The 105,014-nt window shown below is 40.4% G+C and overlaps 3 protein-coding genes and 1 long non-coding RNA gene across 11 annotated transcripts; 2 read left to right on the forward strand and 2 right to left on the reverse strand.

Annotated features, from left to right (window-relative positions):
* Window positions 1–991: 991 nt before the first annotated feature.
* Window positions 992–10,227, reverse strand: LOC133568343 (uncharacterized). Its single transcript, XR_009809578.1, has 3 exons — window positions 9,067–10,227; window positions 3,582–3,655; window positions 992–1,889 (listed from the first exon to the last, which is right to left on the reverse strand). It is a non-coding gene; the product is annotated as an uncharacterized LOC133568343 (long non-coding RNA).
* Window positions 8,926–59,168, forward strand: LOC133568342 (transcriptional repressor p66-alpha-like). 6 transcript variants are annotated; one of them, XM_061920218.1, is made up of 11 exons: window positions 8,926–9,330; window positions 35,793–36,241; window positions 40,721–40,877; window positions 41,119–41,247; window positions 42,517–42,594; window positions 42,671–42,790; window positions 42,983–43,180; window positions 45,634–45,892; window positions 55,478–55,860; window positions 55,928–56,174; window positions 58,215–59,168. In XM_061920218.1, the coding sequence occupies exons 2-11, from the start codon at window positions 35,796–35,798 to the stop codon at window positions 58,352–58,354; spliced, it is 2,157 nt and encodes a 718-aa protein (XP_061776202.1). In that variant the 5' UTR covers window positions 8,926–9,330; window positions 35,793–35,795; the 3' UTR covers window positions 58,355–59,168. The 6 variants fall into 6 exon arrangements, with proteins under 6 accessions (XP_061776202.1, XP_061776201.1, XP_061776198.1 ...); XM_061920217.1 differs by lacking the exon at window positions 8,926–9,330 and adding an exon at window positions 9,357–9,718 and having other exon boundaries at window positions 55,928–56,042; XM_061920214.1 differs by lacking the exon at window positions 8,926–9,330 and adding an exon at window positions 9,357–9,718 and having other exon boundaries at window positions 41,122–41,247.
* A 1,014-nt stretch (window positions 59,169–60,182) lies between these two features.
* On the forward strand, window positions 60,183–75,822 carry ndufa13 (NADH:ubiquinone oxidoreductase subunit A13). Its single transcript, XM_061920223.1, has 5 exons — window positions 60,183–60,340; window positions 70,907–70,985; window positions 71,060–71,131; window positions 71,249–71,318; window positions 75,598–75,822. The coding sequence occupies exons 1-5, from the start codon at window positions 60,247–60,249 to the stop codon at window positions 75,715–75,717; spliced, it is 435 nt and encodes a 144-aa protein (XP_061776207.1). The 5' UTR covers window positions 60,183–60,246; the 3' UTR covers window positions 75,718–75,822.
* An 8,605-nt stretch (window positions 75,823–84,427) lies between these two features.
* LOC133568345 (cold-inducible RNA-binding protein A-like) lies at window positions 84,428–91,551 on the reverse strand. Of its 3 annotated transcripts, XR_009809579.1 has the most exons (8): window positions 91,410–91,475; window positions 90,688–90,787; window positions 89,734–89,840; window positions 89,537–89,660; window positions 89,283–89,424; window positions 89,072–89,127; window positions 86,951–87,039; window positions 84,428–84,582 (listed from the first exon to the last, which is right to left on the reverse strand). XR_009809579.1 is itself a non-coding variant. In XM_061920219.1 (7 exons), exons 2-7 carry the CDS (start codon window positions 90,785–90,787, stop codon window positions 88,684–88,686), a joined length of 543 nt encoding a protein of 180 aa, XP_061776203.1. In that variant the 5' UTR covers window positions 91,410–91,551; the 3' UTR covers window positions 87,810–88,683. The 3 variants fall into 3 exon arrangements, 2 of the variants coding, with proteins under 2 accessions (XP_061776203.1, XP_061776204.1); XM_061920219.1 differs by lacking the exons at window positions 84,428–84,582; window positions 86,951–87,039 and adding an exon at window positions 87,810–88,697 and having other exon boundaries at window positions 91,410–91,551; XM_061920220.1 differs by lacking the exons at window positions 84,428–84,582; window positions 86,951–87,039 and adding an exon at window positions 87,810–88,697 and having other exon boundaries at window positions 89,573–89,660; window positions 91,410–91,474.
* Between the last annotated feature and the right edge of the window lie 13,463 nt (window positions 91,552–105,014).

Raw genomic sequence — 105,014 nt, forward strand, 5'->3', positions numbered from 1 at the left:
CAGTATATAAAATATACTGATATATTATATTATCACATTATACTATTATATTATTATATAATATGTACAATATACAACAAATCCCAATTATTATTTTCATTACACACAGTTTGACCAGTAACAATGTGTCTGAATAATTAATTAAGTGATTCTTTGGGGACACCTAGATGGAGAACAACTGCCATAAAATGTAATTTTTAAAATTTATTTCATAATTGAACTACTGGACTGAAATTAATGAAGTTTTCAAAAAATACTGACATCTATTGATATGGACTTGTGTATAAACAGCTGTTCATGTGAGGATTCGAGACGTGTGTCATACGTACTGGCACATAAACAAAGTTAACACTCAAATTCAGAGTTGCAAGGCCCAAATTAAAAAAATAATACTCTCGACACTGCTTCCAGTATGTATGTTTGTGTAGATTTGTTGTTGTCCAATCAGATTCCCACTTTTGTGTTGCCGTGTCATTGTAATCTGCCCTGGGCCTTCAGAATTAAATCATGTAAACTGTATTGACAATAGTACTTTTTCTTTAACCGATCAGATTTCAGATTCACCTCACAGCACCTTTTACAATAATGTCAGTATTTTGTCAGTTTTGTGATTGGTCGATCACAGCAAAACAAATCCATCCATTTTCTACCGCTTATTCCCTTTGGGGTGGCGTGGGGCGCTCGTGCCTATCTCAGCTACAATCGGGCGGAAGACGGGGTACACCCTGGACAAGTCGCCACCTGATTGCAGGGCCAACACAGATAGACAGACAACATTCACACTCACATTCACACACTAGGGCTTTGTGTTGCCAATCAACCTATCCCCAGGTGCATGTCTTTGAAGGTGGGAGGAAGCCGGAGTACCTGAAGTGAACCCACGCAGTCACGGGGGGACAGGCAAACTCTACACAGAAAGATACAGAGCCCGGGATTGAACCCAGGACTACTCAGGACCTTGGTATATTGTGAGGCAGACGCGGAATCAGAATCAGAATTAGAATAGTTTTTATTGCCATTGTTTGAGAACGGGTGCACAAACTAGGAATTTTTCTTGGTGCAATTGTGCAACATAGAAGACATATAAGACAGAATATGTGTTAAAATGAGCTGTAACTGAGCTATCAGATCTTGTTATAGTTAATGTGTCTGATGGCCGAGGGGAAAAAACTGTTCAGGTGGCGGGAGGTGTGAGTCTGGATTGACCGTAGTCTCCTGCCTGAGGGGAGAGCTGAGAATAGTTTGTGTCCAGGGTGAAAAGAGTCAGCTGTGATCCGACCCACAAGCCTCCTGGTCCTGGAGGAGAACAGGTCTTGGAGGGATGGGAGCTTGCAGCCAATCACCTTCTCAGCAGCCCGTACGATGCGCTGCAGTCGATGTTATGCTGGACTGTGGCGCCGGGGAACCATACAGTGATGGAGGAAGTGAGGATGGACTCGATGATGGCAGAATAAAACTGCACCAGCATCTTGGTCGGCACCTTCAGTTTCCTTAGCTGCCGCAAAAAGCACATCCTCTGCTGGGCCTTCTTGATGAGGGAGCTGATGGTCGGCTCCCACTTGAGGTCTTGGGCGATGGTGGTGCCCAAGAAACGGAAGGAGTCCACAATGGAGACGGGAGTGGGAGAGTCAATCAGAGTGAGGGGGGATGGTGGGGCTGTGACTTTCCTGAAGTCCATGATCATCTCCACTGTTTTCTGGGCGTTCAGCTCCAGGTTGTTGAGGCTGCACCAGGACGCCAGCCGGTCCACCTCTCTCCTGTAGTCGGACTCTTCGCCATCTGAGATGAGCCCAATGAGGGTAGTGTCATCCGCAAACTTCTGCAGCGTTACCGACTGGTGACTGGAGGTGCAGCAATTTGTAGCACTCACTTCTCTTCCAGCGTGCTGCCTGCAAAACAAATCAAATTTCATCAAACATTTTTTGGCAACAGATCTGCGATGAGGTGGCGACTTGTCCAGGGTGTACCCCTCCTTCCGCCCGATTGTGAGATAGGCACCAGCGACCCCCGCGAGCCCAAAGGGAATAAGCGGTAGAAAATGGATGGATGGATGGATTTCTTGGCAACAGCCAAAAATGACAGAAGAAGACCTAATAGATTGTAGCAGTCTGCACACAACAACACCCACTGCAGCTGAAGGAGAAGGAGAAGGAATTGACTTATTGGACATTTCTCCATTTTTAAGTCAGATTTTTCCAGAAAATAACTAGACATTGTAAGCTTACTAGTTTTTTGTTGGCTACTTTTAGACCGGAGGTGTCAAAGTCGTTTTCACTGAGGACCACATCGCAGTTATGTTTGGCCAAAGAAGGCCGCTTCTAACAGTAAATTAAACAGTGATTAAAACATTTTTTGAAGCATTATTATATTTTTTTTAAACTAAAATTATATAAAAATACGGTAAATTGCAATAATTTCGCCTCAAAATGTAGTGTATATTACTGTAAATGGAAAAACAGTACTGCTTTTTTATGGTGAAAAAAGGCCACTCAGTTGCCAGAATTTTACTGTAAAATTTACATTTGCTTTTTTTTTACCGTAATTTAAAAAACTCACCGCAATTTTACAGTAAAATTATGGCTTCTGAGCTGGCAGTTTTTTCTTATTTTTCTTTCCCGCAAATCAACAACTGTAGATTTTTCAGTGTATTACTGTAAATGCCAAAACGACACCACAGTTTATTACAGTGAAAAAAGTACTGTTTTTGTTATTTATTTTGGAGAAAAATGCTGTAAAAACCACAGTAAATTTCACAATTTTACCATGAAATCTATTGCTACTTTTACATTGCACAATTTGATGGATAATTTGCTTTGAAATAATTATTATTAGTATTTATTTATATTTAAAAATTGGTTGGATTGTCTGATAATAGGCGCCAGCGCCCCCCGTGACCCCAAAAGGGAATAAGCGGTAGGAAATGGATGGATGGATGTCTGATAATATATTTTTGCATAATTAGACAATATTTAAGTGAACATAATTTGCGATTACATGGAGTACATTTTTTTTTTCTCCTAAAGTAGAAAGACAGAATGTATGTAGTAAGTAAAGTTACAGTACTTTATTGATACATATTATTTCCAGGCTTACGGGGGCCAAACAAAATTAAATGGCGGGCCACGTTTATTATTATTTATTTAGAAAAGTATCGAAAATTATCAAAGTACTCTTCTGCAGCCCTAAATCATGACTGAATAGGTAAGACACAATTATCTTGCTGCTCACTTGTGTTGCAAGCTATTTAGACAATAATGGCTTTGTGTTGACTCCTTTTCAGTGCCCAGTATACTACTATACAAGTTGTACACTGACTACTCTGAATAATATCCAAGTTTCATTTCTGCAGTATGATTCCCTGGGAAGATACAGTAACATCACAAATACACAGATTATTTGCAGTTCTGTGACATCGAGATGATGCCACTGCATGTATGAAATGGAGCACAACGGCCTCTGGAGATGGAGCGACGTGATGAGCGGGAGGCAGACAATCAGACCTGATGACACAGCATCATCTAAAGAGAAGCTTAGGAAGACCCAATGAAGCTGACAAAGCACTCAAACACACCAACCCCCACCTGTTAGAGAGTGGCGGCCCCCAGCTTCACACTTGGGTGACTCCTTGTGCGGTATGTTGGGATGCTCTTCGCATCTTTCATGGAATCAAAAGACATCGTTATGGACATATTTTCATTGTATACATTTGTATAGTAAAGGATCGAAATTAAACTCACTGTTCACTTGTCTCAAACATGCATTATCTACAAAACCCAAAACCACTGAAGTTGGCACATAGTGTAAATGGTAAATAAAAACATATTACAATTATTTGCTAATCCTTTTCAATTTATATTCAATTGAATAGACTGCAAAGATGAGATATTTAATGTTCGAAATGAGAAACTTATTTTTTTTGCCAATAATCATTAACTTAGAATTTAATGGCAGCAACACATTGCAAAAAAGTTGGCACAGGGTCATTTTTACCACTGCGTTACATGGCCTTTCCTTTTAACAACACTCATTAAAAGTTTGAGAACTCAGGAGACCAATTTTTTCATCTTTTCAGGTGAAATTCTTTCCCATTTTTGCTTGCTGTACAGCTTAAGTGAAGTGAATTATATCTATATAGCGCTTTTCTCTAGTGACTCAAAGCGCTTTACATAGTGAAACCCAAAATCTAAATTACATTTAAACCAGTGTGGGTGGCACTGGGAGCAGGTGGGTAAAGCGTCTTGCCCAAGGACACAACGGCAGTGACGAGGATGGCGGAAGCAGGAATCGAACCTGCAACCCTGAAGTTGCTGGCACGGCCACTCTACCAACCGAACTACACCGCCCCATTTAAGCTTAAGTTGTTCAACAGTCTATGTGGTATTTTAGGCTTCATATTGCACCACACATTTTCAATGGGAGACAGTTCTGGACTACAGGCAGGCCAGTCTGGTACCCGCACTCTTTTACTACAAAGCCACGCTGTTGTAACACGTGGCTTGGCATTGTTTTGCTGAAATAAGCAGATGCTCCCATGATAATCTTGCTTGGATGGCAACATATGTTGCTCCAAAACCTATGTGGACCATTCAGCATTAATGGTGCCTTCACAGATGTGTAAGTTACCCATGCCTTGGGCACTAATACACCCCCATACAATCACAGATGCTGGCTTTTGAACTTTGCACCTATAACACTCCGGATGGTTATTTTCCTCTTTGTTCCGGAGGACACCACGTCCACAGTTTCCAAATATAATTTGAAATGTGGACTCGTCAGACCACAGAACACTTTTCCACTTTGCATCAGTCCATCTTAGATGATCTCGGGCCCAGCAAAGCCAGCTGTGTTTCTGGGTGTTGTTGATAAATGGGTTTTTCTTTGCATATTAGAGTTTTAACTTGCATTTACAGATGTAGCAAACAACTGTAGTTACTGACAGTGGTTTTATGAAGTGTTCCTGAGCCCATGTGGTGATATCCTATGCACACTGATGTCGGTTTTTGATGCAGTACCGCCTGAGGGTTCAAAGGTCTATAATATCGTCTTTTACGTGCAGTGATTTCTCCAGATTCTCTGAACTTTTTGATGATTTTACGGACCGTAGTTGGTAAAATCCCTAAATTCCTTGCAATAGCTCGTTGAGAGATGTTGTTCTCAAACTGTTCGACAATTTGCTTACATAGTGGTGACTCTCACCCCATCCAGGGAGGCTGCTTTTTTACCCAATCATGGCACCCACCTGTTCCCAATTAGCCTGCACACCTGTGGGATGTTCCAAATAAGTGTTTGATGAGCATCTCTCAATTTTATCAGTATTTATTGCCACCTTTCCCAACTTTATTTGTCACTTGTTGCTGGCATCATATTCAAACATTTTTTGCAAAAAAAAAATGTTTATCAGTTCGAACATCAAATATGTTGTCTGAATATGGGTTGAAAATGATTTGCAAATCATTGTATTCCGTTTATATTTACATCTAACATAATTTCCCAACTAATTTGGCAACAGGGTTTGTAGATGAGCTCGGGCCCAGCCGGCTGTGTTTCTGGGTGTTGTTGATGAATGGCTTTCGCTTTGCATAGTTGAGGTTTAACTTGCACTTACAGATGTAGCGACAAATTGTAGTTACTGATAGTGGTTTTCTTAAGTGTTCCTGAGCCCATGTGATGATATCCTTTACACACTGATGTCTCTTTTTGATGCAGTACCGCCTGAAGGATCAAAGATCTGTAATATCATCGCTTACGTGCAGTGATTTTTCCAGATTCTCTGAACCTTTTGATAATATTATGGATCGTAGATGATGAAATCCCTAAATTCCTTGCAATAGCTGGTTGTGAAATAATGTTCTTAAACTGTTCGACAATTTGCTAACGGATTTCTTCACAAACGTGGTGAAACTCGCCCCATCCTTGTTTGTGAATGACTGAGCATTTCATGGAAGCTGCTTTTATGCCCAATCGTGGCACCCACCTGTTCCCGATTAGCCTGTTCACCTGTGGGATGTTCCAAATAAGTGTTTGATGAGCATTCAAACTTGTGCAAGCTTTTCTGAAACATGTTGCAGGCATCGAATTGGAAAAGAGCTAATATTTGCAAACAATAACAAAGTTTTCCAGTTCGAACATTCCGCATCTTGTCTTTGCAGTCTATTCAATTGAATATAGTTAAAAAGGATTTGCAAATCATTGTATTCTGTTTTTATTCATGATTTACACAACGTGCCAACTTCACTGGTTTTGGGTTTTGTAAAAGGTGCCCTTAATTTGAGAACACTTATTCACTTGCACAATTTTGGATCATTTGCTGAATACAGTATTTATTGGAAAAGGGGAGATAAAACTGCCAAAAGTGCCCTAGTGGCTGATTAAAAAAACAGCATTTTTTGACACATTGCATGCTTAAAACAACAACCGAAGCTTTTCATGCTGGTTCCACCGCTAAAACCAAATTATTTGAAAAAGTGAATAAAACAGCCATTTGCTAAAATGGCTTCTTGCAGAAAAATGCAACATTCAGCTACAAATTGTAGTTATTCCAAGTATCTCCTTCAAGGGTCTTAATTTAAAAGGAAATGTAAAACAAAAATCATGTTGATTCTTAATGTTCCATGTGTTCTTGACATAGATACTTCTGTACCTAACACAAATAAGTTAAGAAGAAGAACAATCCCTGAAGGGGGAATTCAAGTTTACCCAGTTGTAGTATTTTTATTTGCCCCTACATACACAAAACCAGAAACACGTGTACAAGCAGGAGTGAGGTGGCTGCCCAACTAATAACCTTGGTCTCAAGCCAGAGACTAACTGGCAGATCTCCAGCTACCAATTTTCAAAATTGTGTGTTTTGGGGTCTTAAACTATAGCTAACTCACACTCTGTATGTTGTTTGGCGTACTGATACTGTATTTGTGAATGGGAAACAAACACATTGTGCACACAACCTAACTCTATATAAGTATTATAGTTGGCAAATGTAAATAAATGCAGATTAAATGCAATTTATTTCACATTATGGTCTAAACCAGACCTGGGCCCGTTAAGCTTTTCAATCTGGCCAGCTGGACATTTCCAAATATTTTAAGATCTTTAAGATCGAAACTGTCGCTGCCATTATATGATGTGTGGTGATGTTTTCAAATTACCCGAAGTCTTGAACTATACAAAGTATTTCAATGGATGGAATATAGGAACATTCATAACACCCTTCATTATTTTCGTATTTCAAATATTTTAAGTATATTGTGATGCATTAATTTCACAGACACATCTCAATATCCATTACTATTTATCATGGCAGACTTCATGAGAACGAATAATGACTATTTTGGGACAAATGATGATGCAGAACCTTCTATTTTTGAGCTTGAATATACGGAGGATAAGCTACAAGTTTTTGAAGCTATGTGGTATGCAGATCCAGCAAGTAGCAATATTGGTAAGTGCTAAACAAGAAATATAAACTATGAACGTAACAAAACAACCACTTACTGGACAATGTTAGATGTTAGATCCACTGTGGACTGGACGTTTACAATATTATGCTAGATCCACTCGATGCCCATTGCACCGGTCGCCCTGGGGAGAGGGGGGGAGGGGCACTTCTGCGGTCCTCTCCAAGGTTTCTCATTGTCATCCCACTGGGTTGAGATTTTCCTTGACCTGATGTGGGATCAGGACCGAGGATGTCGTTGTGGCTTGTGCAGCCCTTTGAGACACTTGTGATTTAGTGCTATATAAATAAACATTGATTGAACTCCCGTTACCTCCATTAGGCCATTTTTCTATACCGCAGGAACTTTTACAGGAACTTTCCCATTTACCTGGTTAGATAAAGTTCACCCTGTATTTCCACCAAAATCTACCCGGGCAGATTTTTAGTTCCTGACAGCTAGCTAGGACTTTTGGGAGGTTCTTGGAACGTAGATGACTTGTTTATTTACCATTTCTTGTGTATTTCTATTACAACAAACTTGGAAACGGAGAGAAACACGAACGAAAGGAACTTTCAAGTTGCAGGAATTTTTGTAAAATATCTTCGCGCTGAAAAACCCTGATCAGTGGAACTATCTTGCAGTATTTTTACTCACTCGTAATCTTTAAACTATATGTAGTTTAATGCTGTTTATTATTGTTTACAAACTCTATATTGATTCACAAAGATAAGAGAAGTGGACGGACTCTTTTAAACATATTTAGAAAAGAGTATGAAGCCGTACTCCAAGTAACGACCTCAGCTGATTACTACTCTGAGACTTTGTTGGAGGATTTTCAAATAAAGGAGGAAGTAGATGAGTTGAACAGGGTAAATAACATCAAATATTAACTTTTTACTTTGTTACATGTTGTAAAAGTAGTCAGTGACACTCCGTTTGTGTAGTTATCAGCCTCAACTCGAGTGAACCGATTGTTAATGCTAAGAGGCTAACGCTAAGGCCGATATGTTGGAGTTGTCAGCGTGAGATATTATTTCCCTCAGGCCATAAGAGTCTTGAACACATCATAATAATCCCCTCAATTCCCCCCAAAAATTGATTAACTCACTGGAATATAAAGACAATATGACATACATCCATGAATATGGATGCATATGGAAAAGTGCAATATATTTTTAGAACAGGTCAGCGGGCTACTCATCTGGTCCCTACGGGCCACCTGGTGCCCGCGGGCACCGCGTTGGTGACCCCTGACGTAAACAAATGCTTTTTTTTGTTTTGCAAACTAAGTAGTCTGTTCAAGTTATGTGGAAGTACTTTAGACTTGTAAGTTGAAGCGTAGGCTTTCCACCCTGAAGCAATTAACACAATTTCCATATTTGACAGGTTGATGATCCAGTCCAGCTTCTTGGCTCTCTTTAGTAATATATCCAGTTTTGTAATTTCTCCTGAACTTTTCTTTACCTTGTTTGTGTTGCATATCTATATGCCCGTGGCAGATGAGTGTACCTTGAACGCATCAATTAAATAGTATAGGATAAGTTAGAGTGTGTTATAGTGGCGAGCAACAGTCAAGTTCTAGGTGACCCCGGAGGAGCCCTAAAGACCCCTGACTGTTTGCTCTTCCTACCTTGGCCCTTGGTGGTCAACGGCTTACAGTCCATGATGTGATCCGGTCGCCCTGGTATGCCGAGGTGCGCATGCCCACTATGAGGACGCAGCGGCTCCATGTGTGTTGAGGCGCATTATTTGGCAACAGACGCGGCAGCGGGGAGGGCTGAAAAAGGAGGATATCCCCTGGATTTTCAAAAAAAGCAACGATTTATCCAGTTTAACCGCACAGTAAACATTCCTTGGTCGACCATCGGCGACGAGTGGACTACAAAGCGACCGAGTAAGTTGACTGAAGGTTGGGAGGGGGGGTTGGAGCCGAAGTTTTCGGCGAGTGGACCGAGGGGGGAGCCTTTTATTCCGTCTCGTCGAGAGGAGCCAGGTCTTCCTCCACCTATCTGTGACGATAAAGACGTTGATGGGCTGTTGAAAAGTAATACTTCTCCGCAGAGCCGAAGGTTGAGCCCCGGGGAGGGCAGGGAGTCACTCTCGCACACGAAATATGTCTTTTTATGCGTTCTCAAGCTTGTCCCGCTGCCCGGCACAAGTGGCGAAATGAGGCGAGGATTATAACGTTTCATCGTCGGCGGCAAGCTCTGGCGGTGGGCCGGTCGCTTGTATTAACGAGTTCCGACCCGGCCATTTCCCCCTCGGGAGGGGAGGCCATACAGGTAAACATTATGCACACTTAAGTTTGACTTTATTTAAAAAAAAATGTTCTTTTCAAAGTTTGTGTACCCTCGGCTGAGCTTGACGGCTGTCCCGCATCGCGGAGCAGCCCGGGTCAGCGATTTTGGCTCGGCGGTTCGAATGGCGTGGGTCTGGTTTAAAGAGGCACACGGAGGACTTTTATCACCTCGCCTGGAAGTGCGTGTCGGCCTTCTGGTGGCTTCATTTGAGCCTTGAACCTGCGAGCTAAAGTGGCTGCTTGTTGTTGTTTTGGGCGGCGTAGCTAACGTTAGCTAACACCTCCTCCCCGGTGGTGTCAACAATAAAAGCCGGCTACTTGCACATGTACTGTGGGGCTGGCTTTAGTTTTTAAAGGGCCAACTTGGATTTTTGTGCTTTCCCGGGCTGTGTTAGGCAGGCCACGGGAAGCTGTTGTCTGTTTCGAGCCCCATGGCAGTCGTCAGTGTTGCTTGTGCTATCTTGTAGCTAATATTCCTACTTCTCGCTGTGACAACCCTCGTCTTCCTCCTCTTAAAGCTGAACACACACACACACACACACACAGACGCGCACTCACTGGCGTGCACGCACAACACACATTCACTCGCAATACGTTTATATGCACGCCAAAAATCCCAACTATTGGAGTAAATGAATGAATTGAATGATGTGAACACCTTCAAACCAGTCTTGTTCAACCTTTTCTGAGCCAAGGCACATTTTATTCATTTAAAAATGAAACTCAGCAGCCGACTTTGACAATTAAAAAGTCGTTCTAGTAATTGTTGGATATGAATTTAAAGGCCTACTGAAATGAGATTTTGTTATTTAAAGGGGGATAGCAGGTCCATTCTATGTGTCTTACTTAGGGTTGGGTATCGTTTGAATTCGAACGATTCTGGTTCCGATTCTTTGTTTCGATTCCGATTCCTGACGATTCTCGATTCCGATTCTTCTTGTACCGAAATCTGTTACCCATCGGAATTGGTAACTCCAGGGGGCGATGTTCCCATGGCGTTTGTTTGATGGTTAAACGGCAAGGCCAAAGAGGAGGAGAAGAAAAACGCTTGCGTAAATGGCGTAAACTATCTTTAATGCTGAAACGTCACTTATCTATATTGGAAAATGTATGTGTGTGAGAGAGAATCAACAGCTGATACAATGAACTCATACTATAATGAAAGTAAGTATTTGATTTCAAGAATATGTGTAATTTGTTAATGCTGAAATTCTGACAACTGATGTTTCAGCATTAAGGATAGTTTACGCCATTTACGCAAGCGTTCTTCCTCTCCTCCCCTTTGGCCTTGCCGTTTAACCATCAAACAAACGCCATGGGAACATCGCCCCCTGGAGTTAGAAATTCCGATGGGTAACAGATTTCGGTACAACACCGGGATCAATGTGTTTGACAGGTAGTCCCTGGAAGGTGGTATGTATTTTGGGTTGAGAGTTTTCACCATATCCCTGCAAACATAAACAAACATGTTGCTGTTACTGTTTAGCCCAGTATCTATTAGCTTAGCTCTAACGTTATTGCTTGACTAACCTAAATGTTGGAGATTCCACCTCTGAAAAGGGATGCAGTCTTTTGACTATGTGTGCAGTGACCTTTCTGTGGCACTCTTTCGTCTGTGCCATCTTCCCCATTGCCACTACGGTGAACGGAGTACGCTGAGCACATCGCGGAGCCTAGCTAACAGGTTGTAAATTGTCTATGAAAAAATACGCGGGCTATTTTGTTAGCTGCCTCAACGTTGGCGCAAAACACATTATTTATTGCATATATATTGTTTTACTTACCGGATTTGGACTGCAGTGCAGTCACCGAGGTGCCAGACTGGGCGTCAGAGGAGGACGGTCGGCGCAGCGCGTCGAAGACGGGACACGCATTTATTTGTACTCCATGAACTCAGAGGTGCTTCATCATGTTCAACGTGCACCCTCCTAAGCACGAAACAGTCCTGTCGCACGTGTTACATTTCGCCGATATTTCATTTTTTTTAGTAAAATAAAGCCACACTTTCGACCCCCGACGCCCGCTATCCATGCTTGACTGACTCGCTCGGCCACATAGGCTCGGCTATGCTAACACTTCCGGCGGTGGGCGCTTCTTAATTGGTGTTCAGCGGCTTCTTCTTCCGGTCGGCGGACTGGGGATTGAAACTAGGAATCAAAATTTAAACTTTTGAACGATTTTGGGAGAAACGGAAAGTTAGTCCCGGTTCCAATCGATACTTGATACTCTATACCCAACCCTAGTCATACTTGATCCTTTCGCGATATTGCCAGATTTTTGCTGAAATGATTTAGTAGAGAACATCCAGGATAAAGTTCGCAACTTTTGCTTGCTAACAGAAAAGCCCTGCCTCTACCGGAAGTCGCAGACGATGATGTCACATGTTGATGGCTCCTCACATCTTCACATTGTTTTTAATGGGAGCTTCCAACAAAAACAGCTATTCGGACCAAGAAAATGACAATTTCCCCATTAATTTGAGCGAGGATGAAAGATTTGTGTTTGAGGATTTGATAGCGACGGACTAGGAAAAAAAAAAACGCGATTGCATTGGGACGGATTCAGGTGTTTTTAGACACATTTACTAGGATAATTCTGGGAAATTCCTTATCTTTCTATTGTGTTGCTAGTGTTTTAGTGAGTTTAACCGTACCTGATAGTCGGAGGTGTGTGTCCATGGGTGTGTTGACGCGCAGTGTCTCAGGGAAGTCGACGGCAGCTTTATGAGCGGCACAAGCTCTGCTGATCTCCGGGAAGAAGCGACTTATTACCAAAATTTTCTCACCAAAACCTGCTGGTTGACATTCGGTCGGGATCCATGTTCGCTGTGATCCATAGTAAAGTTTCACCTCCGTGAATTTTAAACAAGGAATCACCGTGTGTTTTTGTGGCTAAAGGCTAAAGCTTCCCAACTCCATCTTTCTACTTTAACTTTTCCATTATTAATTGAACAAATTGCAAAAGATTCAGCAACACAGATGTCCAAAATACTGTGTAATTATGCGGTTAAAGCAGATGACTTTTAGCTGTGTGTGTGCGCAGCGCTCATATTTCCTAACAGCCCGTGACGTCAAGCGTACACGTCATCATTACACGACGTTTTCAAGAAGAAACTCCCGGGAAATAAAAAACTTTAATTTAGTAAACTAAAAAGGCATGTGTTGCAATGTTAATATTTCATCATTGATATATAAACTATCAGACTGTGTGGTGCGTAGTAGTGGGTTTCAGTAGGCCTTTAAACCATAACTAACCACGCATCAGTATAACTCTTGACCTGTCACATCACGCCGTGACTTATTTTGAGGTTTTTGGTGTTATCCTGTGTGTAGTGTTTTAGTTCTTGTCTTGCAATTAGCTACATGCTGCCACCTACTGATTTGGAAACCTATTACATGGTTACTCTGCAGAGCTATAGACTGCACAGACACTCAACAACCTATTACATGGTTACTCTGCAGAACTATAGACTGCACAGACACTCAACAATGGCACATTTGCAGATTATAACTACTGGTTTACAAAAAATATTCTTAACCCGAGTATGTGAAATTACATCATCTCCCACGGCACACTAGACTCTTTCACGGCACATAAGTGTGCCACGGCACAGTGGTTGAAAAAATACTGCCTTAAACGATTCATTATAAGTCACCCAGCTTACATTCTAGCACATGTTAACACACGTCACACTAGTGTAAAAATAAGTTAACCAGTTGGATTAGTCCTTTTATTATTACTTGCATGGTCATGATGGACAAAAGTATTGAGACATTGCTTGAGTCTTAAAGTGGTCATTTTACCATGTTTCCCCTACATTTAAAACTCTTCCTTGTGGTCTACATCAGTGTTTCTTAATCATAGGGCCAGGGCCGCCAAAAATATTTGTCATTTGACATGGTTGTAAACTCTAATTAGGTTAGATGTAATCATGAATACGATTAAAATCAAGAGGTCGAGTACTAATCAAATGTTAATATTTGGGTGGGACTTAGGCCCCTGTGTAGTGGAAAGGTTAATAACCCCTGGTGTACATAACATGTAATGGTGTTTTTTTGGTTAACATTTTGCATGGATTATTAAAGTTAAAGTTAAAAGTTAAAGCACCAATGATTGTCACACACACACTAGGGCTGGCGAAATTATTCTCTGCAGTTGACCCATCTCCTTTGATCACCCCCTGGGAGGTGAGGGGAGCAGTGAGCAGCAGTGGTGGCCGCGCCCGGGTATCATTGTTGGTGATCCAACCCCCAATTCCAACCCTTGATGCTGAGTGCCAAGAAGGGAGGTAATGGTGATTTACAGTCTGTCTTCAAGCTGCTTCCTGACCGTCTCTTCAGGATTTTGTAGTTTTGTGGGCGGTCTTTTGACTCCACTTTCACTGCTTCTTCAACCCGTCAGCCATGTTTTAGTTTTTAAAGCTTCCAAATCGAATTTACTGACAGATATAAGTTAGAACCATACACTACTTTGTTTTAGAAATGGCAACAGCGGAGGATGACCCACAACAAGAAAATATGGAGTGAAAAAAACTTATTGACCACATCATCAGGTCTTTGTGTAAATTTCTACCGTATATGTAGAGATCCGCAGACGTCACAGGACAGGGCAAATTCCAAACGGTTCTTTTGGAAGAAGTATGAAGGAAGGAGAGATTATTTTATAAATATATCCGCAATGTCCACCAAACATTTTATACTGTGTGTAATTGCACGAAGGTTGAACTTTGTTGATCTTATAGATTTGCTGGAGTGCTTGTTAGGCATATTATGTTTAACCATGCCTGCAAGCTTATCGATGCTAACATGCTATTTTGGCTACCTGTATTGTTTGATTTAAAAAATTTGGGACTTATAGGGATCCCAAATATACAAAAGCAGTTCCCATCAGGTAAGAAAAGGTGGTTTTGCACCATTGGACACCTGGAGAGACGGTCAGAGAGTGGCTTGAAGGTGGTTTGTAAAATAAAATCTATGCAACAATTTGACCAACATACCAGCATTGCATGTCATGTAGACAAACAAGTAAGTATTTTAAATGTAGGAAAAAATCACAACATGACTTTTTTAAGGCAGGTTATGCTCCAGCATCGAAGCCCCTGCATATGCTACGTGCTAACGCGCTAGGGGTGTAATTATATGAACATTTCATATCATGGTTATTATGAGCACATTTTTACCATTGTAATCATTATCACAGTGTTGTTGAATGTTAATAGAAAGTACTTTAACACACACTGAAATGTTTTAACCACGTTTTAATTTAAAAAAATTTAATCTGTCATTTTAGCATTTGATGTAGCTAGTTATTGTGTTTCAACTTGTGGTAATGGTCGAGAATTATATCGCGGTTTATCATTATACAATTGCTACATTCCTACTACGCGAATATCATGACATGCACCTCCAAGAACAACAAACCTCTGCTGTGAGAGCTGTGATTTGTCCGCGTTTGGAACATTATTTCCTGTGTGTATACGACTCGCTCAGAGGGCACACAGCCTTCAGATATGAAGTGAAGTGAAGTGAATTATGTTTGTATAGCGCTTCTTCTCTAGTGACTCAAAACGCTTTACATAGTGAAAACCCAATATCTAAGTTACATTTAAACCAGTGTGGGTGGCACTAGGAGCAGGTGGGTAAAGTGTCTTGCCCTGGGACACAACGGCAGTGACTAGGATGGCGGAAGCGGGGATCGGACCTGCAACCCTCGAGTTGCTGGCGCGGCCCCTTTACCAACCGAGCTATACCGCCCCTTCAGATCAACATTTGCAATAAAATAGACACTTTGTTTAATTCCACCTTCAATAACACACACTCTCTCTTTTTAAATGCCGTGATTCACTTGCAACGAAGAAGGCTAATAAGCAAATGATCGACGAGTGTTGTACTTGCTCACTCAGAACGTTCGGATTGCTCAAATAATTTGGTTCAAAATACGGAAACAGTTTAATTTCATCGGAAACAGCTTAATTTCATCGTGTTTAGCACTTTAAAAATCAGATTAACACACCTAGACAATGCGACTGGAAACCAGATCTCTCCGGCATGCACTGAGTTATCTTTAAATCTCCGTGGGGGTCCAAGATGCCGCTTTTTACAACATTATTAAGAGGTAAAGACCCAGCCGGGCGGTGGTAGGGACTGTTTATGTTCAAAAGCATACAAAGTAAAAATATAGAAGCTGAACAGATAGATCAAAATATTTTTAATGTACAGTATCGTATCAGAACGTTCTCAAATAAGTCACTTTAAATATGTGACAAGACGCCAGCGCATTCAGGCCAATTTATTACATGGAAATAATAAGTAATGTGCATGTTTCGTTTGTCAGCAGACTACTATAATAATAATATACAGCGGTCGACATGCACCTCGGGATAGGCTTATTGGTAACACTAAGGCCCTGTCTATATAACTCCATCCATCCATTTTCTACCGCTTGTCGCTTTCGGTGTCACGGGGGGTGCTGGAGCTTATTTAGTGTTGCCAATTAACTTATCCCCAGGTGCATGTCTTTGGAGGTAGGAGAAAGCCGGAGTATCCGGGGGGAACCCACGCAGTCCCGGATAACTCCTTAAACGAAATTGGCCCGAGTGTGTGTATGTGAATGAGAATGGTTGTCTGTCTATCTGTGTAGGCCCTGTGATAAGGTAGCCACTTGTCCAGGGTGTACATCTCTGCCTCAATTTCATTCATTCAAATCATCCACAAGCATGATCGTTATTCGTACTTTGTTTTGTGGTGTAAGAATGAAACATCCATATACAACCATCAGGGTTTCCCCTAGACCAGACCTGAGCAAATTAAGTTAGTTAAGATTTTCAATCTGGCCCACCGGACATTCCCTAAAAAATTTTATCGATCTTTAAGATGGAAACTGTAGCTGCCATTATGATGTGCAATGTGATATTTTCAAATTACCGTAAGTCTCGAATTCCATCCATCCATCCATCTTCTTCCGCTTATCCGAGGTCGGTTCGCGGGGTCAACAGCTTAAGCAGGGAAACCCAGATTTCTCTCTCCCCAGCCACTTTGTCCACCTCTTCCCGGGGGATCCCAAGGCGTTCCCAGGCCATCCGGGAGAGATAGTCTTCCCAACGTGTCCTGGTCTTCGGCGTAGCCTCCTACCAGTCGGACGTGCTCGAAACACCTCCCTAGGGAGGCGTTCGGGTGGCATCCTGACCTGATGACCGAACCACCTCATCTGGCTTCTCTCGATGTGGAGTAGCAGCGGCTTCACTTTGAGCTCCCTCCGGATGGCAGAGCTTCTCTCCCTATCTCTAAGAGAGAGTCCTGCCACCCGGCGGAGGAAACTAATTTCAGCCGGTTGTACCCGTGATCTTGTCCTTTCGGTCATAACCCAAAGCTCATGACCATAGGCGAGGAAGAAGTCTTGAACTATACAAAGTATTTGAATGTTTGTAATCTGCGCTTTTAGCATGATATGTTAGTTAATATGGTAACCTACGTCACAGCAGCTCAGATGAGGCACCAAGCAGTGTGGGTGGGGAGCGTTTCCGACGAGTGTTTCCAGAGCAGCCGGCCTGAAATGTGGGTGTCAGGGACAGACACGGAACGACATTTTTACAACAAAGTTCTAAACCTTAGTGATACATCAGATATAACAGATCTAAGGTGGGGATTTTTTTCCCTTCGCTTTCATAGTTCGCTGTGTTTGTTGCATTTTTGTTGCGTTTCGAGTGATTGTAAAATATTTAGATCGAGAGGGGGTGTGGCGTTCATATGTTAATATTCAGTGTTTTATCCTTCATAGTTAATATTGTAAATCCCGCATTCTTTATTTTTATGTAGATTCAGGGTGTCTCATTCTGTAAAAAAAAAAAAAAATCCACTCCGTTTTTTAAGGCGATCCGTCATAACATTTTTAGCATTCAATCGGACATTATTGTGAGTTTTTGTATTAATGTTCCTAAAAGTCAGATATACTTGGCCCCCATAAACATTTTTTTCTCTAAATTTGCCCTGACCTGCCTTAGACGCCCAGGATACCTGTGGTGGTGGGAGCGTGGTTATGGGCGTGGTCACCATGACATAATCAAATAATTTGTTATGATTTATTATATATCTTTAAAAAGGCTAAAAATTATACATACATTAAAAAACAAATCTGGTATTATTAATTAATATTAACATATGTAAATATATTTTTTGTATGGTTTTGCCACATTTTCAGTTGTTGCTTCTTATTGTATAGTGTATTTTGTGGAGATTTTTTTAAGAGTCTAGAGCAGGGGTAGGGAACCTACGGCTCTCAAGCCAGATGTGGCTCTTTTGATGACTGCATCTGGCTCTCAGATAAATCTTAGCTGACATTGCTTAACACGATAAGTAATGAATAATTCCACTGGTAATCAGTGTTAAAAATAACGTTCAAAATTAAAAACTTTCTAATGCGTTTTTATCCATCAATCCAAGAAGTCGCATTAATGGTAAGAAGTTTTTTTTATTTATTATTAGTTAGCTTCAGAATAACAATGTTATTAAAAAGAATAAGAAAATTATCCATCCATCCATTTTCTACCGCTTATTCCCTTGTGGGGTCGCGGGGGGCGCTGGCGCCTATCTCAGCTACAATCGGGCGGAAGGCGGGGTACACCCTGGACAAGTCGCCACCTCATCGCAGGGCCAACACAGATAGACAGACAACATTCACACTCACATTCACAGATTAGGGCCAATTTAGTGTTGCCAATCAACCTATACTCTAAAAATGTTAGTGTTACTTAAAAATGCACACATTTAGTTGTATTCATTGTTAAAAAATATTGGTAACACTTAAGTATGGGGAACACATTCTAAGTAACAAAGACTTAATTAAGACTTATTTGGACCCTAGGGGAACATATAATAATAATAATAATAATGGATTACATTTATATCGCGCTTTCCTATTGTTAGATACTCAAAGCGCTCACAAAGCAGTGAGAACCCATCATTCATTCACACCTGGTGGTGGTAAACTACATTTGTAGCCACAGCTGCCCTGGGGTAGACTGACGGAAGCGTGGCTGCCAGTTTGCACCTACAGCCCCTCCGACCACCACCAAACATTCACTCATCATTCATTCGCCGGTGTGAGCGGCACCGGGGGCAATGGTGAAGTGTCCTGCCCAAGGACACAACGGCAGCGATTTTGGATGTTAATAGGTGGGAAGCGAACCTGCAACCCTCAGGTTTCTGGCACGGCCGCTCTACCCACTACGCCATGCCGCCCCCAAATATATAAGGGTTAGGGTTACTAATAGGCAATAATTCTGAGGTTATTGAGGGAAGACTCTTAATTAATGACTTACTGCTTGTATAATAAGGCCATGCAGAATAAGGCCTTAATAAATACTTAATAATGACCAATTAAGAGCCAATATGTTACTAATTTGCATGTTAATAAGCAACTAATTAATGGTGACTATGTTCTCCATACTAAAGTGTTACCAAATATTATGTGGCTCTCACGAAAATACATTTTAAAATATTTGGCTTGCATGGCTCTCTCAGCCAAAAAGGTTCCCGACCCCTGGTCTAGAGACTTTAAATAATTTTTTGGAAAATTAAAAATAACTAGCAACAAATCTACCATTTTTTCTGTCCCTCGATGTCTCTGACGAAAGAGGAGAGTAACAGCAAGCATGATGTCACGCTTTCTCTTCTTAAAAGCTGCCACTGTCCTCATTACTATTTGCACATTTTGTAGATGGCTGTCTGCGGGTATATATTAAAATTATTTTCACGTTGCAGCCATGCTGACAACGCTCCAGACACAATGGCGTGTGTTTTGTTTACATCCGGTTTTGGTTGAGGCGTTTTCAGTGATCTAAAAAAACCTGTTGAACTTTTAAGATTGGCGATCAAATTTAAAATTATTATCCGACTTTATGCATTTTCTTCTGGGGGCTACATCATAAATTATTACTTTCATTTGTTTTCAAGTAAAAAAACAAAAAAAATTCTATACGTGGCGGTAATAAAAATCCTGTGGCATTGAGCCACACTCAATTCCATTAAGGGGAAACCTTGACCAAATCAGCAATTTTAAAAACAACTCACTTAACAGTTTGTACTAACATTTGATAGTCAGAGCAGTTCACCAAAATAGTATTCTTTTTGTATGTCTCTGGTGATCATAACAACCACAAGTGTCAATTAAACACAGTAAAACATTACTAACAACACCAAATAGTAGTGGAAAGTTGTAGTTATAATAAGCTACTAGCGCTAGCTGTTCTTCTATTTATTTTACCACATACAGTAGCTAGACATGCTGAAATGACCACAATCACCACTACTGTACAAGAGGCACACTCAGAAACCTGGGACTTTAGTGTGTGAAAATAGACAAAATCAAAGTAACTTAGTGCATGGAATCATAGCGTCTGACTCTCTGGGAAACAGTGCTCATAGCGTTTCGGCAGAGAATTGAACGTGACACACTTAACTGCAACAAAGAGGTGTTGTAAAAAAAAATTGGGAGCGCGTTGAAGTCGGAGAAGTTTATATTTCTAGGCCTGAGTCATTTCGGCGTTCAGTACAACATAATAAGTGTGTATACAACTCGCTCATAGAACGTACATCCCACCCTCGTGAGTGTCGTCTCAACATCTTGCAAAAAACCCTTAATTCCAGCTGCAATAACAAGCTCTGTCACTCTTTAGTCACCACTGTTCACTCGCGGCAAATGAAGCTAACAAGCGATTGATTTACCAGAGAACACCACCTCTGGTGTTTCGCCAGACAATTGCACAAACTCAAGCCTGATGCAGAACTATGACATATTCACAAGGGCATAGTTAGTCAGTCAGTCTATAATAGTGGTTCATATACAGTAAAATATCTTCTCTGCCTCTCGACACTAAATAAAGTAGTTAAAAATATGATAAATAATCTAATTAATCAACTTTATTTAGTGAAGTAAGAATGAAATGCCCATATTAAACAACAAATCAGTCCATCCATCCATCCATTTTCTACCGCTTGTCCCGTTCGGGGGGGTGATTGACATATAATTGATAAATGCATTTAATATAACATTACTTCACAGAAAAATGTGAAAACACGGAGAGAACAAAATTAGGGCAGGAATTTGATTCATGTGCGCATGTAAGCATTGTTTCAAGCCAGTTTAAACAAATGTTGCGGATGTCTGATTGAAGGATTAACTATCTTAAACACCAGTGTGTTGCATATAACAGAAGCCGGTGTGTGCTCATGTTGTTGACTAAAAGCTCAGGCAGCTTTTTCTTGAGGCAGCAGATATTCTTGGTGTTTAACTTAAGCTGTGGCAATGTTTGTCCTTCTGATGAAATAATAAGGTTGTATTACATAATATCTCAGGTATGAGGCATCACCTGCCTTCGTAGCAATACACTGTAACACTTTAATAGTGTTCGCTGAAGTTCAAGTTGCCAAACATGATATCTGGATTATTTTGTATTATTCTTGTACTCACGCACAACTGAGACCAAATAATTTTAATATCATATTAGATTTTGCAGGTGCACATAATATAATGTCGAAAGAGGGCCCAGTTCCTGCGCCAAATCAGCAGGTTAGCCACAAACAAACACTTGACTTCTTTGAGGAAGAACTTCAAATTTCACAGGAAGACAAAAACGCAGAAGCCTACACCTACACCTATACCAGTTTGATTTTGAAAGGAAAGCATTAAAAGGGACGGCGTTGCGCTGTTGGGAGAGTGGCCGTGCGCAACCCGAGGGTCCCTGGTTCAATCCCCACCTAGTACCAACCTCGTCATGTCCGTTGTGTCCTGAGCAAGACACTTTTCCCTTGCTCCTGATGGGTGCGGGTTAGCGCCTTGCATGGCAGCTCCCTCCATCAATGTGTGTGTGAATGGGTGAATGTGGAAGTAGTGTCAAAGCGCTTTGAGTACCTTGAAGGTAGAAAAGCGCTATACAAGTACAACCCATTTACCATTTACCAAAAGAGTTGTTTGATATTGATTATGATAAGAGTATATATTTTTCTCTGTCGATTCTTCAGCATATCATTGTTGTCTACTCTACCATGGGTTTTAATTATGGCAATGTCATTTAACTATTAGATGACATCTGCATTTCATTTGGGGGTGGTGAGGTGGAGTGTACTTTAGAGATGTTACTGCCATCTAGAAGTAACATTTCATGCAAACAGCAGCACAAACAATCATGGAAGCAATGTCTGTAAAATAATGGAGGTCAGATGGCTTTTGTGTTGAGACAAATAACAGAAGAGTGGAGAAGGTTTTCTAATGCTACGTGTGATGATGGATTCTTTCTAGCGTTGTTGCGCTCCACTTACTATAATATGCTATATCGCTGATTACAGCCAACGCAGATTGAGGTTGTCGTTGTGCTAGAAGCTGTTGTGCATACTGTAAGTATAGGCATTATAGGGCAATTTGATTAAAAACGGTAAAGACTTTGGAGTTAACCACAAATGAAATGTAAAAATAACAAAAAAAAAATGGACAAACAACTTAAAAGGTACTGTTTGCAACTTTCTCACTAACATTTTTCAGAGCAAAAAATAGAACAACACCAACATGTACCAAGCAGCACGGTGAAACAGGGGTTAGTGCGGGTGCCTCATAATACAAATGTCCTGGGTTCGATCCTGGGCTTGGGATCTTTCTGTGTGGAGTTTGCATGTTCTCCCCGTGACTGCGTGGGTTCCCTCCGGTTCCCGCGGCTTTTTCCCACCTCCAAACACATGCACCTGGAGATAGGTTGATTGGCAACACTAAATTGGCCCTTATGTGTGAGTGTGAATGTTATTTGTCTATGGATGGATGGATGGACCAACACGTACAAAAGAGAAGCAACAAACAATTTGCAGTCATGTTGTTATGATAGAATATGCATTTAAAGACAGCCAACGCTAGCTATCCAAATCGCTATTATGAGCTAACAACAACTAAAGCTAATGCTAGTGCATGTTCCGTACAAGGACGGATATGCTGTGTAAAATACATTGGAAAGCTGGTGCCCTTTTGGCATTTGTGTACCGTATTTTCCGGAATATAGGGCGCACGGAATTATAAGGTGCACTGCCAATGAGCGGGTCTAGTCAGGTCTATTTTCTTACAAAAGTCGCACCGGATTATAAGGCGCAATAAAGAGGTCATATTATTATTTTTTTCTATATTTAAAACATTTCCTTGTGGTCTACATAACATGTAATGGTGGTTATTTGGTCAAAATGTTGCATGGATTATGTTTTACAGATCATCTTTTGGCCGCTCTTTGACAGTCGCTTCAGGATGCGCTGCTTTGTGGGCAGTCTTATTTACGTGGCTCACCTTTGGCAGCGTCTTGTCTCCGTCATCTTTGTTGTACCGGTGTAGCGTGCAAGGATGGGAGTGGGAGAAGTGTCAAAAGATTGTGTTAACTGTTTTAATGACATTTAGACTTTACTCAAATCAATAACGGAGCAGCAGCTCCTCATTCGTGGCTCACTAGTGCAACAACAACGAAATGTGTCCTGTAAAAAAAACATCCGACCGGAACTCTCTAATAACCAAAGTTCCTTGGGTGAATAATATAAACTCACTACACTGGTATACGAGTTTACTGACTGATATAAGTAAGAACTTTACACTACTTTGTATTAGAAATGGCAACATCGAAGGATGAATGTCCCATAACAAGAAGATAGAGGAAAAAGAAGAAGCTTATCGACTACGGCGTCGGTACAGACTACGAAGGTGGACGCGAGCGAATTTTCAGGACTTATACAGATCAGTAGGTACCAGAAGGTAAGAAAAGTTGCTTCTGCACAATATAGCGAAACAAAATGCCAGATATGTATTACCATATACAACACCATAATAATAAGCACCGTACAATCCATCAGTGCGGCTTCAAAACTTACCAAAGTCACACTAAAACATTTTGATAGATTTTTGAGCGCCGTGTGTCATGTTCTATATTTTCAATGGAACATATAAAATGTTGGTGTTGTTTACTCGAGTCATATTGCAGTCTACACGTCTCTCTTATGTGTGGCTGCCATCCACTGGTCACAATTATCATTTCACCATCATCCAAATATACAAACCCAGTTTGCATATGAGTTGGGAATTTGTGTTTGATGTAAATATAAACTGAATACAATGATTTGCAAATCATTTTCGACCCATATTCAGGTTAATATGCTACAAAGACAACATATTTGATGTTTAAACTGATAAACATTTTTTTGTTTGCGAATAATCATTAACTTTACAATTTGATGCCAGCAACACGTGACAAAGAAGTTGGGAAAGGTGGCAACAAATACTGATAAAGTTGAGGAATGATCATCAAACACTTATATGGAACATCCCACAGGTGTGCAGGCTAATTGTGAACAGGTGGGTGTCATGATTGGGTATAAAAGTAGCTTCCATGAAATACTCGATAATTCACAAACAAGGATGGGGCGAGGGTCACCACTTTGTAAGCAAATTGTTGAACAGTTTTAAAACAACATTTCTCAACGAGCTATTGCAAGGAATTTAGGGATTTTACTATCTACGGTCCAAAAAATCATCAAAATATTCTGAGAATTTGGAGAAATCACTGCACGTAAGCGATGATATTATGGACCTTTGATCCCTCAGGCGGTACTGCATCAAAAACCGACATCAGTGTGTAAAGGATATCACCACATTGGCCCAGGAACACTTCATAAAACCACTGTCATTAACTACAGTTGGTCACTATATCTGTAAGTGCAAGTTAAAACTCTACTATGCAAAGCAAAACCCATTTATCAACAACACCCAGAAATTCCACCGGCTTTGCTGGGCCCGAGATCATCTAAGATGGAGTGATGTAAAGTGGAAAAGTGTTCTGTGGTCTGACGAGTCCACATTTCAAATTATATTTGGAAACTGTGGACGTGATGTCCTCCGGAACAAAGAGGAAAATAACCATCCGGATTGTTATAGGTGCAAAGTTTAAAAGCCAGCATCTGTAATGGTGTGGGGTTGTATTAGTGCCCAAGGCATGGGTAACTTACACATCTGTGAAGGCACCCTTAATGCTGAATGGTCCACACAGGTTTTGGAGCAACATATGTTGTCATCAAGCAACGTTATCATGGACGCCCCTGCTTATTTCAGCAAGACAATGCCAAGCCACATGTTACAACAGCGTGGTTTCTTAGTAAAAGAGTGCGGATACTTTCCTGGCCTCCCATCGAAAATGTGTGGCGCATTATCAATCAATCAATCAATGTTTACTTATACAGCCCTAAATCACTAGTGTCTCAAAGGGCTGCACAAACCACTACGACATCCTCGGTAATTATGAAGCGTAAAATACAACAGCGGAAACCCCGGACTGTTGAACGACTAAAGCTGTACATAAAACAAGAATGGGAAAGAATTCCACTTTCAAAGCTTTAACAATTAGTTTCCTCAGTTCCCAAATGTTTATTGAGTGTTGTCAAAAGAAAAGGTGATGTAATACAGTGGTGAACATACCCTTTCCCAACTACTTTGGCAGCTGTTGCAGCCATGAAAGTTAATTATTATTTGCAAAAAAAAATAAAGTTTATGAGTTTGAACATCAAATATCTTATCCTTGTAGTGCATTCAACTGAATATGGGTTGAAAAGGATTTGCAAATCATTGTATTCCATTCATATTTACATCTAACACACTTTCCCAACTCATATGGAAACAGGGTTTGTAATAGCTTTGAGGTCGGTAGGCACAACCAAAATTATTCCGTACATTAGGCACACCAAGTTATAAGGCGCACTGTTGTGTTTTGATAATATTAAAGGATTTTAAGTTTGCCTTATATTTTGAAATATACGGTAAATGTTGCAAACAGCCCCTTTAATATTTTGCATGTATATTACTCTTCTTTTGTTGCGTGCACACAAAATTGATCATTTTGAGGCTTTCCAAACTGAGGTGTTGTGCAATTATGCTGGCGGTTCAAATTCTGAAGTTTTTTGCATGTTTTCCCCCCAAACATCTTGGCTAAATTCCACTATAGTGGCATTCCACTTCGGAGGTTCCACTCTATACAGGTAGAAGATCATCTCTTTTTAAGGTGTGTCTTGTTGCGGCTGTCCCAAAGCGAAACTACTGAAAAATGTCACTATATTTTGACAGGAGCTCAGAAAGAGGAGATGGAAACACCCTGTTCCACACATACTGTAAATGGAGGCGGATTGAGAGAAAGTTTGAGCAATTGAGTGAAAGATTAGTGGGCGGGCAAAAAGGCAGAGCCTCCTCAAAGCGGGAGCAGAAATCATGACAGTTTTCATGGACGCAGCATGGATAGTGGCATAGCTCACATTTTATGTCCTGTGGAAGGTTTGACTGGACGGGTTGAGGCAGAATGGAGTGCACTTCTTAGCTGCAACCAGCAGAGGCGCTTTAGATTCTTTCTGAACTAGTTTTCTGTTTGTAGGGGAAAGATAATCAGCTATGGACCTTAGGTTAAATCTTTGATTGTTAAAACTGTATTAAGAAAGTTAATATACCATATTTCATGCAGGAAATATGGTATATTTCCTGCATGAAAATATACAGGAAATATACCATATTTCCTGTATATTTAACGATATCTACAATTTCTGTAAATTAATTTGAATAAAATTAAATAAAATGCAGTCATTTAAAAAAAAAAAAACATAATAATTATTAGATATGAGATTCACATGCGCCAGGTCTGCACGGTTGTGGCCAAAATAAATATCGTAATTATTTCTATCAATATTGAAAGCACGATTATTAATCACTGTTATTCATTATGTTTGGTAAACTTAGTGTTTCCTTACTTCTTGTCACAATGGGGTCCCGAAGGTTGGTATTGGGGACATGCATGAATGTAACATAATTTAGTTATTTGGAATAAAATAGTCTATTAAAGGGCCTTAAAAAGGTAATCTCTATATTAAAATACATGTTTTAGAGTTTTGTGCATTATTAGTTAACACATTTTATCTTGTTCTCATTTAGGCTCTATTTTTCCTTTTTTTTTCGAGGGCATTAAAAACCGCCACGTTCTGCGAGTGGCCCGCTTGTCATCAATTGGACACCCCCGCTTGACCTCACCATTCATTTAATAATTTATAGAGTGAAACATGTCCAACATATGACAAAATACAAACATATTGTTTTATTTAGTGTAACAAGTGTACTCAGGGGGAGTCCGTCAATGTCCAATTACATCTCTGTGTTAACCTGGATTCATAAACATACGCGGAGGCAGGAGGTGCATGACTTTCAATGGGGAGGACGTCTCACTGTAAAAGTGTCTCCAGACTCTATTTAGCATGATGGTTAGCCGTTAGTCCTGCACGTGGGACTCCGGGGAGACAAGCAAAGCAGTGTGTTCTACAGGCGTCCACACCTGTTGCCAAAGGCCGCCTTAATGCCCAGGCTTACCTGGACTGAAGCCCGGGGCCCCTGATTGATTTTGATGGCGGAATGCAATGATTGGTGTTTACAGCTGTCAATCACAACACATCAAATTTGACAGTGTTAATCAATATCTACATGTATTTTCAACACTTTTTTGTGTTCTATTAGGCCCACACCAGATTGTGTTGAAAGAAAACTTTTGAAAGTCTAATGGGTCAACACTAGTGTAAATGATGGTAAAAACAACCAGAATAGTTCAATGTAACACCCATTAGGTGTTTGTTTGTTTGTTTGTTTGTTTGTTTGTTTGTTTGTTTGTTTGTTTGTTTTATAACAACAACGCTTCACAAGAACAACGCTTTCAGTGTATTTTATAACACCTAATAGAGTTGAAATAACACATTTTTTAACACTTTAAATGAGTAACACTACACTAAGTGTTAAAAGTAATGTAAAAAATCTTTCAGCACTAAATTGCAGTAGTGTTAATTAAGTCATTACAGAAAATGCAGTACAATGTCAACTTTATTCGCACACTTTACAGTTACATTCACCATCAAAGCCAGGTATGGCAACTCGGTACAACATGTATTTTTTCATTCAAGTTGAATCAGAAGCACTCAAAACTTCCCCTTCTCCCCCGTTGGCATGAGGACAACTTGTAGCGGCTCAAAGCAGTTTGCGTGGGGGCAAGGTGCACTGAAATTCACCCAGCTGCACTTTGTGTTTCTTTAATGTGGTGATGCGAATTTGCAGAGGGCTGTTAAAAGATACAGTAACAATGTCTCAATGGATGGAGGACATTTTGTATTTTTATATACACGAGACAATTGAAGTGATTTGAACTTTAAATATGCTAACATCGTTTCTGTATGGCTGCTGTAGTAGAGCATACATGAGAGTGGTGGTGCGTGGGTGCAGTGATCTGTGTGGCAACAAACAGCGGAGAGTTATATTTTATCTTTCATTGTTATTAATGCACACATATCGGGACAATATCAATGTGGAAGGTGTGCGTTTATTAGAAAAATAGAATGAATTTTAAGGCAAGCAGAGGAATACGCTTTGAGTGTGTTTAATCCGATTACTCAGTGAGTCGAACAAAGTCATCGATAGATTACTCGATCACTAGAATAATAGATAGCTGCAGCCCTAGTTGTAACTGCACTTGAGAATAAAAACAACTTAAACCAACTTACATATCTATTCTCAAAGAATGGATCTCTAAGTGCAGGAATACGTGTGATACCAGGGGCATCTATGGTCAGCACAGAAATGAGTGGAATTTTCGTGTAGGGAATGTGCAACCATGTAAAATATAAGCAGGACCAATAACTACAACAAATTACTTAACCTGTGCTTTTCAATCATGTTGGCCACCAAAGGGTTTTTAAGTTATTTTTGTGCTGTGTCATTTATAGTCTTTGATTTTTTGGTAATACTCTGTGATCATCTGTCCCAGTGGTTTGGATATTAGAGCATCTTTCAACATGTCATTTAAACATTCATTTGTCAATTTCAGCAACATGTCAAGTCAGCTTCTAGTAACAGTAAAAGTACTTACAAATTTGGTAGATTCACCTTTACTGTAAGTTCAATTACTTCCGTTTTCTCTAAATATTACTTTTGTATCAGATTCAGAAGATACGAAACATGACCAATAGGTTACTGGTTAGAAGGTCTGACTCAGGTGACCCAAGTGAAACAACATTGCACTATAAAAAAAAAACAGAAAGTAAATAGCCATGTTTGAATATTTACAATATCAAACTGTCACTGCAAATTTCATTAGATTACCGTAGCAAGACACTTTTAGCAAGTTGTAATTAGAATAGGCAGTGTTTGGATTGTAGACCCAAATAATGGACTTGGAAGAACTAGCTGTTAGTAACTTGTTTCCTCTTAATGTAATTGAATGTGGTGCTCGGGCAGGACATTTTTATTACCGCCACACGTGAAGACAAATTAAAGTAATATCATATTTTGTAGCTCCAAAAGAAATCACACAAATTCTGATGCTATTTTTAACTTGTATTACCAATGTTTAGACACAAAAAAAGACTCTAATCACTGAAATCCACGCTACCGAAACCGGATGGAAACCAAACGCACACCATTGTCTGGAACGTTGTCAGCATGTTTGCGATGTTGACGTCATTTTAATATATCGCAGATATACCCGGGGACAGCGATCTACAAAATGTGCAAATATATATATATATATATATATATATATATTTTTTTTTTTTTTTTTTTTTTTTTTTTTTTTTTTGTGCAAATATTAAAAGGGCAGTTGCGGCTTTTAAAGAGTGAAAGTCCAACTGGAGCAAGAGCGCAAAAAAAATGTGACTTATTGCTTGCTGCAGCTCGCCTTTTTCGTCAGGGACATCGAGGGACAGAGGTAGAGTCTTTAAACATGACTACATTTTATGATAACACTAGAAGAAGATGCTAGTCATTAAATGTCTCTAGACACTTCGAAAAAATCTCAACAAAGTACATTGTACAATAAGCAGTTATAATTGAAAATTTGACTAAATTAAAAAATATATACCGTATTTCCTTGAATTGCCGCAGGGCATATCGTATGCGCCTGCCTTGAATTACTGCCTGGTCAAACTCGCTTTGCAAAATAATTAGCGCATGCTTAGTATTACCGCCTGGTCAAACTCGTGACATCACGAGTGACACTTCCCCTGTCATCATTTTCAAAATGAAGGAGGCTGATTTCAATACCGGTAGTTTGAAATCGCATAAAGGGAAGATGATTAATAGCTATTCAGTAGGATTTAAGGTCCAAGCTTACATCACACTCAATTTTTTACTGCATGCCTTTGGTAAGTGCCGGAGTGAGAAGAGGTTTTAAAATAATTAGTGCATGCTTACTTTTACCGCATGCCTTTGGTAAGTGCAGGAGTGAAAAGAGGTTTTAAATTAATTAGCGCTCCGACAGCAATTCAAGGAAATACGGTATGTGTTAATACCAATTATAACAGATTTGTTTTTAAATGTATGTGTATTTTTTTAGCCTTTTTAAAGAATTATAGTATAATGTATCATCATTTCAGCCCTGCGATGAGCTGGAAACTTGTCCAGGGTGTACCCCACCTTCCTCCTGAATGCATACTCGAATAGGCTCCAGCACCCACGACCCCGAAAGGGACACGCGGTAGAAGATAGATGGATGGATGGTTATCATCATTGCAAATTACTCAATGACGTCATGGTGACCACGCCCCCACCGCCACAGGTATTTTGGCAGTCGAGGGGAAACCCGGAATTCTGTGCAAAAAAAAAAATGTAGACGTCTTTACTCTGCATACATGAAAATAATGACTGTTTACTGCCAAACCAGTTTTGATCTGTTCTCTACCAGCATGCCCAGCGCTGCAACTGCTAGACGTGCTCATGTACTGCTAATCAAAGCAGTCAGGCAAAAGTAGTTACCGGTAGTTTACGTTAGGTAGCTCTTACTACAAGAGCCAGCTAACGTAATAGTGGCTATAAAAAGACACATCATTTTCTTGCAAACAAACGATGCTCATTCTAACATTGGTATGACTATATTTGATTCAGAACCAGAAAAACACTTAATTCTAGGCCATTGAACTTAACATAACCTATAGCTTTAGCCGATCTATCTATCCATCACTCTTTATTTCTCTCTGTTTTTTCCGACTGCTCCGAACGGGAATCGAACCCACATCGTCTTTGTGAGAGACCATTGTCAGCCCCTTACTTGAAGTGTACTAACTTCTATTACACTCATACTGACTGCTTGTCGCGAAGGAGATGGTAAATGGTAAAAGGGTTATACTTGTATAGCGCTTTTCTACCTTCAAGGTACTCAAAGCGCTTTGACACTATTTCCACATTCACCCATTCACACACACATTCACACACTGATGGCGGGAGCTGCTATGCAAGGCCCTAACCGTGACCTATCAGGAGCAAGTGTGAAATGTCTTGCTCAAGGACAAGAAACATGGCAAAGTTGGTAAAAGGTGGGGATCAAACCAGGAACCCTCAGGTGGCTGGCACAGCCACTCGGCCAACCGTACCACGCAGTATTCATGAACAAAATTACTTTTTAAATTGTCATTTTTTGCCCTGTTGAATGAAATTATGATTTATTTTGTTTTCAAAGTGTTTTTTTGGGTGGGGTGGGTGTTGAGGTTGAAGTGGGGAAGGTTGTTATGGTTTGGGAGAGTGGGGGGGCAAAACTATCTCAGCCTCAGGGCATCCCTGAGGCCCTGCTGTCGCACTTCAATAACAACAGTGTGGTCTTTATCCATGCAGAGTACACTCTGTGGAAGTGAAAAGAGGCGATCGGCCGCAGCAGCCCTGGAACATGTTTGTTAATGTCAGCCGGCGAGGTGGTGAGTCTGGTCATGGAGCCCTGTGCCCATACACTCTGGCCTCTGGCGTGGGCGGTTGTTGCCACAAGAGTCTCAAGACGAACCACTGTTGCTTTTCTGCTGCCGCGACTGTAAAATTGCTCGATTTCATATGCTGCAAAGCCTGCTTTTTGAAATGTTCATTTTCAAATACCGTATATCCTTGAATTGCTGCCGGGCAAATAGTATGCGCCTGCCTTGAATTACTGCCAGGTCAAACCCGCTTCGCAAAATAATTAGCGCATGCTTAGTATTACCGCCGGGTCAAACTCGTGACGTCATGAGTGACACTTCCCCTGTGATCATTTTCAAAATGGAGGAGGCTGATTTGAATACCGGTAATTTGAAATCGCATATAGGGAAGAAGATTAAGAACTATTCAGTAGGAGTTAAGGTTCAAGCTATTGAATACCGGTATGCTGAAAAGAACAGCTGTGGAGAGGTGGAAACGACGGTCCGACAGACAGGCAGGGCACGCTGGAGCCCGGTCCAAAATGGCAGCAAGGAGGCGGCGGCGAGCGAGCGGAGAGGAGGAGCGGAAGAGCGACCTGGACTGAGGTTTTATTGAAAAAGAAACAAAGTCCAACTGCTCAAGCCGTGTCCTTCCTTGGTGATCCTGGGAACCCGCAAGACGACGGCTTGAAACCATAACAATTCCTGGCTTCGTGTGTCAAATATTAGTCATTAAATGACTCCCGCCTCCTGGTGGTAAAGGGCGCTAATGATCCTTCTTGCGACTACTCGGCTGGAGATAAAGGGACAATGAGTGACGTGAATTGTGCTGGGACGGATATGACGCGGCGGGTGCACAACGGACCTTTTAGGATGTAGCACCTATGCTGGCTATGTAAACAACCGGGCTGAAATAAAGCATGTTCCAGTCCTAAATACCCAGTGTATTATTTATACAATAACAGTTCCTGGTGGCAGCGGTGGGATAAAGAGATCACCCACGGAGTAGAACGGAAGGGGGAGTTGTCCAAGGTTAATGCTGTCATCGCCCCCGCACTTGAGGAGCCGAGCTAACTGATAGCAGCGGTCTGATAGCAGTTTTCTAAACTGGACTTTCAATCAAAGCAGGAGGTAATAAAGGAAGATCTCCATCGTGACAGAGAGACTTTTAAAACTGAAAAAAGATAAGGAAGACTTCTATAAACAAGTTATTGATGCTTTTGATCAGAAGGAGCTGGCATGGTAAGGTAAAGGTAAGACAATAATGACGTTTTTTTTATTAAATGTGCTTTTCATGATGGTATCCTTACATAACACTCAAATTTTTACTGCATGCCTTTGGTAAGTGCCGGAGTGAGAAGAGGTTTTAAAATAATTAGTGCATGCTTATTTTTACCGCATGCCTTTGGTAAGCACAGGAGTGAGAGGAGGTTTTGAATTAATTAGCGCCCCGGCGGCAATTCAAGGAAATACGATATCATTTAATCGTGGCAGCCTAAATACTATATTTTAATGTAAGATGGTATTAAATAGGGCAGCACGATGGAAGAGGGGTTAGTGCATCTGCCTCACAATACAAAGGTCCTGAGCAGTCCTGGGTTCAGTCCCGGGCTCGGGATCTTTCTGTGTGGAGTTTGCATGTTCTCCCCGTGACTGCGTGGGTTCCCTCCGTGTGCTCCGGCTTCCTCCCACCTCCAAAAACATGCTTCTGGGGATAGGTGGATTGGCAACACTAAATTGGCACAAGTGGGAATGTTGTCTGTCTATCTGTGTTGGCCCTGCGATGAGATGGTGACTTGTCCAGGGTGTACACCGCTTTCCGCCCGAATGCAGCTGAGATAGGCTCCGGCGACCCCGAAAGGGACAAGCGGTAGAAAATGGATGGATGGATGGTATTAAATAAAACAACGGTAGAAAAAGGAATGGATGGAATTATTGAATTTGGAATATTCTAAAATAACATTAAAATGTTTTATAAATACAACAATTAACTGATCTGTAATTTTCAACACAGTTATCACATATTTTTTATATAAAAATTATTTTATGATCAGTTTGATGGCCTGTGTTGAAGAGAAATTGCACAAAAGCTAGTGTGTGTGTTTGTGTGTGTGTGTGTGTGTGTGTGTCTGTGTTTGTGTCTGTGTGCTTGTAAGAGCTGATGGGAAGTATATCAAAAATGAATGAACAAGGTGGCACGCCAGTGGGAGTACACACGTCACCACGAGCACACTGAGACATTCTTTGACTCACTGTGTAAAAATTCTAGAAACATTGATTGTTTGTGTGGAAATATGTCTCAATTGTTGTCTTTGCATTATTTCCTCTGTTGTTTGTGATACCATGTCCGTGGGTGGGTGGTGGTGTGGGCCGCCATATGAGTTAGTGCGCGCGTGTGTGTGGGCTCAAAGGAAATGTGTGTAAAAACTGCCACGGAGATGAAATGTGAAACCTGTCAGCCATTTAGACCCCGTGTTAGAGAGATCAGGTCGGCCTGAGGTCGTGGGGTTCGTGGCTGCGTCCCTTCCGTATGGAACGCCTTCCGCCAGCATCAGCTCCTACCGTACAGTACGTGCTCCATGCCATCACAGCGCACTGTACACACACACACACGCATGAATACTGTATAATGGCCGCTACAGAGGCGACCGTGTGTCTCATCCGGCACCTGGAGGGTTAAAACTAGCTTCAGCTTCTCCCTCAGACACACACACACACACACACACACATACACACATACACACATGCACACACGCACGGACGCACTAGCCAACTGGTTTAAACCAGTTCTAAGGAAAAGTGCTTTGTGTGTCCCACTGAATCCTGGGAAGGGTCATGTCATGTGTGTCTTAGTGATGTAAGAGTATGTATTTTTGAAAAAAAAACTTAGTCAGCTGTTATTGTTGGATTGGTCCATAGGCTTGCTGTATTGTGACTCTTGTGAGTCCTGTAAGGGCCTCAGTGCGCTTTATCATTCGTGCACACCGCCATAATTCTAATTTATTTTTTTTTTAAAAAGAAGACGCTTGATGTCATGTATCGCTGGGCAGATTAAAGGCTTCAGCACCGTGGGTAGGTTGTGTTCTGTATGCATAAATATGATGAAGGACATGTCTGCGGTGAGTCTGCTTTGCCCAATAGAATCATACATGTGTACATCGCTGACTGCTGCTGACGACCTTTTCTGTGAACTTTGACCACAGGTTGTCTCATGCCGCATGCCATGTTGGTCGGCTTTTTAGTTCTACTCTTAAATTTAAATTGTTCTAGTCAAAACAAGACACATTGAGTAAAATGAAGAAAAAGGTCAACACAACTTTATCAAAAGATGATATTGTTTTATGTATGATTTAAAAATGATATTCCAGCAGTTCTGTTTCTCTGTGAATATACACGTTCAACGAAGATCTGGCATACATCCATATATGGACTGAAGATGTACATTATCGAGCCATGAGCATGTGACCTAATGTCTCCTTCAGCCTCGTTTGTGATTTGACCCCTGAGAGATTCAGAGCGGGCGTTGCAGTGATAATGTGTGAGCGTCCGCCGGTGCACACTGGGACCGCTCGTGTGTGCGTGTGTTTGTGCGTATATGAGAGACAGAACAAGCAGCTGTTTGCATCCACCACCCTTTCAGCACAGCCACATTTGCTACAGTTGTTGTACAAAGAGATCAGACGGTAAGGGGTCTCATTTGGTTAGCATATTTAATGACAAAGAGACGAGTAATAGCAAATTTTGAGTGATGAATTCCACATCTCGGTCAGATGATCACGCTAAGCCAGTTTGTTTTGTCTGGAGGCCATTTTAGTTGCCCTTGTGTCCGCTACTGATGAGTCAAGGTCAGTTTCGGTCCGCCAGACAACGTTGTAAGATCAAACTAAACATTTTGAATCTCAGCCAAATATGATTGCCCAGCATGAATTATGTACACATTTCTGAAGATACCTTGGTTTACTTATCTGGTTTGTGCCACCTGCATATCTATAATCCAGAGAATGTGGCCAAGAAATCCAGTTCAGTTCTTACTATTTACCATATACAGCCTACTTTACCATGAATTGATTAACGTAGACCCCGATTTAAACAAGTTGAAAAACTTATTCGGGTGTTACCATTTAGTCAATTATACGGAATATGTACTGAACTGTGCAATCTACTAATAAAAGTATCAATCAATAAATCTGTACTTAGAAAAACTTTTCTAGTTGTCGTTTGCAGGTCTGCAGAAGTGTGCTGCATCATATTGAATAAGAATGTCTGTAATAATCTATTTACTGTGTATATAAACCGTTTGTAATAGTTGTTTTCATTTATCCACAGGGAATGTCTGAGGAGGAGGTCCGCCAGACACGCAGCCAGAAGAGGGCGCTGGAAAAAGATGCTGCACCCCAGGCTCCAGAATCTTCCAGTGCTAACGAGAGCAAAAAGCAAAGGCTGGACCCGTCTGAACCAACTGCATCTGACCCCGGACTGGAACAGGATGGACAGAGTCCGATCGAGACTGGATCAAATGAGGGGCCAGGCCAGATCCTGGCACTAGCAATAAAGGACGAAGTCCCCCATGAAGCGAACTCGGACAATCGGACTGGATACAATGACAAAGCTAGCAGGGCACTTAAGGTGGAGTCAGACATGCACACCAAGAACCACTTCCAGGTGATGGAACCAAAGGCCTCTGGTGGCCTTTTGGCTGCGGGCGAGGTGAAGGCCACCATCAAAGTCGAAGTTCAGACTGGAGAGCAGCCTGTGGACATGAGCACCTCCAAAAGGTAAGAAACTACTTGATCCTTTTTTCTAGTCCTGTTCAAGGTGTCTGCACAGGATAAAAACTATTTGAGCTGCCTTAGCCCAAAACCCTGGTTGTCAGTCAACCAGAGGGCATTTTTTGTGAGGAAATTACTGTGTTGACTCGAAAAATAAGATCCTAGAAAAAGTTTTTTTTTAATTTATTTATTTGGTCTTTTGGGTGTCAAGATTTATATTTGCAAACCAACAGGTGGCCCTAAAAAGTATTTTCTTCTTGTCACTCACAACACTCAAAGCAGCGCAGGTTAATACACAATAGAGGAGGCATTGTGATGCTAATTCTAAGATAATAATAATGATAATAATCGATGAACGGTCAAGTGGTTAAGAATTATAATCCACCAATTGTTAAAAACTGGATTAATTTGGGGTTTTTTTGTAGTTTGGATGCTGCAGTGTCATTTTCTGCATTTTCAACTTTTTAGCAGCTGCCCTTAATCTCCTTATGAATAAAATAAGTGTTGAGATGTAAATAAAGGATACCATGGTTTTAGTGAGTTCCATGCATTGTGATTTTGAAGTTCTATAGGCCAAGCTACAGTTGTCCCCAAAAGAGTGACTTTTAACCTATCGTCCGCCACCATTTTCCCCCCAGCTCACCCACCTGGACCCTAAAAAGTCCACTTATACACACAAAATGAAGCCGTGTGCCACAAACCGGTTCCAGCCGGCCACGTTGCCATGGTTTCCACGGTGGAAGAAGCAGGGCGGCTAAGGGGGGGTTGTTGTTAGAGCAAAAGTGAGTCACGTGAGGCTGACTTTGAGGTCACGTGACTTTTTTGGAAGTAGTGATTAATCCACAGGAAGTGATGATGGCGCTAAGCCCCGAAGAGAGGCACACGTAGTGTAAAGAGGGCAGCTCAGGCAGATAGGCCGCATGTCATCATGCATTGAATGATGCTGCATACAAACATATTATCTGTGATTGTGTGTGTCATCACAAGTTCCTCCAACACATTCTCATCAGTTTTTGTGCAGGTTGTATAAAAAAGTGAGCATTTTACATCTGACATTTGAATGGATACACTTCAAGTGAAGTCCCCTGATTGAACAGGTTGTGCACGGCTGTGAATGACCGTCTCATTAGTACACTCAAGACTGTAACATCTAAGAGAAATGTCCCTGTTGGGCCCTACCTTAGTCTGGATTGTGAAGAGGTGTCTGGACTTGCATTTGGAATGGATCAGTCCATGGTCTTTTAATTTTGATTTGTGTTGCAATAACCATCCCTCTTAAAATTACTCACAAAGTTTGATATTGGGGTGGGGTGGCTCGGTTGGTAGAGTGCCTGTGCCTGCAACTTGAGTGTTCGATTCCCGCTTCCGCCATCCTAATCACAGCCGTTGTGTCCTTGGGCAGGACACTTTACCCAACTGCTCCCAGTGCCACCCACACTGGTTTAAATGGGTCTTAAAGATGTAAATTATGGGTTTCCATATGTAAAGCACGTTGAATCACTATAGAAAAAGCACACTATAAAAATAATTCACTTTACTTCCCTCAATTCAAGGGCAGGGCACAAGAAAGACACAAATACTGATAAGGTATTATTGCATTTGTAGTTGCTGGTCTGCAATGATGTACAACTGCATTGTGTCACAGCGGGAGGCTTTTTTAATATTTTGTCCTTTTTATATTTAGCTAATAAAGGTAACCGATATGTATCTATCATGCAATATGTGATGCAATGCATTTCTACATCACTGCACAACAAGGCTACCCTAATAAAGGGTTTATTACTTTTTTAGACACAGCTTAATTATCATGTTATATCTACTAACTACAATTTACTACAACTTACAAATACAGTGTTTGCTTACTTACTCCCCTTACTGCGCTCTTCGTGCATTGCAGATTTTAAAGTGACACTTGACGAAATAGGAGTTTCATGTTAAAATTACGCTGGATTCAGAGTGTCTGAAGTAGCATAGGAAGTAGGGCTGCAATGAATAATCAATTAAATTGATTAGAAAAAGCTTTTATTTAGATTTTGTTGTTTCAATAAATCCTTTAAAAAAACAAATAAACAAAAAAACGGATTAAATCCAAAGCGCAGGGAGTGTTTGTACATTTAAATACGCAGACATAGTTTCTGCGTGGCCCCAGCAGTAGAGTGTACACGAAAGAGTTGGTGTGTGGGTGCTGTGATCTGTGTGGTGGCAAACATCAGGTAGTTTTTATTCATTTATTTTTATTAATTTGCACGTTAGTGCAATTTCACTGTTGATGACGTACATATATTGGGGAAAAAAGCCTGAAAGTAATGGCATGCCAAAAAATCATTGTTCATTTTCCCTAAAATACGCATCAAGGCTATACAGTGTGTTTTATTTGATTAATCAAACAAACTAATGTTACCCGATTACTTAAATAATCGATAGCTTCAGCAGTGCAGCCCCAATAGGAAGAGTTTATAAGTGTGTGTGAAAGCAGAGTTGGGGGGCTTACACACATGTTAAGAGCCTTTAGTACTCATATGGAGGCGGGGTTCTTTTATAAATTTTACACAAACAAGCTGGGATCAATCTACAGCAGGGGTGCCCACACTTTTTCTGCTGGGGAGCTACTTTTCAATTGATCAAGTCGAGGGGTCTACCTCATTCATATATATAATTTATATTTATTTATTAATGAAACAGACATTTTTGTTAAATTAAAGGTGTTTAATGATAATACAAGCATGTTTAACACATGGATTCCTTTATTTCATCAAGACGAGAATATAAGTTGGTGTTTTACCAAGGGGTGTAACGGTACGTGTATTTGTATTGAACCGTTTCGCTATGGGGGGTTTCGGTTCGGTACGGGGGTGTACCGAACGAGTTTCTAAGCTAAAGTCTTAACAAGCTGCTGTGCTTCTTCTGCCTCTGTCTCAGCACCCAGCATTGTCCCACCCAAACAACCATCTGATTGGTTATATATATATAGCGGTAACAGCCAATCAGCAGTATGTATTCAGAGCGGTAACAGCCAATCAGCAGTGTTTATTCAGAGCGTATGTAGTGAATGCTTCAGCATCCAGCAGATAGGTGTTAAGCAGGTGAGCATAAGGCAGTGTACTCTCCCCAAATGATGATAAACACCTCCCAGTCAACTACTACTAACATTATTATGAGCCTGTTGACCTTCTAGAAACTTAAACTGCAGCTCAGCTCGCTCGCAGTTCTGGCTTGAGGTGAAGGCTAATTAGCTTATAGCGTACCGTTAGCTCATTTTGCGGTGTGTGAGTGTGTGCGTGTGTGTGTGTTTTACGGACAGAAAAGCTTTGAATGGCAGGGTCCCTGCTATAACATGTTGATAAAAATATAACATTTACATAATAAAAATCCACTAAAGGCTTCCCAAATGCTGTGATAAATTAAGCATGATGAGTTGACTTGAAACTGTTTAATGTTGCACTTTTTATATGTAGAAGAAAAGTTTTGTCATTTTATTTAATCTGAGCAACAACTTGAGGCAGTTTAATGTTGAATAAAGTGGGCAGAATTATTATAGTCTTCCCAATGTTCAAAGGATAAAGCCAGTTTACAAATTTGGTAAATAAATTACCCAAAAATGTATATTTTGTTGTTTTCTTACTGTAACGAAAATGAACCGAACCATGACCTCTAAACCGAGGTACGTACCAAACCGAAATTTTTGTGTACCGTTACACCCCTAGTATTAACTGATTCTGATGACTTGCTTTGATTGGAATCAGACAGTAGTGCTGATAACGTCCAAATTTTCAAATGGAGGAGAAAAAAAGTCCTCCTTCTGTCCGATACCACATGATAGTGGTTGTTTTTTGCCATCTTATTTGTCCAGCTTCCGTAGTCGTTTTATAGACTTTACGGAAAATACATTGGCGGTACACTCCGTAGCTTGCTAGCTTTTGAACGCCAGCTTTCTGACACTCTTATTTTGTTAGCACAAGCAGGATGAAGCAGCGCTTTTATTGTGAAGACAGGAACTGTGCATTCGGTCTTTAGAGTTTTGACGGCAGGTTCTGTACGGCACGAGAGTCTGTTGAAATAAAAAGTGTTTCTCGCTTTCCTTTCGGTCATTTTTTAATAATGAACTTGCAGCAGCCATCGTCATCTTACAAGACCCTAGGGTGCCGTGAATGTCAATCAAGTGATGAAAGGGACGTCTTGGTGAAGATTGATGATCGCAAATTTTTAGGACTATTTTTTTTAATGCATGGCTGGCGATCAGCTGACACACCCTCCACGATCGACGTAATGGGCACCCCTGATCTACAGTACAAACCATTTATGAAACCTTTCAGTAGTGTGATTTTAATGGTGTCCTTTTTGTTGTGGCCTTTGACATTATTTACTAAAAAAAGGTGATATTTATTTGAATTTTTATGACTATTTTACCAACACACAGTACCATTTTGGTCCTGTATGACCTGTTTTTTTCACGTGATCAATATTAACTGTTCCTCCCTCTTGCAGTATTAAAAAGGAAAATCGGCCTGCATCTCCTGAGGGGGACGACGATGATGATGATGATGATGATGATGATGTCATCATCCTGTCAGATAATGACTCCCTGAGTCCTCCTATGAATGGTCTGAGCCACTTGAAGGAGCTGAACACAGACCTCCTCATGGTGAGAAGTTGTGCTTTTTTCTTCACTAGAGTTCCACACACAGACACAGGAAGTGGGTGTAGGCCTGAGTGCCTGACCAATCGTGTTGCAGTACCGTAGGATTGACCAAATTCAGCATGGACTCGGAAGATGAGTCCATTCTTAATTTAATTCACTGTGAAAGACGCATGAACAATTGGACATGGCTGTTTGTAGCGGCAAAGCGTGTGTGAAGTAATTGATTGTGATGTGTTGGGTCCAGAAGAGCAGCCCGGCCGAGCGGGAGCTCATCATCAAGCAGCTGAAAGAAGAGCTGAGGATGGAGGAGGCAAAGTTGGTGCTGCTGAAGAAACTCCGACAGAGCCAGTTACAGAGAGACACTCTTCAGAAGGTGAGCGGCACTCTGAAGACACTTCCAATCTCACTTACACGTACACACACACACACCCACACACTAGGGTTGTCTCGATACCAATATTTTGGTACTGGTACCAAAATGTATTTCGACACTTTTCGATAATTTTCTAAATAAAGGGGACCGAAAAATCATGGCATTACTGGCTTTGTTTTAACAAAAAATCTTAGGTTACATTAAAGACATGTTTCTTATTGCAATCAAGGAACAATTTTGTCCTTAAATAAAACTGTGAACATACTAGACAAACAAGGACTCCTAATTTGTCTGCTGACGTTTCAGCGTCATTTATCATTCTATTATTTTGTCAAAATTATTAAGGACAAGCTGTAAAAAAATATTATTAATCTACTTGTTCATTTACTGTTAATTTCTGGTTATTTTTCATTTCAACATGTTCTATCTACACTTCTGTTCAAATGTAATAATCACATATTCTTCTGTTGTTTGGATACTTTACAATAGTTTTGGATGATGCAACAAATTTAGGTATCAATCTGATACCAAGTAGTTACAGGATCATACATTGGTCATAATTTAAGTTGTCATGTGTCCAGGGATGTATTTCCTGAGTTTATGAATATAATATGAATTATTTAAAAAAATATAATAATAATTTTGTGGCGATAAAAAAAAAAGATGTAATGATAGTACTATCGACTACATTGTGACGCCGGTGAGCTATTGTATCCTCCTACGGTGTGTACTGAAGCATGTTTAGCTATTCCTCGTCCTGCAGGGATGATACTTGTAAGAAACTTACTTTATCTGTCACCATGGAGACGAGGATTAGTGATTCAGAAGAAGCTTAAAACACTGCCGATTGCGGCTGGACATTAGCCGCTAACTTACTATGCATGTTTTAAAGAATCTCTTCCTGTGGATGTTTCAGTGATATAACTTTGTGTTTATCGTTAATTTTTAGGCCAAAATGCGTCCATTTTCCCTTTTCTGTCTTTACAGTGTGTCTGTTTGTAAGTACTCCCTGATTGTGCGCTGCCGAACATGCTCCTCTGCTCCGAAAACCAGCAATATCACTACGTGATGGCGACGCGCTGTCATGCATGTAAAAGAAAAAAGAAATATGGCGAACCAGTACTTTTAAAACAGAGTATAGTACCGTTTTTGATTCATTAGTACTGCTGTACTATACTAGTACCGGTGTACTGTACAACCCTACACACACACAAGGATTCACACACACTGCTATGATGCTGTGTGTATAATGACTTGACTATTCCTCAGTCTTCGGGGGTGTCCACATCCTCCGCTCCTCCTCCTCTAATACGCGGGAGTATCACAAGCGGTAGAGGCTCCCAGCAGGTTAGCAAACACGCATGCGAGCTACTTTCACGCTGAAGTCCACATCGTTTCTGATTGGTCTTCTCTGTGCACATAGCTTGCGACTGGCAGGGGTCCAGGTACGGTCATCCCCCCGCCTTTGGTGCGTGGAGGGCAGCAGGTGTCGTCCAAACACAGCTCCCAAATCATCATGCCGCCTCTGGTCAGAGGCGCACAGGTGGGTGATGGGAAAATGTCTTCTTCTTTCTCAGGGCAGACTTCCCTATTATACGTCTCTTTTACCCTCCAAGGCGTTTTAAACATAGGTCTTATTATCTCTTTGCGTCTCTCTCTGTCTCTGTTTTTTGGGCCCTTTTGTGCTGCGGGCTTCCATCCTGTGTGCTCCACCACCTCTCATTGTCCTGGTTAGCCCATCTCTGTGTCTCCACAGCAGATCCAGGCTCTCCGCCAGCAGCAGCAGCAGCAGCAGCTGGCATCCACTGGAGGCGGAGGCTCTGGGCCGCCTCCCTTACTTTTGGGGACCAGGACCTCGGCCCAAGCCGGCCAAGGCCAGAGAAGCATGGTGCAGACGGGCCTTATCAGGATAGGAACTAGTGTAAACTCACTGGTCAGTATCGCTTTCCTTGTGTCACCATTTATTACATCCCATTTGAAACTGTTTTTTTCCCTGTCAAAAGTTATTACAATTGTCCAATTTAATTGTAAAAGAGTATCATATGAAAAGCTTAAAGGTATCATATTATGCAAAACCCACTTTTCTTGCCTGTTTGCATTATTTTTTGTGTACTTGGATTCCCAATAAGTACTAGTGATGTGCAGATCGATACTGAAATATTGATACTGCCGATACCAGATCTTTATGTTCTAATATTGATTTTCCAATCAAAATGTCGATACTTTTGATACCTTGGTTACGGGGTGTCCAAACGTTTTCCACCAAGGGCCCCATACTGAAAAGTCAAAGTATGCGGTCATATTGATATTTTCTCATTTTAAAGAATGCTAAAAACAGATATTGTGTCAACTATGTGACTAAGTATATTAAGAATAATTATTAGTTAGAACATCACAGCTTTTTCTAATTTCATTCCATTTTTTCGCTCTTTTTTTCTTAATTTAAAAAAAAAAAATTTCCCATGTTGTAATTGAATACAAATAATAACAATACAGTTGTTTAACTGCAGAACCTAGCTCTGTCAAAAATTCTGCCCATACAAAAATAATAATACTGTTAAATATACATTTAACAGTGTTTATTATGGTTGTTGTCATTTTCAAGTTAATTCATAAGTTAGTATTTTATTTTTTAATTAAGTAACCTATCTTTGTTCGTATTTTAAGTGTATCCATCCATCCATCCATCCATTTTCTACCGCTTATTCCCTTTTTGGGTCGCGGGGGGTGCTGGCGCCTATCTCAGCTACAAATCAACCTATCCCCAGGTGAATGTCTTTGGATTTTATTTTAATTTTCAGAACTTCCAATTTTTTAGATTAGGGTTGTCTAAACTTTTTCCACCAAGAGTCGCATACTGAAAAAAAGTTGAGGTCATTTTGATATTTTTTTTACTTAAAAAAAAAAAAAAGTAATAGAAAAATAAATGTGGTATAGGTGACCAAGTATATTATTATTAATTATTATTAAAAATAAAAAATTCAGATGTTTTGGCCTTTTCTCTTACATTTGTACTTTTAAAATTATAGCAGACACTTTGAGTATATTTGCACTAAGTATCAGTATTGGATAGGTATCGCCAATACCTGTCTGAATTTTACTTGGTATTGGATCGTAAAGAAAATGTGTGGTATCGCACATCACTTATAAGTACCAAAAATGTGAATTCAAACCACATAAAACAATTTTGAGTTGTTCCAAACAACAATGAATCGCAAATGGAGCGCCTACAATTTACGGCAACAATGATTACATTTAGGAGTGTCCCAATAAAGCCTTTTCACTCCCGATATGATAGTGATATTGAAACCCTGGTTTTTGGTCGATACTGATATCAATCCGATACAATATCAGCGCAAAAACTACTTCCATGTATTATTTATTTTGTTGTCAGGATCTCTGCATGTTTCAACAAGTCAAATATCCGACTTTTTAACACCTTAATGGAAGAAATGCTGTAGGACGCATTTTACATCCATACTTGCAGTAAAGTACCACGACATGAAGGAAAATTGTTTCGGTCAAGTTACGGTACACTAAGGGAAAGAAATGAAAAACATCTTGTGGTTTCAATTTGATACAATTTGTGCACTATAGCTGCTAAAAACAATCTAGGTCCATGTACGGTGTTATAAGCTTTGTATCATAAGCAATTTACTGTCATATCTTGTAATACATCTCAATAATGACCAACTCCGAAAAATTTCTGGAACGAAATACTTATATCGGAGGCTAAAATTACACACTTTTGATCCATGCCGATCATATCAGTTTCCGACTCCCCAAGTTACAATGAAAAGGTAAGTCCAGTATCAGTAGATTAAGCAATATAATGCTATATTGACAATCTAGCATATTACCTTAACCAGACTACATGTAGATGAGATAAACAGGCTTCTTGTAATGGATGTACATAGTCCTTTCAAACTGGGAGGCAGACATAGTAATTATAATACGTAGCACGTATACTTACAGCCGTATGTACTGAAAGCTGAAAAATTTACCTTTTGAAATTATTTGGTTCTCAAGTTTGTTCTTCTTCGCTTTCCTGTTGCTGCGAGTCAGGCTCGGCCCCGTACATTATCGTTTGATGCTAATATCCTCCACTATTGCCATTTAGTAGAGCATGGTTCCAACTTATATTTGTCGGTACGAAAGTGTACTGCTAAAACAACAACATGGCTGATGGAGCAGATACAATTGCATCGTCCATTTGCATCGAATTAGACCCGCTTTTCAAAATGGCCGCATCTCATGTGGTTCTTCCACAGTATTTCTCCCAAAATGTTACTCAGGCCGCGGTTTTACGTACACGTTAACTAGCTGATGAATAGCTTTCAGTGAAGTTGATGAAAATCAAATGAACTTTCTGCCTGGTGTTCACAGGCCTCGACCACTTTGAAGGTTTCCTCCTCGGGGAGCGGCGGCGTGACTCTGGTCGGAGCCAACGACAGCCCAGCCAGTCGCCAAGCCGCAGCCAAACTGGCTCTGCGGAAGCAACTAGAGAAGACTCTCCTGGAGATCCCGCCCCCCAAGCCCCCTGCTCCGGAGTTCAACTTCCTGCCCTCGGCGGCCAATAACGAGTTCATCTACTTGGTGGGACTGGAGGAAGTGGTCCACAACCTGCTGGATAGCATTCACAGAGGTCTGTTTGGCGTGTCTGTAAATTGCTTCTGTCGTTCTGCGTAGATACAAGTTTGGAGTTTGGTTTACATTTATGGTGTCACACACCTTGCGTGTAAAAACCACACTTTGTGCACAGACTCATTTTGCACGTGCGTAAATTTCTTTTAGGCCTGCACTGTCTCTATGCCCTCGCGCCACGTTTTTTTTGCTCATGTACAGACTCTGTTTACACTTGAAATATATCTTTCTCCATATACTGTACAATCGCGATAAAAAGTTTACATTCACTTGTAAAGAACATAATGTCATGGCTGTCTTGAGTTTCCAATAATTTCTACAACTCTTATTTTTTTGTGGTATAGTGATTGGAGCACATACTTCTAAAACCTTAATTCTAGCCTGATTTAGCCATTCCTTGACCACTTTTGACGTGTGTTTGGGGTCATTGTCCTGTTGGAACACCCAACTGTGCCCAAGACCCAACCTCCGGGCTGATGATTTTAGATTGTCCTGAAGAATTTGGAGGTAATCCTCCTTTTTCATTTACCCATTTTACTCTCTGTAAAGTTCCATTGGCAGCAAAACAGGCTCAGACCATAATACTACCACCACCATGCTTGACGATAGGATGATGTTCCTGGGATTAAAGGCCTCAACTTTTCTCCTCTAAACATATTGATGGGTATTCTGGCCAAACAGCTAAATTTTTGTTTCATTTGACCACAAAACTTTCCTCTAGAAGGTCTTATCTTTGTCCATGTGATGTCATGAATGTTTTTTGTGACAAACAAGTATGTGCTCCAATCACTCTATCACAAAAAAAATATTGGAAACTCAAGACATTATGTCCAAGTGTATGTAAACTTTTGATCGTGACGTATATCTTGGACATAAATCTTCCTCCTGAGACTGAAAAGACTACCCTACCCGTCAACGCTCTTCCTTTCTGATTAGTCACAGAGGGCCTGATGTACTGAAGGTTTGCGGGTATTAAAACACGTGCAAACTTGATAGCACAGGCAAAACTGATCTACTAAATGTGTATGCAGAGGATTGTTTCTCTTATTAGGCGTAATAAGGAGCGCAATGCATATCGTGTGTCCGTTCATGACTATGCCGAAAATATGCTGATTATCAGGACAGCCACAATACTGGGAGGAGGAATCGCAAATATAATTATTTAGTACATGGCTGAAATTGTTCTTTGGCCGATTTTTTGTGTCTATATTTAGTATGTTTAGAAATGACGTGCAAACTGGTTGTTTCACAGAAATAGCAGTAAGAAAGGAGGCGATCGCGCTGCAGCTCCATCCTAAGTATGCTTGTCAACATATGTTGACTGTCAAAAATATTAGACATATTTGCTATTCAGCAATATCATTTTATATTTTTATAGCTTCTGGATGATTTAAGGGGCTGTTTAAAACAGATTAATCAATCAATCAATCTTTATTTATATAGCCCCTAATCACTAGTGTCTCAAAGGGCAGCACAAACCACAACAACATCCTCGGTACAGCCCACATAAGGGCAAGGAAAACTCACCCCAGTGGGACGTCGGTGACAGTGACAATGATGACTATGAGAAACCTTGGAGAGGATCGCATATATGGGCAACCCCCCCAAGGGGACCGAAAATAACGGATGTTGAGCGGGTCCAACATGATACTGTGAAAGTTCAAACCATAGTGGATCCAACACAACCGTGAGAGTCCAGTCCAAAGGGGATCCAACAGGAAATCATCCCAAGCGCAGGCAGATCAGCAGCGCAGAGATGTCCCCAGTCGATACACAGGCGAGCGGTCCATCCTGGGTTCCCACTCCGGACAGCCAGTACTTCATCCAAGGCCACCGGACCGGACCCCCTCCACAAGGGAGAGTCGGACAGAGGAGAAAAAGAAAAGAAACGGCAGATCAACTGGTCTAAAAAGGGGGTCTATTTAAAGGCTAGAGTATACAAATGAGTTTTAAGGTGAGACTTAAATGCTTCTACTGAGGTGGCATCTCGAACTGTTACCGGGAGGGCATTCCAGAGTACTGGAGCCCGAACGGAAAACGCTCTGTAGCCCGCAGACTTTTTTAGGGCTCTGGGAATCACTAATAAGCCGGAGTCCTTTGAACGCTGATTTCTTGCCGGGATATATGGTACAATACAATCGGCAAGATAGGCTGGAGCTAGACCGTGTAGTATTTTATATGTAAGTAGTAAAACCTTAAAGTCACATCTTAAGTGCACAGGAAGCCAGTGCAGGTGAGCCAGTATAGGCGTAATATGATCAAACTTTCTTGTTCCTGTCAAAAGTCTAGCAGCCGCATTTTGTACCTACTGTAATCTTTTAATGCTAGACATGGGGAGACCCAAAAAAATACGTTACAGTAATGGAGACGAGACGTAACAATATGCATGGATAATGATCTCGGCGTCGTTAGTGGACAAAATGGAGCGAATTTTAGCGATATTACGGAGATGAAAGAAGGCCGTTTTAGTAACATTCTTAATGTGTGACTCAAAGGAGAGAGTTGGGTTGAAGATAATACCCAGATTCTTTACCGAGTTGCCTTGTTTGGTTGTCAAATGTTAAAGTTGTATTATTAAATAGAGGTCGGTGTCTTGCAGGACCGATAATCACCATTTCCGTTTTTTTTGGCGTTGAGTTGCAAAAAGTTAACAGACATCCATTGTTTAATTTCATTAAGACACGCCTCCAGCTGACTATAATCCGGCGTGTTGGTCAGATTTAGGGGCATGTAGAGTTGGGTGTCATCAGCATAACAGTGAAAGCTAACACCGTATTTGCGTATGATGTCACCTAGCGGCACCATGTAGATGCTGAAGACTGCAGGGCCTACGACCGAACCCTGGAGAACTCCACAAGTTACCTTAACATAGTCCGAGGTCACATTGTTATGGGAGACACACTGCATCCTGTCAGTAAGATAAGAGTTAAACCAAGACAGGGCTAAGTCTGACATACCAATTCTTGTTTTGATACGCTCTAATAAAATATTATGATGGACGGTATCAAAAGCAGCGCTAAGATCGAGGAGCAGCAACATAGATGATGCATCAGAATCCATCGTTAGCAATAGATTATTAGTCATTTTTGCGACGGCTGTCTCCGTTGATTGATTTGCCCTGAAACCGATTGAAAGGTTTCACATAGATTGTTAGACGCTAAGTGTTCATTTAGCTGCTCTGCAACAATTTTTTGGAGGATTTTTGAAATAAAGGGAAAGTGAGACACTGGTCGGTAGTTTACCATGAGCTCAGGATCGAGGTTAGGCCTTTTAAGGAGAGGATGAATAACCGCTTTTTTGAATGCTATGGGAAGAGTGCCAGAGGAAAGTGATAAGTTTATAATATTTAGCACTAATGGACCTAATAATACAAATAGCTCCTTTATAAGTTTCCCAGGAAGTGGGTCAAGTAAACATGTTGTTTGTTTTATTCCATTTACATGTTGTAACAATTCTTCTAATGTTATTTCAGCAAAACAAGAGAACTATTTTGGAGGGCAGTATCCGCCGTATATACAGTCGTATCTGTGTTAATAGAACCCCGTTGTAGCTGGGACGCATTGTCTAATAAGTTAAATTTTCTTATTAAAGAATTTCATAAAGTCATCTGCCGAGTGGGTGGAGCTACTGGAAGGAGTCCCTTGTTGGGTTAGCGATGCTACCATACTAAACAAAAATTTATGATCGTTTTTATTAAGGTGGATGAGATTTGAGTAATATTTAGCTTTAGCTAAGGTAAGCATGCATTTATAAGTTATTAAACTATCACTCCATGCTTGATGGTAAACCTCTAGTTTAGTCGCGCGCCATTCGTGTTCCAGCTTTCTACATGATATCTGAGCTGTAGTTTCTCCTGTAAACCATGGGGTACGCCTTTTAGGAGCCTTTTTTAACTTCAGCGGTGCTATACTATCAATGGTTTCGTGCAGGGCGTCGTTAAAGTTGTTAGTGAGGTTATCAATAGAGCCCACATACTTTGGGAATGGTGCCATTACCGAGGGTAGTAAGCCAGCGAGAGTTGTCATTGTGGCAGCATTAATGTTTCGGCTGCTATAGCAGTTATTATTATTATTAGCTTGCCAAACATGAGTCTGAACCTCGAATTTTATAAGGTAATGATCGGACATTACTTTAGTATACGGGAGTATCATAACTTTGGAAACGGTGATACCCATGACAAGCACTAGGTCTATCGTATTACCGTTGGGATGCGTGGGTTCATTTATTATTTGTGTAAGACCACAGCTATCAATTATATTTTGGAGCGCCACGCACGGTGGGTCCGATGGGGTATTCATATGGGTATTAAAGTCCCCCATTATAATTATATTATCGGCGTGCGTCACTAGATGAGCAACGAACTCTGAGAATTCATTGATAAAGTCCGAAGAGGGCCCTAGGGGGCGGTAGATAACAGCCAGGTATAGAAGCAGCGGTGTGACAGACCTCATAGTAAGCACCTCAAACTATTTATATTTATTAATTAGGTTAGGACTAAGATGAAAGTTTTCGTTGTATATTAGTGCGACCCCCCCCCACCCATTTTAAGGGGATGGGCAATATGCGCATTTGTATAGTTAAGAGAAGATGCCTCATTTAGCGCAAAATAATCATCTGGGGTAAGCCAGGTTTCGCTGAGACCGATGACGTTAAGATTGTTGTCTCTAAAGACCTCATTAACTAATAACATTTTGGGAGACAATGATTTTATGTTTAAAAAGCCTATATTATAGGTCGTGGGCTGTTTTAAGGCGTTTTTGATCAAATTATCCGTAGTAGCAATATTAATAATGTTGCGTTTATTATGCGTAATGCACTTAAAATAATTACAACCATATCTAGAAATTGATGTGACGGGAATTTTCTGATTGTTTGCTTGGTGCTGCGATAAACTGAACGCATCATAATTTGCCACCTCAGTAGAACGCATGTCCAACTCTGACATAGTCATAGCAGAAAAAACTTGTTCTAACTTAACTGACTCCTCACCCAGACTACCAGGTTCACATCTTCCATTTAAATCCAGCTTCGGGATGGAAGGAAGCGGTCTTCTGTGGGGATTAGCCTTTTGCTTTGTTGTTAGCCCCGCTCGGCATCCGCGTTTCTGCTTTCGATCACACCGCTTACATGTCTTCCGTAGACGGTCCCTGCTGGTACTATACTCCGCTACGTCAAAGGCCGCTGGTTGTAGCCGGTGAAGTATTCCCATGCTAGCGAGGTGGTCCAACGTACACGCATCTTTCAGTCCAAAACGGCCCGATCTATCCACATCCAGAATTGTCTGGCGGTCGTAAGTGATCACGGAGTGTCCACGCTGTAAGCCAGCCATGAAATTTGCAGAATTGTCCGGTATTTTTTGCCAAATGTTCTCTTTCTACCATGAGCGTCTGTAGCCGCAGCCGGTCAAGGCACCGCCATTTTGCGTAGATTACATTTATGCCATTTTTTTCATGCCATGAATTGATTAACGTGGACCCCAACTTAAACAAGTTGAAAAACTTATTCGGGTGTTACCATTTAGTGGTCAATTGTACGGAATATGTACTGAACTGTGCAATCTACTAATAAAAGTATCAATCAATCAATCAATCAATGCTGCCGTTTTTGTTTAATTACGTTATTTTTTTCATATAGGTAATATATTATTATTAACATCTCCTATATGAAAAACATTCTTGCAATATGCTTGCATCTGGAACATTCCATTGCAAGCTTGCAGTTATTTCTAGCATTCGTGTGCGCACCTTCAGCGTGCATGGGTTCTGTTGTAGATTGCACTGCAGAACTTCCTCTAAAATGCCTGTAAAAATGCCACAGGTAGGAGCACGGTAACATGAATGTGCACTGTAAATGAGCATCTACATGGTGGAAGCAAAAAAACTAAATGAGTCCATACGTGCAGAGGCCATAGACACGTAGAATGTGTTTTTTGTTTGGGGGAGTGTTTGTACTTCCATTTTGGTTTGTAACATTTTGGAGTGAGTTTTTTTATGGATTTGTATTGAGTGGTCGGTTGTTTCGCTTCCGTTTTGTGTGGCATGCGGGGATTTTCTGCCTGTTGGCGAGGTCCGTGTCCGTCGGTTTCGGCGTCTCGCTGCAGGGTTTGTAGCAATGGCTGAGGGTTGTATGGTATACTGGTACTAGTATAGTACTGCAGTACTAATTAATCAAAAATGGTACTATACTCTGTTTGAAAAGTACCAATTTCCCATGTATTTTATTTATTTTTTAACGGGCATGACGCACCGTGAAATTGCTGGTTTTTACGAGCCGATGAGCATGTTCGGCAGCGCACAATCACAGAGTACTTACAAGCAAACACAGTGTGTAGACAAAAAAGGGAGCATTTTGGCTTGAAAACTAAAGATGAAGGTGAAGTTATACACTAAATCAACCTCAGGCTAATATTCATCCGCAGTCGGCCGTGTTTTAGCTACTTGTAAATCACTAATCCTCGCTCGCCTCCATGAGGATTAATAAAGTAAGTTTCTTACAAGTATCATCCCTGCAGGACGAAGATGAGCTAAACATGCTTCACTACACACCGTAGCTCACCGGCGTCACCACTAATGACGCCGTTCCTGAATGTAAACAAATGCCATGGGTGGATCTACACCTGACATCCACTGTAATAATACCAAGTACAGGGGCGTATCAAGTCAATACTACTATAATTACATTGATCTTTTTTATGGTCACAAACTATTTTTTCCATTTTAAAAAAATCATTTTATGTTTATAAACTCATGAAATACGTCCCTGGACAAATGAGGACTTTGAATATAACCAATGTATGATCCTGTAACTACTTGGGATCGGATCGATACCTTATTTTGTGGTATCATCCAAACAAGAGAAGAATAAGTGATTACTACATTTTAGTGGATTAATAATACATTTTGTACCGCTTGTCCCTCATAATTTTGACAAAATAGTACAATAGTAAACAACACAATATGTTACTGCATACTTCAGTAAACATATTAGGAGCCTTTGTTTGCTTACTTACTACTAAAAGTCAACTTGTCTAATATGTTCACTATTTTATTTAAGGCCAAAATTGTTATATGATTGCAATAGGAAACATATGTTTAATGTACCCTAAAATTTTTTGTCAAAATAAAGCCACTAATGCCATTTTTTATGTTCCCCTGTAATTTAGAAAAGTATCGAAATACATTTTGGTACCGGTACCAAAATATTGGTATCAGGACAAAACTACAATGGCTTGGAGCGCGGGCAGAGCAGCATTTTTGTTTGATGTGAGTGCTGTAGTTCGGTTGTTTGGGCGGTGGTGTGTTTGGATTGGACAGTGGAGTTTATTGGTAGCATTGATGTGTCTTGTTTGAATGTTGCTGTTTGGGCTGGCTATTACATGGGCGCTGGTTGGTCTCCGTGGTATTGTTGGCCTGTTGTTGTCTGTCCCCGTTTTTTACCTTGATGCGGTAGTGGCCATTGGGAATTTGGCACCGGTTGGCATTGTTGCTGTTTGATTGTGGTGCAAGCGCCCGCGGCTGCTAAGTCCTTTGGGAGGCGCTACTGTAGTCTGTTGCGGCGCATGGGCGTGGCAGTTGTCGGGGTTGGTGGACTTGCCGGCTTCATTTTCGTTTGTCGTCAAGGTGGTTGGTTTGTCTGGGTTGTCCCTGCGGGGAGAGGGCGGTAAACGGCCAGACCTGTGAGAGGGGAGGTGGATCGGGTGGGGAATTGCTGCCCCACAGGCTTCTGTGTGTGTGTGTGTGTGTGTGTGTGTGTGTGTGTGTGTGTGTGTGTGTGTGTGTGTGTGTGTGTGTGTGTGTGTGTGTGTGTGTGTGTGTATGTGTGTATGTATGTGTGTGTGTGTGTGTGTGTGTGTGTGTGTGTGTGTGTGTGTGTGTGTGTGCCCCCAAAATGGACATAAGTAAGTACAGTATGCGTGTGTTGTGTGTGTGTAATTATTCCTACAGCCAGGGAACCGGTGTTGCCCTTGTAGCATTCCTACAGTCAGAGGACTGGTGTTGCCCTTGTAGCCTGCTTTTTCTCCAGCGATCGGCGTCCCAGGCCCCTGCGTCCTGCTGCCCACCCATCCACAAGAAAAGTATCCTACATTTCTCTTGTGTAAAGCAATTCTGTACAGCAGATTTGGGCATCTACATCAACAATATGATTTGTCTGAGTGACTGGACAGGACATGTTTTAAAAAATATAAATATATATATTATATAAAAAGTGTGGTTTCTACATGCAAGGATTTTGCCATTGTTTTGGTGCCATACACTCTCTCATTCAATGGCATGGGAAAGGGTAATATTTAAAATACTTAGCGTATTTTCCGGGCTATAGATGGCTGCACCCATCGAATTTTAAAAGTAAAAAATGTTTTACATATATTGGCCGCACCGGACTAAAAGCCGCACATACAGTACAGGCCAAAAGTTTGAACACACCTTCTCATTCAATGCGTTTTCCTTATTTTCATGACTATTTACATTGTAGATTGTCACTGAAGGCATCACAACTATGAATGAACACATGTGGAGTTATGTACTTAACAAAAATGGTGAATTAACTGCAAACATGTTTTGTATTTTAGTTTCCTCAAAATAGTCACCCTTTGCACTGGTTACTGATTTGCACACTCTTGGCATTCTCTCGAGGAGCTTTATGATGTAGTCACCTGAAATGGTTTTCCAACAGTCTTGGAGTTTGCTCATCGAGAGAATGCCAAGAGTGTGCAAAGCAGTAATCAGAGCAAAGAGTGGTTATTTTAATGAAACTACAATAGCAACATGCTGTCAGTTATTTCACCTTTTATGGTTAAAATACATAACTCCACGTGTTCATTTATACTTTATATGCCTTCAGTGACAATCCACAATGTATATAGTCATGAAAATAAGGAAAATGCATTGAATGAGAAGGTGTGTCCAAACTTTTGGCCTGTACTGTATATACTAGGACGAAAGTTTTTGTGAACTTTATTTAAATAATTGTTTCCTAACGGTGCTTGTAACATGGCAGTAAAACGGCTGATCAAACAAAACAGATGTCTCCAAACAGCTAAACATACTTAACTCCACGGTGACGTTTCGGTGAGTTTACGAAACTGAAACAATGCAAAAATAATGTAATTGTAAGGTAATAATACTAACCTGGACGCTGTTAGCATATTTGCTAATGCTAACAATGCTAACTTGATTACATAACGATAGCATGTACAAATATGCATTAAAACAGTACTGCAGACATCACACATGGGACGGTTTAGTAAGTATGAATTGTTTTAATTATATTGTAAAACTTACAAACATGCTAGGAGTGATGACTGAAGGATCCTTTCGAGGAGAAATGCTATGGACTTTTCAGTGTCTCTGTCGGTGTAATATGAAAACAATTTGGTGAATACAAAACATTTTGGCCGTTAGCAAAGAAAAATCCATAAATTAGCTGCACTGTTTTAAAAGGCGGAGATTTCAAAGTATAGGGGGAAAAAGTAGGGGCTTATAGTCTGGAAAATACGGTACATGTGTACTTTTAACATATTTGTACCCATTATAAAGGCGGTAATCCGTCCGTTCATTAAAATGTGTCAATCTGTCACTGTATCCAGGAAAGACGGGCGCACCGCCCACCAAGCCCAGCATCAGAGACCCCTTCAAGTGCACCCAGTGCCACACCGACTTCACATGCAGGTGGCGGCAGGACAAAGCCAAAGGAGGCGTCGTCCTCTGCGCGGACTGCATGTCGTCCAATCAGAAGAAATCCCTGAAAGCCGAGCACACCAAGAGGCTCAAAGCGGCGTTCGTCAAAGCGCTGCAGCAAGAGCAGGAAATCGAACAGCGCATTATTCAGCAGACGTCCTCTTCAATCTCGCACGGCGGCTCGTCGTCGCTGAAGGCGGAGCAGCTGGTGGCTCAACAGCTGAAGCAGGCTCAGGCCCGAGCGTCGTCCCTGCACCGAGGAACCAACGTCATCCACCACCACTCCATCAAGGTGAGTTTTCAGAGAACGAGCTTTGTTTCTTCTTTTGTCGCAGTAACTCATCTCTCTCTTCCATCAGAGTACCCAGGGACAGCTGTCCCACAGCAACGTTGTCCGCAGTGTCGCCCACTCCTTCTCCTCCTCCTCCCAGCTGCAGAACGCCGTGGCGGCCGCCGCTTTAGTCAGCCGGCCAGGTAAGCACGTGACCCAGCGCTCTGTCCAGATTTCAAAGGTGAGCAGCAGTGGAGTCGGCGGCAGCAGGAATGTGAGCGGAGGAGTTAGTGCCTCATCCACTGCATGGAAGAAGCAGAGCAACAGCAACAAAGGTAGACTCGCCTTCGTAGACGCCCGAATCTGGTGCTCTCTTTCAAAACTCCTGTGTGGCCCAAAGCAATCCTACAGATGACACGCACAGCCCCCATCCCCACATGTGTGTGATGGTCCAGTATTTCTCCTGGGTTCCTGTCTCCTTTGTGCCTGTCTTTGTATTTTCAGGGGCTGTCAGTCTACATCCACATGAATGCAGTTGTTTGCTTTTCAACAATTGTATCTTCAAAAACATTGTTAATTGGTGTGAGTGTGAACCTTTGTTTGACTTAATGTGTTGGCTGGTGACCGTTCCTGGTCAGACCCTGACAACATGACAATGTGAAGTACAAACAATTAAACACTGAATATTAGCAGTATGTGAAAGTTCAACTCTTACCTTCTTTACTTCCATGACCACCTCCTCCCAAACATTGCAAAGTGTGGCGAGAGTGTTTTGCAAATTACCCATCATGCCTTGTAGTGGATGTAAATGGGTGTAATTTTACATTATGTATGGTATTTGGACATTTTTGATAATGTCCACATAGTCAAATGAACAGGTTGTGTGTTGTGTGCCACATGTTTAATTTAGCAACGGTTGTTTGGATTAGGATAGGGGTGCCCACACTTTTTCAGCAGGCGAACTACTTTTTAAATGACCTCGTCGAGGTGATCTACCTCATATATATAATTTATATTTATTTAATTATTTTGCTGTTTTTGCTCACGTTAAAGGTGTGCAAAATACATGCATTTTTAACATATAGATTCCCTTCTTTCATGAAGACAGGAATATAAATTGGTGTATTACCAGATTCTGATGACTTGCATTGATTGGAATCTGACAAGATTCACAGTAGTGTTGACAACTTCAACATTTTACATTGTGGAGGAGAAAATAAAGTCCTCCTGTCTGTTCAATACCACATGAAAGTGGTTGGTTTTGGCATCTTGTTTATCCAGCTTTCAAACTACTTTTTATACACTTTACAAAAAATTCATTGACGACAAACTCCGTACCTTGCTAGCTTGTTTGTGCTAGCTATCTGAGACTCTTATTTTGTTAGCGCAAACAGGATGAAGCAGCACTTTTACTGTGAGGACAGGAACTTTGCGGTCAGAAATAAAAACTGGTTCTCGCCTTTCTGTTGGTCATTTTTTCTTCTGGCAGCAGCCAGCATCATTTCACAAGATCCTCAGGTGCCGTGAATGGCAATCAAGTGATGAAAGTGACGTGTTGGTCATGATCGTTAATTTTTAGGTCTATTTTTTCAATGCCTGGCTCGTATGCTCAAAAGAGTGTAATATGAAATAGTAGATAACATCACTAACATTGTCCTCAGTGTGGTGGCATTTCTGCAGTGTTAAAACTGCTATGTTTCTTAAATTTATATCTGGACATGCTTTAGGCCAGACTTCATATTAAACTTGCAGGCCAGACTGATGACGATGGCAGACACAACTTGACTCGCGGGTCGTATTTTTAACACTGCGGTCCTAAACTAAAGTACCTAACATGTAAGTTAAAAATGTTTGTTACCACTTTTGAAGGCATTTTGATCAGACAATTTCACAGGTTTAACTGCCTACAATAAGTGTTTGCAAACATTGGACATTGAAAATGTAACATTTAAAAAACTTTCTATGGAAAAAGCATCTATGATTAGTAACACAACAAACATGATTGCCAAAAATAAAACAATAATTATTAAAAGGACTAAAAAGTAATCCTTTAACTGTCACATCCAGAAATTATTTCTTTCAGCTTGACTCCAAAATATTTGTCCACTTGTGCATGTGGACGTAGTCTCAAAATAAGCCAAATGGGCCCTAGTGTGTGAATGTTGTCCGTCTATCTGTGTTGGCCCTGCGATGTGTTGGTGAATTGTCCAGGGTGTACACCGCCTTCCGCCTGATTGTAGCTGAGATAGGCACCAGCGACCCCAAAGGGAATAAGCAGTAGAAAATGGATGGATAGATGGATGGATTTTTTTTTTTAATCTTGATGCAGAAAAAGCGCCCCAGTGACTGATTGTTGTGGTGTTTCCTTCCCACAGGCGTGACCATGGCCTATGTGAATCCCAGCCTGAGTGGACACAAGACCTCGGCCAGCGTGGACGCACGCCAAAGAGAGTACCTGCTGGACATGATCCCCTCACGCTCGTCCATCTCGCAGACTGCAAACACATGGAAATAAACAAATACCAACACAAAAGAGAACAGCCATTGATCCCGGTATTTGTACAATAACATGGTCAACAGCGCATCCTGCAGGAATATTCGGCAGTTACAGTCTGAAAGTGAAGAAATTTCCCTTTTCTTTTCTTTTTTTTGGTATGAGTTCTTCTTTTCTGTTGTTAGTTTTAAGGTTTGCTGTCCTGTTTTTATACGATTGGGGCAAATGACAACAAAACTGGTAAATGTGTCTGGAATAAAAATAAAATTGACTATGTTTTTTTTTTTTCACTGAAAAGTTGTTTTAAAGCTAATCACAAAGGACAGGAGTTGTAAAATGTTTCATTACATTCAAGGTGGAATTTATTTTGTATTGACCATAAGTTATTTTTTATTCTTATTGGACTGATGTTTGTATCTGTGGTTGTTTCCACAGATGCAGAGGGTTTATTTTAGCTTTGTTTTCTTCTTTCTGTTTAGCAGCATGCCTAACTTTTAAACCCATCTTCATGTTTGGCACCTTCATTAAAGAAGCGTGGTGCCATCATCTGTAATTACCATTACTTTATTTTGCTGTCAACATTTTCATTTGTTTTATCTTTTGAGAGTAAGCGCAATCTCTGAAGGACTTTCCTTTTCCCTCTTGAAAAGAGAAATAGGAGTGTCTCTACCTTTGGAACATTGGAAGCACAAGCTATTTTTTTCGATTTGTTTTGTTAAGTCTAACTTCACCGAATTGCATAGTTTCTCTAAACTACATTGTGCAAATTAATGTTAAAAATTATCATTGGTTTACTTTTTTTCCTAGATCCTTAATAAAAAAGATACATTTTAAATACTTTGTTTTGTGTAGACATTTTCTCCATATACTTATGTCACCACAATTGATTAATACAGTGGTTCTCAAATGGGGGTACGCGTACCCCTGGGGGTACTTGAAGGTATGCCAAGGGGTACGTGAGATTTTTTTTAAATATTCTAAAAATAACAACCATTCAAAAATTCCTTATAAATATATTTATTGAATAATACTTCAACAAAATATGAATGTAAGTTTATAAACTGTGAAAAGAATGCAATATTCAGTGTTGACAGCCAGATTTTCTGTGGACATGTTCCATAAATATTGATGTTAAAGATTTATTTTTTGTGAATAAATGTTTGGAATTAAGTTGATGAATCCAGATGGATCTCTATTACAATCCCCAAAGAGGGCACTTTAAGTAGATTATTACTTCTATGTGTGGAAATCTTTATTTATAATTGAATCATTTGTTTATTTTTCAACAATTTTTTTGTGAATTATATTTATATAGCGCTTTTCTCAAGTGACTCAAAGCGCTTTACATAGTGACACCCAATATCTAAGTTACATTTAAACCAGTGTGGGTGGCACTGGGAGCAGGTGGGTAAAGTGTCTTGCCCAAGGACACAACGGCAGTAACTAGGATGGCACAAGCGGGAATCGAACCTGCAACTCTCAAGTTGCTGGCACGGCCACTCTACCAACCGAGCTATGCCGCCCCAGTTAGTTAGTTATTTTGATCCTTTTTTTCCAAATAGTTTAAGAAAGACCACTACAAATGAGCAATATTTTGCACTCTTATACAATTGAATAAATCATAAACTGATGACATAGTGCTGTATTATAATTCATCCATTTTTTCAACCAAAATTGCTTTGCTCTGATTAGGGGGTACTTGAATTAAAAAGATGTTCACATGGGTACATCATTGAAAAAAGGTTGAGAACCACTGGATTAATACAATCATTTTACACTGAGCTGTAATACTGCATTGCACCGCAGATATGTGAAGGCGCTCGAGTATATAGCCCACGCTTTCCTGATAGAGCGAAGAAGAGTCGTCTCTTTGACGTCATCGGTGTGTTGTGGACAGCAGCGGCTGGAGCAAGATGGCGGGGTCCAAGGTGAAGCAGGACATGCCTCCTGCGGGAGGTTACGCTGCGTTTGACTACAAGCGAAATCTACCAAAAAGAGGACTATCGGGTACATACTCATGCTTATATTTGCCTCCATTACGTTCGGGATTAAATTGGTAAGCACACAAAGCACGGCGCGCCAGCCTGATTTACAATGCTAATGCTAATACAGTGCAACTAAGTTAGCGTTGATATGTGGCTGTTGAGAGAAGACTATGCGTTCACACATTCAAAATATCGCAAAACGCATATTTATTTAACTCTAATTTTGGGAAATTTAGTTTTACCCCGTTAAATCGGTGGCTGAGCTTTTCATCTTCGAGCTAGCGTCTTTGTAACATTGTTACTTTAAAGGCCGACCTTGTAGAACATGTAGACACGCCGTTGAAGACCTAAACTCAAGCTGATAATAATTTTAAACAATTTAAATCCACATCATGACAAGTATTTGCTCTGAGCTTTATTGTCACATGTAAAACGTCCCTGTATTGATTGGACCCATCCTCTCTTGAGTTGCAGTGGGCTGCGATGATATCAATCAATCTATCAATTTTTATTTATATAGCCCTAAATCACAAGTGTCTCAAAGGGCTGCACAAACCACAACGACATCCTCTGTAGAGCCATACTTGCCAACAGGGCCTGAAGTTAACCTTTTGGGCCACCAGCCACTGTAGTGTTTTTTTACCAACCCAAATTTTATGTGCCTAAGATAAAGGTAAACGACTCAGAAAATGCATACGAATGGTTCTTGAACCTTCCGCCCGATTGTAGCTGAGATAGGCGCCAGCACCCCCCGCGACCCCAAAAGGGAATAAGCGGTAGAAAATGGATGGGTTCTTGAACTTGTACAGAATACACATCAAAGTGCTGTCGAGTTATTAACCAACTTAATCTCATTAATGACTAGGCCTACATAATGTCTTACAACTGTATCTGACCTGGTGTGGCAGGCATTTAGAATAGAAAATAACAGAAATACAAACAGCCAATCATCTCACTGATGGTCTCATTTATTAAGTTAACACCCAACTGTAATCCATACCATTGTAGTGTCATTACATATCCATTTTCTAATTTCTTTGGAATTTTAGATTACAATATACATTACATTTATATGAAAATACTCTTTTTAAGATTGTACATAATATAAGTTTATGTTGCAGCCATTGCACTGTCACTGTGCTGTACTTTAGTTATCTACTAACGTTAAAGCAGGTTGGTACTTACTCGCACATCCACAAGTAGTCAGAGAAGGGTCTCATCTTCTTTCCAATTGCGTTCCGAAACAGGAGCTTCATCCTCTCCAACTGCGCTGTTTTCATGAATGTCAGTGTCTTGACCGCAGCTGTCAGCTCTCGGGGAGCCGTCTTCCCCACTTTACAATTGATCGTTTGCAAGTGGCTTTTTGAGGACTTGTGGTCCTTATTTGCCTCTAACTTTAAGTTTTTTTGTCCCGATTAGAAATGGGTTTGATTTCGCTTTCTCTGAGCCATACATACGCCAATCCTGACAGTACATCTCTTCTGTTGTTACGTCGTAGACCAGCCAGTCGCAAACCTTGCCATCCCCGCTTACTTTCCACTTTGTTTTAAAACGTCTTTTTTTTCTTTTCTTTTTTTTAATCGTCCTCGCATTCCTTTTGTTGGCCTGTTAAAGCCGGCACCAGCCTCTTCACACCAGCGATATGCCGCCACATTTTGGTTTTAAAATCCAATAAAATGGCACGGGGGCTTGCTTAGAACACACATCACACACAGGCTACCTGATTGGTCAAACAAACAAACAAACAACACTTGCTCAGTGTTGTCTTATTGGCTACTCGCCAATGTGGCAGGTAAATTGACAGTTTCATCCGCCAATCACAAAAGTTACCCGCATTTGGCGTGTGGGCGGGTGCCAATTTCAAGCCCTGCCTGCCAACCTTGAGACCTCCGATTTCGGGGGGTGGGTGGCGTGGTCGGGGGTGGGACGTGGTTAAGAGAGGAGGAGTACCGTATTTTTCGGAGTATAAGTCGCTCCGGAGTATAACTCGCACCTGCCGAAAATGCATAACAAAGAAGGGAAAAAACATATATAAGTCGCACTGGAGTACGAGTCGCATTTTTGGGGGAAATTTATGTGATAAAACCCGACACCAAGTATAGACATTTGAAAGGCAATATAAAATACATAAAGAATAGTGAACAACAGGCTGAATAAGTGTACGTTATATGACGCATAAATAACCAACTGAGAAGGTGCCTGGTATGATAACGTAACATATAAGAGTCATTCAAATAACTATAACATATAGAACATGCTATAGGTTTACCAAACAATCTGTCACTCCTAATCGCTCAATCCCATGAAATCTCATACGACTAGACGTATAAGATTTCTAGTCTCTTACGTGAATGAACTAAATAATATTTGATATTTTACGGTAATGTGTTAATAATTTCACACACAAGTCGCTCCTGAGTATAAGTCGCACCCCTGGCCAAACTATGAAAAAAACTGCGATTTATAGTCCGAAAAATACGCTATATTTACCGCTAGATTCATAGATTTGTCAAATATTTCCATCCATCCATCCATTTTCTACCGCTTATTCCCTTTGGTCCTGAGTAGTCTGGGGGGCGCTGGTGCCTATCTCAGCTACAATCGGGCGGAAGGCGGCGTACACCCTGGACACGTTTCCACCTCATCACAGGGCCAACACAGATAGACAGACAACATTCACACTCACATTCACACACTAGGGCCAATTTAGTGTTGCCAATCAACCTATCCCCAGGTCCATGTCTTTGGAGGTGGGAGGAAGCCGGAGTACCCGGAGGGAACCCACGCATTCACGGGGAGGACATACAAACTCCACACAGAAAGATCCCGAGCCCGGGATTGAACCCCAGACTACTCAGGACCTTCGTATTTTGAGGCAGACGCACTAACCCCTCTTTCACCGTGAAGCCCGTCAAGTATTTCATATATATATATATATATATATATATATATATATATATATTAGGGCTGCAACTAACGATACATTTTAAAATCGATTAATCTGTCAATTATTGCTTCGATTAATAATCGGATAAAAAAGACAAAACTACATTTCTATCCTTTCCAATACTTTATTTAAAAAAAACGCATACTGGCACCATGTCCTTTCGACTTGCCAAACATAACAATAACAAGGCAAGTGTTAGAAAAATGTTTTTTTTTATAAAGTGCACAATTGTCATGCACAATAGCAATAATTTTGTTTAGGGGAATTTCAAACCTGCCTACTACCTATTCCAGGGGTAGGGAACCTATGGCTCTCGAGCCAGATGTGGCTCTTTTGAGGACTGCATCTGGCTCTGATAAATCTTAGCTGACATTGCTTAACACGATAAGTAATGAATAATTCCGCTGGTCATCACATTTTTGATTGATTGATTGAAACTTTTATTAGTAGATTGCAAAGTTCAGTACATATTCTGCACAATTGACCACTAAATGGTAACACCCGAAGAAGTTTTTCAACTTAAGTCGGGGTCCACGTAAATCAATTCATGTTACGTGTTAAAAACAACGTTGAAAATATAAAACATTCTCATGCATTTTAATCCGTCCATCCGTTTTCTACCCTACCAGTTCAAGATGTCGCATTAAGAAGTATTTTATTTATTATTGGTTTGGTTCAGAATAACAATGTTATTAAAAAAAAAAAGAGACTTATAATACTCTAAAAATGTTGGTCTTACTTAAAAATGCACGCATTTAGTTGTATTCAGTGTTAAAAAATATTATATGGCTCTCACGGGAATACATTTTAAAATATTTGGCTTTCATGGCTCTCTCAGCCAAAAGGTTCCCGACCCCTAACCTATTCCAACCATTCTGCAATGTTGGATGCTGAATGTCTTTCCTCTAGTGGCATGGTCATAAGACAGATTGACTTCATGTTCCATTCATCTCCAATGTAGTGGCATGTATTGTCGGGGTAGGCTTCCTTGGCTACACATCAGTGGTCAGAACAATTTTGCTCTGGGTGGCTTTAATGTCAGTTTACACAGCTTTAAATTTCTGCTCATACTTCTTCTCCATCAGTTTCGTAAAATGGGTCCTCGAGGGAAGAGTGTAACAAGGGTTGAGGATTAAAATCGTTTTTCTGAAACCGTCATCCTCCACCATTGACAGTCACCTCATGTCAGTTAGCAACATATTCAGGATAGCATCAGTCAATGTAGCCGCTTGCTTTTGTGTGCACACCTTTCTTTGTACAAAGTCGCTAATGCTGGCTTGTTTCTTTCTGAAATGAGAGAATCCATATCATGAACGTACATAGTAGCAACATTTACATGTAACTCAATGCATACTTAGTTGATTTATTTAATAGTTTCTGATGTAAAAGGCACATTTTTTCATATCATGGTCACTGCTGACTAGTTTTTCTTGTTATATTGTTATTTTTATTGTTATATTTTGTTTCTTATGTTGTTTTTTTATTTTTGTTCTTATTGAAATATTTTTTTCTTTTTTTCCCCCATTTAAAACCCCGTTATTTACTTTTTAAATTCGATCTCAATTCTGTACACTGCTGCTGGAATTTAAATGTTCCTGAAGAAACTCCCTGAGGGAATCAATAAAGGTACTATCTATCTATCTATCTATCCATCTAATTACACCACCACATTAAAAAAAAGCTAAATGAAATAAATGGACATTGGGGATGCAGCATACAACAATAATAACACAGAAATGTAACTCATCAGATCAGAACTGGGTCAGATATTGTACACGTTTCTGTTCTGAATAATAACGGATTCATTTTAGGCTGCCTGTGAATAATAGAATGAAATATTCCAGCACCTTCATAACGTTTATTTTACTAAAGCGTCACTCAAATATTATATAGCTTTATCGGGTCCGGCTACATTGATCCATTATGAAACCAGCCTGAGATATTTCTGTCCGTCTATTGCCTTAAAAAAAATCTCCTCGTTAACAACATATTAAAAACACACAAAGACGGACACAACGGATCAATGTACTCGGACTATGGACTTAAAAAAGTTACGTACCGTGAGGTTTTTTTCTTCATTCCTGGATCCAACATGCTTCCTCTTCTGGTGCTGCCGAAGCAATGTTGTACTTCGGGCCACGTATGCGAGGTCCATTCTGCTCGTTTTGCAGGAAATGTCGTCTTTGAAGTCTTTAAAGTAAAGTGTTCCGACACTTTTGATGACTTAGGTCGTACACTTTTATAACCTACAGATGTTTCTCCGCTGAACTATCCGTACTGTTTCCCTCCCCCATTTTTCGAATGTTTTCAAACAAAGGGTGGTCACGTGAGCTGCACATGACACATCATTGGCTGGCTCACTGCCCCCTCATTAGACTAAGCCTCAGTGCCACTCTGGCGCTGTTTTGTACTGTTTTTGTACTTATTTTGATTATTGTTTTTCAGCTGTTTGTAAATGTTGCAGTTTATAAATAAAGGTTTAGGGGGGAAAAATGAAAAAATAAAAACCTCCGCGCATGCGCATTGCATACATCCAACGAATCGATGACTAATCGGCAACTATTTTTATAATAGATTTTAATCGATTAGTTGTCGCAGCCCTAATATATTTATATATACACACACACAGTGAGAGTAAAAAGTATTTGATCCCTTGCTGATTTTGTTGGTTTGCCCACTAATAAAGACATGATCATTCTATAATTTTAATGGTAGATGTATTTAAACATGGTGAGATAGAATATCAAAAAGAAAATCCTGAAAATAACTTTAAGGAATATATTTTAATTGATTTGTATTTCATTGAGGGAAAAAAGTATTCTATCCCCTAGTTTGCATTAGGATTTCTGTCTTTCACAGAGCAGTTAGACACTCCCAATCAACTTGGGAATTGAAGACTGAATTGAAGACACCTGTTGTAACTAATCACCTGTATAAAAGACACCTGATCAGAGACTCAGACAGATTCCAAGTTCTCCAACATGGGTAAGACAAAAGAACTCTCTCAGGACTTCGGAGACAGGATTGTTGACCTGCACAAATCTGGAATTGGCAACAAAAACATTAGCAGGATGCTGGGAATCGAAGTAACAACCATTGGTGCAACTGTTAGAAAATTTAAAAAGTATAACATGACCATCAACAGACCTCGATCTGGTGCTCCACAGAAGAGTTCACCTCGTGGGGTTGCAATGATCATGAGAACTGTGAGAAATTGTCCTGCAACCACTCAGCAGTAGTTAGTGAATGACCTCAAGGCAGCTGGGACCACAGTCACCAGGAAAACAGTTGGCAACACTTTGCAGCGGAATGGGTTAAAATCTTGTAGTGCCCGAAATGTACCCCTGCTTAAGAAGGCACATGTGGAGGCCCGCCTAAAGTATGCCAATGATCACCTCAAAGATGCACAAAGTGATTGGGAGAAGGTTCTATGGTCAGACGAGACCAAAATTGAACTATTTGGCCTAAAATCTACACGTCGTGTGTGGAGAAAGAAAAATGCTGCCTATGACCCAAAGAACACTGTGCCCACCATCAACCATGGAGGTGGAAGCATTATGTTTTGGGGGTGTTTCTCTGCCAAGGGCACAGGGCTACTACACCGCATCAGTGGGAAGATGGATGGAACCATGTACCGTGCAGTCTTGAGGGACAACCTCCCCTCTGCCAGGAAGATGAAAATGTGCCGTGGTTGGGTCTTCCAACATGACAACGATCCAAATGTACAGCAAAGGCAGCAAAAGAGTGGCTCAAGAAGAACCATATCAAGGTCATGGAGTGGCCCAGCCAGTCTCCGGACCTCAATCTTATTATGGAGGGAGCTGAAGGTCCGAGTTGCCAAGCGACAGCCCACCAACCTGAATGATCTCGAGAGGATCTGCAAAGAAGAGTGGGCCAAAATTCCCCGACATGTGTGCTAACCTTGTGGTTAACTACCACAAACGTCTGACCGCTGTGCTTGCAAACAAAGGCTTTGCCACCAAGTATTAACTGCTTTTGTCTAGAGGGATCAAATACTTATTTCCCTCAATGAAATACAAATGAATTAAAATATATTCTTGAAAGTTATTTTCTGGATTTTCGTTTCGATATTCTGTCTCTCCATATTAGAATACATCTACCATTAAAAGTATAGAATGATCATGTCTTTATTAGTGGGCAAGCCAACAAATTCAGCAAGGGATCAAATACTTTTTACTCTCACTGTATATATATATATATATATACACACACACACACACACACGGCGTGGCACAGTGGGGGAGTAGCCGTGCGCGACCCGAGGGTCCCTGGTTCAAACCCCACTTAGTACCAACCTCGTGACGTCCGTTGTGTCCTGAGCAAGACACTTTACCCTTTGTTCCTGATGGGTGCTGGTTAGCGCCTTGCATGGCAGCTCCCTCCATCAGTGTGTGAATGGGTAAATGTGGAAGTAGTGTCAAAGTGCTTTGAATAGCGCTATACAAGTACAACCCATTTACTTGAATTTCAGTGTTCATTTATTTACACACGCATAATACTCATCTACATATTGTTGAGTTAAGGGTTGAATTGTCCATCCTTGTTTTTCTAACCATATGCGTGTACAGTAGATGGCAGTATTGTCCTGTTTAAGAGTGTCACAACATTGCTGTTTGGTAGACAAACTGCTTTACGGTAGACGAAAAATTACTGCTGTTGTTGTGTGTTGTTTACCGCGCTGGGAGGACGTTAATGAAACTGCCCACATAAGAAACCAACAACTCGCCCTCGATCATTCTACAGTTATAACGTCATTGGGCAGACACGCTCTTTATACATGTCACTCAGCTCCGCATGGATCTGGAGGGGGCGTGGCCTCCAGCTCGGCCTAAATTTCAGGAGATTTTTGGGAGAAAATTTGTCCGGGGAGGTTTTCGGTAGAGGCGCTGAACTTTGGGAGTCTCCCAGAAAATCCAGGAGGGTTGGCAAGGATGAGTAGAGCCCACATACTGTAAGGGCAAGGAAAAATTCATCTCAGTGGGACGTCGACAATGATGACTATGAGAATCCATGGAGAGGACCGCATTTGTGGGCAACCCCCCCACATGATATTGTGAAAGTCGAATCCTTAGTGGATCTAACATACCCTTGAGAATCCAGTAATAATAGCGACAATATTAGATATATTAGATTAGATAGTACTTTATTTATTCCGTCAGGAGAGTTCCTTCAGGAAAATTACAATTTTCAGCACAATCCCATTCAAGATCAGACAAACATTACAGGGAGACAGAACAGGATTGCTGACGGGTCTGCCGGCTTCCAGCGCCCCTTACAAAAAATATGACATACAGGTAAACAAGGGGAGAGGGGGAGAATAGAAGATTAAAATAAAAAAAAATCGGTCTTAGCCCGGGCCCTGGAGTGGGGGTGCAGACTGAGGCGAAGGGAAAAAAACAACTCATAGCCATAGTACACATCCCTCTTACATGTGTGTTAGAGGGAAACATCAAAGAACACAGAGGACATTAAAGACATTAAAGCAGCAGATACAACCAGACACTTCTACATACAGCTATGAATAAAAAGTAAAACAAACATATACACTGTGGTGGCCACTGCGGTGTTCCACGCCATTGTCCGCTGGGGATGAGGGGGGATGGCCAGAAACCGAAGCAGACCCAATAAAGCAACCAAGACAGCCGACTCCACTCTCGGCCAATGTCCAGTCCGCATGGATGAGCGAGGATACGTCCAAGGTGACTGAGGTGTCCGACACCTGCTCACCCAGCCAAGACACCGCGAAGCCTCTCCGTCCCAGCGCTCATAGCTAGCTCCGCAGCTCTGTCCCCTCATCCGCATCTCCTCCAGTCCCTCCAAACCGACTCCAGTGTGGCAGAGACCCAGCAGCTGGTCTCCATGGCCAAAAGGCTCCCGGGAGGCAAATCCAGAAGTCCACAAAAAAAGCACCACAGAGGTCACAAAAGTGCCACCCCTTGTCACACAGTCCCAAAGGGTCCCGGACCAAAAAAAATATAATAACACATGAAAATAAGAGGGAAACACAAAAGGATGACACAAGACCACAGAGCTCCTGCCTACAGCAGCCACTACAGCAGCGCCATCTTGGAAAAAAAAAAAAAAAGTTGAATATTTTCATAGCTGGAGCATGAAAAACCCATTCTGAATACATATTTCAACATTATGAAACCCCCTTAGACATAAAATATCTTTATTTTGTCAACTTCTACACCAGGGGTGTCTAAACATTCCCCTCTTTGACAAAAATAATCCTTTAAAAGTGGCCTTCATTCTGCCACTGGGAGATAACAATGAAAGAACCCTGTGTTTATATCCATGCACTCACACACATATCAGTATTGATGATGTCAGGAGGTACCAGAAATTGTAGTTTATGCCTAAAAAAAGTCTCAAGTAATGAAGCCGCAGTATTGTGTTAAGGGACGCTGTAACTCCCTCCTGCTAAACTGTTGAAATAGTCCCAGTTGTTTGTTATTCAAGATTATTGTATTAGTCAATCAAAGGTCGGCCAGCTCCCCGTTCTCCACATTAAGCCAAAATAGTCTTTTCACATTTTTGCTCTATTATATTTTATAAGTTACAAACTATTTATGGTTGTATGTTAATAATGTATAATTATGTGTTATTCATAAACACTCCCCAACTATGTCAAAATCTCCCCCAAACAAGTCATTTGTTTCTGCTGGAAAAGAAATGACCCTAACTACTATACTTTTAAGGTTATTGTTTTATATTTGAGCCCCAGCCCCCCACCTTGTCCCAATTGTTTTTGCTGGCTTGTGCCGTTCAAATGGTTGTGTGTGCTGTTTTTGTTTGTAAGTTATCAGAGTTTCTTTTATAGGTAATTGTCGTTGTGGCTTGTGCAGCTCTTTGAGACATTCGTGATTAAGGGCTGTATGTAAGTAAGTTTTGATTGATTGAAACAAAGGTCAGCCAGTCTCCAAACCAAAATAGTCTCATTTATTAGTGCTGCAAAATTATTTGGTCTGACTGTTGCAGTTTTTAATTTATGTTTTATATGTTATTGTGTTACTATTAATTGGCGGTCCACAACTATGTCAAACTCTTTTATTTGTGCGGGTGTGTACAGTAAAATGATAGATTTTTCGGGTTATTGTTTTGAGTTTCCGGAGGTGATGTCCTCATGAAACTGGCACACGCAAAACGGCACAAAACTCCGTCACAACGGTCTCATCTGTTTGCGCAGTTAGAATGATGGATTGTGCTGCTATACTTTTTGACTTATTACAGATTGGAAATGACGTCACCAGACAACTGGATTTCTTTGTAGCCATACAGCAATCAAATTTGTGTTCCAGATTATACCAAAATGGCCTCATTCTTTTGTGTAGGTAAAATAGTGGATTGTCCTGCTAAACTTTTTGAGTTATTAAAGGTTAGCGTTTTTCTGCTTCTAACCCGATGTCTGGAGGGCATCACCTGGCACAAACCAGCACAGGCTGGTTTTTGACTGACCTATAAAATAATTTTTAATAACAGAAACAAAAACAGCACAAACAACCATTGGATTGAGACTATTTCAACAGAGATTTGCGAGGGGACGACTTCACACAGGTGACCTCTAAATTGGCAAATGATTACTTTACTCTGAACATAATCCCAGTCCTTCTTCACCAGGTTATAGCATGTTTGGAATTGGCTTGGGCGTCATGGTTTTCGGTTACTGGAGACTGTTCAAGTGGAACCGGGAAAGAAGGTAAGGAATGGCGGTTGTATTTTAGAGAAATGTGTTGGCGCACCAAAGGCCATGTTTTTTTTCCTGTCTTCCAGGCGCTTGCAAATTGAAGATCTGGAAGCCAGGATAGCGATGATGCCGCTTATTTACGCTGAGCAAGACCGCAGGTGATTGGAGCATTAAAACATGCATAGTTCCTCCAATAATAGACGGCATGCCTCGACTTGTTGACATATTCCTTGCCTGGGCTCATAGCTCAAATAAATGTCTTATTTCGTTGGCAGGACCTTACGCATGATGAGGCAAAATTTAGAAGAGGAGGCGGTTATCATGAAGGACGTTCCAGGCTGGAAGGTGCATTGGTTTGCTGCTTTGATTAAAACCCTCATGTGAGAACTAAGGGTGTGGGGAAAAATCGATTCGAGTTTGAATCGCGATTCTCACGTTGTGCGATTCAGAATCGATTCTAATTTTTTTTAAATCGATTTTTGATTTTTTTTTTTTTACCAATCCAACAAAACAATACACTGCAATACCATAACAATGCAACCCAATTCCAAAACCAAACCTGACCCAGCAACACTCAGAACTGCAATAAACAGAGCAATTAAAAGGAGACACAAACACGACACAGAACAAACCAAAAGTAGTAAAACAAAAATGAATATCAACAACAGCATCAATATTAGTTATAATTTCAGCATAGCAGTGAAAATCCCTCATTGACATTATCATTAGACATTCATAATTATAAAAAAAAAGAACAATAGTGTCACAGTGGCTTACACTTGCATCACATCTCATAAGCTTGACAACACACTGTGTCCAATATCAGAATCAGAATCAGCTTTATTGTCATTACGCAGGGTAAGGAGATTGAGGCCATTCCATACAGTGTGATGTGTGCATGCAAGAAAACAATGTGTACACCCAAGAGAAGGCAGTTATGAGGGTCATTGGGGCAGTCCGTTCAGGGTGGTCATGGCCCTGGGGAAGAAGCTATTTCAATAGAATATTTTCACAAAGATAAAATAAGTCATATTTTTGGTTCGTTTAATAGTTAAAACTAATTTACATTATTGCAAGCAGTTGATAAAACATTGTCCTTTACAATTATAAAAGCTTTTTACAAAAATCTACTACTCAGGGTTAGATCCTGCTGAAATCCAATGTATTGAATGAATAGAGAATCCTTTTAAATCGGGAAAAAAATCGTTTTTGAATCGAGAATCATGTTTAATTGAAAAAAAATCGTTTTTGAATCGAATCGTGACCCCAAGAATCGATATTGAATCAAATCGTGGGACACCCAAAGATTCACAGCCCTAGTGAGAACTCATTAGTCCATCTGACACACGTTTTAGTTATGAAGACAGATGATCAGGGGAAATGTGCATGATGTATTGTCGACGGTAAGGTTTATTCAGGTGTACTGGAGAGGAGGCTTCGCCGGATAGTCGAACCTCGGATTCAGGAGGAACAGTGTGGTTTTTGTCCTGGTCGTGGAACTGTGGACCAGCTCTATACTCTCGGCAGGGTTTTTGAGGGTGCATGGGAGTTTGCCCAACCAGTCTACATGTGCTTTGTGGACTTGGAGAAGGCATTCGACCGTGTCCCTCGGGAAGTCCTGTGGGGAGTGCTCAGAGAGTATGGGGTACCGGACTGTCTTATTGTGGCAGTCCGATCCCTATATGATCAGTGCCAGAGCTTGGTCCGCATTGCTGGCAGTAAGTCGGACACGTTTCCAGTGAGGGTTGGACTCTGCCAAGGCTGTCCTTTGTCACCGATTCTGTTCATAACTTTTATGGACAGAATTTCTAGGCGCAGCCAAGGCGTTGAGGGGATCCGGTTTGGTGACCACGGGATTAGGTCTCTGCTTTTTGCAGATGTTGTAGTCCTGATGGCTTCATCTGGCCGGGATCTTCAGCTCTCACTGGATCGGTTCGCAGCCGGGTGTGAAGCGACCGGAATGAGAATCAGCACCTCCAAGTCCGAGTCCATGGTTCTCGCCCGGAAAAGGGTGGAGTGCCATCTCCGGGTTGGGGAGGAGACCCTGCCCCAAGTGGAGGAGTTCAAGTACCTAGGAGTCTTGTTCATGAGTGGGGGAAGAGTGGATCGTGAGATCGACAGGCGGATCGGTGTGGTGTCTTCAGTAATGCGGACGTTGTATCGATCCGTTGTGGTGAAGAAGGAGCTGAACCGGAAGGCAAAGCTCTCAATTTAACGGTCGATCTACGTTCCCGTCCTCACCTATGGTCATGACCTTTGGGTCATGACCGAAAGGATAAGATCACGGGTACAAGCGGCCGAAATTAGTTTCCTCCACCGGGTGGCGGGGCTCTCCCTTAGAGATAGGGTGAGAAGCTCTGCCATCCGGGAGGAACTCAAAGTAAAGCCACTGCTCCTCCACATCCAGAGGAGCCAGATGAGGTGGTTCGGGCATCTGGTCAGGATGCCACCCGAACGCCTCCCTAGGGATGTGTTTAGGGCACGTCCAGCTGGTAGGAGGACACGTTGGGAAGACTATGTCTCCCGGCTGGCCTGGGAACGCCTCGGGATCCCCCGGGAAGAGCTAGACGAAGTGGCCGGAGATAGGGAAGTCTCGGCTTCCCTGCTTAGGCTGCTGCCCCCGCGACCCGACCTCGGATAAGCGGAAGATGATGGATGGTATTGTCGACGTATTCTTTTAATCTGGAACCAGAGGATGTTTAAAGAGGACTCCCGGGCCATGGGTCTTTCTGCGTGGAGTTGGCATGTCCTCCCCGTGACTGCGTGGGTTCCCTCCGGGTAGCTCGGCTTTCTCCCACTTCTAAAAACATGCACCTGGGGATAGGTTGATTGACAACACTAAATTGGCCCTAGTGTGTGAGTGTGAATGTTGTCTGTCTATCTGTGTTGGCCCTGTGATGAGGTGGCTACTTGTCCAGGGTGTACCCTGCCTTCCGCCCGATTGTAGCTGGGATAGGCACCAGTGCCCCCCGCAACCCCAAAGGGAATAAGTGGTAGAAATGGATGGATAGATGATGCGAAAACTTAATATCAGAAGTATGTATTCCCTATTGGATACAATTCTAAAACCGCTTCTCTGAGCGCTGTCTGTCCCCAGTAGCATTCAACACGCCGACTTACACAGGGCTGTCTGGACATTCCCATATATAGCATAATGTATGAATATGCATTTAGGTTGTGTCCTCCAGGCGTGCCCTTTCGAGAATCTTCCTCTGTTTTTTTCTCCCCGGACTCTGAATTCATATATGGTGTTTTCCTTGAGACCTCGACAAAGAAGCCACGTAAACAGTGGCAAGAATGTAGGAGATAAGAGTTGTATGTGCGGAGGCATGAACTTGAACCCAGTTTCAACTGGAACTTTAGAGCATATGACTACAAACCCCGTTTCCATATGAGTTGGGAAATGGTGTTGGATGTAAATATAAACGGAATACAATGATTCGCAAATCCTTTTCAGCCCATATACAGTTGAATGCACTACAAAGACAACATATTGGATGTTTAAACTCAAACTTTATTTTTTTTGCAAATAATAATTAAGAATTTCATGGATGCAACATATGCCAAAGTAGTTGGGAAAGGACATGTTCACCACTGTGTTACATCACCTTTTCTTCTAACAACACTCAATAAACGTTTGGGAACTGAGGAAACTAATTGTTGTAGCTTTGAAAGTGGAATTCTTTCCCATTTTTGTTTTATGTAAAGCTTTAGTCGTTCAACAGTCTGGCGTCTCCGCTGTCGGATTTTACACTTTATAATGTGCCACACATTTTGGATGGGAGACAGGTCTGGACTGCAGGCGGGCCAAGAAAGTACCCACACTCTTTTACTAGGAAACCACGCTGTTGTAACATTTGGCTTGGCATTGTGATATCCTTTCCACACCGATGTCTGTTTTTGATGCAGTACCGCCTGAGGGATCAAAAGTCCGTAATATCATCGCTTACGTGCAGTGATTTCTCCAGATTCTCTGAACTTTTTGATGATTTTACGGACCGTTGATGGTAAAATCCCTAAATTCCTTGCAATAGCTCGTTGAGAAATGTTGTTCTAAAACTGTTCGACGATTTGCTTACAAATTGGTGACCCTCGCCCCATCCTTGTTTGTGAATTACTTAGCATTTCATGTAAGCTGCTTTTATACCCAATCATGGCACCCACCTGTTCCCAATTAGCCTGCACACTTGTGGGATGTTCCATATAAGTGTTTGATGAGCATTTCTCAACTTTATCAGTATTTATTGCCACCTTTCCCAACTTCTTTGTCACTTGTTGCTGGCATCAAATTCTAAAGTTAATGATTATTTGCACACAAAAAAAATATTTATCAGTTTGAACATCAAATATGTTGTCTTTGTAGCATATTCAACTGAATATGGGTTGAAAATGATTTGCAAATCATTGTATTCCGTTTATATTTACATCTAACACAATTTCCCAACTCATATGGAAACGGGGTTTGTAGTTGCATGGCCTATTCTAAGCATATCTATATCAAACATTTCTTAATCACTTAACTTTTTTGTTATCTTAATTATATCCCAACAGTATTTTATATGTTGTCTTCTCCCTGAGTCAACGTGCCATGGCTAATACCTCGATGGGTGTTTTCTACCTACAGGTCGGCGAAAGTGTTTATCACACTGACCGCTGGGTCACCCCGCTGTCCGAGGAGCTGTTCAACCTCAGGCCACGGGAGGAGTTTATACACCATCGCTTCGGCTTCTTGCAGTATCTGTAAAGCACTCGGGAGGTGATGGCCGCCATTCTCCATCACTCGAATGAGAGCCTCCACTGAGTAAAGTCTGTGTTTTAAATGTTCTAATATTAAATATCTTTTCCTGAATTTCATCTACTTTAATTTGTCTTATAAATATATAAATCGGGCCCTAAAGTTTTAACACCATTTACATAAAACGCTCCTATGACTCACAGTTGCATTATGCACATCTGTTAAGGATTACATTGACCAGACATTATCTATGCACGCATGGACACTATCGGATTAAAAATGTAACTTGAATAAAAATCCTATTCGGAATATTGTGACCCAATGACACATTCAGATCTAAGTTGCATTCTGATCGAGACAGGTGATTTATGCCAATAGTCAATCGGATTGCAGGCATATTAACACTTCCGAAATTTGGGTCAAAATATATTTACTGCACATGTCAGCGACGTCAGGGGGGACTCAATTTACGACTTTCCCACCGTTTAACCAATATAGAAGTGGCGTTATATACTGTTGATTATTGCATTAAAACCATACTTGCCAACCTTGAGACCTCCGATTTCAGGGGCTGGGGCGGAGGCGTGGTTGGGACTGTGGGCGTGGTTAAGAGGGGTGGTGTATAATTCACCAACTCGAGTATTTCATATATATATATAATATATACGTATGAAATACTTGACCTTCAGTGAATTCTAGCTATATATATTTATCTTATTATATATATAAATAAAATAAATAGTTGAAATTCCGACGGCACCTATTAAATACACAGTAATAAAAACACAGGTGTTCTACTAACTGTAATGTGCTTGCTGGTTACTGAAAAACAACACTTTTCACTATTTCAGTAACCTTTGTTCTGCCATTTGCGTATTGGCGAGCGATCTCTGTATCTGGGAATATCCTTCATGGATTTGTTGTAGACATCCGCAAATGAGAACGGGATGTTGCTTCCAGCTATCAGCATAGCCATCTTTGTCTCAGCATAAGTTACACCATCGGGTCTCCATTTTGCGAGGTGGCCCATAATACTGGGTTGTGAATGATGCTGCGCTGCGGACGCTTTGTGCTTCGCTGACCGTTCGTGACTGAGTATATCCGTTCGGCCGCCGTGTTCAATGGAGAAGTCTGTTCTACAAAATTTACAGGCAACATACCCCTTCCCCTTCGAACTCTCCTGTATAAACTGAAATTCTTGTTTCCAATCGTTCTGGAACTTCAAAAAGTATTTCTTCATTTTGCTCGTCGACGTGTAATGTATTGGGTTGGAGTCAATAACCAGGCGAGGTGATGAAGTAACGTGTCTTTACTATCGGCTTCAGAACAGACTCCCTAATGCAGGGGTCACCAACCTTCTTGAAACCAAGAGCGACTTCTTGGGTACTGCTTAATGCGAAGGGCTACCAGTTTGATACGCACTTAGATAAATTGCCAGAAATAGCCAATTTGCTCAATTTACCTTTAAGAAATAAATCTATATACATATATAAAAAATTGGTATTTCTGTTTCTCATTCCGTCGTACATTTTCTTTCCTTTTACGAAAGGTTTTTTGTACAGAATAAATGATGAAAAAAACACTTAATTGAACGGTTTAAAAGAGGAGAAAACAGGAAAAAAATTAAAATTAAATTTTGAAACATAGTTTATCTTTAAAATTCAAAATTGAACCGTAAAAAAGAAGAGAAAAACTAGCTAATTCTAATCTATTTGAAAAAATTAAAAAAATAATTTATGGAACATCTTTAGTAATTTTTCCTGATTAAGATTAATTTGAGAATTTTGATGACATTTTTTAAATAGGTTAAAATCCAATCTGGATTTTGTTAGAATATATAACAAATTGAACCAAGCTATATTTCTAACAAAGAAAAATCATTATTTATTCTAGATTTTCCAGAACAAAAATTTTAAAAGAAATTCAAGACTTTGAACAAGATTTAAATTTGATTCTAAAGATTTTATAGATTTGCCAGAATATTATTTTTTTTTAATTTTAAACATAAGTTTGAAGAAATATTTCACAAATATTCTTTGTCAAAAAAATAGAAGCTAAAATGAAGAATGAAATCAAAATGTATTTTTTATTCTTTACAATAAAGAAGTACATTTACTTGAACATAGATTTAAATTGTCAGGAAAGAAGAGGAAGGAATTTAAAAGGTAAAAAAGTAAATGTGTTTAGAAATCCTAAAATCATTTTTAAGGTTGTATTTTTTCTCTAAAATTGTCTCCCTGAAAGTTATAAGAAGCAAAGTAAAACAAAAAATGAATGTATTGAAACAAGTGAAGACCAAGTCTTTAAAATATTTTCTTGGATTTTCAAATTCTATTTGAATTTTGTCTCTCTTAGAATTAAAAATGTCGAGCAAAGCGAGACCAGCTTGCTAGTAAATAAACTTAAATTAAAAAAAATAGAGGCAGCTCACTGGTAAGTGCTGCTATTTGAGCTATTTTTAGAACAGGCAAGCGGGCGACTCATCTGGTCCTTACAGGCTACCTGGTGCCAACGGGCACCGCGTTGGTGACCCCCGCCCTAATGCATGTTCCTTGACTGCACTAAAATGTAAAATATATTTACATTCTATTCTATGTGCAGTAGATGGCAGTATCGTCCTGTTTAAGAGGGTCACAACATTTCTGACTCAGGTTCTCATGGAGCTGGAGGGGACGTGGCCTCCAGCTCCGCCTGAATTTCAGGAGAAAATTTGTCCCGGGAGGTTTTCGGGAGAGGCGCTGAATTTCAGGAGTCTCCCGGAAAATCCGGGAGTATTGGCAAGTATGTTTAAAACCGAGACTAGAAACAAAAATTGTGTCATGTGTCGATGTAACAATAAAAAAGGACCCAGCTTTCTCAAATGAGCTGTTATTTGAAGTGCTAACTGCTAGCCCCAGACACTTAACATGAAGACGCGCACAGATGCCGTCACGTCTGCAATAGGGCTGGGCGTATCGATAGTATCGATACTTAGTGAGTATCGGTATCGTATCGATACTTCACCAAATTAGGCGAATCACTCCGATTTAAAAAAAAATGTGAGCGCAGCGCAGCGCTCCTCACCACTCCACCCTCCTCCCTGGTGATGGGTCGCGAACGAGATTTAAAAACACTTTAAAAATGAATCTTCAACCCAAAATAAAATAAAATAAATACAATTAACATGACGCTTGGTGCGTTCACACACATCAGTATAATTCGCTCCAAGGTTCACTCGGACACGCACACACACTCGCGTGCGTTTCCAGTGCGACTTAATGTCTTGGTTGTAAACTGTAAAGTATTTTATTGCACTAAAATAACGATAACAATTTCTAATTTCTTTTGTTTTGTGTTCATTTTTACAACTGTTTAATAACTAGTGTTTTCTTTTTTACTTAAGTTATTGTGTGTTGTGAGGCGACTAGCCAAGTTCAGTATTTGTTTTCACCTTATTTCCACTACTTACTTTATTGTAATTGATATTATTACTTTTTTATTTGAATTTCTCAGTTCTTTTGTTTTGTGTTCATGTTTACAAATGTGTTCAATAACTAGAGTTTTGTTATTTACCTTAAGTGTTTGTGTGTTTTGAGGCGACAAGCCAGGTTCAGTAGTTGTTTGCACCTTATTTGCATTACTTTATTGCTATTGATGTTACTTTTGTAATCAATATTTAATTTTTTTTACTTACATCGTTGTCATGTGTTGTATTATTATCATAATCAATTAATAAAGGCAAAAGTACAAATTTGTTTTTCAAAAGTATCGATACCCCGAAGTCCCCCCATCAGATGACACTTCCGGTATCGGCAATACTGGCCGGTATCGGATCGGTATCGATACCCACATTTGCGATATTGCCCACCCCTCCCCCCGTGCTCCTCAAACCTCGTTTGATTGGTCGCTGCAAAGTCTCTTCTTCTTCTTCTTCTGGCTGCTCTCAGTGTGCGCCACTTTTGCCCCCATCGGTCACTGAGGGGAAATGAATGACTGTCTAGTTCATAATGACACCTGCTGAATAAAGGAAGCATCCTTTCGGTAAAAACAGTTGACAACATTACACTCGCCAGTCGTCGTCATGCCAGCAGCCAGGAAGCAGGAACATCCACTTTTAGACTTCTTTTCCATGATATGAATACTGTTAAATACCATTCAATTGTGATTGCCAACTGCGTGCTCTAGTGCAGTGTTTTTCAACCTTTTTTTCAGTGATGTACCCCCTGTGAACATTTCTTTAATTCAAGTACCCCCTAATCAGAGCAAAGCATTTTTGGTTGAAAAAAGGATATAATGAAGTAAAATACAGCACTATGTCATCAGTTTCTGATTTATTAAATTGTATAACAGTGCAAAATATTGCTCATTTGTAGTGGTCTTTCTTGAACTATTTGGAAAAAAAAGATATAAAACTAACTAAAAACTTGTTGAAAAAGAAACAAGTGATTCAATCATGAATAAATATTTCTACACATAGAAGTAATCATCAACTTAAAGTGCCCTCTTTGGGGATTGTAATAGATATCCATCTGGATTCATGAAGTTAATTCTAAACATTTCTTCACAAAAAAAGAAATCTTTAACATCAATTATTATGGAACATGTCCACAAAAAATCCAGCTGTCAACACTGAATATTGTATTGTTGTATTTCTTTTCACAGTTTATGAACTTACATTCATATTTTGTTGAAGTATTATTCAATGAATATATTTATAAAGGATTTTTGAATTGTTTCTATTTTTAGAATATTTGAAAAAAATCTCACTTACCCCTTGGCATACCTTCAAGTACCCCCAGGGGTACGCGTACCCCCATTTGAGAACCACTGCTCTAGTCCAGTGTTTTTCAACCTTTTTTGAGCCAAGGCACATTTTCTGCGTTAAAACTCCAGAGGCACACCACCAGCAGAGATCATTAAAAAACGAAACTCAGTTGACAGTAAAAAGTTGTCGTCGCAATTGTTGAATATGACTTTAAATCATAACCAAGCATGCTTCAACATAGTTTTTGTCTCAAAGTAGGTGTACTGTCACCACCTGTCACATCACCCCATGAATTATTTTTAGTTTTTTGCTGTTTTCCTGTGTGTAGTGTTTTTCTTCTTGTCTTGCGCTCTTATTTTGGTGGCTTTTTCTCTTTTTTTGGTGTTTTCCTGTAGCAGTTTCCTGTCTTCCTTTTGAGCGATATTTCCCGCATCTACGTAGTTTTAACAATCAAGAATATTTCAGTTGAATAGGTGAAACTAGACCATCTCCCACCGCACACCAGACTGGCGCTCACAGCGCACTAGTGTGCCGCAGCACAGTGGTTTAAAAACACTGCTCTAGTCTAATAGTAGTAGTTAGTAATTAGAACAGTATGTAGTCTATTCTACAACACTCAATCTTTTACATTTCAAGGACACTCATTAGTCTTGCATGATTTGGGGACCCCTCAACTAGCCTATGGACCCCACTTTGAGAACCTTTCTACGTACTATTTTATTTTCTATTTCACACTTTGGCATTAATAAAGACATGTTCACATCATTTGAAAGTAGCCTGTTTGAACACAGACAGTGAAGGTGATGGACAGTTGTTTAAGTACTTTTTGCTCATGACTTTAACTCAATTGAAAAGAGGAAAAGCTCATATTTCCAGTTTTAAAAGGTTCTTGTAAGCCAATTGGAAAATGTAGGCCTTTCTTTTACAAATTTACATTTATATAGAACATCTTTTTCCTGGAGCATAATAATGATGACAAACATTTCTATGTTAGTCGTTTATAAAAAATACCAAATGTGATCTCTTCCAGAGGTGTGTAGTAACGCGCTACATTTACTCCATTACATCTACTTCAGTAACTTTTGGGATAAATTGTACTTCTAAGAGTAGTTTTTATGCAACATTTTTTTACTTGAGTATTTTTATAGAGAAGAAACGCTACTTCTACTCAAGTCCATTCAGCTCGCTACTGCTACAAATTTTTATCGCTCTGTTAATGTTTGTTTTTGTTTGTCAAAGACCTTCAAAGTAGGATCTACGCATGCCTGCGTTTCACCAATCACATGCAGTCACTGGTGAAGTTGGACCAAACAGAGCCGGGTGGTCACATGACACGTAGACTCGACTTAAGCAAGTTGAAAAATTTATTGGGGTGTTACCATTTAGTGGTCAATTGTAGGGAATATGTACTGTACTGTGCAATCTACCAATAAAAGTTTCTATCACTCAATCAAAAGTGTAAAGGAAAAAATACAATTTTTACTTCAACCGTACTTCCCGTCAAAAGCCTAAGGACTGATTGCACAGTTCCTGCCTTCACAATAAAAGTGCCGCTCCATCGCGCCTGCGCTAACAAAATAAGAGTCTACGAAAGCCAGCGCAAACAAGCTAGCAAGCTACGGAGTTTGCCGCCAATGTATTTCTTGTAAAGTGTATAAAAACGAATATGGAAGCTGGACGAATAAAATGCCAAAAACCAACGGCTTTCATGTGGTATTAGACAGAAAAGAGGAATTTTTTTCTCCTCCACCTGAAAATGTGGACGTTATCAGCACAACTGATTCCAATCAATGCAAGTCATCAGAATCAGGTAATACACCAACTTATATTCTTGTCTTCATGAAAGATAGGAATCTATATGTTAAACATGCATGTATATTCATTAAAACACCTTTAACATGTGAACAAAAACAGCAAAATAAAATATATACTGTATATATAAATGTGTGCGTATATATACAGTATATATACATGTGTGTGTATGTATATATGAGGTAGATCACCTCGACTTGGTCATTTATTAACATTGAAAAACTTATAGGGGTGTTAGCATTTAGTGGTCAATTGTACGGAATATGTACTGTACTGTGTAATCTACTAATAAAAGTTTCAATCAATCAATGCCTACTGAGCCTATGGTGCTGTTAAGTTATTGTGGCTCAATGTGCCTTATTTTATTTGAATGTATTATTTAATATATATTATTGTTTTAGTTGCTTAAGAGATATTCCTGGCTCTGAATTTGCTCATTGCTATTTTTATGTTTTTGTGCATTGTGTTACCGTAATCATTAAACAAACAGGTTACTCATCAGTTACTCAGTACTATAGTTTTTTCACAACATACTTTTTACTTTTACTCAAGTCAATATTTGGGTGACTAGTCCTTACTTTTATTTGAGTAATAAATCTCTAAAGTAACAGCACTCTTGAATATAATTTCTGGCTACTCTACCCACCTCTGACCTCTTCTATATATGGGACGGTATAGCTTGGTTGGTAGAGGGGGCGCGCCAGCAACTCGAGGGTTGCAGGTCCGATCCCCGCTTCCGCCATCCTAGTCACAGCCGTTGTGTCCTTGGGCAAGACACTTTACCCACCTGCTCCCAGTGCCACTCACACATTGTTTAAATGTAACTTAGATATCAGGTCTCAGTGTAAAGCGCTTTGATTCAGTAGAGAAAGGTGATATATACCGTATTTAAATTGCTGCATAGGCGCTAATTAATTTAAAACCTCTTCTCACTCTTCTTTATGCGATTTCAAATTACCAGTATTGAAATCAGCCTCAATTTTGAAAATTATGACAAGGGAAGTGTCACTCGGGAGGTCACAAGTTTGACCAGGCGGTAATACTAAGCATGCGCTAATTATTTTTGGGAAGTTTGACCTGGAAGTATAAACTATATGCCCTGCGGCAATTCAAGCGTACAGTAAATATATTTCACTTCACTATAGTGAATTGGGACATCCCCACACCCTTGTTTCTCAGCCAATCTCTGATCTCCTAAAACACTCACATTCAAAATCCTCTACAGCACAATCAATCTCGATGTTCCATTTAAGTTCCCCAAAAATCATTTGAAAGCTATATTCCATTATCAATTTCGAATTGTATTGCTGTAATTTTGGGTAATATATGTCAATTTCCATAGCTCAACTTTAGTAAACTCAGGATGTCTGAACTGTGCCCGGAAAATATTCACTAAAACTTTGTTGGAACATCTTCAATATTAAGGTTTCTCTTTTGAAACAGTTTATTTGAACAAAAATGGGATTTCTCCCAATCTCTGGAATGACATTTGGAATTATATACCATATTGAACACGAGTTTGCAAGATCACTTTAAACATTTCAGCTTTTAAGACACCATAACTTAAAAGTCAAATATTTACAACTACAAGTGCTAATTGCCAGGCTCAGACACCGAACATGAAGACACGTACCTTTGTCATCACTTCTACCACTACATGTCACGACGTGGCAGCCACAAAATAGCGCCATTTCAAAATAAGGTAAACGAGATTTGATTTAACAGCATCAAGACAGACAAAAACGCAGACGTGTTTAAAACGGAAAAGATTTGATTCACCTTTTAGGGTCCATCTACATGGCGTCTAATGCAAATAATCCGATGAAATACATTTGCTCATGTACAAGAACAGTGGCATGTACATTATAAAACCCGCGCTTGGATACATGGAGCCAGCAATTGTACTGAGACAAGCAAGTCAGTCACTGCACAAAATGAAAATGGTCAAAAATGTAATTTAAAAGAAACCCTGTTGCACATTTGGCATGCAAAGTCCACACAAATGCTGAAGCGTGTTTTCAAAAACACCAAACATTGCCACGTCTTAATATTTAGTGTGGAATTGTTGTACAGCATATTGTTTAATGATTGGCTAGAACTTGGGTATAAAACACATTTATTAATGTATTTAAAAGTATTACATCCCCAATAATGAGATACACCTATAATCCATCTTTGACTTTATTTCATAACCGCAGTACAACTGCATCTTCACTCAGGTACAGCCAACCTCTGGCAGTTCAGCTTTCAAATTAAACTACGAGCCACAACTTTGACAGGAAAGTTTCCGTGTAGCAGTTGGCTGCCGCATGCTGGACCTGAACAAACAGCAAGAGATTAGGTGTAAAAAGCTTGTCATATTGCAAAATACATTTCTGGCTTTAAGTACAGTCAAGTCGGAACATCTCCAACTCTTAAGTTTACAATGCAAATTTTCTGCTGGATCTACTCTTTTATGCAGCAGCTATTTGTTGTGAGCTAACTGTGGTGCTGAATTTCCCCAGGGATCAATAAAGGACATTCTATTTCTTTTATCCATCCATCCCTATAGCTTGTTGCAAAGGGTGCTGGAGCCTCAGCTGCATTCAGGCACAGTACACCATGGACAAGTCACCACTCATCACAAGGTCAACACAGACATTCGCACACAAAGACCAATTTATAGTGTTGCTAATCAACCTATCCCCAGGTGCACGTCTTTGGAGGTGAGAGGAAGCCAAAGTACCCAGAAGGAACCCACGCAGTTACAGCAAACTCCACACAAAAATATCCCAAGCCCGGGATTGAACCCTGGACTACTTAGGACATTCGTATTGTGAGGAACATGTAATAACCCTTATGTCACCACGCTGCCCAGCAGCTATTATATACTGCAATATTGTAAATGTCATAACGCACTAGCCTTTGTAACTGAGCTATGTGGAACAATTTCCCTGGTGTTCACTAAACTGTTAAACCATGTCACATTAGCTTTAATTGTCAGTAAAATTGGGATTCTGGGTCTCCCCACTCAGCGTGGCGAAGGTTTAACCGAAACATTGAGTTTATTTGCTGGCAACACCACTTTTAACCATGATAGAAGAAAGGGTTGAGAAGTGGCTATTCATTGAATTAAATCAAATACATGAATGAGCATGAAGTTGACTTGCTGAATGCTTTTGATATAAATATGTCAATGCTAGGAAGTTGAGACCGACAGATAAAACAGTTATCTAAAGTAATGGTGTTTCGTAAAACTCACTAAAGCTTGCAAATTTAAATGCAACAAAAAGCTTCAGAATATTCATAAACCGGAAAAGTATTGCAATAGCTTTAGTATTTTGTGTGCCATGGCTTTACTGCGAATGTCAAATGGTCAAAAATTAGGTGCAGGTTTGAAAGAAGTTTTCAGTCAAACTATAAAAGCATGAGCTTTCCTAGACGAGGAAATTATATTCCAATGAATCGTATCGAAAAATTGCATTTTTTTTTGTATTTTTATTTTGTTGTGGCACCAATGCTACACAGTGTATCATTTAAAGGGGAACATTATCACAATTGCAAAAGGGTTAAAAACCATGAATCAGTTCCCAGTGGCTTGTTTTATTTTTCGAAGTTTTTTTCAAAATTTTACACCTCCAGGAATATCCCTAAAAAAAAGCTTTAAAGTTCTTGATTTTCGCTATTTGCGATGCGACTGTCCATTTCCGTGACATCATACAGTGCTGCCAATACAAACATGGCGGTTACCACAGCAAGATATAGCAACATTAGCTGGGATTCAGACTGATTTCAGCAGCTTAAGCTATTCAACAGATTACGCATATATTGAAACAGATGGTCGGAGTTTGGAGGCAGATAGCGAAAAAGAAATTGAAGCTATTGAGTGAATAGCTATTGGGCCATCGCATGGGTGTACCTAATGAAGTGGCCGACAGCATGGCAGCCTTATTAGCATCGCCGGTAAAATGTGCAGACCTAACGATCAGGACTTTTGCATCTTGTGACACTGGAGCAAGTTATATCGATTGGTAAGTGTTTGATTCGCATTAAATGTGGATATCTAATTTCAAATGTACATACAGCTAGCGTAAATTGCATGTTAGCATCGATTAGCTGGCAGTCATGCCATGACCAAATATGTCTGATTAGCACATAAGTCAACATCAACAAAACTCACCTTTGTGATTTCGTTGACTTAATCGTTGCAAATGCATCTGAAGGTTATCCATACAACTGTGCAATGTCTGTCTTAGCATCACTGTTAAAATGTGCAGAGACACTGGCAAATTCGATGGGGGTCTAGCGGCAGACTTCTTTCTAGTGGTGCAACTTGAATCCCTCAGTGTTACACCCTCCGACAACACACCGACGAGGCATGATGTCTCCAAGGTTCCAAAAATATAGTCGAGAAAACGGAAAACAACAGAGTTGAGACCCGGTGTTTGTAATGTGAAAATGGCAGGTGTATTACCTCGGTGACGTCACATTCTGACGTCATCACTAAAAGACCGATAAACAGAAAGGCGTTTAATTTGCCAAAATTCACCCATTTAGAGTTCGGAAATCGGCTTTAAAAAAATACATGGGTCTTTTTTCTGCAACATCAAGGTATATATATTGACGCTTGCATAGGTTTGGTGATAAAGTTCCCCTTTAACGTTGACACATTCCAAAGCAACGAGACAGGTCATACAGGAAACCTACTTGATGGTTGGTGTTGGAACACGGTGCCACTTGGGTAGGAAACCATCTTTAGCTGTGAAAGGATCCATGACCAGGCATCAGAGGTCACCCTAAAGAAAAACAACCGTGTTAAGTGTGCACAATAAAAACTTTTTTGTCCAAACAAGTCAAGAGCATGCAGCACTATTCATGGGTCTGAAACTCACCACTTAAGTGTAAAGAAAGTACAATTTAGAGGTACACTGTGGGGCGTTAAGACTACTGCGGTGAACTGAAGTGGACAGGTCAGAATATTCCATGACTCAAAAGAGGCCCGAGCTTTTTTTTTGGTGGTTTTCAAAGTGAACTGATGAGCACTACATTCCAGGGGCTTCAAAACATTTCCTCAGGTATTAATTCAGGAAATTGGTATGTTTGTGGACGACTGGTGAGGCAAGGACTAGAAAGAGCGACTCAACTTGGATCTGGGCATTCATGGCAACAAATGACAACTTTGAAGGATGTGAGCAAAGCAAAAGAGATTTTTACCTCACGTGCATTGATTGGCCTACTCTCTCCACAAATGACCTAGGCAAGAGCAGCTTTCATCTCAGTGGAGCACTTGGAGGACGTGTCGGATTGGCAAGTAGCTGAACTTTGAATGCAATGAGGCATTAACAGGACCAAACACCAGCTATACGTTCCTGGCGCCGTGGCACAACTACAACAGAGTCAGTCGGCGCAATGCGCTACAATCATTGAGCTCAATTTGAAGGGTCAAATTTGGTGCATTTTGCTTTCAAGTTAAATTTTATCACAGCCAATTAGTACTTCAATGTGCACATCAAATTTGTGATCAATTTTCTCCATGCGACACTTTTGAAAGGCAAGAATCAAAGAATATTTTCCACAATCTGTTTAATGGGCTCCATGAAGCCGAACTGACAAAGAAAAAAGACCATACAAAGAACATAAGTAGTACAAGTCTGTTCCCGATTGAGATTTTACTTTTTGGAAACTAAGTTACATTTTGTTTGGATCACTTGACAAGATTTGTCCATTTATACAGCACATTTAAAAAAAATGTAGATTTTAAGCAAAGCACAGACTATTCGTTGGCCTGACTGTCTCATGCTGCTGTTTGCAACCTCATGGACAACCGGCTACTTCGGGTTTGTAGTTCACAGGTCTAAAAGGAAGTCTTGCCTTTGTGAAAATTTGACACTGTTTAATTGTGAAAGGGCATAAATCCCCATAAGTCTGTAAGAGCAAATGGATCTTTCTTCAAAGTTAAAACCTGGCAGGAGGTCAGTCAGTGATCAAGAGGGCAAACTTCAAACAAAAACAGGCCCCATCAAGTTATAATATAAAAAAAAGATCAAGGACCAGGTAACATTTGAACGTTCTGGACAAAAAGGCTCACCGAATTTGTGGCAGTGCAAAGAAAAGCCATAAGGAAGATGTGGTTTGATCCCCAAATAGGGCTTTGACCTGGTGACACTAATGTACTTCAGTTAGGAGGAATCATGTGACCTCCCAGGCAAGGAAAGAAGCTTAATCATTAATATTCCCGTTTAAACATGGATCTCTTGAGTTTTTATAAAAAAAAAAAGGAATGACCAAAACTCATGGCTACATTATTTTAAAGATGCTTGAGCTACAACAACAGAACTACAAATCTAAGGGTCAGCAATAACACGTGGACGTTTTTTTCCTTGAGGAGCGCATCTTTGAAAAACAGCCAGCCAAGTGATGATCTTGAATCAGGGAGATGTTTACTCGTTTCCAGCTGAGGATAAGAAGTGGGCACACAGGTAAAGACACTGAAAGTTCCAAACACTGGAGTTTTTACAACATCCCACTCAGACCCTCCCACACCATTGGCACCAAAAAGGGACTGTCAGCTGACTGCGCAATAGCACTGCGGACGAACAACTGGTCTTGTCGAATTGTGGGTCGGCCTTGGTACTCCCCCTCCCCCAATGAAGGACTGAATGGCAATAATTTGGTAACCCACTCAAAGGTAATTCAAGGAGCAAAGAGGTGCAACAAATAGTGATATGTTGGGGCAGCAACAAGGATTACACAGTAAACAGTGATTAGAAATTGCACTGATGTTGGCCCCAACATAAGTCTACACAGTATCAATTCAAAGATACTTACTATAGCTGTCGTATGTGTCGCGGTATGAGCTGCGGTCGCCATAGCCACCTTGACCTCTGGAAAACAAAATCCCCAAAATTTACAAATTAATTTGTAAACCAGCAGCGCGCCACACGTCAGGAAAAATATGTTGCTCACACTTGCAAGACACTGCTTGTGCGGAATTCTACAACAGCTTCTGTATGAAGATATCTCACATGACAAAACATACCTGTTGTCTCTGTAGCTGTTGGAATAGCCTCCACTTCTGTATCCGCCTCCTCCGCTGCTTCCGCCAAAGCTTCTATCTCCGCCACCAAAGCCTCTATCGTTGTAGCTCCTGTCATATCCTCGGTCCCCGTTGTAGCTGCCACCTACAAAAGACAACAGGTCGTCGCATTAATAATATTACTTTGAGAAAGGGCCGATAGGAAGGAACCATTCAGCAGATCACAAGTGATCTGCCTCAGGAATAACCTCCCCCACCTCTGCCCCTGGAACCGCCAAATCTTCCTGCCCCACCTCGTTGGTTACTGGAGCTGAATCCTCTGTTGGAACGTCCGCCTCCCTTTCCGGCTTCATCCACGCGAATGTTTCGGCCATCGATGGTCTGCAGAGGTAGTTCCATCGGTGAAAACCCTTCCATTAACGCTCATTAATTTACATAAACCACCATCTATTACCTTGCCATTCATGGCTTCCAAGGCATCCTTGGCATCTTCCACATTTTCGTATTTCACGAAGCCAAAACCGCGAGACCTTCCAGTCTCCTTGTCTCGGATCACATCCACTGTTAAAAAATCCCCCCAAAAAAGGGAAAGATTAAGCATTCCTGTTAGACTTGAGACTATAGATCAGTGGTTCTCAACCTGGGTTCGATCAAACCCTAGGGTGAGTCGGCCTCAGGGGTTCAACGGAGGTCAAAACACACCCGACTCGTCTAAATACAAAATTCTCTTTATCGGCATATTACGGATACGGCAACAGCTGACTGATTTGCAGGTGTGTAATTTGTTGTGAGTTCATGCACTTTGTTGGTTTTCTTGTTTGAACAAGGTGGTGTTCATGCGTGGTTCATTTTGTTCACCGGTAAAAAAAAACATTAGTTGATTAACATGCAAATTAGTAACATATTAGCTCTTAACTAGTCATTAAGTACTTAATGCCTTATTCGACATGGCCTTATTGTAACTCTAACCCTAACTAAATGACTTTAAATTAAGTCTGTTACCAAAAACATGAAACTATCTTGAATTTGAAAAAAAAAAAAAAAAAAACTTTTAACCAAAGAAGGGTTAGGTGTATGCGCATGTGAAACTGGTGGGGTTCGGTGCCTCCAACTAGGTTAAGAACCACTGCTATAGATTCTAATAAACACTAGATTTAACTGGTAAAATAAGACTGGATTTAACGATTACATTAACTGCTAAAATTAGTTGCCTAAAAACATAATTATGCCGAAATTAGGACTTCGAAGAGTACTTATCCAGTTCTGAATAAAAACTGTAATGCTTTGCTCATTGAAAGTTAAATCTTGGGATTTTCTTCGTGGTGGGAACAATCCATGCTTAAACTACGATTAGTCGGTTATAATTAAATCATGAAGAAAATACGCCGTTAATTGCTACCAAGCGTACCTTTCTCGATGGCTCCGTATTTGCCGAAGGCCCCGGCCAACGAATCCTCTGTCGTAGTGAAGTTCAAGCCTCCGACAAACAGTTTTCCCTCGTCCGTCATCTGTTGAAAAGGAAACAAGATTTTTTTGGTAAAAAGGCGACGCTTTGAAAAAAAAAACGTCATGGCGTACTTCGAGAAACGGCAGGGGGGTAAAGTAGGTCACGACGTAAAAACGCAAAATGTCCCCTTGGCTTGGTGTATTGGCGTCATATGTCGTGGAGTTGCGAAATGTCGCTGAAAATACGTTTAATCGTGCTTTGAGGATATTGTAAAAGGGCTACCATTTGCAAGGGCCTCGAGGCCGCAAACGTGGTCTGCTAGTTAGCTTGATGCTAACTAGCAATGGCTTTCTTCCTTTCGGCGCCATTTTAAGTGCGCCGCTTTGTTCCACGGCCATACACCATTTGCAATAGCCCAGCGAAACACAGCCGATTTAGCCCTACACTTAAGAGTGAATTCGTATGCATTTAATTTGCATGACAAAAAAAAAGAACAAATGGAACTAAGTTGATTAACAATGCTAACGGCTCAAACAAAACAGGCCCAGAATCAAAGCACAGCAATAAAAAAATAAAAATAAAAACGTGTTCGAACATTTAACTAAAGACAGCACAGTTTAAATGCAGACATATTAAAACCTTATTAAAAACCAGAATATGAATATGAACAAAACAACAATTACCTTTTCAATAGCTGGAAGCGTACGACTTGTGAGAGGAGCAGCTGAGGAATGAGATCGACGAGCAATGGTTCGAGCGTTTTACTGGGCTGGCTGGTGGTCACGTGATCTCATTCCGTCATCCTGATTGGCTACTGCACAGTTTTACGACAGTGCTTACTTTACGGTCGTCACGACGCTTTATTCGTTTAATCTGTGAAAGGCTAAATAAAACATCTGTCGTTTCATCCTGGACAATATTCATAACAAATGTCTGCTTTATTTGAAATATGTTCTACTTGGATTTACACAGTCTGAAAAAGAAATGGGAAAAGGGAACCTCATTATACTATTGGCAAATTTTGATATTCATAAATGTAAGTTTCTCAATACCCGACCTGCTTTTTTGCCTGTAAGTAAGAGCTACACCTCTACTTTAAAACGCGTTCTACCTCCAAAAACCAAAAAAGCTGTAAAAACTATGATGCTGTGCTTCAAATTTGGATTACCGTATTTCCTTGAATTGCCCCCGGGGCGCTAATTAATCTAAAACCTCTTCTCACTCCTGCGCTTTCCAAAGGCATGCAGTAAAAGTAAGCATCTGCTAATTATTTTAAAACCTCTTCTCACTCCGGCACTTACCAAAGGTATGCAGTACAAATTTGAGTGTGATGTAAGCTTGGACCTTAAAGGCCTACTGAAATGACATTTTATTTTTTAAATGGGGATAGTTGATCATTTCGCGATATTGCCATATTTTTGTTGAAAGGATTTAATAGAGAACATCCACGATAAAGTTCGCAACTTTCGGTGCTAAGACAAAAGCCCTGCCTCTACCGGAAGTCGCAGACGATGACGTCGCAAGTGTGATGGCTCCTCACATATTCACATTGTTTATAATGGGAGCCTCCAACAAAAAGTGCTATTCGGACCGAGAAAACGACAATTTTCCCATTATTTTGAGCGAGGATGAAAGATTTGTGTTTGAGGATATTGATAGCGACGGACTAAAAAAAAAAACGTTTGCATTGGGACGGATTCCGATGTTTTTATACACATTTAGTAGGATAATTCTGGGAAATCCCTTATCTTTCTATTGTGTTGCTAGTGTTTTAGTGAGTTAAATAGTACCTGATAGTCGCAGGTGTATGTCCACGGGTGTCTTGATGCGCAGTGTCTTAGGAGAGTCGACGGCAGCTATGGACAGGGCAAGCTCAGCTTTTCTCCGGTAAGAAGCGACTTTTTAACCACAATTTTCTTACCGAAACCTGCTGGTTGACATTTCGTCGTGTTTCATGTTGGCTTGACCGCGCTCTGATCCATAGTAAATTTTCACCTCCAGGAATTTTAAACAAGGAATCACCGTGTGTTTGTGTGGCTAAAGGCTAAAGCTTCCCAACTCCATTTTGCTACTTTGACTTCTCCAATATTAAATGAACAAATTGCAAAAGATTCAGCAACACAGTTCTCCAAAATACTGTGTAATTATGCCGTTAAAGCAGACGACATTTAGCTGTGTGTGTGCATAGCGCTCATAATTCCAAGACGAAACTCCCGGGAAATTTAAAATTGCAATTTAGTAAACTAAAAAGGCCGTATTGGCATGTGTTGCAATGTTAATATTTCATCATTGATATATAAACTATCAGACTGCGTGGTGGGTAGTAGTGGGTTTCAGTAGGCCTTTAAATACTACTGAATAGCTTCTAATCTTCTTCCCTTTATGCGATTTCAAAATACCGGTATTGAAATCAGCCTCTTCCATTTTGAAAATTATGACAGGGGAAGTGTCACTTGTGACGTCACGAATATGACCAGGCAGTAATACTAAGCATGCACTAATTATTTTGAGTAGCGAGTTTGACCTGGCAGTAATTAAAGTCAGGCGGATACTATATGCCCTGCGGCTATTCAAGGAAATACGGTATTTACGGAACTTGTTTTAACCTATCGCTTTACATTTAAGTCTCACCTTAAAACTCATTTGTATACTCTAGCCTTTAAATAGACTCCCTTTTTAGACCAGTTGATCTGCAGTTTCTTTTCTTTTTCTCCTATGTCCCACTCTCCCTTGTGGAGGGGGTCCGGTCCGATGGCCATGGATGACGTACTGGCTGTCCAGAGTCGGGACCCAGGGGGTCCGGTCTGATGGCCATGGATGAAGTACTGGCTGTCCAGAGTCGGGACACAGAATGGACCGCTTGCCTGTGTGTCGGCTGGGACATCTCTGCGCTGCTGATACGCCTCCGCTTGGGATGGTTTCCTGCTGGCACCGCTGTGGACGGGACTCTCGCTGCTGTGTTGGATCCGCTTTGGACTGGACTCTCGCGGCTGTGTTGGATCCACTATGGATTGAACTTTCACAGTATCATGTTAGACCCACTCGACATCCATTGCTTTCGTCCTCTCCAAGGTTCTCATAGTCATCATTGTCACAGACGTCCCACTGGGTGTGAGTTTTCCTTGCCCTTATGTGGGCCTACCGAGGATGTCATAGTGGTTTGTGTTTTGGTTTGTGCAGCCCTTTGAGACACTAGTGATTTAGGGCTATATAAGCAAACTTTGATTGATTTATTGATTGATTTTGTTACATACATATATTTAGCATTTTATTTTGGTTACTTTATTGAATTTTCAACCCCCTGGTGCTTTTTTTTGTACTATTTCTGTACATGTTTTGATTATTATTTATTTTGCTTGTATGTGAATGTTGCATATTGTAAATAAAGGTTTATATAAAAAAGTAACTACAACATAGTCACAGTGTTACATAGAAACGCTAAAGAACTAATAATACAATAAAAACTCAAATGTTCACATTTTTTAATCGCACAGCACTAGTTAGCGCCACACCGTAAATAGCAGGTAGCGCTTGTGCCAAAATGCAAAACTCATTCCACCCAAATTATCTTGCTTTAAACGCTGCTTTGTTCGTTTAATATTGTGTGTTTTCATGAATCTACTCCGAGGATTACGTTCTGTTACAATACTTCCGTTTGTAGGCCGTGGAGAACACAAGCGGCTTCTGTACACACACAAGCGAATGCCATGCATAGTTGGTCAACAGCCATACATGTCACACTGAGGTTGGCCGCATAAACATCTTTAACACTGTTACAAATATGCGCCACATTGTGAACCCACACCAAACAAGAATGACAATGACATTGGGGGTGGTATAGCTCGGTTGGTAGAGCGGCCGTGCCAGAAACTTCAGGGTTGCAGATTTGATCCCCGCTTCTGCCATCCGAGTCACTGCCGTTGTATCCTTGGGCAAGACACTTTACCCACCTGTTCCCAGTGCCACCCACACTGGTTTAATATTGGGTTTCACTATGTAAAGCACTTATAGCCTGTGATGAGGTGGCGACTTGTCCAGGGTGTACGCCGCCTTCCGCCCGATTGTAGCTGACACAGGCGCCAGCGCCCCCCCGCGACCCCAAAAGGGAATAAGCGGTAGAAAATGGATGGATGGATGGATGGATGGACTTTATGTAGCACAACACGTGACGTCACTTTTCAACTTCAAAATGGCCGTCTGCTATTGCAAGGAATGCAGACTTATGACCGCAGCCACTCCACTGGAGGGAAAATCAGATTCATGGCCAAGTATGCCTCGCACACAAGGAGATTGATGCTGGTAGACAACGAACGAGCACTTTATTCATGGCAATGCATCAATCACATGGTGTTGAAATTAAAAAGGACTTATAAACTAAGTCAAATGAGATCTGAGTGGGAAAATAGCATCTTGCTTATGTTGTAGGCACAATACAAATGTGAGCAATTTGCAAAATGCTGTTAAATTTGTATAGGTTGATTGGCAACACTAAATTGGTCCTAGTGTGTGAATGTGAGTGTGAATGTTGTCTATCTATCTGTGTTGGCCCTGCGATTAGGTGGTGACTTGTCCAGGGTGTACCCAGCCTTCCGCCCGATTGTAACTGAGATAGGCGCCAGCTCCCCCCGTGACCCTGACAGGGAATAAGCATTAGAAAATGGATGGATGGATGGACTGATGTATAATGCGCAATCTTTTTGCAAATTGCTTCCAGCTATATATTTGAATAATGTGTGGTGCACATTTTGCAAATCAATGGGCGCAAATACATGTTTTTGGTGTCAAAATGATTTATTAAATACTTATGTAAATCTATTCTTTTGTAGTCGGGACAATATAACTGAGTATTGCCCTCAAATCAGTCCAACCTTAACCCTAACCCTAACCCTAACCACTATACAGTGTACATCCACGATTAAACTACTGACTAAACAACTACCACAACTTGGTTTACTATTTATAAAACATATTAATGTAGGGTTACTGACTAAACCATCCACAAAATCTCGTCTTAAATCTCGTCTTGCGATTCGCAAATTGCTTGCGCACAATGGAAATGACGTATAATTTGCAAAGTGCGGGAAATTGGTGAAATGCTTACAACATTTATCTTAAGGTTTTTGCAACATCAAATCAGGAGACAATACAATCTAATACAAATAATAACAGAATACATTAACAAATTAAAAAAGATGGTTTGACAAAATCAGACTGTCTTTGAATCTTAGTAAAACGAAAATAATGTTATTTGGTAACAGTAGACGAGAACCTCAAACACAAATACAAATAGACAGAATAGGTATTGAAAGAGTGAATGAAACCAAATTTGTAGGTATAATGATTGATGATAAATTGAACTGGAAATCTCATGTAAAAAATATTCAACATAAAGTAGCAAGAAACACATCAATAATGAATAAAGCAAAACATGTTCTAGAGCAGTGGTTCTTAACCTTGTTGGAGGTACCGAACCCCACCAGTTTCATATGAGCATTCACCGAACCAGGGGCGTCGCCAGACATATTTCAGTGGGGCATGTGCCCCACTGTTGATCCACAGTGTCCCAGTAAAAATTTCACCAATAAAAAAGAAAACGCTTCAGAGTTTTAAGTCTACATAACATAGACAACAGCGCACATACTACTTAGTATGGTAATTGTTTGCTACTGTATTCACTCCACGAAACAGTGAGCACATGGCCACTTAATATGGTAATTTATTCACGTGTGGATCGAGACTTCGGTTGAGAGAGAGAGAGGGAGAGAGAGAGAGAGGGGGGGGGGGGGGGGTTCGAATGACTGCGTAAGGTAGGTGACGTTAGCCAACAACAATTTGTTAATTACATTATTTTGATTTTGATTTGACTCAAACTGTAACTCCGAGATGGATATCAGAAAGTTATTCGCCCGCAGCAGAGAAGAAGCAGCAAGAATGAGAGATGTAAGTGAAGTCCTAGCTAGCTAGGCAACATCATTGTCTTAAATTGATGCTAAGTTTGCTAACGTTCTTCCTTCTATCAAGACAAACATATTCATTTGCTGTACGAGCTGTCGGGGGAATTTCCAATGAACATGAAACAGCATGTTGGTTATTGTCTGCTGGTTCTGCATCAATGATGATTTGGAGTAAGCCTGTGTGAGATGAGTGCTTCTCAAATGGTTTATCTTCAGGAAGAAAAACATTTTTCCATATCATCAAGTCGTGAGCCACATTTTTAAATCATCCAAGTTTATTTCACAGAAAAATAGCACAGTAGACTTGTCTTGTTAATCGGTGCGACTTTGACTAAAATAATCTTGTTTTGTCACCAGAAAAATAGCTACAGCTAAAGCATCTGGTTTTGTTTCCAGAAAAAATAGTAATATTTCTGTATTTGTTTTCAGAAAGATGGCTAAAAATATTGGGTTTTGTTGCCCCATTTAGATGTTTTAAAAATATATTTCCATGTCTGTCCTGAGTCCTCCTCCAACTTGTTAGTCGGTTTGCCTTTTGCTAAAATACTCACTAATAGTCACTAGAAAAAAGGCTAAAATAATCTGGTTTTGTTGCCACAATTTCATTTTTTTCTCCCTAAACTTTTTTTTTTCATGCACACATCTGACTGTGACTCACTGAAAATGACACACAATCCACTTTTATGTCACGACCCAGCAGTTGGGAACCACTGGTCAACTGTATAACAGTTACTGTAATATTTCCATGTCTGTCCAGAGTGATTGACCACTTTGCAAAAATGAAAACGAGACATTCCAGTTTACTTCTCAGAAAATGATTCCCAGAACAGACACACAACAGTTGTTCATTTATTCTACTACTGTGGCTTTATTGTTTTGTGTATATTTTATAGTTTTGTGTATCTGAAATAGGATTAGCCACATTGCCATAAATGGAAATTAAATAATATAAAAGAACCCAGAGATGTAGAGGTGCTTTATTTTTTGTGTTACTTTTGTAGATGTTAAATTTGCAGATGATTACTGCAATAAATATTTCAAAAAGATTAGTTGCTCTTCCTTTTTGCTTTTACCAGTAGCAGTTTCGAAGTCTGGAGTAAAAAAGGTGCACAAGTAGGTCAAATGCATTAGCTAATTTCAGGTGGTTAATCAAAGATCCATACAACATAATCTGATATGATTTCATCGTTTAAAGCACTATTTTTTATTTACACGATAATTCCAATGTGTCTATACTTCCGTGGCGGAGGCTACGCCGAACCCCTGAGGCCGACTCACCGAACCCTTAGGGTTCGATCGAACCCAGGTTAAGAACCACTGTTCTAGACCAAAAAATCACTCCAAAGGTTCTACTGCTTGCTAGTGTTACCATATCAGAGTTATTGTATAGAAAAATGGGGAGATAACTACAAAAGTACACTTCATTCATTAACAGTGTTACAAAAAAGATCAGTTAGAATAATACATAATGTTGGATATAGAAAACCTTCAAACCCTTTATTCATTGACTCAAAAATACTGAAATTCCACGGCATAGTGAATTTGCAAATAGCTAAAATTATACACAAAGCAAACTATAATCTGCTACCCAAGAATATACAACAATTCTCTACAAAAGAGGAGAAATAACATTTTCTGTAAAAATGTAATTTAAAACATTTGTACGCATGTACAACACTTAAGACCTTCAGTATATCAATATGTGGAATTAAATGATGGAATGGATTAAGCACAGAAATCAAACAATGTACTAATATGATCCACTTCAAGAAACTCTTCAAACTTAGTGTTTACAAAGTACAAAGAAGAAGAACCATGATATGGAGTAAATTGTGGATAAATTGAGAACAGGAAGTGAACAAAAGTTTTAGCAACTGCTGTGTAAAGGATAAGGAATTATCTGCTTCTTTCTACTCCTTTTCAACATGTTGAATACAGAAACTGGAAAATGTGATGTATCATGTTGTATGCATGCACGTTCCAAACAAACTCAATGTCATTGCTTCAGTTTCTGTGAAGATTGGATAATAGAGTTTAGTTTCAGTTTCAGTTTATGTAGAAAATGCATACGATAGAATGTAGTGCATCACATATTTCCAGTTGTTTCATTAGAGCAGTGTTTTTCAACCTTTTTTGAGCCAAGGCACATTTTTTTGTGTTGAAAAACTCCGGAGGCACACCACCAGCAGAAATCGTTAAAAAAAAAACTCAGTTGACAGTAAAAAGTTGTCTCAAATTTTGGATATGACTTTAAACCATAACCCAGCAGACAAGAGCTATAGCTCTTGTCCCAAAGTAGGTGTACTGTCACATCACGTTGTGAGTTTTTTTGTGTGTGTTTTCCTGTGTGTAGTGTTTTAGTTGTTATTTTGGTGGCTTTTTCTCTGTTTTTGGTATTTTCCTGTAGCATTTTCATGTCTTCCTTTGAGCAATATTTCCCGCATTTACATAGTTTTAACATCCATCCATCCATCCATTTTCTACCGCTTATTCCCTTTCGGGGTCGCGGGGGGCGCTGGCGCCTATCTCAGCTACAATCGGGCGGAAGGCAGGGTACACCCTGGACAAGTCGCCACCTCATCGCAGGGCCAACACAGATAGACAGACTACATTCACACTCACATTCACACACTAGGGCCAATTTAGTGTTGCCAATCAACCTATCCCCAGGTGCATGTCTTAGTTTTAACAATCTAAGAATATTTCAATCGTATTTATCCTTCTTCGTGGGGACATTGTTGATTGTCATGTCATGTTCGGATCTACATTGTGGACACCGTCTTCGCTTCACAGTAAGTCTCTGCTATCGTCCAGCATTCTGTTTCTGTTTACTCTGCAGCCAGTTAGTTTCGTTTTGCATAGCCTTCCCTAAGCTTCTATACCCTTTTCTTAGGGGCACTCACCTTTTGTTTATTTTTGCTTTAAACATTAGACATCTTTTTACCTGCACACTGCGTCCCGCTGTTTCCGATATCTACAAAGCAATAGCTACCGCCTGCCACCTACTGATATGGAAGAGTATTACACGGTTACTCTGCCGAGCTCTAGACAGCACCGACACTCAACACAACACATCATTTGCAGACTATAATTACGGGTTTGCAAAAAATATTTTTAACCCAAATAGGTTAAATTAGATTAATCTCCCACAGGAGATTATCTAATTTCACCTATTTGGGTTAAAAATATTGTATTGCACAGTGGTTGAAAAACACTGCATTAGAGCACGTCAGAAAAGGAGTAGGGAGAAGCTGAGTTTATTTAATCCCACCCCTTTTCATACCATAGCAATTTTATCCCATTTCCTTGTTCTCAGTAACAGAACAGTGAATAAATAAATAAATAAATAATATAATATAGTAAGTAAACAGATACTAATATTAAATACATACATAATCTTTTTCTAAAAAAAAAAGGGTTCAAAATATTCCTAATTATTGTTCTGTGTACTTTGTGATCACTTGTAGTTTGAACAGTCTTAAACTGAATCATTTTAGTGCTTTATTTGCTTAATCCATTCGATAATTTTATTCCATATACAGAAATGCTAAAGGTTTTGAGTGTTGTACGTGCATACAAATGTTTTCCATTAGTTTCCTCTAAGGTTATGTTTCTCTCAGAACAAAGACTTTGGCATATTATTTCAAATCGGGGTATTAAAAAGGTCCCTTCGATGCATTTTATTTTGCACTGAGCTGACCGAAGCAGAACGTTAGTGGATATAAAAAGGTAGTTGTATTATTCACTAAAATCAAGTGGTGAATCTTCTTTGAATTTGAATTAAATGTGGAAAGTATCTGCATTCATTTTTAGATCGCGTTTGACTTTAACTTGTGTACACTCTGCTGGACTCTCCTAATTGATGAACAATAGATGTTTTAATTGTTTGTCGAGGGCTCTTTTTGTGCCCTCTACTGGAAAATGGTGTACCAGACAGAGAACTGATCAAAATGAGCACTTTTCATCTGATAAGTGAAGAAAACATAGCGTTATCATCAATTAATGAAAACGCAAACTGTACATGGTCAGTTGTTTTTATTTTATAATAAACAGTTGGACGAACACACAATAAGCTTTCCTTGAAGAACATTAACAATGATGGCAATGACGATACGGGTGAGATGTTTGTGACAACTTTGAGCTCCTTCGAGTTTGCTTGTGATGTCGCTGCTGGTCCATTAAAAACTGCAAGCGCTTTAGCTTGCAGTGCATTGTCTGATTCTCTTTTGACGCTGTAAGGAACCTGTGAGTCTCCTCATCTATGGGCAAAAAAGCAGTAACAATAAATAGTACTGCAATGGTGGCAGGTGTGGCCACCCAGTCAGTGACCAAGGGCCACATTTTATACTGTGTACTGCAAAGAGCCACATCATACACATGGGTGGGCGCACACACACACACACGACAGATTCATTGAAAATGTTACACACCAACGTGACAGAGGTGAAGACTTGGGTGAGCCGCACTGTAGTTTGGACACCCTCGCTATAATATGATAGCAGTTCAGAAAATAAGACAGCGCTCACCTGTAGTTTCAGCGAGGTGCTTGGCCTTGTCTTTGTGGTTGTGCAGCGAGGGGTCAGAAGCATGATAAAAGGGATTTTCCTGGGCCGTCTGGTATCGTAAAGCAGCTTTAAAGAGGTCGCCAATAATTTGCATAATAATAGCAATTCCTCGTCGAGGATGGCTCAAGCCGCTTCGGCTGCACGGTGCCAGCAAACCTGTGTGGACGAGAGGTATTGAGTTGGTGGAAGTGTATTATTTACATGTGTTGCACAACATTTGCTTGGAACAGTGGTGGATATAACAAGCACGCACCATTTTGGACGGCACAATTTTACCCGGAACGATATTTCCTGAAAGATAATTGTGGAGGAGCAGTTGCACTGCAGCCGGCGACACATACAGTGAAGAAAATAAGTATTTCAACACCCTGCTATTTTGCAAGTTCTCCCACTTAGAAATCATGGAGGGGTCTGAAATTTTCACGGTAGGTGCATGTCCACTGTATGAGAGATAACCTAAAAAGAAAAATCCAGAAATCACAATCTATGATTTTTTTTGACAATTTATTCGTGTGATACAGCTGAAAATAAGTATTTCAACACCAACATTAATATTTGGTAGAGTAGCCTTTGTTTACAATTACAGAGGTCAAATGTTTCCTGTAGTTCTTCACCAGGTTTGGACAGACTGCAGGAGGGATTTTCGCCCACTCTTCCACACAGATCTTCTCTAGATCAGTCAGGTTTCTGGGCTGTCGCTGAGTAACACAGACTTTCAGCTCCCTCCAAAGATTTTCAATTGGATTTAGGTCTGGAGACTGGCTAGGCCACTCCAGAACCTTGATATGGTTCTTACAAAGCATCTTCTTGGTTTTCCTGGCTGTGTGCTTTGGGTCATGGTCATGTTGGAAGATCCAGCCACGACTCATCTTCAATGATCTGACTGAAGGAAGGAGGTTTTTGGCCAAAATCTCACAATACATTGCTGCAGTCAACCTCTCCTTAATACAGTTCAGTCGTCCTGTCCAATGAGCAGAACAACACCCCCAAAGCATGATGCTACCACTCCCATGCTTCACAGTAGGGATGGTGTTCTTGGGATGGTACGCATCATTCTTTTTCCTCCAAACATAGTGGAATTCTGACCAAAGAGGTAAATTTTGGTCTCATCTGTCCACAAAACGTTCTCCCATGACTCCTCTGGATCATCCAAATGGTCATTGGCAAACTTAATACTGGCCTTAACATGTCCTGGTTTAAGAAGGGGAACCTTCCATGCCATGCATGATTTCAAACTATGACGTACGTCTTGGTGTATTACCAACAGTGACCATGGAAACAGTGGTCCCAGCTCTTTTCAGGTCATTGACCAAGTCCTGCTGTGTAGTCCTGGACTGATTCCTCACCTTTCTTAGCATCATTGAGACCCCACCAGGTGACATCTTGCATGGGTCTCCACTCCGATTGAGATTGACCGTCATGTTTAGCTTTTTCCATTTTCTAATGATTGCTCCAACAGTGGACCTTTTTTTAACCAAGCTGCTTAGCAATTTCTCCGTAGCCTTTCCCATCCTTGTGGAGTTGTACAATTTTGTCTCTGGTGTCTTTGCTCTTAGCCATGCTGAATGTTTGGGTCTTACTGATTGTATGGGGTGGGCAGGCGTCTTTGTGCAGTTAACAACCTCACACAGGTACATCTGATTCAGGATAATACAGTGGAGCGGAGGACTTTTAAAGGCGGACTAACAGGTATTTGAGGGTCAGAATTCTGATAGACAGGTGTTCAAATACTTATTTTCAGCTGTATCACTCGAATAAATTGTTAAAAAATCATAATTTTGATGTCTGGATTTTTCTTTTTAGGCTATCTCTCATACAGTGGACATGCACCTACTGTGAAAATTTCAGACCCCTCCATGATTTCTAAGCTGCTTAGCAATTTCTCCGTAGCCTTTCCCATCCTTGTGGAGTTGTACAATTTTGTCTCTGGTGTCTTTGCTCTTAGCCATGCTGAATGTTTGCTTGCAAAATAGCAGTGTTCAAATACTTATTTTCTTGACTGTACGTGCATGTGCCATACTCCCCCCCAAACCTATAAACCGAGAGGACCCACTTAATTACCCAACTATCACTTTAACTTGACTCTTTATAATTGTTCTGAACTCCTGTTTTTCATGCCAACTGCTGTATTCGTCAGAATAATGTTGCTAGTCCATGGCTAATTCCACATTATAATTTAACTAGTTGAGACTGAAACAATATTGCCTTTGCTGGTTGCAGCCAAGTAATGGACTTCATTTTGCCTCAATTGCTATAAGTATTCATTAACTGCACACAACTGTATGGAAGCCTGTTTCCGCCACAGAAAAAGGAAAACATGGTGGTACCAAATGGATGGATGGTCAGTCATTATGATAAAAAGTCAAAATAATGGAATAATTAGTCAATTATGAGGTAAAAGTCATCAATATGTAATACAAAGTAATCATGAGATAAAAAGTAAAAATTACGAGATAAAGTCTGAATTATGAGATGAGTCAATTTAAGACTTATTAAATCAAATTCATCAAACAAAATGCTAAAAAGGCAACATTTTGAAATAAAAAATGTGAAATGAGATTAAAAAAAGTCAATCATATGGAAGTCAGTTTCCGCCACTGAAAAAATTATACCCATTATGTCATAAGACAGAGTCATAATTATGAGATAAATCGTTCAAATTTATGAAATAAGAAAGTCGAAATTGTGAGGTAAAAAGTAAAAATTATTAAATGGGTTGTATAGCGCTTTTCTACCTTCAAGGTACTCAAAGCGCTTTGACACTACTTCCACATTTACCCATTCACACACACATTCACACACTGATGGAGGGAGCTGCCATGCAAGGCGCGAACCATCAGGAGCAAGGGTGAAGTGTCTTGCTCAGGACACAACGGACATGACGAGGTTGGTTACAGGTGGGATTTGAACCAGCAACCCTCGGGTTGCGCACGGCCACTTTCCCACTGCGCCACGCCGTCCCTACATACATAAGTCCTATTAGGTAAAGAGTCAAAATTATGATATACAAAATAATAAAATCATTGGATAGATGGAATTATGAAATGTCATAATTATTAAATTGAAATTATGAGATAAAATCATAAAGTCAGTTTCCACTTCTGAAAAAATTATACTCCAATTAGTCATAATTATGACATAAAATATCAGGATTTGTAATGTAAATTTTCAGTTGTGTCCTGTTCATGTTAATTGACAAAATAATCTTGAAATGAGGGAAAAAGTAAAAATCATGACATAAGTCAAATTAGGTAAAATGTCATAATTATAAGAAAAAAAATATATTGACGAAATTTTGAAAAAGTATAATTATTAAATAAGTAGTTACAAAGTCAAAACTATGAAATATAAAAAGTCAAAATTATGATAATCATATAGAAGTCAGTTTCCGCTAATTAGACAAAAACTGACACCTTAATATTTAGTGTGGAATGAGTGTACAGTAGATTGTCTAAATTGAAGATTAGTTAGAACTTGGGTATAAAACACATTAAATGTGTTTAAGTTTTCCATCCCGAATAATGAGATACACTTATAATCCATCTTTGACTTTATTTCATAACCGCAGTACAACAGCATCTTCACTCAGGTACAGCCAACCTCTGGCAGTTCTGCTTTCACATGAAACTACGAGCCACAACTTTGACAGGCATGTTCCGTGTAGCAGTTGGCTGCCGCATGCTGGACCTGAACAAACAGCAAGAGATTAGGTGTAATATAAAATTAAAAAAGCTTGTTATATTGCAAAATACATTTCCGGCTTTAAGTA

The sequence above is a fragment of the Nerophis ophidion genome, linkage group LG14 (genome assembly GCF_033978795.1).
Source record: "Nerophis ophidion isolate RoL-2023_Sa linkage group LG14, RoL_Noph_v1.0, whole genome shotgun sequence".
Taxonomy (NCBI): Eukaryota; Metazoa; Chordata; class Actinopteri; order Syngnathiformes; family Syngnathidae; genus Nerophis; species Nerophis ophidion.

Coding starts and splice junctions, on each gene's coding strand:
- ndufa13 (XM_061920223.1), top strand. CDS start 60,247: ATGGCGGGGTCCAAGGTGAAGCAGGACATGCCTCCTGCGGGAGGTTAC. Junction 60,341..70,906: donor ACCAAAAAGAGGACTATCGG/GTACATACTCAT, acceptor CTTCTTCACCAG/GTTATAGCATGTTTGGAATT. Junction 71,132..71,248: donor TACGCTGAGCAAGACCGCAG/GTGATTGGAGCA, acceptor TTTCGTTGGCAG/GACCTTACGCATGATGAGGC.
- LOC133568345 (XM_061920219.1), bottom strand. CDS start 90,787: ATGACGGACGAGGGAAAACTGTTTGTCGGAGGCTTGAACTTCACTACG. Junction 89,661..89,733: donor TGGAAGCCATGAATGGCAAG/GTAATAGATGGT, acceptor CTACCTCTGCAG/ACCATCGATGGCCGAAACAT. Junction 89,425..89,536: donor TGGCGGTTCCAGGGGCAGAG/GTGGGGGAGGTT, acceptor TGTCTTTTGTAG/GTGGCAGCTACAACGGGGAC.
- LOC133568342 (XM_061920213.1), top strand. CDS start 9,560: ATGCGTTCTCAAGCTTGTCCCGCTGCCCGGCACAAGTGGCGAAATGAG. Junction 36,242..40,720: donor GACATGAGCACCTCCAAAAG/GTAAGAAACTAC, acceptor TCCCTCTTGCAG/TATTAAAAAGGAAAATCGGC. Junction 55,861..55,927: donor TCCACCACCACTCCATCAAG/GTGAGTTTTCAG, acceptor CTCTTCCATCAG/AGTACCCAGGGACAGCTGTC.